At 38.0% G+C, this 141244-nt stretch overlaps 12 protein-coding genes, 2 long non-coding RNA genes and 1 pseudogene across 23 annotated transcripts; 6 read left to right on the top strand and 9 right to left on the bottom strand.

Moving 5' to 3' along the window:
- The first annotated feature begins 16110 nt into the window (after nucleotides 1-16110).
- On the top strand, nucleotides 16111-19540 carry LOC110620921 (eukaryotic translation initiation factor NCBP). Its single transcript, XM_021764867.2, has 6 exons — nucleotides 16111-16395; nucleotides 17918-18013; nucleotides 18132-18236; nucleotides 18358-18435; nucleotides 18976-19095; nucleotides 19185-19540. Exons 1-6 carry the CDS (start codon nucleotides 16240-16242, stop codon nucleotides 19314-19316), a joined length of 687 nt encoding a protein of 228 aa, XP_021620559.1. The 5' UTR covers nucleotides 16111-16239; the 3' UTR covers nucleotides 19317-19540.
- Nucleotides 19541-19999: 459 nt separating this feature from the next.
- On the bottom strand, nucleotides 20000-23450 carry LOC110620922 (superoxide dismutase [Cu-Zn] 2). 2 transcript variants are annotated; one of them, XR_006351715.1, is made up of 8 exons: nucleotides 23248-23450; nucleotides 23041-23142; nucleotides 22517-22612; nucleotides 22399-22430; nucleotides 22081-22156; nucleotides 20673-20753; nucleotides 20465-20518; nucleotides 20000-20305 (listed from the first exon to the last, which is right to left on the bottom strand). XR_006351715.1 is itself a non-coding variant. In XM_021764868.2 (7 exons), exons 1-7 carry the CDS (start codon nucleotides 23336-23338, stop codon nucleotides 20277-20279), a joined length of 480 nt encoding a protein of 159 aa, XP_021620560.1. In that variant the 5' UTR covers nucleotides 23339-23447; the 3' UTR covers nucleotides 20000-20276. The 2 variants fall into 2 exon arrangements, 1 of the variants encoding a protein (XP_021620560.1); XM_021764868.2 differs by lacking the exon at nucleotides 20673-20753 and having other exon boundaries at nucleotides 23248-23447.
- Nucleotides 23451-24851: 1401 nt separating this feature from the next.
- Nucleotides 24852-25963, bottom strand: LOC110621419 (ethylene-responsive transcription factor ERN1). The gene has a single exon (XM_021765699.2). It carries the CDS (start codon nucleotides 25856-25858, stop codon nucleotides 25025-25027), a length of 834 nt encoding a protein of 277 aa, XP_021621391.1. The 5' UTR covers nucleotides 25859-25963; the 3' UTR covers nucleotides 24852-25024.
- Nucleotides 25964-29097: 3134 nt separating this feature from the next.
- On the top strand, nucleotides 29098-31743 carry LOC110620710 (transcription repressor MYB5). Its single transcript, XM_021764529.2, has 2 exons — nucleotides 29098-29590; nucleotides 30276-31743. The coding sequence occupies exons 1-2, from the start codon at nucleotides 29286-29288 to the stop codon at nucleotides 30892-30894; spliced, it is 924 nt and encodes a 307-aa protein (XP_021620221.1). The 5' UTR covers nucleotides 29098-29285; the 3' UTR covers nucleotides 30895-31743.
- A 3877-nt stretch (nucleotides 31744-35620) lies between these two features.
- Nucleotides 35621-43412, top strand: LOC110621259 (protein EMBRYO SAC DEVELOPMENT ARREST 30). Of its 2 annotated transcripts, none has more exons than XM_021765462.2 (11): nucleotides 35621-35972; nucleotides 36070-36295; nucleotides 36395-36488; nucleotides 37676-37746; nucleotides 37828-37916; nucleotides 38030-38270; nucleotides 39263-39375; nucleotides 40060-40150; nucleotides 40406-40534; nucleotides 41243-41796; nucleotides 42330-43412. In XM_021765462.2, exons 2-11 carry the CDS (start codon nucleotides 36131-36133, stop codon nucleotides 42775-42777), a joined length of 1995 nt encoding a protein of 664 aa, XP_021621154.1. In that variant the 5' UTR covers nucleotides 35621-35972; nucleotides 36070-36130; the 3' UTR covers nucleotides 42778-43412. The 2 variants fall into 2 exon arrangements, with proteins under 2 accessions (XP_021621154.1, XP_021621153.1); XM_021765461.2 differs by having other exon boundaries at nucleotides 35622-35972; nucleotides 38027-38270.
- A 785-nt stretch (nucleotides 43413-44197) lies between these two features.
- LOC110620174 (syntaxin-132) lies at nucleotides 44198-51059 on the bottom strand. The gene is made up of 13 exons (XM_021763793.2): nucleotides 50735-51059; nucleotides 49866-49964; nucleotides 49674-49730; nucleotides 49248-49296; nucleotides 48558-48646; nucleotides 48404-48477; nucleotides 47718-47760; nucleotides 47550-47610; nucleotides 47414-47439; nucleotides 47137-47214; nucleotides 46652-46732; nucleotides 44765-44830; nucleotides 44198-44634 (listed from the first exon to the last, which is right to left on the bottom strand). The coding sequence occupies exons 1-13, from the start codon at nucleotides 50750-50752 to the stop codon at nucleotides 44461-44463; spliced, it is 915 nt and encodes a 304-aa protein (XP_021619485.1). The 5' UTR covers nucleotides 50753-51059; the 3' UTR covers nucleotides 44198-44460.
- Nucleotides 51060-65409: 14350 nt separating this feature from the next.
- Nucleotides 65410-67716, top strand: LOC110620298 (DNA ligase 1). 3 transcript variants are annotated; one of them, XM_021763985.2, is made up of 2 exons: nucleotides 65410-65566; nucleotides 66189-67716. In XM_021763985.2, the coding sequence occupies exon 2, from the start codon at nucleotides 66254-66256 to the stop codon at nucleotides 67523-67525; it is 1272 nt and encodes a 423-aa protein (XP_021619677.1). In that variant the 5' UTR covers nucleotides 65410-65566; nucleotides 66189-66253; the 3' UTR covers nucleotides 67526-67716. The 3 variants fall into 3 exon arrangements, with proteins under 3 accessions (XP_021619677.1, XP_021619675.1, XP_021619674.1); XM_021763983.2 differs by having other exon boundaries at nucleotides 65415-65571; XM_021763982.2 differs by lacking the exon at nucleotides 65410-65566 and adding an exon at nucleotides 65620-65770.
- Nucleotides 67717-68417: 701 nt separating this feature from the next.
- On the bottom strand, nucleotides 68418-71652 carry LOC110620297 (beta-glucosidase BoGH3B). The gene is made up of 9 exons (XM_021763981.2): nucleotides 71568-71652; nucleotides 71077-71298; nucleotides 70785-70989; nucleotides 70519-70609; nucleotides 70244-70389; nucleotides 69849-70092; nucleotides 69651-69755; nucleotides 69174-69561; nucleotides 68418-69081 (listed from the first exon to the last, which is right to left on the bottom strand). The coding sequence occupies exons 2-9, from the start codon at nucleotides 71288-71290 to the stop codon at nucleotides 68597-68599; spliced, it is 1878 nt and encodes a 625-aa protein (XP_021619673.1). The 5' UTR covers nucleotides 71291-71298; nucleotides 71568-71652; the 3' UTR covers nucleotides 68418-68596.
- A 3942-nt stretch (nucleotides 71653-75594) lies between these two features.
- LOC110620300 lies at nucleotides 75595-78205 on the bottom strand. Its single transcript, XR_002488797.2, has 2 exons — nucleotides 77006-78205; nucleotides 75595-75920 (listed from the first exon to the last, which is right to left on the bottom strand). It is a non-coding gene; the product is annotated as an uncharacterized LOC110620300 (long non-coding RNA).
- A 1092-nt stretch (nucleotides 78206-79297) lies between these two features.
- On the bottom strand, nucleotides 79298-83560 carry LOC110620299. 5 transcript variants are annotated; one of them, XR_006351619.1, is made up of 3 exons: nucleotides 81324-83283; nucleotides 80223-80515; nucleotides 79298-80063 (listed from the first exon to the last, which is right to left on the bottom strand). It is a non-coding gene; the product is annotated as an uncharacterized LOC110620299 (long non-coding RNA). The 5 variants fall into 5 exon arrangements; XR_006351620.1 differs by having other exon boundaries at nucleotides 79298-79953; nucleotides 81324-83282; XR_002488794.2 differs by having other exon boundaries at nucleotides 79298-80066; nucleotides 81324-83282.
- Nucleotides 83561-84070: 510 nt separating this feature from the next.
- On the bottom strand, nucleotides 84071-89249 carry LOC110620164 (binding partner of ACD11 1). The gene is made up of 8 exons (XM_021763783.2): nucleotides 89090-89249; nucleotides 88892-88995; nucleotides 88531-88606; nucleotides 87061-87132; nucleotides 86916-86981; nucleotides 86181-86521; nucleotides 85224-85347; nucleotides 84071-84528 (listed from the first exon to the last, which is right to left on the bottom strand). Exons 1-8 carry the CDS (start codon nucleotides 89093-89095, stop codon nucleotides 84508-84510), a joined length of 810 nt encoding a protein of 269 aa, XP_021619475.1. The 5' UTR covers nucleotides 89096-89249; the 3' UTR covers nucleotides 84071-84507.
- A 2948-nt stretch (nucleotides 89250-92197) lies between these two features.
- On the top strand, nucleotides 92198-92945 carry LOC110619978. The gene is made up of 2 exons (XM_021763507.2): nucleotides 92198-92449; nucleotides 92553-92945. The coding sequence occupies exons 1-2, from the start codon at nucleotides 92338-92340 to the stop codon at nucleotides 92894-92896; spliced, it is 456 nt and encodes a 151-aa protein (XP_021619199.1). The 5' UTR covers nucleotides 92198-92337; the 3' UTR covers nucleotides 92897-92945.
- A 1674-nt stretch (nucleotides 92946-94619) lies between these two features.
- Nucleotides 94620-102380, top strand: LOC110621049 (nucleolin 1). Of its 2 annotated transcripts, XM_021765074.2 has the most exons (12): nucleotides 94621-96058; nucleotides 97210-97299; nucleotides 97379-97612; nucleotides 97686-97907; nucleotides 98020-98128; nucleotides 99328-99486; nucleotides 100041-100102; nucleotides 100186-100265; nucleotides 100470-100546; nucleotides 100639-100673; nucleotides 100949-100994; nucleotides 102014-102380. In XM_021765074.2, the coding sequence occupies exons 1-12, from the start codon at nucleotides 94700-94702 to the stop codon at nucleotides 102016-102018; spliced, it is 2478 nt and encodes an 825-aa protein (XP_021620766.1). In that variant the 5' UTR covers nucleotides 94621-94699; the 3' UTR covers nucleotides 102019-102380. The 2 variants fall into 2 exon arrangements, with proteins under 2 accessions (XP_043815100.1, XP_021620766.1); XM_043959165.1 differs by lacking the exon at nucleotides 99328-99486 and having other exon boundaries at nucleotides 94620-96058.
- A 534-nt stretch (nucleotides 102381-102914) lies between these two features.
- LOC110621810 lies at nucleotides 102915-103896 on the bottom strand (annotated as a pseudogene).
- Nucleotides 103897-105326: 1430 nt separating this feature from the next.
- LOC110621811 (blue copper protein-like) lies at nucleotides 105327-107041 on the bottom strand. Its single transcript, XM_043959166.1, has 4 exons — nucleotides 106799-107041; nucleotides 106372-106722; nucleotides 105927-106280; nucleotides 105327-105838 (listed from the first exon to the last, which is right to left on the bottom strand). Exons 1-4 carry the CDS (start codon nucleotides 106965-106967, stop codon nucleotides 105621-105623), a joined length of 1092 nt encoding a protein of 363 aa, XP_043815101.1. The 5' UTR covers nucleotides 106968-107041; the 3' UTR covers nucleotides 105327-105620.
- Nucleotides 107042-141244: the final 34203 nt, after the last annotated feature.

The following is a 141244-nucleotide window of genomic DNA, read 5'->3' on the forward strand; positions in this document are numbered from 1 at the left end:
TATGTGTAGGTTCATGTGTTTTCATATGAACCGTATGATGCTAATGATTGATTGTATGCTTGTGTGTTGTTCTTCAGAGGAGCCAGAATGCGAGGTGCTCGTCGATTTGTGGAATCGACTGGAGTTCCATCTGAGAGGGAAGGTATGGACACCTTTCCCCCTGCTCTGCCAAGAGCGCAGTCGTGGGGAGTCAGCAGATGGGGAACATCAAGGGACCCTGGAAGGTCTTTTGATGTAAGCAGAGAAGCAATGGCTCCAAGAAGGATGTCAGCTAGTATGAGGGAAGTAGAGTTGGAGGTTCAGAGAAGGGATGTCAGTTTGGGAATCAGAGTGCCAGAGGAATGCATGGGAGATTCTCAGGAGGATGCTCAGACTCAGGATTCCAGGATTTCAGGTTCAGGAGGGATTGATCCCTCCACTCTGAGTACAGCCTCCACGAAGAGTAAGAAGTGGGGCAGAGGCCTCAGAAGGTCGAAGAAGAAGTTTTGGCAGAATTTGAAGGCTAGTCTGGGTTTTGGTGGTTCGAGCTCTGGCTCCGGCAGTTCGAAATGCTTGAGGTGCGGAAGGCCGCACAAGGGAGTCTGCCGTTATGGGACAACAGCTTGTTTCAGGTGCGGACAGGAGGGGCACATAGCACGTGAGTGTCCCACTGTGCCCAGGTTGGCTCCATCCCAGCAAGCAGCTTCAGGTAGAGCGGCTCAGCCAGTAGCTCCAACCGTGGTTCAGGTTAGTGGTCGAGGCAGAGGAAGAGGGTTAGCCTTTTCTTCTGAAGGTTTCCGTGGAGAAGGTTCGCTAGCTTTAGCTCGGATCTTCACCCAAGCTCAGCAGGAGGCAGACACATCGAACACAGTGGTGTCAGGTACGCTCACTTTTGAATGTTCTGATGTGTATGTTTTTGTGAACCCTGGAGTTTCTCTTTCTTTAGTTGCTCTAGGAGCCGTCGAGAGGTTGAGTTGATAGCTTCTGGGCTAGAGTGTTCTCTTTGGGTCAGTGGATTCACGTGTGATCCATCTGTGGCAGAGTCGGTCTGCCGGTCCAGTTCTGTGGCAGTTGAGGGTAGATACCTTCCACTCGACTTGGAGGTCCTAGACTTAACTGTCTGGACGTCAATCGAGGGATGGATTGGTTTCTGCTCGTGGTGCTATCTTGGTCTGTAGAGACAAGGTAGTCAGGTTCAGAGGACAGGATGGGTCAGAGGTTTTCTTCTGAGGGAACACAGTAGGGATGCCTAGAGGTTTGATGTCAGCCTATCAGGTTCGTAGGGTGCGTAGGAGGGATTGTCAGAGGGTTCTAGCTCTTGTTTGAGAGTTTAGCCGTCAGGTCAGGGAACCGGCCTTAGTGCCAGTTGTTAGAGAGAGTTCTTAGATGTCTTCCCAGGCGAGTTGTCAGGTTTACCATCTGTCAGGGAGTTAGAGTTGAGTATAAGAGTGGTGTCTGGACGCAGAACCATTTCTGTCCTTCCCTATAGGATGGCACCTGTAGTTGAGAGTTGTCAGAATAGAGGTGAGGCTTGGTAGATAAGGGTTTTATCCGACCTAGTACCTTACCCTGGATTGCTCCAGTGGTTGTGGGAAAAGAAGGATGGATCCTTGAGACTTTGTAACAACTGTAAGCAGTTGACCAAGGCCACTACCAAGGGCAGGTATTCCCACGCAGGATGGATGATCTATTGGGATAGCTAGTAGGAGCTGTTTGTTTTCTAAGATAGATCTGAAATTCGGGTACTACCTGTGAGAGTTAGAGTCAGTTTTGGGTTAGCAGTGAGAAGAAGCCAGTTAGTAAAGATGAGAAGAGAAGAGAAGAGTAAGGATCAGAGTAGCGCAGCAGAAGCCAGTGGAGTTCAGGAGAAGGTTGGGTACTGCTAAGGTGTTTCTTTTGGAGACCCGGGAGTTTTACTCCAGTAGTGCGTGTGTCTCTCTTTTAGGAGAGAGGTTGTTAGGTTTTGCTTGCATGTTTTATGATTGCCTGTATGTTTGTGGAACATTCGGGGACGAATGTTTTTGTAAGGGGGGTAGAATGTAATACCCGGCGAGATTTCGGCATCGGAATCTCTACCTTCCGGCGGAATCTCCGTTGGAATCGGGAGATATGAAGATGCCAGAGGCTTCTAGAGGGGTAAAATGTGTTTTCTAAAATGTTTTCACATGATTTCATGGTTTTAAATGAAAATGAATTGAGTTTTGAAAAGAAAAGACCAATGAGGCATTTGCCAGGTTCGGCCGCCGAAAGTGAAGTTCGGCCGCCGAACATGGAAAGGCTTCGGGAGCGCCTTTGGCCTCCGAAAGTCTTGTTTGAAAGAGCCAAGGTTCGGCCGCCGAAAGTCAAGTTCGGCCGCCGAACATGCATGAGTTTAGGAGGCACGTTAGGCCGCCGAAGGAGGTTTAGCTGGCCACCTATAAAAGGCTCTCAGGCCGAAAGTGGGCGAGTTTCTCCCCATTCTCGTGCCCAGGTGTGTTCATGTCCTCCCTTGGTCGATTTCATGTTTTCCTTCAATCTTCTATTGTAACGACCCGGAAATCCGACCCGTTACCGGCGCTAGGATCCAGATCGGCTTAAGGCCGCCGGAACCCGTAGCAAGCCTACATACCTCCTGTAAACCTGTGGAATCCCACACATAACAACATATATATGATCTGTAAAATTTTTCTTTTCTCTTATCCAAGCAAAACCTGTGCATGCACAAAATCATACATAAACCCCACACTGGAGTCCTCATCAAATACTCCAATGGGGTATCATCATCATACATATCAGCTTGGATAATCATGGTCATTAACATCATTACTCATTAAACACTCTGTACATCATGGGGATTCACACACCTCTAGGTCAAGCACTACTAAAATCCTCAATACATCATCAAATCATTCATTACATTACATGGTCATAAATACTCATTACATCATGTTCATGTCCACTACTATCTATTACAACATACATGACTTGACTTCACTCTAGTCGACTTCCTGATCTATCCTGTACCTGCAACTCTGGGGATAAAGGGAGTGGGGTGAGCTACTAGAGCCCAGTGAGCAGAATAATAAAACATCAATTTAAATCATGCTTTCATGTATGCGCCATAACACAAACATTTCACAACAAGGATGAACTTGTCACCATTTAGCCCCTATCTTTCTTACTTATACATGCCGGGGGCGTAGAGCCGTAGCAGGCACACCCGGACTTCCATAATTTGTCATAGTGCCAGGGGCGTAGAGCCGTAGCAGGCACACCTGGACTCACGTAGGCTATCATGACATACAAGGGCTAATGGATCATTCAACATTCATCCACATCAACAACAAAGTATGCAATGCAACATATTCGTGAATTCTAATGCAAACAACCTAACATATCTCATGGCATTCATGATGCGTGAATCATGCTAAAACATTTCATTAATTTGCTTTAAAACTTAAAGTTTATTCCACTCACCTCTGGCTAGCTCTGAAGAGACTCTGAAGCAGCTGGCTCACTGCTGGGGGTCTCGGTTCCTCGGGTCCGAACCTACACAGGTGGACTCAAATGAGGGACCAAACATACATGAATATGACTCTAAAATACTCCCCAAAAACCCCCTAAAACATCCTAAAAACATCACATGAAAACATGCAAGAAATGGCTGAACAGGGCACTTTCGGCGGCAGGTTCGGCGGCCGAAAGTCCCTCTGCAGCCGAAAGTCATGCAGGTTCGGCGGCACTTTCGGCGGCCGAACCTCCCAGACAGAGACGAAACTTGAGTTTCGGGGGCAGGCTTCGGCAGCCGAAACTGCCTCCACAAGGGGGTTCGGCGGCCGAAAGTCACTTCGGCGGCCGAACCTGAGTTTCTGCCGAAGGGCAGAAACTTGGCTCCCTTGTGTCCACAGCCTCCAAAACGCCTCAAAACATGCATAAACTTGTTTCTACACATGCATACACATCATACATCACACCTAGGGGTCTCAAACTATAATATACCCCAACTACAACACATCAAACAACACATTTCCAACATACATTGTTCAAATCACAACATAAACCCATAAACCTAACAACAAGCCTAAACATGCATTCTACCCCATCAACTTGCATAAAACTTTCATAAAACATAATAGAAGCATAGATCGAAGCTTACCTCTTAAAGATCGAGAGGAAGAACGACCCTAGCTCGGAAAATGGAGGGATTTAGCTCCAAGACTTCCAAGCTCCAAACTTGCTTAAATACACTCAAAAACTTTTGTGGAACCTTAAAACTCAAAGAAAATGGTGGGGATTGAAGGAAAAACACAAGATTTGGGAGAGAGAGGTCGGAAGCTCGCTGAGGTCGAAAATGGGAGAAAACTCTCCCATTTCGGCTAAGTGCCCCTTTTATAGGTGGCTGGCCAGGCCACGTTCGGGGGCCGAAGGTGCCTCCGCATGCATGCAAGGTTCGGCGGCCGAACTTGGAGTTCGGCGGCCGAACCTGCATTTCCCTCACTCAAACTTTTCGGGCGCCTAAAGTCCCTCCGAAAGCATGCATGTTCGGCGGCCGAACCTCAAAGTTCGGCGGCCGAACCTGGGTTTTCCTCCAAAGATTGTTCATGCAAAAACTCATTTAATTCTTACTTAAAAACATGAAATACATTAAAACATTTCATAAAATCATAGTTTTACCCTTCTAGAGGTTTCCGACAACCGAGATTCCACCGGACGGTAGGAATCCCGATACCGGAGTCTAGCCGGGTATTACATTCTCCCCCCCTTAAGAACATTCGTCCCCGAATGTTCCTCAACTAACACATGAAACGTGGCATCAACATGGTATAAACATAACATACAGCATAGCATACATACAGACACTCAAAACAACTAACACTCACCTCAAAACAGATGGGGGTATTGCTGGAGCATAGACTCCCGGGTCTCCCAGGTGCATTCCTCTAAGTTGTGGTGGTTCCAAAGGACCTTCACCATCGGGATTTCCTTGTTCCTCAGCTTTCTGATCTGAGTGTCTAGGATCCGCACTGGCTGTTCTACATAGGTGAGATCCTCATGGATCTCCATATCAGGCTCACTAAGAACCTTTCCAGGATCCGACACGTACTTCCGTAACAGAGAAACATGGAAAACCGGATGGATTCTCTCCATCGAAGCAGGCAAGTCTAGCTTGTACGACACATTACCGACCCTCTGAAGCACCTCGAAAGGACCGATGTACCGTGGAGCTAACTTACCCTTCTTCCCGAACCGAACCACTCCTTTCATAGGAGACACCTTGAGCAAAACCAAATCCCCCTCCTGAAACTCTAGCTGCCTTCTGCGGATATCTGCATAACTCTTCTGCCGACTAGCAGCAGTCTTGATCCTCTCTCTGATTATGGGTACCACCCTGCTGGTAAGCTCTACTAACTCCGGACCCGCAAGAGTCCTCTCTCCTACTTCCTCCCAGCAGATAGGTGATCTGCACTTCCTCCCATACAAAGCTTCATATGGAGCCATCCCTATGCTAGCATGATAGCTGTTATTGTAGGCAAACTCCACCAAAGGTAGATGCTGCCTCCAAGAACCGCCAAAATCTAGCACACACATCCTGAGCATATCCTCTATTGTCTGGATGGTCCTCTCTGACTGTCCGTCTGTCTGTGGGTGGAAGGCAGTACTGAAGTCTAATCTGGTACCCATAGCGTTCTGCAGACTCCGCCAAAACCTGGAGGTGAACTGGGGCCCTCTATCTGACACTATAGATACCGGGACCCCATGCAGTCTGACAATCTCATCTACGTACACCTGCGCCAACTTGTCCACAGAGTAACCACTCCTGACAGGGATGAAGTGAGCAGATTTGGTGAGTCTGTCCACAATCACCCATATGGAGTCCAATCTGTTGGACGTCGCCGGTAACCCCACTACGAAGTCCATAGCTATATTCTCCCATTTCCACTCTGGAATCGGTAGTGGATTCAACATTCCAGCCGGCTTCTGATGCTCTAGTTTCACCCTCTGACACACATCGCAGGCTGACACGAACAGTGCCACGTCCTTCTTCATAGCTGGCCACCAATACACTCTCTTCAGATCCTGATACATCTTGGTGGCTCCAGGGTGAACACTATACTTGGTATTATGGGCTTCCCCCATAATATCTCCCTTCAGACCAATGTCATCTGGCACACATAATCTGTTCCCGTAGCGGAGGATCCCCTTATTATCAAACTTGAACTCATTACTCTGGCCTGACTGAACCGTTCTGGCTATCCTGACCAACTCTGGGTCCTCATGCTGTTTCTGAGCTACCTGCTCCAGAAACACGGGTGTCACTCTCATCTGAGCCACTAAGGCACCTGTGCCAGACAACTCCAACTGTAATCCCTCACTCATAAGTCTGTGGAACTCCTTCACCACCGGCCTCCTCTCTGCTGAAATGTGGGATAGACTGCCGAGTGATTTCCGGCTTAGGGCGTCTGCCACAACATTCGCCTTACCCGGATGGTACTGAATCTTGCAATCATAGTCACTCAACAGCTCTACCCATCTCCTCTGCCTCATGTTCAGTTCTCTCTGACTCAGGATGTACTGCAGGCTCTTATGATCTGTGAAGATCTCACACTTTACCCCATAAAGGTAATGCCTCCACATTTTGAGTGCAAAGATCACTGCTGCCATCTCTAGGTCATGTGTGGGGTAATTCAGCTCATGCTTCTTCAGCTGCCTAGAAGCATAAGCGATCACCCTCTCATTCTGCATTAGCACACAACCCAGTCCCACACGGGACGCATCACAATATACTGAGAAGTCATCATCACTTTTTGGCAGAGCTAACACCGGTGCTGAAGTCAACCTCCTCTTAAGCTCCTCAAAGCTTTCCTCACACTGATCGGTCCATATGAACTTCTGATTCTTCTTTGTCAATTTGGTCATAGGAGCAGCAATCCTTGAGAAGTCCTGAACGAACCTCCTGTAGTAACCTGCTAAACCCAGAAAACTCTTGATCTCGGTCACTGTGGTGGGTCTAGGCCAGTTAGCTACAGCCTCTACCTTCTTGGGGTCTACTTCAATACCCTGTTCTGACACAATGTGCCCCAAGAATGAAATGCTCCTAAGCCAAAACTCACACTTGGAGAACTTGGCATACAAGCCATGCTCTCTCAAGGTCTGCAAAACTGTCCTTAGGTGATGGGCATGCTCCTCTGCATTCCTGGAATACACTAAGATATCATCTATGAAGACAATAACGAAGTGATCCAGATACTGACTGAATACTCTGTTCATGAGGTCCATGAATGCTGCAGGGGCGTTGGTCAACCCAAACGGCATCACAAGGAACTCATAGTGCCCATACCTGGTCCTAAAAGCTGTCTTCGGTACATCTTCATTCCTTACCCTCAACTGATGGTACCCTGATCTCAGATCTGTTTTGGAGAAACAACCTGCTCCTGCTAGCTGGTCGAATAGATCGTCGATCCTCGGCAAAGGGTACTTGTTCTTGGTAGTGACCTTGTTCAACTGTCTGTAGTCGATACAAAGTCTGAGGGATCCATCCTTCTTCCTCACAAACAAAACCGGAGCACCCCAAGGTGAAGTACTCGGTCGGATGAAACCCTTATCTACCAGCTCTTGCAACTGTTCCTTCAGTTCTTTCAATTCAGCTGGTGCCATCCTGTAGGGAGGGATAGAGATCGGTCTGGTACCAGGCATTAACTCAATCTCGAACTCTATCTCCCTAGCAGGTGGTAACCCTGGTAGCTCGTCTGGGAAAACATCTAAGAACTCACTCACCACAGGCACTGAGGCGGGCTCTCTGACATGACTATCTAACTCCCTCACATGAGCTAGAAACCCCTGACATCCCCTCCTAAGCAACCTACGAGCCTGAAGAGCTGAGATCAGACCTCTAGGTGTACCCCTCTTGTCTCCTCTGAAGACGACCTCTGACCCATCCTGATCTCTGAATCTGACTACCTTGTCTCTACAGTCCAAGGTAGCACCATGGGTCGATAACCAATCCATCCCTAGAATGACGTCAAAATCTGTCAAATCTAGAACCACAAGGTCGGCGGAAAGGCATCTTCCCTCTATGAAAACTGGACTACATTGGCAGACTGCCTCTGCCACTGACGGGTCACACTTGGGTCCACTGACCCATAGGGGACACTCTAACCCAGAGACCATCAATCCTACCCTCTCCACGACTCTCGGAGCAATAAAAGAATGAGATGCACCCGGGTCCATTAAGGCATACACATCAGAACAACCAATGATGAGATTACCTGCCACCACGGTGTTGGATGTGTTGGCCTCCTGCTGAGTCATAGTGAAGATCCGTGCCGGAGCTGATGGACCTTCACCTCTGTATCCTGCTGATGAAGAGGCTGACCCTCTCCCTCTGCCTCTGCCACTGGCCTGTGTTGCGGCTGGAGCTACTGGCTGTACCACACTGCCGGAGGCTGTCTGCTGGGACGGTGCTGCAAAGGCTGCTCTAGGACAATCTCGAGCCAAATGACTCGCTTGTCCGCATCTGAAACATGTGTTTGTCCCTGCCAGACATACTCCCTTGTGTGGTCTCCCACATCTCATACATGCTGTAACCTCTGCGCCAGAGCTTGAGCCACTGCCTAAACCCAGACCTGACTTGATCTTGTTCCAGAACTTATTCTTCTTAGATTTTCTGTGGCCTCTGTCCCACTTCTTACTGCCTGCAACTGCTGCACTCAGAGAAGAAGAGTCTAACCTTTCCCCACCTGGGGTCTTGGAACCAGAAGACTGTGCCACTGACTGTTTTACCTTCCCCTCAACGATAGCACTAGCCTTCATTCTCCTAGCCATATCCACTATGGCATGGAAACTCTCCCTCTCTGCTGACTGTATCAAAGAGGAATACCTGGAGTGTAGCCTCATAATATATCTACTTGACTTCTTTTGATCTGTGTCCAAATTCTGCCCAGCATATGGCAACAACTCCAGGAACCTGTCTGTGTACTCCTCCACACTCATCTGATCAGTCTGCCTCAACTGCTCGAATTCTATCATCTTCTGCTCTCTAGAGCTCTCAGGGAAAGCCCATCCTGCAAACTCATTTGCGAACTCCTCCCAGGACATACTGTCCGCTCTCGGGTTCACATAGTTCTTAAACCAACCACGTGCCTTCTTGCACTCCAGTGTGAACCCAGCCATCTGAATGGCTCTACTGTCATCAGCCCCTATCTCATCTGTAATAGTCTTGACCCTGTTCAGATACTCAAATGGGTCATCACCTGCTCTGTACTGAGGAGCACCCAACTTCATGTAATCGGTCATCTTGACCTTGCTCCCTCCAGATGAGGTAGGTTTGGGTACTTGTGTTTCCGGGACAGTAGGTACTGGTGGTGGTGGAGGTGCAACATCCCCTGGGGTAGGGTTTGCTGTACTGGTATAGGGAGGTGGAGGTGGGTACATGGGGTACTGAGAGTATGGTGGGTAGTAAGGTGGGTATGGCATATGTGGAGGATAAGGGCTAAAACTGGGGTTATCCGATGTACCTCCCATCGAATACCCTGGATGGTGTGAATAGGGTGAGTAGTGATGTGGCTGGACATAACTCGAGGCCTGAGTGCCTCCTTCTGATTCTCCCATGCCCTCTTCCGGCATGCTCACACCGAGACTGCCATCCCTCCTCTGGTCTACTTCCATATCCTCAGACATTCCTCCCTGCACTGTTCCCCTTACTGATCTGCTTCTACCCAGATCCAAAGACCTTCTAGGGTCTCTAGCTACTCTGTCTCTGTTGGACCTACTGGACATTGCCCTAGGCAATGCTGGAGGACGGGCATCAGTGCCCTCGTCCTGAGGTGGCACTCCAGTCAATCGTGCAGATCGACGAGTCCCTCTCATTCTATCTTCTGAAAAACAGCACATAGCACAAGCAATCATTAGCATCATATGGTTCATGTGGAAACACATGAACCCTCATCACATACATAGCATCACAACATAGCATTTATGCACATGCATATCATCATGGCATATCATATCATCATATAGACAGGACTCTACATCCTATCCTAGTGGACATGATTTTCCTAGTGTGCTTGACCTTCTAGAACATCTATGAGCCCGACACTCTAGGTCCGACCATATGAACCTAGGGCTCTGATACCACTCTGTAACGACCCGGAAATCCGACCCGTTACCGGCGCTAGGATCCAGATCGGCTTAAGGCCGCCGGGACCCGTAGCAAGCCTACATACCTCCTGTAAACCTGTGGAATCCCACACATAACAACATATATATGATCTGTAAAATTTTTCTTTTCTCTTATCCAAGCAAAACCTGTGCATGCACAAAATCATACATAAACCCCACACTGGAGTCCTCATCAAATACTCCAATGGGGTATCATCATCATACATATCAGCTTGGATAATCATGGTCATTAACATCATTACTCATTAAACACTCTGTACATCATGGGGATTCACACACCTCTAGGTCAAGCACTACTAAAATCCTCAATACATCATCAAATCATTCATTACATTACATGGTCATAAATACTCATTACATCATGTTCATGTCCACTACTATCTATTACAACATACATGACTTGACTTCACTCTAGTCGACTTCCTGATCTATCCTGTACCTGCAACTCTGGGGATAAAGGGAGTGGGGTGAGCTACTAGAGCCCAGTGAGCAGAATAATAAAACATCAATTTAAATCATGCTTTCATGTATGCGCCATAACACAAACATTTCACAACAAGGATGAACTTGTCACCATTTAGCCCCTATCTTTCTTACTTATACATGCCGGGGGCGTAGAGCCGTAGCAGGCACACCCGGACTTCCATAATTTGTCATAGTGCCAGGGGCGTAGAGCCGTAGCAGGCACACCTGGACTCACGTAGGCTATCATGACATACAAGGGCTAATGGATCATTCAACATTCATCCACATCAACAACAAAGTATGCAATGCAACATATTCGTGAATTCTAATGCAAACAACCTAACATATCTCATGGCATTCATGATGCGTGAATCATGCTAAAACATTTCATTAATTTGCTTTAAAACTTAAAGTTTATTCCACTCACCTCTGGCTAGCTCTGAAGAGACTCTGAAGCAGCTGGCTCACTGCTGGGGGTCTCGGTTCCTCGGGTCCGAACCTACACAGGTGGACTCAAATGAGGGACCAAACATACATGAATATGACTCTAAAATACTCCCCAAAAACCCCCTAAAACATCCTGAAAACATCACATGAAAACATGCAAGAAATGGCTGAACAGGGCACTTTCGGCGGCAGGTTCGGCGGCCGAAAGTCCCTCTGCAGCCGAAAGTCATGCAGGTTCGGCGGCACTTTCGGCGGCCGAACCTCCCAGACAGAGACGAAACTTGAGTTTCGGGGGCAGGCTTCGGCAGCCGAAACTGCCTCCACAAGGGGGTTCGGCGGCCGAAAGTCACTTCGGCGGCCGAACCTGAGTTTCTGCCGAAGGGCAGAAACTTGGCTCCCTTGTGTCCACAGCCTCCAAAACGCCTCAAAACATGCATAAACTTGTTTCTACACATGCATACACATCATACATCACACCTAGGGGTCTCAAACTATAATATACCCCAACTACAACACATCAAACAACACATTTCCAACATACATTGTTCAAATCACAACATAAACCCATAAACCTAACAACAAGCCTAAACATGCATTCTACCCCATCAACTTGCATAAAACTTTCATAAAACATAATAGAAGCATAGATCGAAGCTTACCTCTTAAAGATCGAGAGGAAGAACGACCCTAGCTCGGAAAATGGAGGGATTTAGCTCCAAGACTTCCAAGCTCCAAACTTGCTTAAATACACTCAAAAACTTTTGTGGAACCTTAAAACTCAAAGAAAATGGTGGGGATTGAAGGAAAAACACAAGATTTGGGAGAGAGAGGTCGGAAGCTCGCTGAGGTCGAAAATGGGAGAAAACTCTCCCATTTCGGCTAAGTGCCCCTTTTATAGGTGGCTGGCCAGGCCACGTTCGGGGGCCGAAGGTGCCTCCGCATGCATGCAAGGTTCGGCGGCCGAACTTGGAGTTCGGCGGCCGAACCTGCATTTCCCTCACTCAAACTTTTCGGGCGCCTAAAGTCCCTCCGAAAGCATGCATGTTCGGCGGCCGAACCTCAAAGTTCGGCGGCCGAACCTGGGTTTTCCTCCAAAGATTGTTCATGCAAAAACTCATTTAATTCTTACTTAAAAACATGAAATACATTAAAACATTTCATAAAATCATAGTTTTACCCTTCTAGAGGTTTCTGACAACCGAGATTCCACCGGACGGTAGGAATCCCGATACCGGAGTCTAGCCGGGTATTACATCTATGGTTTTTATGAGTTTTATTCTTGGTTTTAAAGAGTTTTAAGCTTGGATCAAGGATTTGGAGCTTGGAGACCCGGAGTTAGATTTCTCCCCACCTCCAAGGTTCGGATTGCACCAACCCTCGATCTCTAAGAGGTTAGTGTAGATCCTTGCTTTTCCTCATGTTTAATGAAGTTTTAAGTAAGTTTTATAGAGTTTGATGGTTGAGTTTGGGTAGAAATGCATGTTTAAGGATTATGTGGGTTTTGTGCCAATGTATGTTATATGTATGTTTTTATGATGTATTGTTGAGGTTTAAACTAGTTGATACATGTCGGAGTGAGTATGCATGATTGGGAGAGAGTATGTAAGGATTTGGGGTGTATTGAGTTTGGTTTTTGGCTTGGCAGAATCGGACCTGTCGTCCAGAGGGGACTAGGTTCGGCCGCCGAAAGGAGTTTCGGCCGCCGAACCTGCATGGGAGGCAGTCTTTCGGCTGCCGAACGTACCCCCGAAGGAGGGACTTTCGTTTCTGTCCTGGGGTTTCGGCCGCTGAAGGTGCCGCCGAACCTACCCGAGTTTCGTCTCTGGAAGGGACTTTCGGCCGCCGAAGGTGCCGCCGAAAGTGCCCTGTCCAGCCGTTTCATGGGTGTTTCCTATGCATGTTTCTATGATGTTTTAGAGGGGTTTCTGGGGGTATGTTTATGAGTTGTTTAGAGTATGTTTGGCACCTCATTCGAGTCCACCTGTGTAGGATCGGACCCGAGAGACCGAGGAGGCCAGTAGTGTTAGCTGTGCAGAGCAAGTTCAGCGTCTGCCAGAGGTGAGTAGAACTAAACTTAATCTTTTATTTTAAGAAAATCAAATGCCTAAAGCATGCTCATGCATCATGATTATATGTAATAGGATGATTGCATTAGTTTCACGAATGTGGCGCATTGCATTATTTGATGTTGATTAAGGAGGTTTGGACCAAGGCGACTTCAATAGCCCATTTCTGTCATTGAGTCTTGGGTAAGTCCTTTGAGAGCCGGACAAGTACATATAGGAAAGTCCTGGTGAGCTCTCTGTGGATTTGGTACCCTGTCATGTATGTGAAAGTCCTGTGCGAGCTCCTTTGGGGGAGCCGGGCACCGACAGAGGGATTTTTGAGGTCATGTCCGATCCTTGAGAGTAAAGGATGCTAGCAAAAAGGAACTCTCAAAAACAGTCCGTGGGGAATATTTATCTGCATGAACCCCGAGACGGACAAGATACAGTTATGTGATTTCTTTGTGTTATGACGCATTTCATGAGAGCATGTAATTAATGAACTGTTTTCTATGTTTCTACTCACTGGGCTTTTTAGCTCACCCCTCTCCCCTAACCCCAGTGTTGCAGGTTCGAAGTCGATCGGGAAGTTTCAAGAGTTAAGGTCGTGCTTTTGTAATAGTAGTAGCTTTGCACTTTTAGTGTGGACATGTATTGTGATTGATATGTTGATTTGTAAGAGAATGTAATGTAAAGTTAATTGGAGTTATGTTTATGGTTTAGTATTGTGCTTGGCCCTAAGACTTGGTTAGTCCCTGTTTAATACATGATGTATGTTATGTGTTAGATGTTGAGTTATGTTTGAGCTAATCTTGTGGCATGTGTTGTTTACCACGTTATGGTAATGGATGAGGACCCTAGTGTAGGTCCATCGTTTGTGGTTTGATGCATGCACATGTTAGGTTCTAGTTCCTTGGATGTGACTCCGGCTTGATGTATGTTATGTTGAACCAGCTAGAGTTATGATTAGGACTCTAGTAGGGGGATCCTTTTAGGTTTCCAGTTATGTTGCATACAGGTCAAGTTCGGTATTTACATCAGATGTTCCAGTTTTTATGTTAAAGTTTTGATCATGTATGGGATTTGACCAGGTGATAGGATGTATGTTTGGCTTGCTACGGGTCCCGGCGGCCTTAAGCCGATCTGGATCCTAGCGCCGGTGGCGGTTCGGGCCGTTACGGTAGGGTATCGGTTTCCGGGTCGTTACAGGTTCGGTGGCCGAACATGGCTTCGGCGGCCGAACATGGCTTCGGCGGCCGAACTTGGGTTCTCCAGAATGGCAAAACCCGATTCGCCTCTCTCATCTAGCCTCCCAAAACCCTCCAAACTCATACTCAACACTCAAAAGCATGCATAAACACATCCTCAAGCATATAGGGGCATAAAACTAGCCTATACCCCAACAAACAACATCATAGCATCACATGTAACATTAAACTAACATAAACCCTAACATTTTACAACTAGCCTAAACATGCATTAAACACCCATAAAACCCCTTAAAACTTACTTAAAACCTAAAAGAAGAGGAGGATCTACACTTACCTCTTGAAAATCGAGAGGAGATGTGATCCCAAACTTGGAGATATGGAGGGATGAGCTCCGGGGGTCTCCAAGCTTCAAAACTTTGATCTTAGCTTAAAATCTTCAAAACAAAGGTAAAAACTCATAAAAATCATGAGAGACTTGAAGGAAAAGCACAAGATCGACAAGGGGTGGCGGAGACTCACCTTTTCCGGAAATGGAGAGAGAAAACTCGGGGGCCAAAAGTGCCTCCGCATCCGCCCCATGTTCAGCGGCCGAACATGAGGTTTGGCGGCTGAACCTGGGTTTTCCTTCAAGCTCTTTTCTTTTTCAAAACTCAATTTCTTTCTTCATTAAAATAATAAAAACATAAAAACATTTTAGAAAATCTTTATTTTACCCTTCTAGAAGGCTCCGACATCCAAGAATTCTGGATTCCAACGGAGATTCGGCCGGAAGGTAGGAATTCCGAAGCCGGGGTCTAGCCGGGTATTACAGTATTGTGCTTGGCCCTATTGATAGATTGTAATCCCTTTTGCACATGATCTTTATGTTAATATTTTTAATAATGATATATATTGAACCAAGCTTGATGTATGACATGTTAACCCAACTAGAGTATTTGATGAGAGCTCTAGTATGGGGTTTTTATGTATCCAGTTTTGATGTATGCTCAGGTCAAGCTTGGTATACGAAAAGTTTAAATTTTTATGAAAATGTATGATCATGTATGGGGTTTTATCAGGTATTCAGGATGCATAGTAGGCTTGCTACGGGTTCCGGCGACCTTAAGTCGATCTGAATCCTAACGCCGGTAGCGGTCCGGTTTCCGGGTTGTTACACACATGACTCTTCCACATTAATGAAATGTCTCCTCTCAATTATTGTCTATTGACTAAGAAACAACCATCAAAATATAAAAAATTATGAAAAAATTTCATACGAGAACTAAAAACTTTTGTTTTCATAAAAAATAAAATATTCGGTTTGTAACTAGAAACCAAATTCTTCAATGCAATAACTGTCCGAGAATTGCCGCCATAAATCTGCTAAACACGTTTGCATATTCTGAAAATTGATTTGTATGTGAGAAATATCTCTATCATACAGAAATCATAAGTGACGATCGGAATATTTCTGAAACTCTTAATAAGGACAACAACATGTTCTTTTTTATCGATAGTTAATTGACGCATATCATTTTTCAAGAGAAAGCGAAATAAAAAGTTAGTTTTAAGAAAAAAAACAGACTAGAATATCGAGACCACGGAAGAAAACTTGCGCTGAAATTAAAACCTACCATCTAATAAATAATAAGATTAAAAGTTCCAAAATGGATATATATATAATATTTTAAAATTGAATATTTTCTCGTGTAAATTCCACTTCTAATAAATAAAGTTAAACTATCCGAGTGCGGGAAATTTTATCACCGTTTCCAAACAGGCCACAAAAATCTGCAATCGAGTGAAATAAATGAAGCGTGTGTAGCTTTCCACTTCCTTTTCTCTCCGGTTTCCTCTTCGGCTCTTTCATCGTCTTCGCTGGACCTCAGAGAAACCCAATATAGAGGCATAAGATAGCGGTTTTGGGATTTGGGATTCAGCGAAAAAGCTTGAAAATGGAGATCACTGAGAAGAAGGATACAGAGAACAACACAAACAACAGCAATAATAATGCTCAAACGACATTGGATTCAGCATCACTTGAGAACATAGACAAAGAAGCCGAAGAACGCCAAGCACGCGACCTCAAAGCTGGGTTGCATCCTCTCAAGGTTCTCTCTTTCGCTCTTTTATGTGTCTATCTGTTGTTTAATTCTATATGATTAGATCTTCGGTCCCTGCTAGTTTTTGCAGTTTGATTATTTTGCTATGAATTAGAGGAATTATGAAGCCAATCAATGAATCATTTCCTATGATTTTTGTATTTTTTTTTTCCTGAAGTGGGTTATACTGGATTTATGCTACTAAGAGAAATTAAGGCTAAAGGCTAAGAAGTTGTTATTTTTTTGAAACCATATCTAAATCATTTCGTTATTTTTTAAGTTCGAGATCATCACTTGTGGTCTTTAATTTTTAGGTTTTTTTTTGAAAGGACAGGCCTTTAGTAAGTCTTTTAATTAATATATAGAATATTAGGATTGAACTTAGATGTCGGGCTTCAAAATATGGGTTGCAACTCTTTTGGAAAAGCTTCACATATGCTTGTTTAGATTATTAAGAATTTAACCCATTTTTGCTTGTTTAAGTTGGTAGCTCAACACAAACTTGATTTTCAGGTAATCAAATCGAGCTTGGAAAAAGAGCCACTGTCAATTTTACTTTGTCAATAAAGACTATAAGTATAAATCCATAAGTGCCTAGAATTCAAGCTTTACAATCATGGAAGCAAATGATTCAGTTAATGAAAAGTCTATTTGCATTGATGGCTGTATTATAATGTATCATTGTTTTATAATTGGATTCAAGAGTTTCATGTCTTTTTGTCTCTTTTATAATCCATATATCGATATTAAGTGCAATGAATTTTCAGGAAATGCACAAACTATAGCTTATGAACTGTCTGTGGGCCTATACTTTAGGCACCTATAAGGACAAACATTGACAAACGATTCCTGAGTGGGGAGACTTCAAATGGGAACGTCAAATGACCTTGTTCTAGAGTCTCTAATTGGAAAAAGGTGTAATTGGAGTTTCAAGTTTGGAATTTAAAGATAATTGTAGTTGCTTTGGAAACTTGAAGAAAAAAAAAAGAAATAGAAAAAAAAAGCAGAAAGGAAATGTTGTTAAATTTATTTGCTTAAGTAAGGTATAATTACAATTTAAATTAAGCATTTTAGATTCTCTTATTCTACAAGGGATGAGAAATATTTTTTGCGACTTTTACAATAGCAATAATGCCCAATTAGTTAATCTTCCAAGCACGTTCCATACAAGCATACTCTGTCTACAGAATTTAAAGTCCATTTCACTGTTGTGTCACTCAAACAATATGCAAATGGATTGAAACATTGTTCTTTCTATTTCTCTGCACATATCCTTACTTGCCCCTTTAATACATAAATTATAACCATGACAGTGGAAGCAAGGTCAACTTCTCTCTTTGGAATTGTCAATATTTTAGGGGCTTTAGAAGCCTATATCATCAGATCAAACTGTAATGTGCACTATATTACACCACAGTTGTAGTGTTTTACCTTTGCTAATATTGTGGTTGTACTCATATCTGTTTTATATGTATAATCCGTAATGGTTTTGTTCCAATGTGCTTACTGGGCTTTCCATGTTTGTGATCAGCACAAGTTTGTATTTTGGTACACTCGCCGAACACCAGGAGTTCGAACACAAACTTCATATGAGGATAATATAAAGAAAATTGTGGAGTTCAGTACAGTAAGTTCTATTGTCATTGAACATGTGGATTACTAGTTTAAGTTATGTACTCACTTAATTACAAGATGTTTTCCATGGTTCATTTTGCTAACCGGATCTTTGGCATTGCTTTATATAGGTTGAAGGCTTTTGGGTCTGCTATTGCCACTTGGCTCGGCCTTCATCTTTGCCTAGTCCCACTGATCTACATCTCTTCAAGGAGGGAATCCGTCCTCTATGGGAGGTCAAGTCATAAGCCTAACCTTGTGATGTGTTTTGGTTACCTGTTGTTTTGGTTGATAACTGCTGACAAATATTCTTATTTTTATGCTAAGCACAAGTAGTTTTAACATTTTATCTATCAGGATTCTGCAAACTCCAATGGAGGCAAGTGGATAATACGATTCAAAAAAGTTGTCTCTGGTCGCTTTTGGGAGGACATGGTAAGAGAAAAAGCTGAAATGAATATGTTTGTTGTTTGCAATATCTTTGCCCTTTGCTATTGCCTTTGACAATTTAGTGTTGCTTGAAAGTTTGCTTCATTTGTTGTTAAGATTTTGGTTCACCTCAGTATTCCCTATTTGTCCGACTGTTGCAGTTTTTGGAATCCCCAGTGATGTGCATACCAACTTACTTTGCATCACTATTTTATTTTGACACTTGCACTTGCTGCATTATATTTCAACTGATTTAGATTATTTTATCTAGAATTTCATATAGAACTAGTCAAAACCTCTACCTGTGGGTGCTTGATTATATGGCAGAAAGATGCTGCGTGGTAGGTACTGTTTACAGTTTTGACGCTGGGTAAATTTCTGTACTAGTTAGATGCATTCCACGTCACATTTTAGTTGCATCATGTGGCCCTCTTTTAGTCCACGCTCAGGAAAATTGTAAGGTTTAACCACTATAGTGTTGGCTTTTCCACTAAATTAGAAATGCTGGAATGGATCTTTATTATTTACTTTCACATGCAAATGCAGGTGCTTGCCTTAGTGGGTGACCAACTTGATTATGGTGATAACATATGCGGTGCAGTACTAAGCATTCGTTTTAATGAAGATATACTGAGTGTTTGGAATCGTAATTCCTCTGATCATCAGGTCTGCAATTACTGTTTACTAATTATTCTGTTCCCTCCTTTGGTGCACTCTATGCAACAACCCTTATTATTGCTTTTATGTTACATTAGGCTGTGATGGCTCTAAGGGATTCGATCAAAAGGCACTTAAAGCTTCCCCACAGCTACGTTATGGAATACAAGCCCCATGATGCGTCTTTGCGTGACAACTCATCATATAGAAACACATGGTTGAGAGGATAAAAGTATCAGCGGTTATGAAGCTGGATGAGCAATTGAAATGTAGAGGGTCCTTTCCGGGTCCCTGCTTCATACTTCTAGTTCATTCCCTGATCACGCGATCCTTCGGATGTCAAGTTTACAATTTAACTTGTGTGGTTCAATTAGTATCCTGTAGGTTTTAATGATACTGGCTGAAACAAAATGTTGCTTTCAATGAAATACCAGACTTGGGTTTGGATGTTACAGTTGTGAGTTGTTCACTGTGTTGCATGTATTATTAGATTCCAGCGCAAGGTTTGAGTATGGTTAAAAATGTCTGTTAGAATGCAAGGTTTGAGTATGGTTAAAAATGTCTGTTAGAACTAAGGCTAAAATCTGATGCAAGGGTCTGACGATAGTGGAGTGGGATTAGGGATTCTGCACGTCGTTTCCTAGACTATTTCAACAATGGCCACATGATTTTGAGCAAGAAATTGTAAAAAAGATCCAATTTAGGGCTATTATCCAGTATCGTTCAGGGTTCTGGAATTAATTTTACGTGTGATTGGTTAACAAGTTCAGAGGTAGTTTGTGGAGTCCGTTATGGCCATAAAAGCCCATGTCAACAGATCTCTGGAATTCTCATATCTCCTCTCTAAACCATCTAGAATTGCAGCAATCCTGTGCCACCTGCCTTACAATTTGTACTGGTATGAGCTACGAGGTCACTTGAAAACCAGCCTGAGTGGTCATGCAATTTATTAATTATGGAATAGAGACATCAATTGCCATATGAAAGTGTATCTTTCAGGTATCAGATGTAGTACAATAAAGCTTTCAAAGTCCATTATGATATATTGACAATTTGTTTATTGAGTGACTACATTACATAATTTTGAGTGAAATGCTACAACTTCAGCAATGTGTAATTGACAGGCCCAGCAAAATTTACGAAAATTTTCTTTCTTCATTTTCCTTTTCCCAGAAAAACATCTTATCAATCTAAACAGATGATTGAAGTCCAATGATGCCTGCCAAACTCAATGTCAGACATGTCAGACTTCCAGATAAAAGTGAAAGGGTTTAATTAAATAAAGAAAATGCAATCATAGGTCACAGTTAATAGATTTCATCTCCTAGAAGTTACTAAAATTTGCAACATTCAAAAAAAGGATAAACAGAAGTATTACCACATCCAACTCTGGCACCAGCATTCCCAGTAGTCTTGCTAAGTTCATGTCCACCTGAGCATCAGTTTTTGTAATTATATATATGGTCTAAAAACTCAGAAACATGATCCAATATGTGGTAATGTAATAATCTATTTTAATATTGTTAACAAATTATGAATATGAAAATGCAATACATACACACACACACACACACACACAAACGTACATTTCCATGAAAGCAAGACTCCAATCCAAACTGATATTTCAACCTCCTCAAATGGCTATCCAAAAATGGGCAACACGGTTCCTGTTAAACTTATAACGTTACCTCCAAATAGCCAATAGCTGAACCACAGATGCGAGAAGCTAACTCGCTCGCAAACACAAAATCACCATAAACCAAGAATATCTACCCATTCGGACAATGGCACCCAAATGTATTTACTTTTCATATACTTCTTTGTGCATAAAAAAAATCAAATAATATAAAGTTTTCCTTTCATCTCAAAATGACTGAAAGGCTTGTCCTTAAGGATGCATTAGATTGATTGTGTTTGGATAGGAGAGGTTTCAAAGTGATATTTTAGTTTTGATGTCTGTGGTGTATAAATTTTCTTTGATCGGATTGATTAATTAAATGGACATAGATTCCTGCATATATATGATAATTTATTTGAGGATGAATCTGAAGAACATACTAACAAGGTGTAAATTCAAAATATCGTCTAAGATTTGGTTACATAATTTCATTTTCCCCCCCTCTTTTCTATGAGTTCAAATACTTGCATAAATAGAAATAAAAACTCCAAATCCTTAGATTTCAAAATTCTATCCAATTCAATCTTACGAAATTTTTCTACAGAAAAAACTGCAAGTGTAACACCATTACTAAATTAGCCCTCCTAGACCCTTCTCAAGTGAAACCAAACTACGCAATAGTCTTTCTGTATCACCCTTTTATTTCACTACAGGCTATATTCTTGTAAAACAACTTTCTTCATGCAAAGTCTGGGACGGTGAAAGGTCAGGCCAACATGATCATTCTAAGCTTAGACAATATATAATTGTATACATATTATATGTATTTTTATACAGAATATGAGCTCAGTTGAAGGAATGCCTCAGTGAGCAATAAGTCATAGCCTTGGAAAACAATTAGACGCCTCATAATCAAATAACTCCACCAAGGTTAAGAATGCAGACAATATTTAGAAGTGAAAGAAAACTCCACCATGAAGATCTACGCTAGCTTACACTGAGGGTGTGATGCACTACTAAATAAATTAGTTGGTAAATAGGCATATCAGAATAGAGGCTTCTACAAAATGCAGAAGAAAACTCACTGAATTATCATATGAGCAGAAGCTATCATAACATTGAAATTTCATAAATGAAGGTCTATCAATTTAACAAATGTTGAGCAACTGGCTACAGATATGCAATGATGCTGAATTGCTGATTAACAATTACGTCACACCATAACATGATAGGCATAAGCATAGCAGAAAGAGGAACTGTATTTTGTCAGGTGTTGCCAAGGATTTGGTCCTCTGCTAAACTAGTCCACCAGGTCCAAGGATGCAAGAAAAACGTAGTATGCTGATGTTTGTGCAAAAAATACATAAAACATTTACCTTTTCCAAGATCATCAGGATCAGCATGCACAACAACCGCCCTCCCCAATATGGAATGTGGCCCACTCAGTGGTATCTACAAGTTGAAAACAAGAAAGAGTATTCAGATTCAAGGTAAAAATTTCATGAAACCATGGATTGGAGAACTCAAAGGAGAACTGTAAATGCCAGCATACAGATCATGTTGTTTGCAATTAATACAGCATTTGGTCATTTAATATATAGATCATCATAACACTTCCAATTGCTATCATGAAAACAGTGAAGAGACACAATAGACAACAAAATGCCTCTTCCCTTAAGTTATTTGTGAATTACCTGCATGTCCTTAACTGAGATCTCAGCTATTCCTGTGACATGCAAATTAAGCTAAACCATTACAACTATGTCTTGTCCAACTTAGCAAACTACATTGGATACAAGAAATTGCATATACCATCTGAGCCAGCAAAAATGTTGCCCAAATCCCCTGCGTGACGTTCTTCATCCGCTGGACTTCCATGGTCCTTCTTCAATGGATTGAAATGAGGTCCTAATGTTCAAGTAAGAAGTAAGATAATTAAAAGACATAGTAACCACAGATTGCAATTCCAGTCAATAAAATAAACTGTAATTAGGAATTTAGAGCAATGAGCTTAAAATCAAATAGGAATTTGCATTTGGCATTTGGGAACATTCAAGCTTAACATACTTCAGAAGAGAGAGTGAGTGACAGGACATCTTAACTGCAGCCCACAAATTAAACCCACTTACAAGATAACAAAAATCGAAACCATATTGGTTAAATTCAAAAACCCAGCTCAAATTCAACAAAAAGGAATAGATAAAATGCGCCGGAAAAAAGAAACTTTGGAAAACGAAAGAACACCAAAGAGAAAGAAATTAAGTCTAAAGACACTTTCAAACCCAGAGAATTTATACTTCAGTATTTACAGAAGCACGGATAAGGAGACTGAATACCAGTGGAATTACAGCCATTGGTGGTGTCACCAAGAGCATGAATATGGAAGCCATGAAGGCCTGGTGATAGGCCTGTTATCTTCCCTGTGATATGGGTAGGCCCTGTATTACGGGTATTGGCATAATCAACAAAAAAACAAAAAAAATAAATCCACTATTTAAGCTTAAAGAACACACATACACACAGAGGAAGAGAAAGGAACAGACCATTGGGGCGTTGGACGAACTGAAGAGAGCCTTTGACATGGGGTTCTCCGGTGATGAGTGCCACCGCTTTCACAGCACCTGCTCCTGCCATTTCTAATGTTTTGTTCCGCAACTAATTCGTCAAAGTAAGCATCTCCGCTCTCCGTTTGGCCTATCTACAACAAATTCTGGAAGCGCCTTGCTTGTCCTATCCTCTTTCTAGTTTAGATAGATAGCGGTCGTTCGATGGTAACTAACTTAGAAGTCGTTTTGTAAAACGGACATGAAATGACATGTCGTATAAGGCTAACGATTTACGTTTTGCAGCTGGCACGATACGACAAGCCGTCACCTTGGATACTAACCCTGTAACCCATGATTGGATGGCGAGAAAATCATTGAGAGAAAAATAATTTTATTTTTCATTCAATTTTTATCTGGGTGAGAGGAAACTAGAGAGGGAAGAAAAAAATTTTATAATATACTCTCATTTTCTCTTTAAATTGGAAAAAAAAAATGGAAGAAAAGTTTATATATCCATCGTTTGATTGTAATATTAAAAAAATAATAAATGACAATAAATTTTAGAAAATTTTGGTGTATGAATAAGATTACTAAAATTTAGTAATTGAATTAATTTTTTTTTAAAAAGGAGGTATATCATGTTTCAGAAATATGAATAATATAATATAATATTTCTTTATAAATAAAATATTTTCTATTGATCAATTTGTGTAATCTCAAATTTCAAAAATATGAAAATATTTTTTTGGAAAATAAACATGAGTATTCCAACTCAAGCTCAAAAGTGTAGCATTTAAGAGTAGAAAATAAGGTATAAAAATGCAAAAAGATTTTAATTAAAAAACTAACAAATTGCCTGATCTAAGGGAAGATAGAATTTGGAAAAATATCTGTTCTTTATAAAAAAAATTCTCTGTTTTTGCAGCAAGAAATGTGTCTGTACATCAAGCAATGATATCATCTGAAAGTGACTGGGAGCGTTAGCTATGCCGGATAAAAGGAGGCCAATCCACCTAATCCACAAATCTGGGCATGACCTTCAACTCCTAGCAATGGCAACCCTTCATGGCAATCTGCTGTCTGATAGATCTTTTTTTAAATAAAAAAAATTGTAACATCTTGTGCTGGTTTCACAACTACTGAAATCTGAAAATTGCAAACACTTATCAGGAAACACACTTCAAAGAATATATATGATTCTTTCTCTGATATTTTTTCCATGTAATTACTCATAGTTTTCAAGATTGTAACTTTCTTAGGTTGAAGAATCTGAACAGAATCCACCTTTCATTGTAAAATGCCAACTTCAACTTCAACTTCTACGAATATTGCTGTCAGCAACAATGATTGAAAGTATTTTCTAAAAAAGTCAAGTGTTAGCATGTCACAGGCGTTTGAGCTTTAGGTAACTTTAGCATAAACTGCCACTTGATTGTTTGAATGGTCATTGGCTGTAGGGTCCTTGGAGAGTTCCCCATTTGAGGTTGCAACATGCTTTTCAATGTTAGACAAACAGATAACTTCTAAAATTGTAAACCCCAAAGTTTTTTTTATTAGTTTTTTAAAACAAGTTGTCAGACATGATTGCTTAGACTTTGCACTCATCGATAATTACGAAGACTTTCTTGAAACACAAGAGATAACTAATTCCCGTAAATTATGCCCTTAGCATTTTCTAAACAGCAGCTGAACAAGTTTCTAACTGATGTCTGTTCTTCTATCTTCGCAGCCCATCATATAAAAACAAAAAAGGGAAAAAAAGAGAATAGAGTAATTAATATATTGGTGGGAGATCCCAGAAAGCTTCAACAGGATCATGAACTGTTTCCATATACTCCTGCACTCCATTCATGGCATATAAAGATGCTGATATCTGTCTCTCCACTTTCATCCTATCAAATTCTGTGAACTCCAGATGACTTGTAATTGTTTCCGGCAACAGCGTATGTCTGGGGAAGTCCAGAACCTCCTGAGAAAATGGAAACCTGTCAAACCCAGGTCCAGAACTCCATGAAAGATCAGAAGGTGAAGAACCCAATTCAAATTCCTCTCTGCAATTGCTCATGTCTGGTTTGTAGACATTATCAAAGAACTGGGTATCATTGATTATCTCATTAGAAGGAGTATTGGTATCACTGGCGCTGCTGCTACTGCTAAGGGTACTGTTTGATGGTGTAGAGACTTCAAGATTTTCCCTGCTGAGGATACTGGTTGATGGGGTGGAGATTTCAAGATTTTCCTCTTCCCTTGGCTGTTCTTGTCCTGATTTCTTATTGTTGAGAAGATTTCGAATCCTGGAAGCAAGAGGAGAATCCAAGGAGACATGAGTGATGAAGTTGGTGCGAGTATTTGATCCGCGAAGAAGACAGGCAGCTTGATCATAAGCTCTTGCAGCTTCTTCAGCTGTCTCAAAGGTGCCGAGCCACATCCTTATCTTTTGTGTCGTGTCTTTGATCTCAGCGACCCATCTCCCTGAAGGCCTTTGCCTAACACCAACAAACTTGTTGTTGTTGTTGTTAGACTTATTTCTTCCCTTGAATTTGCTTGTCTTGTTCATCAGAACACCAGATTTCTTATGCTGCTTTTGTTGTTGGAACTGAATTTCCATTGAGAATTTTGTACAAGAAGAAGAGATAACAACAAGAAAATTGAGCTTTTCTACCACTCCAAAGAAATATCTAGTGCCTGTCTACATGTCCTTGGTTGATTTTCAATGGATATATATATATATAGTTTAAAGGTTCCCTTGAGTTTTCTAGGAGCAATTTGGTGGAAAGGGGATAGAGAAATACAAGGTTGTCTTTTTGTGGTTGTAAGCTTGTAGCTATCACATTTTCCAATGTAGACAACTTACCTCTCAAATGAGAATCCTTTCTCTTGCATTAGCCAAAATGACTGGCTTGTCCTCACATTTGCTTGTGATGGAAATTTAAAGGCATGGTTAATGCAGCCAGTCAAAGAATTTCATTAACATAACGGCAGTATGAAAAGAATGAAACACCCCTTTCTCTATTTGCAAGAAAATCAAGTGTAAACAAGAATTTAATAAATTTATATTACAAATTGAGTTCAGAAACCCCATTTTTAAATATTAATAACTTCATAATTTATTTCCATAGAACCCCACTTAAGAAAATAACAGGAAAGAGTATGAAAAGAACTTGGAAACTGTTTGGGGGCATAAAAGTCATTACACAAACACAAAGGGTTAATCCCAAGTGAGAAAAGGGGACAAAACATGGGACATAAACTAGGTATCTTAGCATACTAATTGCCCAAAAGTTTTTTTTGTTTTGGTTTTCTCTTCTCTCTAACTTGGTCAACTTATGACAAGAGAGAGCTGAAGGCTCAAATGGCTGCCACTTGGAGGCAACAAAATGAAGCTGAAGATAACCCAAGAAGCAAGATCCAAACCATGGTACAGGAGAAAAACACAGACCTGGTCAAGTGCTAAGCAGACAAAGAATATCATCGTGCACGCTGCGTTGGTTCTAACCTCTTCTTACATCACCATGCACAACTTCTTCTATCTTTGCATTATATTAATTGTATTAATACTTATCTAATTAAGATAATAATTATGATTATACTTATCAGATAAGACTATTAATTTGATTATCTAAGTATGATTTCAAAATACTAATACTAATAATAATAATAAATTCGAATTTAATTATGGAAAAATTACTTTTTAGTTCTTGAGGTTTAACGTAATTAACACTTCTGTCTCTCTATTTTGGCGACCCAACACTTAAGTCCCTCACTTTCTATTCTGTCCAAATTCGCAATCCTTCCGTTCATTTAAACCGTTTGGTCAAAGAGTCAAATGTGAGAGGTGATAATTTTTTCCAAAAATACCCTTCTCTCAATGTGAAATCCTAATTTTTTTTCTTTCATGTTTTCTTCAGTTGCAGAAAGGGTAGGCTCCAATTGCAGAAAAGGTAGGAAGAAGAAGAAGAAGAGGTATTTGGATTTAGGTTTTGTGATTTTGAAATAGCGGAATTTTTAGTGAGGGTTAATTTTGTCAATTTACGTGTTCCAAAATAGAGGGACATAAGTGTTAATTACGTAAAAATTCAGGGATTAAAAAATAATTTTTCCTTTAATTATAAAAAATTTTTAAATTTTAAGAGAACACGTTTTGATTAATAGACATATTCGATGTAAATACATATTAATCGAATCAATAAATTTCAAATATTAAATTATATATACTAAAATAATACACAGCAGTTTGAGGAGGCAAATGGAAAATTGTAGAAAGAGTCATGAATTGAATAGTTTGCGGACATTGTGAACAGCAGAGACATGGTCCCTTTCGGTGTCTTGCACTTTCGCAAAATGCTTAACTAGATATAGAAAGATGCTTTGTGCAAAAACAATAATCATAATGAGAATGAATAAATAAATAGAAAGATGCCACATTTGGTAAAAACCCTAGGGGACCATCTATATCTAATTATGATATTTGAATCATTTATCTATTTTTTAAAACAAAGTGGGTAAACATGATATGTCACCAATTGAGCCTGCTCTTTCACGAGAATCCTTTTGCTCCTTTCTTATTAGCTGGTCTTTGTCATTCCTTTGGTTTCAATTCAAAAAAGTGTTGGGCTCCCCTCTCCTCTCCTCTTAAAATTAATTTTTGTGTAAAGTTAGCCCGGCCCATTTCTTAAAATGTTAAAATGATATAAGAGTAAAGTTGCTTTTATGGCTCCAAGGATGACCAAGTTGATGCTAGTGTGGCAGGCAGCAACGTCTCCTGAAGTTGCCTCAATAGCTTAACCATACAATGCATCTGTACTCTGTAATGTATTGTTGTTTTCTACCCCAAAGATATACACTAAAGATTTTTTTTTATACCCACAAAAGATGCATTGTATGGTCCAGATTATAAAGCCCATAAAACTTTTACAACCCAAATTCATCGACCCAATTCAAATCAAGTCACAGTGGAAACAACTCAACCCAATCCATTGCCAAAACATTTGGGCCATTGACATATCGCCAAACAAATGGAGCACAAACAACACAACACTAACAAAATCATAAGGCTAAGCTCACCGGCATTCGCAGAAAGCTTGAGAGAAGCTAAATGCAAACAGTCCGACTGAGCAATCTCTGGAGTTGCCACTGCTATCCACACACAAGAGTTTCCATCAACTGAAATCTCAAAAACCCAATTAGAAGAGCATCCGCTACAAACAAGAGAATCCCTCTATCAGAGATTCATAAATCTAAAAATCAAAGCTACCCATAAGTTTTTTAAAAAAAAAAAACACTATAACTTTAATACGAATTATACGAAAAAAATACAGGGGATTCTGAGTCTTCTACAAGCTTAAATCCATTTTAACAGTGCTATATAAAAAACAGCTATATCATTTTATTTTTATACAATGGAAAAAGTATTAGGTCACAATAATAAATTAACAACAATTCATATTAGGTATTTGGAGTTTTTATAATTTTTTATATCATTTAATTATTACATTAAAAATATATTTTTCAATAATATTCTGATGGTCTCTAAAAATAACTTTGCCTTTAATTTTAAATATGGATTAAAGAAATGCATTTTTTAAATGAAGAAAATATGATTAATATAAAGTGTTTAGCTAAATTCCTATTTGAGATGATAAAAAAAAATTAAATGGTATTACAAATTTTTAAAAATTATTTTAATATTATTGATAATAGTATGTTATTGCATATTTTTATTGGTTATTTGCTTTGAGTATCAATTTACCAGAAATTTTTATATATATATAAATAAAAACTATGAGAATTTTTTTTTTTTTTTAAAGAAAGTGCCACTGTTGGAAACTTAGTCCAGATAAACTTGTTTCCAGATTCCTGGATCCACCTTTTCTTTCTCTCTCTTGACCTTTATGTCTCCTTTGTCTATAAATCAAAACCACCACCTCCCCAACACCTCACTTGTCGAGAATCCAAGCAACGCGAGCTCAGGGACTCCCTCTGTAATATTCAAAGCGGAAGAGAAAGCGATCAAAGAAGGGTTTTAGTTATTGACTATGAAGAACCCATCTTCGCCCATCTCCAGGAAGACTACCACTACTACTACTACACCATGCTGCACCAAAGTGGGAATAAAGAGAGGGCCTTGGACTCCAGAAGAGGACGAGCTCTTGTCCAGCTACGTCAAGAAGGAAGGAACTGGACGATGGCGTACGCTGCCTAGTAGGGCGGGGCTGCTTAGATGTGGAAAGAGTTGTCGCCTCCGGTGGATGAATTATCTCCGTCCTTCTGTTAAGAGAGGCCGTATTGCTCCAGATGAGGAAGATATCATTCTTAGGCTTCATAGGTTGCTCGGTAACAGGTATATACACATGATTAATTGGATTATGGATTAGGAACTGTCTGAGCTAATTAATTAATTTTGTTTGTTTATGTCAGGCTGCAAGATCTGCTGTTGTTTTACTGATTTGTTATAAGTTACAGTATTTTCTTCTTTTTCTTCTCCCCTCCTTCTGTTGCTTTTTAGGGTTTCTTCTGTGCACTCTCCCTCAAGACACTTTTGAGCATCAATATTACGGATATTCTTAGAATTGGATCAGTTATTACATTAGGGTTTCTGCCTTTTTCCTTTTTTTTTTTTTCCTCTTTGAGATGGGTCATCAGTTTGTCACTTTTCTTTCCATATCTCCTCGAGTTTTCCCTTTAAGATATTATAATTTTAGATTCTTAAGCCTTTTCAAATCATCTAAAGTTCCAAAATTAGCTTCTGTTGTAGAGTATCATTTCGGTTCTTCACTGTCTCTCTCTTTTTCTGAGTAAAGGTAGATATATTGGTAGGTAAGAGTTTATGGTAGTTCAAGAATCCCATGGACATGATGAGATATATTTGCAATCGATCGAGCTTTTGAATGTCAACTTCTGATTACTGGTTCCAAAATTTTGAAGTATTAATCTTCTTTTTATCTTGTTTTGTTTTTGAGGTTTTTGAGTCATTAATTGCATAATCATTTAGAATTTTTCTGGTTAATTTTTAATTTTCGCTTCAGGTGGTCCTTGATAGCTGGGAGGATTCCAGGACGCACAGACAATGAGATCAAGAACTACTGGAATACCCATCTTAGCAAGAAGCTGATTAGCCAAGGGATTGATCCAAGGACCCACAAGCCATTGAACCCTGACCATAATTCCTCTCAGTTTGCCAAAGATCCAAACCAAAATTCAGGCCCGAAATCTGTTAATTTAGAAGAAACTGGCAGGACATATCGAGTTATGGCCACCAAAGTGAGCCAAACTTTCAATATGACTAACCTGGATCATTATCAAAACCCAGAAGTTGTCGAAGATGGTAACGATAACCGGCTGAATGATAATTGTGATGCTCTAGTTATGGAGTTACAAAGTGATCAAGGACACAGCAATGAAGAATATCATTTCAATGGAAATGAAGATGAGGATACTTTTTCTTCGTTTCTGGAATCTTTGATCAATGAAAATGAAAATCTCTTCTTGATCAATCAACAACAGCAGCAGCAGCAGCATCCTAATATGATTGCACCTCCGGTTCAACACGGTGTTTTTTCTGCACAGCCATTCAATAATACTGCCACATGGGAAGTTGAAGTTGCACCTTCAATGGCTGCCTTAGGTGACGAGATGCTGCTTTAACTTGAGTCATTATCCAGCCTGCTTTATATATAAAGCATCCACTTCGATAAGTGCATTAAGAAAATCAAATAGGCTTCGACTTCTAGATATCATCTAATTTGTGTAATATTTTTGTCTTGTTCTTCTATAGTTGTGCTTCTACCTACTCCTGCATATACACATATGTACACATGATGGTTGCCGTTAAGTTGATATAGGACAAGTATGTGGTACTTGTAATTAAGGACTCTGTTTACTGCATGCATGCATGTGCTAAGTCTTTATACATCTCAAGCTCTGTGCAGACTTCCAACTCTTCTCCTCTCTCTCTCCCTCTCACACACACACACACACACACAAACACACAAGACAAATTTCTAGTTCCTTGCTCTCCCCACACCCACACAAACAAAGGACAAATTATTGCTTATACATGGTCTATTGTGGACTGGAAGGCACACATATATAACAATGTGATCCATATATTTATAGAAAAAATCTGTTTAGACGTGATTTACATAGATCTAGAACGGTATCGTATTTATGTCTTTGTCTCATCTGAACTAGATTTTTTATTTTTATATTGTATAAGGTTCATGATAGATTATAACTATATAAGTTTTCCGCCACACACTTCCAAGATGCACACATGAGTTTGTTTAATGCAATTACTTAGATATTTTCCTCATGCAGAAAGTATGCATTATCGAAATGATTTGCTTAAACATGACGAATGCAGGCAAAAATGTTTTACATGTTTTGCATAATAGATTTGTTAATCACATAGGATATATTGCAAGAGACTTCAATTTGAGTAATATTGGCGTTTATTTCAAAAGGTTTATTCACATAGATAATTAAAGATTGAAACTGTTAGTGTGCAAATGAGAGTTTGTTAGCTAGCTACAGGCTACAGGCTACAGGCTACAGGCTACAGGCTACAGGCTACAGGCTACAGGCTACAGGCTACAGCTAGCTTATTACAACTATGTACAGAAAATGTATGCTACATAAGTTATCTTTATCTTATATAATCCTCACTAGAAGTTATGAATTTCTAAGTCATGCATGCGTAAATTGTATAACATCTATTTTAGCTCTACTGTTTCAATTATGAGTATCTGATTATTTTTCATCTTATAAGTGGATAAAATATTAAGTTCGAGTCTCTACTGTTATACTCGACTATTTTATCTCATTCGTAAATTAAAAAAAAAAAAACTAAATTTTCAATGTTGAGAAATCAAAGCCATGTGCATATATGTCTATTTATCTTAAATTTAAACATCATTCTATCATAAATACATTTGAGAAGGTGTTTTTATCGATAATAAAACCTAATGCATTCAATATGTTGTACTTATGAAGATCATGCAAAATTTGTAAAATAAGCAATTATTAAAGTAATTAATGACTCGTAATTTGAATAATAGCATAAAATTATTAATAAAATTTAGATTCAACATTCATGCTAAACATGTTTATGTGTTGGATTAAGGCTTTTGATAATAATGGGTGTATCTTCATGATAATTTAATGGATGTAGAAACTTAAGTTGTTGAATTTTATGTATTTATTATATTTATATTTCATTTGTTTTATAGAAAATATATTTTTAAAAATTATTTTTTATATTTTTTTGTGTTTAAATCATAAAAAGAATTTAGTTAAAAAAATATTTTTCTCATTAAAAAAATAATTATTTTAAAGAAAATAATTTTTTTTAAAAAAAAAGTTTTTACGTCTTTAAATTCTTATTAAAATCTCAATATATAAATTTGTTTAATATTTTAAAATTAAAATTAAATAATAAAAAATAAATTATTTTATTAAAAAATATTTTCTACTAAAAATATAAATACTTTTTAAATATAAATTATTTTTTATAAATAAATAGAGTATTAATTAAAATCTTGATGCTAATGAATGTGGAAAATTATTATTGTTGTCATTGTTATTTTTAATGAGGATAGAAAATAATTATTATTGTTGTCATTGTTATTTTTAAACACGTGTACTATTTGGCTTAGGTTACACCAAAGCCATTGCCTTACCAACATTTGTTTCATATCTACTCAGTGAACTTTGATTATTGAGTGGAATTCAATAAAATTTCACATTAATAATTGAGATATAATTAATTACAATTTCAATGGTGATTTTATAACTTTAACTAAAATTCAAATACTTTAACTAAAATTCAAATTATAAAAAAAAATTATTTTTTGCCGCCTTAAATAAAGAAAATGAGATAATCCTAGTAAATTTTCAGTTTCTATTTTAAATAAAGGAAATACAAAACCTAATCTTCTTACGATTAAAATTTGGTTTTTGGCAAAAGAAAAGAAATAAAGAAGGAAGTTAAGAGGTTGTCGATGTTGTTTAATAAATGAAGGGCAGATAAATGGTATTGAAAATGACAGGTTGATGCAAGGAATTGAGTAGGTGAAGCATGCATGGCTTCCCCCGTTTGACCTGTGGGTGACTCCACCATATCTTTCTACACATTACAACATTAACCTTTCAAAAAGTTTCTTCCCATCCAACAAAACATAACTATAGCAACAACATTCGATCAAAATTAACCTAAATAATTTTTAAGTTCAATTTCAATTAGATTTAGAATAGTTCTTTCAAATCATAAATTCCTTAAATTTACCTTTTCCATCTATGTAAGATCTCAAGTCACTGGATGTCACATTACAATTCATCAATCCACCGTTAATAGAAATTCCGGTAACACTCGTGCACTCTCCCTCCCTCCGCCATCTCTCTCTCTGTGTAATAAGACTGGAAACTACATAGTTAATTAATACATGCAAGATCACAAAAGATATATGAAAAGGGAAAAAAAAAAAAAAACTAAACACTAGCAAGCAAAGAAGCACGATCAAGGAGTATTATTAAAACTGCGTACTTTCAACGATTGGCACAATTGATCGAACACATGCAAATCAAGAAAGAATAATTAAGAACGAAAGAGAAAGGACCTAATTTCCATTGCCAAAAGCTTGATAAAGGAGAAGCAACCAATAAGCTTTAAAAAGTAGTGTAAACTAACCTGGGAAATGTGAAGCTCCAGAATTCTCGGTTGGTTGGCTGATTGAAAGCCGATTACTTGTGTGGAAGGACAGCATCATATGTCATACGATCTCGACAGGTTAATGAAGAGGAAATTAAGGAAGAACTTTTTGATTTTGCTGCAACGAATGAATGAGATTTAACTTAATTTATCGATGTCAGAATGCTCATCAGACGAGTGGGCAGTGGCTGACCCAACATTCTAAGCTTAGAAGCTCGGCTCATGGACACAAGGACCTACCCTTCTTTTGCATCTTTTATTTCAATTGCCAATTATTTCTTTTAGTTTTAGATCTTCTACTTAGGGGAGGTTGTAAGTATGAGTTGGGTGGTAGGACCTCCAGGGAGTTAACGGTAAGACCTTTCTAAGTTTGCTCTCCCAAAGGCTCTAAGAAGCCGGCGAGCGTTGCCCCTTCACCTCTTGGAGCCTCTTCTTATTTATCAGAGTATGAAAGCTCATGCATCTTGTTATGGTTGTTTGCTCAACTCTCACTTTGTTATTCCTGCATGTGCTGAAACTTATATCACTAATTATTATTTTAATATAAAATTAAAGAAATAAATTACAAATCTCAAAATAAAAAAAAAATCATGAAAAGCAAGTTATTTTTTCATGTTTTTCCTAAAGAAATAAAGAACAAAAATATGTAACGGTGAAGGAATTCGTGGGTCAAAGTAAGTGACGTCGCAGTCAATATTGCTGGTGCCATTAATGAAAGGGACGGAGGAGAACGCGTTTCTTAAGGGCATATTAACGGTGATAGCGACTTCAAACTCGTAACGGTTGACGAATATGGGGAATGCTTACGGCAACGGCGTGAGAGCATCAAGTTTGGATTATTAAAAAAAATAAAAATAAAAATAAAAGAAGTAGAAGAAAAAGACAAAGATAGCTGGGATCTCAGAGGCAGGCTGCAACAAAAGCTTATAACCTTTGAACTGTTGATTCAGACAAGCTAGTGAAATCAAAGAAATAATCATAGAATATCCGAATTCATTGATAAGATGTACATCGATATTTAGAATTTATAATAATGTATATTTTATTTTGTAACATACAATTCGATAATTTCTATTTAAATAATATAAAATAAATATTAATATTAGAGATAATAAATAAATAAATATATATATATAATATAACAAATATCACGTCAATAAAATAATTTAAAAATCTATAAAGTGAATGAGTTTTAAAATTTTATGAAAGTTAATAATTAACGAAAATAAATTAATCAATCGTTACTTAAATCCAAACAAGAAATTTAATAAAAAAAAATTGAATATCTGCCTTATGAATTTTTTTATTTTAAATAAGAGATCAAAAATAAAAATCATAAAATCACAAAATTTTGATAGATTTACTCCCATTTTAATTAATTAATTATTTAATTAAAAAAATTCATATTTAAATTCTTTAATTTTTTTGTGGTTAATAGCTTATATAATTTTAAATATTTATATTTTTTAAATATCTTTAATTAAGATTAAGATCAGTTAATTAATAAATTTTATAAAAAAATTAAAGCCGTTTAATTTTTATAAAATATAAAAACACTTTAAAGAAATAATTATAAAATATAAATAAATTAATACATTTTTCAAAAATTAAGGAATCGGATTAATGCTTTTAATAGTTTTTTCACTAAAAGAACATATATAGCAAATTACAATCTCTCTCTCTGAGATTCAGATTTTCAGCTTTCCTAATCTGGTGTTCAATATTCCCTTCCCAAATTCGCATTTTGATTTTTTTCTTCCCCTTCGAGGTTCGAGCACGCAGTCTCACTGTATCTGTTTCTCTCTCTTAATCCTTCTCCTCGAGATTTCAATTCTCCGGAATCTCCTCCGAGAAACCAAATAAACAAAAAGAAAAAGAAAAAGGAATTTCAAATCTCAGTCTGCCAAATCTCTTACACCTCTGTAACCCCAAAATAAAAAATCCCATGTTTTGCCTTTGAGCTAAAGCTTGCGTTGAGATCCGTTTACTGTGAAGCTTACAATCTTAGCTCTTACAGGTAAAATGCTTGCAATTATATGTCATATTTTCTTTGTTTTCTCCGGGAATTCCGTTTTTAAATTTTTTTTTTTTCCTTTTTTGGATTGGGGATGCAGGGTTTACTGTTGAGATATTCGAGCGTTTTCAGAATGCAAAATTAGTTTGTTATGATTGAAGATGGTATTCAAATCGAAGATAAAATGGATAGCTTTGTTAGTACTGATACTGTCGACGGTATCTCTTGTAGTTCACCTCTCTATAACCAAGTTTTCGAGTTCCAATTTGGTGTCTTATGCTCCAAAGGACACGGGTCTCGATTTCCCTCCTTTATCAGAGACACCGGTCAGCTCTGCAATTTTTTTTTCCTGGCTTGCATTTGTCCATCCATCTGCAAATTCTATTATTTCGTCAATTTAATTGTGTGTTTTTGGTCATTTGCAGAGTGTTAGATATGTTAGAAATAAGAAGTTATGGGGGGTTGTGAAGTCCTTAGAGTCATTGCAGCCTTATGCCAACCCAAGAAGCAGCTACCCAGGTGATTTCTCTGACCTCAATCTGTCTATTCTTCTTTCCTTTTTAAGTTTGCTATTGGTTATTGTTCTTTTAGGGGGTATGTTGAACTGTTTTAGTTAAGATGGGAATGTCGCCATCTTGTGTGCCCCACAACTACCTACCTCGTAACTCTTGGAAATTAAATGCCTTCCAATAGGCTTAGCGTTATAGAATTTGAAGTGACCCGTGATTAATTATGTTCAATTGTTTTGTTTGATGTAGAAAGGCTTTTGTAAATTTATCATCTGAGGGTGGTTTTTAGTTGGAAACTGTTTGGCACAATTTTGGATGGGAAATTTCGGTTGTAGGATTTAATTCAATCACAGTGCCACATCATTTTTTGCATCTGTTTACATGGTAGATTGTCCATCAAATCTCATGTGAACTGATGAATTCTCATTCTCAATTTTTTTTTTGTAGATTTTATGTATATGCTAAATAGTCGTTTAGAGAATTGGGCTATTATTTCATAGCTCCCATTTCTGTTCATTATTTTTTGATAGCATTACTTAGTTCTGCTTTTAAAGAACCTAATGTGGTTATTCTGATCATATGGTCAGCAATTGAAACTGTTCGGCCATTTTGATTTTCAAATTATGGAAATAATTTACTGATGCATTGTAGATGTAAGATGTGTGATCACCAGGTTATAGAATGGTGCTGGAAGTTTTTTTCTTCTTCTTCTTCTTCTTCTTCTTCTTCTTCTTCTTCTTCTTCTTCTTCTTCTTCTTCTTCTTCTCGAATACATGATTGAATTGTTTAAGCATTTGATGATGAATGATCAACATGTTGTCTTGGAGATTTTTGTTTTTAGTTGGAAGTGCCTCGGAGATGTGCGAAGCATAAAATGCCCAAAAGCGGTTGCCACCAGGTTATGCTTGGTGTATCCTGTGATCTATCAAATGCTCCTCTAAGTTCTTTAATCTGCCAGTCAAGTGTCATGATCTTGTGGAAAGCATTTTCGTTTCTTTAGTTAATACCTTCAACTTCATAACACTTCACCATAATATGTGATTTTGGAGAGACGACAAGTCTCTTCCACAAGGCTTCAATCTTTGTTGTATGCCACTTTTGTTTGAACAAGAAGATGCTTCTTTTTTGCTGGTCCCATGTTTATTATTAGATGATAATCTTCTGTATGTTTCTAAGTTTTTTCTTCTCCTTTTGCAGTTCCACATGAAAAGAACAATGGTTATATTTATGCAAAAATTTTTGGTGGATTTGAGAAGATAAGATCTTCGGTATGATTCATTTATTGGATCAATGTTACATCATCTATATTTTCACGTTGGAGTTCATAACATTTTTGGTTAATTTTCTAGATCTGTGATCTTGTCACCATATCCAGGCTTCTAAATGCTACTCTTGTCATTCCAGAGATTCAAGAAAGTATTCGGTCAAAAGGCATTAGGTATCTTGTTGCCATCTAATTTAATTGTTTCTGTCAATTCCTGTGGTTACATTAGTAAGTCTTGTAATTTTGTTTATTTTCCTTTATTTTTTCTTTGGAATTTCATACAGTAGGAAATTCAAGAGTTTTTCCTATCTCTATGACGAGGAACAGTTTATTGCATCACTTAAAAAGGATGTAATCATTGTGAAGAGCCTACCTGAAAATTTGAAGGCAGCTAGAAAAAGAAGTGAGTTCCCAACATTTAAGCCCAAAAGTGCTGCTTCTCCAAATTTTTATATCAAAGAAATTCTGCCTAAGTTGAAGAAATCTAAGGTTATTGGATTGGTGCTTGCTGATGGGGGATGCCTGCAGGTAGCTAAATATATTTCTATATTATACATTGAATTTGTTACTTGTTAGTATGAAAAAATAAATAAGGAGAAAAAAAGGGAAAAAAGAAAAGAGCAACCCCTCTACTTGAGAAAGAACATTTCTTCAATAAACAAAAACCTTGTACATTTCTTACATGGGAACAGTCCTGTTAATTATTTCCTTATTGCAACTTCCACATTAAAGTATTCAGTTGTTTGAAGTTAGAGCAGAATTTTCTTTTCTCACCTTTTCACCATCTCACTTTCTGGTGTCTATCCTCACTTGCCTTTCTGATGGTAACCACTTTTTTTCTAAAAGGATTATGCAGCTAACAGCTTATAGTGTTTTGTACTTGTGCCTGGCTCACTAATTCTGGATATACTGAAGGTCTTAGTATCAGGCCAAGTCTATGTTGAATAATTGAGGACCAAATTAATGACTGTTGGGGTAATCACATCCAGCATAGACAACATATTTTCCCCCAGGAACTTAATATTTGCTATGTTATGAGTTTCTTATAACCCATTAAATTTTGGCTCCTCCTAGCATATTTGAAAAAGAATATTTTTCATATTGGGGGCCTTTACTACAACTCATAACTCACTGATTTAGTTATTGCATCAAGTCACAGTTGCCAACCTCCCTTCTGGTGTCTTTTGAACATCATTTACAGTGTCACCACACACTACTAGTAAGCTATGAGCATCTCAACAACAGGAAACAGTGCCTTTTATGGTTGTTTAGTGGTGTTTGATTTATTGACTACCCTTGCCACAGGCTTTATTCACCTTCTTGTTGGCCTCTGTGAGATTATTGATTCCTTTCCTCTATTAATTGGTCCTTAGTCTAGAGTGTTTCAGTTTTCCATGTTCTCATGTTAATATCTGCAGCATTTTAAATGGTAATTGGCCAGTTTGGGGATAAAGTTTGAGTATGCATGCCACATTTAGGAGTAATTATTATATTCATGGATCGCTTATATTTTTCTTCAGTCAATTCTTCCACCTAGCATGTATGAGTTTCAGAGGCTTCGGTGCCGTGTTGCTTTTCATGCTCTTCAATTTCGGCAGGAAATTCAGGTCCTTGGTCACCAGATGGTTGAGAGGTATATTTTCTCCCCTTGTCTTTCTACTAGAGTCATAATGATATGACAGAATTATGGAGATACGCAACTTATGTTGTGTTTATAGGAGAAAACTAATAAACTAATTGATAATCTTGAAATCAATGGGACTTGGCTTGCATATATTATGATTCATGAACTTCAGCTAACATGTTTCCATAGAGAGTGAATTCCATTTGTATCTATTAAATTTGGGTCAGTCCTAATTCAAGCTATAAGTTAGCTCAAAGAGAAGGAGTGCCTAAAACCTTATAAAGGTACATTACCTCTGTCTCAAACCGATGTTGGATTCAATACACTCGCACACGCTCAGGACTAAACTGGAGTGTAAAAAATATGTATAGGAGGCTCAACATCGGTGCGAGGACGGGTACATCGTCCTTGTTCCAAACCGATTCTGTGATTTACTGGACATCCCCTCACGTTCAATACTACATTGGAGTGAAATATTTACGGAAGGCCCAACATGGGTGGGATAACTCAGATACCATGTTAAATTTAGATCAGGTCTAACTCATCTCTAAATTTAGGTCAAGGGAGGAGTGGCTAAGGTTGTTATAAGGACACATTACCTTATCCCAAACTGATGTGGAATTCAAGAGTATGTATTAGTTGGGCCATTTCAAGTGTTTTCCAATATGTGCTGTTTTCATAATTTTTCTGCAGGTTAAGAGCATGGGGTCAACCTTTCGTTGCATTTCATCCTGGTTTAGTGAGAGACACATTGGCGTATCATGGTTGTGCAGAACTTTTTCAGGCTAGTAGTTTAAGCCTTTTCTTCTCTGTTTCATTATCAACAACTAACCTGGCTGATTTACACAATGTATTTGATTTTCTGTTTTCTTATGAAAATTGGTTTTGATCCTAAACTTGTCAGTGCATTCAGTACTACCGAAGAGGGGGGGGTGGGGGGAGGTTCTCATGAAAAAAAATCTGAATGAATGATTCCATGGGTTTTATCACTTCTTTCAAATTCTTCTAACTCCACCTTGTCACTTTCTAATTCTTGTAGGATGTTCACACTGAACTTGTACAGTATCAAAGGGCACAGATGATCAAGCGAGGTATTCTTAAGGAAGAACTTAGTGTGGATTCACATTTACGTAGAGAAAATGGATCTTGCCCTCTCATGCCAGAAGAGGTATAGTCAAGTTTAAACTATCGGATCCAGATTGTTCATGCACTCTTACATTTTGTCTAGAGTGGTAGTTGATCCTTTTGATAGCAATGGTTCTTCCAAGAATTCTTATTTTGTTCCTTACTAAAACCTAAGCAAATTGAAGAGTTGGTAGACGAAGATTTAGAAATTCATTGGTGAAGGTGTTATTTAGTAGGAGACTAACAGTTAAATATGGAAGCAAGTCTGCCACAAGTTTGGGGAAATGTTGGTGTCACACTGTTACCAGTTTTACATTAGTTTTTTGGATGTCCAAAAGTCATTCAAACAGAAATAAAATAATTTAATTGAAAATTTTCCATATTTGTTAGGGTTTTACATGTTAAGTGATGTTGGCCGAATTGGTGGTTGACCTAGTCAGGTTTATGGTAATGGTATATGGATGTTTGAAGTCTTTGGGCAATGGTGTATGCAGTTGTGGGTTTCTGTGTGTGCATGGAAAACTAGCTGTAAAGGCTTGGTTCATATTAATGGGTATTTTGAACAGGACCTTGCTTTATTCTGCTAACCTAGTCTATATGCTGGATTTATTAAATTCTTGCCAGTCTCCACAATCTGCTAGCATTTATTTTTCCTTTTTTCAGATATTCTGTTCTGGTGTTGTGGTTCATATATTCAATAATGGTTATTTTGGAAGTTTATTTTGTTAGTATTGTGTTGAAAATGCTGCAGGTTGGACTTCTTCTCCGAGCAATTGGCTATCCTCCCAAAACTACAATTTACATGGCAGGTTCTGAAACTTTTGGTGGTCAACGTGTTCTGATCCCTCTTCGTGCAATGTTTGCTAATGTGGTAGATCGCACTTCAGTGTGCAGCAAGCAAGAGTTGTTTGACTTGGTTGGTCCTGAGCCACCTCTTTCTGTAGATTCCTTTAAACTTCCTCCTCTCAAAAGTGAGAAACAACTTAAGGATGAGTGGCAGAGGGCAGGACCTCGGCCTCGCCCTCTTCCCCCACCTCCAGACCGGCCCATATACCGACATGAAAAAGAAGGCTGGTATGGTTGGATCACTGAGACTAAATCTGAACCAGACCCTTCCCCAATGGATTTAAGAAGGCAGGCACACAAGTTACTCTGGGATGCTCTTGATTACATTGTCTCTGTGGAAGCAGACACATTTTTTCCTGGTTTTAATAATGATGGAAGTGGTTGGCCGGATTTCTCAAGCTTGGTCATGGGACAGCGGCTATATGAAAGTGCTGCTTCTAGAACATATCGACCAGATAGGTAAAATGGGCCTGAAACTGCTATTTGATTTGGTTAAAAAAGATTCTGAATGTTAAAATTGATTCAAGTTCAGTGTTCTTAAAGCTTGAGCTGGCAGTAATATAAGATAATCACCATATTTGTTATGCTCGGGAGTCTCTTATCTTTATCGATATTAAAGTATCCCTTATTTAACATAACTATTCAATGGCAGAAGGGGATGTTATATTTCACACAAGTTCTTAATTATCAGTTAAATATGAATTTAGTCTCATATTTACTGAATTTCTGTAGTGCTGTGATGCATCATTGTATAGCATGCTATGTTATAAAGAGAAAGGGAAAGAAACAGAATGCAATAGATGTGAAAGAAGGATATTTACAAGTCCACGTGTTATTTTACCTATGACACAACTTTCGTGTATGACCATCATCACAACTTCGGTGTCATGGGTGTTTCTTTTTTTTTTTCTTATTTTACCTATTCATTCTTTGTTGACCACAGTATATGGATCTTTGTAACTTCCCTGATACTTCATTGGTTTTTCAAACAGGAAAGCCTTTGCAAAGTTATTCAACATTACCCGCAACGACATGTATCATCCCAAGCATAATTGGACACTCGCAGTGAGGGAACTTCTCAACAAAAGCTTGGGTGAAGATGGCCTAGTCAGGCAATCCCTTTTGTCAAAACCCTCATCTTTTCTATCTCATCCTCTTCCTGAATGCTCTTGTAGAATTTCATCTGCTGAGTTTCAAACTCCACTAGAAGATATTGATGGCCGATACCTATATGGAGGTGAGGATGAATGCCCAGAATGGATGCAGCATGGACAGGAAGCTCTTTCCTCCGAGTCAATTGGGTTGGAAGGAGCTAAACATGATGATAATGAATCTGAATATGAGAATGAGACGGTTCAACAAGAATCTGATGACAGTGGCGGTAAGAGTAGTCTGACTCTATCCATTGATCAGGATGATGAATGGGACCCCAATGACTAGAAACATTCTTTGCAAATGATACGACTTAATTGTGAAGTTGGTTTTTGCTTTTTGGCAATATCTTCTTCAATCAGAAATTGTGGGGAAGAGATGGCATTCGAAGATCATTTTCAAATCAAAGCTCCAACTTCGATTTTTTGAGGGAAATAAATTCAGATTTATTCTTTATTAGTAGATTGAGGACTCGTTCAGTTACAGAAAAAGCAAAAACATTTGTATACCTTCACACAACAGACTTTGTGAACACTACAGCAGCGAGAATGATCGATGTGGTCCAGACCAGTTGATTGCAGCCCATATTCAAAGGCATCTTACATCATCGAAGATGTTTCATAGTGGGGAAGTTGCAATGGATGTTGTATTGTGGCAGCTTGCAGTCAGTTCCACTTGATCTTTTTGAGTACTGATTTGTTCTGTTTCTTGCCATGAATGTAAAGTTGTTCTAAAGGAAATCAATTAATCATATAGTTTTTCATTATATTATATTAATTGTAGTACTTTTCCATCGTTGATTGTTTTATTCAGATTTTTTCATATGCAAGAGTTGTAATATTGATTTTGGCAAATTCAATTGGTTGAACAAAATGCAGTTGGAATATGATGAAAAAAAGATGAGACCCACTTCATCCGAGATCAGTAACCTGTTGTTTTTTCAGAATTATAGTAGGTTTTATTTGTCAAATTGGATGTGTACCCGAACTTTGTCATTCTAGTTTTGATTTTATGCATCATTGACGGCCTGCTTAAATCTAAGACTTTTGTAAGAATTCTCCATAATTGATTTATTATTTGTCAACTCTTTTGTTGGAATGGAATGATAAAATTCTTTGTAACTTCCAAAAAAAACATTATTTTAAAAGAAATATAACTCATGCATAATCATTTGATTTTTTTTTTCTATATAAAATAAATTGTTACAAATTTTTTTTTACCAAGAAGAGTGAGCAAATCCAGAAGTGCATAACGGCGTATGTTGCTTGGACAGCAGGGCTGCTCTGAGAACAGCTCTCCCATTTCATTAATGGCCATTCTTTGTTCTGGTATTAGAATGGCGCAGTAGTTAATTCAACAAACCAACTGTTGTATTGCCCTCAATTTATATTTCTATATGCTGTCAGCCACTCAGCAGGCAAATTCCATCTCCAAAATTCCAAGTGCAAATGGATACAAGGAAATACACAATCGCATATCAGGGCAAGCAGAACTACTCATGAAATACAGCGAAAAGAAAAATAAAATAAAATAAGAGAATCAGAAGTTTCACGACTCGCAAAAAAAGCTCATCTGGAAACATAGCATCAGAGACACCGTATATGAAAATTTTTTTCTTAGGTTTTGATAGCCCATTGTGTTCTTAATAGGCAATTTGGCTATGAACATGTGGAAAGTAGCACAAACATGGAGAAATAAAAGCAAGAAATTGCAAAAACTAGTGACAAACTGGCTTAGAACATTCATCTCCAAGAATCTCAAGCTTACTTTGTTCAACGTTTATGGATTTTGCGTATGCGGAAGAATACAATACACTTTAAGTGAAGCAAAAGCAACAAAACTTGTCATACAATTTTAAAAAAGATGCAAGCTGAATTCGTAAATGAACAGCAAAATAATAGACAAATTGCTGAGTGGAGTCCAAAAGTTTTACGTTCGACTCATTTATACAATATACATACAACATAGACGCTAAGCACCCTTGTTGCTACTCCATGGTTTGATTACAGCAACAACGATTATTGCAACAATGATAAGAAGGATTATGATGGCAATACACATCCATTTCCTGGAGCTCTTCTGCAATGACTTTGCCCTTTGGAGAGCAGTATTCCCTGACTGCACATGATCTACTGCACTAGACACCTAGATAACAGGAAATCATCATGATTTTCAGCATTCTAGCTATTATCCACAGCATTTTAGCTATGGTCCATGATAATATTCCTTTCTTCACTTGACAAAGCTGTTGGGCATTAGGAATAAGTTCAATTACCTGTGATTCTATGTTGTCTAACATTTCCCCCTGCGCATCCACCAAAACTGCCATATCCAGAAAAACCTGCACAGCAAGAGTGATTAAAAATCAGAATTATTCTCTTCCGAGTACACAGAAATACATATTTTAATAGATGCATATGGATTTGTGTGCATGCACATGATTGGCTCCCGAAAATATACACAAGGATAATTCTATTTGGAAACAAGTTCAACATGCCCTTGCCCTTTTCATTGACTACCAAATAAGCCCAGTGCAATTTTTAGCCTGAACAAACCTGTACCTTTCCATTTAAGACTGAATCAGTCCTAACAAAAAAAAATATTAATTTTTAACTAATAAATACTTTTTATGGTAATTTTTAGTTATGGAAATTTATATATTTTTTATTAAAATAAAAAAAAAAAAGAAAACAATAATTTGAGACGAAGTAACCCATAAACACCCTCCCACTTTTATTCTTTTTCTTCCTGATTTCACTAAGCCTATCTCCCACTCCATCAGTCCATCTCCATTTTTCTGACCAATGATACAGCAACAGCAAACAGTGGACAGTTGATACGCGTGAAAACAGGTATATGTTTTTGGCCTATACCCTTCTTTTTCTCATTCTTCAAAATCTGCTCCAGTCAGTGACCCACACGTGTCTGAAAGTCTCTTTCCTGAGGATTTGCTCTCCTTTCAGCTTCAGTTGGGGTGCCTTTTCTCTGAGTAACTCTTGCTATGTGGTTTTTAATGTTCGTACTCCCCAATGATTCTTGATTGTTCTTGATGTTTATGGGTTTGAGGAAGAAATATTAATTTCTGGGTTTGATTGCTTTGTGGTCTTAAGTGGTTTTTGATTTTCTATAGTTGATTCAAACAGAAGCTAATGGCATTCAATCCATACCCCGTCGATGCATTAGCCACTTTCAAGCACTGGCAAACAATCGGCTAAGGTAGTCATATCTGATCTTGATGTTTCTGAATTTGAATGCCATCTATGTGTCAGAATGCCATCACCAGAAATGGTAGTAAGCTTGATGTTTCTGGATTTTTGATAGAAGGCATAATTTTAGGGTTTGGATGAGAACATGCTTTCCAGGGTTTGATATTCATGTTCTACAGTTTTTTTAATTTTTAATTTTAATTAAAAATAATAAATAGTTTTTAATAAAAAATAATATTTTATTATAAAAAGTATAGTATTCTATTAAGTCTGGGGCTCTGGGCTCACATAGTTGTTGGAACAAAGAGACAAAACAATATATTTTATTACCAAAAATATAGTAATTTTGTTATGGGTTAATTTGAGCTTCAATCAAAAAGTTAAAAATGACTTATTTGAATCCTGTGAAATAGAACATGGGTATATTGACTTCAATTCTATTCCAAGAAGTTATAATAATGAGGATTACTGTGGAACACTTATTCACAAAATGACAATTCCCTTCCTACAATTACAGGAGCAAATGCTCCAATATCATGCTCATGCATTAAGCCTAGCTTTAAGTTTCACTGTACCTTAGAAACAGAGTAGCATAATTATGGTCCCATTTTAGCAAGGGATTTATGGATACTTGGGGACAAGGGTATCATAGTTAGGGTCCAATTATAGGGAGGTATATATGGAGGTGCCTGTTTTGATGAATATCCTCTTTAATCTTCCTTCTTTATTTTCTTAGGTTCTTAATCCTTTTTATGTTGTGTTTTAGGCTGTCATCCAATTCCCATAATCCAACTACAGTGCAAGATGTGTTCGCTTGTGCATGTGTGTATACATTAAATTGTTAAAATTGTTGATGATATAAATTGATGTTGAAATCAAACACAACACATTATTGGACATAGAAAACAACAATTCAGTACATACAATACAAATAAAAAATTATAATCATGAAATACCTGTTGTAAGTCCAGAAGCTTCCGCTCCAAATCTCTAACAGCATCATGGCGTTCTTGAATTTCTGCCAGAGTATCCATTATCTGCATACCAAAATAGGTAAATGAAATTCAGCATGAACATTTATAGTCAACTGACTTTTAGATAAACCACATGTCATACACACAATAACTAAAATATCTAAAAATGTTCTTTTCTAGAGAAAGATAAATTTAAAAAGAAAAAGAAAAAAAAACATAGAACTGAGGATGGGAAAAAGGGTAAAAATGAACCATTTAGATCTTAATGAGTGAGTTTCGTATTCCACTCACTAGTGGCATTGGGGTAGGAAGAAAGCCTCACCAAAACTGTTTATACACCATTCATACTTGCACTGAATACAAAAAGAACATTTATTTTAAGAACGAATTTTCTCCCCTAGCCTTTGCAAAGAGCTAGTATGCGAGATAAGGAAACAGATCTGTGAAGGAAGAAACAAGCAACAAACCTGGCCTCGCCCTTGCTCATGAATTGCATTTTGGAAAATTTGTTCACTATCTCCAGTTTCAATCAACCTGTCAATTGTCTGCCAAAGTTTAATAATAACAATGAGTTTACAAAAATATAAAATTACAGCCACCAAGGCATAGCTCAGGCAGGGGGATTGGATCTGAAGGTTTGGGCAGATACTAAGAGATTTAACAATGCTGCGTTAAACGGAGGGGGGAAAAGTAGGACAAAGAATATGAATTTGCTTGTGATGTTTTGAGCAGAAAAAAAAATACCTCTTCATCTGCTCTAGTGCCCGTCACTGAAAACCAAGGAGAACAAGAAATAGAAATAGTCACCATCATATGTTACACAAGGCATCATTTTGTAGACATGATAGCCACAGACGAGGACCAAGTGAAAGGTTCAAACCTGTGAAAACACGCCTCTCAACGACCTCTCTGTATTCTTGATGGATAGTTTCCCTTAGATTCTGCACAATTCACAAATAAGTGAAAAATTGAAACCACAAAAGGTAGGAAAGTGAAATGTAACAGACCCTCAATTCAAACATGCGTGTCTAACTGTCTATATTGCTACCTGAAATTCAGCCATCTTGTCTTTCAACTTCTTTTTCAAGGCCCTGCACAATAATATGAAAATGGTTTAGAGTCAGATCAGATTATTTGGCAATACAATCCCATTATGCCAAATTACTAGGAAATTCTTCTGTAAGGGTAATATAATTTATAGAACTGCAAAAAATAAAGTTTAAATGCCCTCTTTTCACTGCATTCAGACTGATAAAAGAACCAACAGTTCTTCTATAAGTTTCAGGTTTCAACTAATTATGCATTTATGGGAAAGTTATCAAGTTTCATACAAAAGAACTACCAAAATAAACCCCTTTTTAGAGTCTCAGAAAAGGAGGAATTCCTTAATTGCTGGGGTTAATAAATAATGTAGGAAAAATCAATGTGCATATGTATGGCTATATTTCAGGATTCAGTAAAATATAAATTGAAAAAAGAAACGGTTAGAACAGAAAAAAAAAAAAAAAAAAAGATAATAAATATGGACTATGAAGTAAGCATGTCCCTTATGTCCTAAAATAACTCTGACAATTTGCATGAATATCATCCTTATATATAATCTCTCATAGCATTTGAAAACTCATGGTGATTGTAAAGAAACTTTGAAGCCTGCCATCAGTGGTAATGAAAAATTAGCACAGCTCAAGGAAAAAAATGATAATTATTGGAAAGCGGAGTTCGGGTGTAACTTACATAGTTGTTGAGGTTCTTGATCGGTCTACACCTGTTCCTTTTCCACATCCTGGCTTCTGCCTATTTGCTAAATTCTGAACCGCCAAAAGATGATGTGAGCCATCTGGACTTCTGGAGGACACAAATCAATGAAGAAAAAGCAAAAGTCATTTACCTCTTTGTCAAGTTCCTCAATTTTTGACTTTAATGAACGAGCAATTTTTCCAACTTCATCAACATCTTTCTCCATTCGCTGCTTAATTGCTGCAGATGAAAACCAGACCAATCACTAAGTTTTAAGGTTCATAACAATGCAGATAAATTTCAAGTTGATGAAGGACATGAGAAGATATATTGGAAATTTGAAACTAAACCAAAAAATAGAAAGACAAAGGAGGAAAATAAATAATAAGGTAAGAGTGAAAAGATTGATCCACACATAAACTTAATGAATGCATTGGCAAACATCAGCATATGTTATTTGCAACTAACTGGAGTTCTTCTAAGTTCTAGCCCCATTTATATTTGGAGATAGTGCAAAGTCTGACCACCCTAAACTTTGAAACTGAATTTAAATTTCTTACAATAGGTTGATGCATTACATATTTGATATTTTCTGGTTTACTTTCCCGCCATTCAAGTTTTCTAGCTAGTGGAAATTAAAAATGGGAACATGGCATGAATGAAAGCAGTTGGGAACGATTTCCTAGTTCATCTAGTCCCTGTGTAATTTTGCTCTCTTCAACTCACTCTGTCCTTTTTCTCAGTGCAACTGATTTGTGTTTGCAGAACAAAAGGTAGTAGTACATCATTAGCAAGAAATCACAGTTGCAAAAATATCAATGGAAATGCGAACTGATAAAACCTTTCATGGCAGGAGCTTTAGTCACAGCCTTTGACTCTTCATTTGCATCCTGCAAACAAAATTTGAAAGTTAATGAAGATAAAATTTTCAGTCATCAAAGGCATTATTTGCAAGATTTAACTCTTCCTCACTATCTATACACAAGTACAAAATTAGAATTAGAATATACTGAATATGACTACATTGTGCACACTAGGCTTTGTTCCAACAGTAGGGAAAGAGTGTCAATATATGTAGCTATTCACTCCCTGTACTGCCATTATTATCTTATAGTTTAAGCTGTTAGCCTTTTTTTTTTTAATTTATCAAATCAGGGTGTTCGTTGCATCCATGCAGTAGACAGACACAGAAATTGCAAAAAGCTACTCAAGTTACTAGGACTGAGCAAGTCAGATTAGATGAAAGGAAAATAAAGAAAGCTTGTACCTGCAGCTTTTTAAGTAGCTTATCCAGCTTCTCATTTTGTTTCTCAATCTCTTGAACCTGCAAAAGAGTGAAACGAATGTAGATAAAAATAGAAGTCCTCATGCAGAAAGATCGTACCATCCAAAAAATTTATGGCAGGAATATATAAGGTACAACCAAATAGATGGAGAATGAAGGAAAATTACTAAGCACCTTTTTAAAGAAATTCTCCAAGCCCGTTTCTGTAGAAGTCATTCCCATCTCAATATCTCCACCTCTAGAACCCTGACCACGAGGGATCTCAAAAGATTCCTGCAAAATTAATCAAGTCATTACAAGTACATGCAGCTCAACGTACTATAACCTGACTAACATCTGCAGAATATCGCAACCACTTGATAATAGCATAACAAGTATAATAGATCACATTCAGGAAAGATTAAGCCAATAGTTAATAGTTAATAGTGAAGAAAACATCTTCCTTGTGATTAGCTTCTCAGGGGTTTTAACACATTCACTAGCATTGTGAATCCTCCAGCACCATTACCCCCCCCCCCAAAAAAAAAAAGAGAAGAAAAATAAAAAGCCACCGGGTGTCTCTTATTAGTAAACAGCAGCAAGATAATGATGTAAAATAGGAACTATGTCACTTGTATGAGTGTACACACTAATTCAATTAAAAATATTGAGAACAGTATAACTGCCTAGCACTTGCAGTATAGAATCGAGATCTTCATAAAGTAAAAAAGACCAGATTAATTAATGCGGTCAAAAGATTCATCTTCAATATCAAAATGCTTGAACGGTTCACTTCTGTGTTTCATTCCATAGTTCCAAACAATTAATTTCCACGAAAATTTTTGAATTTCCCTTCAAAATTTCTGCAGTATCAGCAAACAAAAGAGGATTCTGAACTTTCTAACTAACAGAACCTACAATCCAATCCTTAATTTACTCCGTGAGTAGTGGATCCAACTAAGAATGCTATCGCAATCTTACAGAAAACACTGTAGATCAAGACAAACACAAATAGAACAAACAACAGCAAACAAACAAAAACAACAAAAACTTATAAAATTTACCGATAGAAGATCGTTCATTGTGGAATAATCAGCTCAAAGAACCCTCCTTTTTTCTCAATTTTTGAAAATAAAAAGGATCAAAAAGTGAAGAAGAGGAGAGGTATAGAGTGTCAGATCAGGAAAGGAATATAAACCAGGTCTTAATTTGTAGAAAAACGTCAAGACAAGCTCATAACTAGGGTTCTTTTTTATTTGTTTCTATTGTGGAGAGAGAAATTGAAAGCTCTTTTGACGTTGAAAATTGAAATCATGGGGAGGGAGGAGAAGGAGAAGGAGAAAGGTGACAAACAGACCGCGAAGCAAGGCAGCTTCCTTTTACGGGTGAAATCTTCTGTGAAGCTGCACACAGTTTAAACATATCTGAGCCGTTAATCTTTTTGCATTCACATTTAAAAATTAAAAAAATATTAAATTCCTAATTTTTTAATAAATTAACTAATTCATCTCAATTTTAAAATTATTTCATTATTTTAATATTTCTATAATTAATTTATGTTAAAAACATATTTAAATTGATTTTTAATTTACATTCATATCAAATACTTTCATTTGCCGCTTTATATTTAAAAAAAAAAAAAGAAAAAGAAAAAAAGGAAGAATATTGCGTGAATGGAAGGAGTGTGATACGTGGACAGTTGTCTTGTAGGCCACAGCAAAGGCATGTTCGGTGACAGAGATGTCTGATCTGTCTTCATAATCAGGTGCTTCTTCCATGTATTCCGAAATTAATTTTAATAATTTAGTTGACTAATTTTTTTATTCATTTAATTATTTAAATAAAAACTTAAAAAATTAAAATCTTTATAAACAAAAACTTTAAAATTAATATGTATAAAAATTTTGTCCAATTAAAAATGATTTTTGAAAAAGAAAACTTGAAACTCATTATAATACATTATCCACTGCCATTGGGTTGATCTATTTTTATCAAATATATCATTAATTTTTTTAAATTATCATAGATTTTTATTTTTTTTAAATAATAAAAAAATTTCATTAATTTATAGAGAATAAAAAAATAATGTGAGAAGGAGGGACATCAATTGAAACTCCTTAACTTAATTCAGAATGAGTCGATATTCCTAGAATATGAGCGATATCGCAGATTTATGAACAAAAACACACTTTACTTTCTAGATAAAAACAGTTTACAAATAGATTTCTCATTTATTTATTTAACTTTACTTAAAATTTACATTTAAAATTTCATAATTTTAATAATAATTTTAATATTAGTAAAAAACACTTGGATTAAATGTTGAAGCATATATTTAGATAATATTACATATTTCCTCTTTTTTATAATTTTTATCTTGTATTATTTGTAAATATTATATAAACTTCATAGAGTTAAAAAGAAAAAATTATATAAATTCTAACTATATGGAATAATCATAAAATTAAAATTAAAAATACATAAAAATTAAACATTAATAAAATATAAAATAAACACATCAGACAAAAATAAATGTAAATCTAAGTTAATCAATTCAAAATTTAGAAACGAGATAATTGATTTTGTGTACTTGTATATATAAATAAAATAATTTTTAAATTCCAAAAAAAATAAATTAATTTAAGATTATATAATAGATCATTATCAGATTGAGTTTTATTTAATTTAAAAACAATTATCAATTAAAATGTAATTTGTAAATATAAAAATATAAAAATAATTTTTAATTAAATTATTATGTCCATTTATCAACGACCAATTACTTTTAATATTTCAATTTAAATTACAATAAATATAAAATAAATTACTAGGGAACAATATTATAGTTATTTGAGATTTTTTTTTGTACATTTTTGGAGAAGCTACTAGAAAATTTAAATAAATCATTAATAAAAAATGAAATTTAATATACATAATTAAAAAATTAAAAAAAATGTTGGGCCAAGGCTCCCTTGCATTCCTCCGTCCGCCGCTGCCCGTCTCGATTAATGTTATTAGAAAAATTACAATACAGTTTCTAAAATTTTCTTTGAATAGTAAAATAAATTTTAAATACATATTTTATTATAATAATATTATTGGGTTTGACTTGTTTGAATCCTAGACTTCATCCGACTCCATTTTTCTTCCTTAAGAACTAAGGAATAAGGAGTGGCCTTTACTGTAAAGGAAAACGTGGACATGCGTTTATTCAATAATTTAAATATATTTTTAATTTTACTATAAATAATTTTTTTTTATAGAGAGATTGAAAATATTAATGCGTGGATATAATATGTATATAATTATAATAAATTATATAATTATAAATTAATTATTTTATAAAGAATTATTAAAAATTGTCTGCCTTGTAATATGTATATATACTCATTTATTTTAATGAAAAAATATATTGATATTATCCAATTATTTTTTATTTTTTTAAATGATATCAAAGTCATTTCCGTAGAGATTTAATTTTCTCTCGTTAAATTTTAAATTTTTAAAAATTTAGAGCTTTTACTATTTTGTATTACTCATTTGGGATAATATTTATTTCTTACCGTTCACCTAGAGAGGACGCCAAAGTCGCCTTGCAGTTCCCTCCTCAGATCTATAGTTCGTTTGTCGTTTGGATAGTGGGTGGTGGTGTTTTTTGATATTGTTCATTAAGTTAGATTTTGTTATCTTCTTTTAATTCGTTTGAAAGTATAAGAGTATATGATTTTGGTTAAAATGGTTTCTAACAGTAAGATTTATATTATTAAAATTATCTCAACGTTTTCAGTAGCGGCTGATGTAACGACCCCGAAACGGACCGTCACCGGCGCTAGGATTCAGGTCGGCTTAAGGCCGCCAGAACCCGTAGCAAGCCTGTAATACTCTCTGTGTACCTGTAAATCTCATACATGATCATACATTTTCAGTGAAAATAAAAACTCTTTTCTCTGTACCAAGGCTTAACCTGTGCATGCACTAACTCTGTACTTAGTACTCTGTACCCCTGACTAGAGCTTGCTCTAGCTAGGTTATTTCATACCTGTTAAGCCTGGTTTTTTTCACATACTCTGTAAAACATATACATATACAGATCATGTACATAAACCGAAGATTTACAACACTAACATTACTAAGTCAAGCACAATTCTAACTGAATATACAACTGATACATCTCTTAATAAATACATGTCCACTCTAAATTATTACAAGTCTCAGTTTCTCTTTCTGAACTCTTCTAGACTTTCCCTCTGTACGCTGTACACTGATTCCTGCAAGACTGGGATAAAGGGAGTGGGATGAGCTCTATAGCCCAGTGAGTAGAATAATAAAATCAGTCATAACATATGATCTCATGGAATGCGTCATAACACAAACAAGCCACATCAAGAGTAAACCTGTCACCACATAGCCTCAGTAACTTCCGTGCCAGGGCGTAGAATCGAGCACCTGGTCTTCCTGTCATATATGTATATGTGTATAACACCTCTGTACTTACCATTGCCAGGGCGTAGTCAAAGGCTCCTGGTCTTTACTATACCTGCCAGGGCGTAGTCAAAGGCTCCTGGTCTTAACTCAGAGACTATTGGATCATTCAGCATTTACTCACACCAACAAGTAGCAATGCAATGCAACATATTCGTGAATACTAATGCAGTCAACCTATTTGTATAACCATGATGCATGAGATATGCTAAAACATTCCATTGTTTCATTAAAAGTACTACGTTTAGTTCCACTCACCTCTGGCTCTGGACTGACTCTGCAGGTTCAGTAAACTCCGGAGCAGTACTCACTGCTGCTCTCTCTGGTTCCTCTGGTCTGTATAAACACATAAAGACTTAAATGAGGGACCAAACTACCTTAAGCATACCTCTATTAAACTACCCAAGAATTACCTAAGAATCTCCTTAATCTTACTCTCAAGCTCATGCAAAACATACAAAAGAAAAGCTAGACAGAACACTTTCGGCGGCAGGTTCGGCGGCCGAATGTCCTCTCCAGAGACGAAACGCAAGCACCTTCGGCGGCACCTTCGGCGGCCGAATCCCCCAAACAGAGCCGAACATGCAAAAACACTCGGGGCAAGCTGTGGCAACCTAGCCACCATGCAGGAGGTTCGGCGGCCGAATGAATCTTCGGCTACCGAACCTGAGTTCATCCAGAACTCAGCTTCAACGGCAAACCATCTCCTCCTTCCCTTCAATTCCTCCAAACATGCATATTTCAACTAGTCAACACACATATACTCAAGTATATGATCACAGGGGTCCAAAACTAGCTAATAACCCCAAACAACAAAACAAACATAACACATAAACATGTATACATGCATAAATCATTAAAACCATCATTTTTCACCTAAACATGCATCTCCTTCCTTAACCCCATAAAACCTTCAGAAAACATATAAACAAGTTCCAAATCTTCACTTACCTCCTGTATAACAAGAAGATGAACAATCCTCACGTGAAGTTTTGGACAAAATCTCCTTCAAACACCTTAACCCTTAAACCTTAACTTTTATGCACAAAATCTTCAAACACTTAGCAAACCAACATAAATTCTGTATGAGCTGCTGAAACCACTTGCAGATGAGTCATAAAAGACGTGGCTAATCCATGGCAAGAATCTGAGGCCAACACCTGTCAAAATCCATGACTCAGCTGACCAGCCAACTCAGCTTCGGCTGCCCAATCGCATGCAAAATCATGCAAACATTCGGGGGCCGAACTTGCACTTCGGACGCCAAACCTTGGCCACTTTCGGCAGCCGAACTTACCTTCGGCGGCCGAACTTGGCTCAGCTGCCTTGGTTCATTGCAACTCATAACACTTAGTAAAACATAAATCCTACCCTTTTTATAGAATTCCGACACCCCGAATTCCACCGGACTACAGGAATTCCGGTGCTGGATTCTAGCCAGGTATTACATTCTCCCCCCCTTAAGAACATTCGTCCTCGGATGTTCCTAAACCAAACAACAATCAAAACAAAAGGAGGAAATGAACCTCAAAACAGATGTGGATACTGCTGGAGCGTAGACTCCCGCGTCTCCCACGTGCACTCTTCTAGGTTATGGTGGTTCCACAACACTTTCACCATCGGAATCTCCTTGTTCCTTAGCTGTCTGATCTGTGTGTCCAGAATCCGTACTGGCTGCTCTATATAGGTGAGATCTCCAAGAATCTCCACATCAGGTTCACTAACAACCTGACCCAGATCTGACACAAACTTTCGTAGCATAGAAACATGAAACACCGGGTGAATCCTCTCCATAGAAGTAGGTAAATCTAGTTTATATGATACATTTCCGATCCTCTGCAAAATCTCAAAGGGTCCAATGTACCGTGGAGCTAATTTACCCTTCTTCCCAAAACGAACCACTCCTTTCATTGGAGACACTTTCAGCAATACCCAATCTCCCTCCTGAAACTCTAACAGTTTCCTGCGAATATCTGCATAGCTCTTCTGTCTCCTCTGAGCTGTTCTGATCCTCTCCCTGATTACTGGCACTGTTCTACTGGTAATGTCTACCAACTCTGGCCCTGCAAGAACTTTCTCTCCTACCTCTTCCCAGCAAACAGGGGATCTGCATTTCCTCCCATATAAGGCTTCATAAGGAGCCATCCCAATGCTAGCATGATGACTGTTATTGTAGGCAAACTCCACCAAAGGTAGATGCTGTCTCCAAGAACCGCCAAAGTCTCGCACACACATTCTGAGCATATCCTCTATGGTCTGGATGGTCCTCTCTGACTGTCCATCAGTCTGTGGGTGGAAAGCAGTACTAAAATCTAATCTCGTGCCCAACGCACTCTGCAGACTTCGCCAAAATCTGGAGGTGAACTGTGGTCCTCTGTCTGAAACAATAGACACTGGGACTCCATGTAATCTCACTATCTCATCCAGATATACCTGTGCTAACTTATCCACAGAATAGTTACTCCTAACTGGAATGAAATGAGCAGATTTCGTGAGTCTGTCCACAATCACCCATATAGAGTCTATCCTGTTGGATGCTGCCGGTAAGCCCACTACGAAATCCATAGCTATGTTTTCCCATTTCCATTCTGGAATCGGCAGTGGGTTAAGCATTCCAGCCGGCTTCTGATGTTCTAACTTCACCCTCTGACAAGTCTCACAGGCTGTCACAAACTGCGCTACTTCCTTTTTCATGGCTGGCCACCAATACACTCTTTTTAGGTCGCGATACATCTTGGTGGCTCCTGGGTGAACACTATACCTTGCATTATGAGCTTCCCTCATAATGTCTTTCTTCAGACTGCTATTAGCTGGTACACAAAGTCGACTTCCAAAACGAAGGATCCCTTTGCTGTCAAATCTGAACTCTGCACTGTTGCCTGACTGAACAGTCCTGACAATTTTCTTCAACTCAGGGTCCTCGTGCTGTCTCTGTGCTATCTGCTCCAGAAACACTGGTGTCACTCTCATCTGTGCTATCAACACACCTGTACAAGACAACTCTAGCTGTAACCCCTCATCGATGAGCTTGTAAAGCTCCATCACTACTGGTCTCCGCTCTGCTACTATATGAGATAAACTACCTAGTGACTTCCGACTTAAGGCGTCTGCCACAACATTCGCCTTACCCGGATGATACTGGATCTTACAATCATAATCACTAAGCAATTCTACCCATCTTCTCTGCCTCAAATTCAGCTCCCTTTGGCTCAAGATGTACTGTAAACTTTTGTGATCAGTGAAGATCTCGCATTTAACCCCGTAGAGGTAATGCCTCCACATCTTGAGTGCAAAGATAACTGCTGCCATCTCAAGGTCATGGGTGGGGTAATTCAACTCGTGCTTCTTTAACTGTCTAGAAGCATAAGCAATCACCCTATCCTGCTGCATCAAAACACAACCCAATCCTACTCGAGACGCATCACAGAACACTGTGAAATCCTTGTCACTAACAGGCAGAGCTAGCACTGGTGCTGTAGTCAATCTCCTCTTGAGCTCCTCAAAGCTCTCTTCACACTGGTCTGACCAGATAAATTTCTGGTTCTTCTGAGTCAGTTTGGTCATAGGAGCTGCTATCTTCGAGAAATCCTGTACGAACCTCCTGTAGTAACCTGCCAGTCCCAGAAAGCTTTTAATCTCAGTCACTGTAGTAGGTCTGGGCCAGTTAGCTACAACCTCTATCTTCTTGGGGTCTACCTCAATTCCATCTGCTGATACCACATGTCCCAAGAAGGAAATGCTCCCCAACCAAAACTCACACTTCGAGAACTTGGCATACAAACCATGCTCTCTCAGTGTCTGCAGAACTATCCGCAGATGCTGGGCATGTTCCTCTGCATCTCTGGAGTACACTAAGATGTCATCAATAAAGACAATCACAAAATGATCCAGAAACTCACTGAAAACTCTATTCATGAGATCCATGAATGCTGCAGGGGCATTAGTCAACCCGAACGGCATCACTAAGAACTCATAGTGCCCATATCTGGTCCGGAATGCTGTCTTAGGCACATCTGTCTCTCTGACTCTCAACTGATGATACCCGGATCTCAGATCTATTTTAGAGAAACAACCTGCTCCAGCTAGTTGGTCAAATAGATCATCAATCCTAGGCAGAGGATATCTATTCTTGGTAGTGACCTTGTTTAACTGTCTGTAGTCAATACAAAGTCTGAGGGATCCATCCTTCTTTCTGACAAAAAGTACTGGAGCACCCCAAGGTGAGGTACTAGGGCGGATGAAACCCTTATCTACCAAGTCCTGCAACTGTTCTTTTAACTCTTTTAACTCTGCTGGCGCCATCCTATAGGGAGGAATAGAGATAGGTCTGGTATCAGGCAGCAATTCTATTTCAAACTCTATCTCCCTACCAGGTGGTAGTCCTGGAAGTTCGTCTGGGAACACATCAAGAAACTCTTGAACTACTGGTACTGCGGCTGGTTCCCTAACCTGACTGTCTAGCTCTCTCACATGAGCTAGAAACCCCTGACAACCCCTCATAAGCAAACGACAAGCCTGAAGGGCTGAAATCATACCTCTGGGTGTACCTCTCCTGTCTCCTCTGAAGACACACTCTGACCCATCCTGGTCTCTGAGACTCACTATCTTCTCTCTACAGTCCAAAGTAGCACTATATGCAGATAGCCAATCCATCCCTAGAATGACATCAAAATCTGTCAAGTCTAGAACCACAAGGTCAGCTGGAAGGCATCTACCCTCTATGACTACTGGACTGAAACGACAGACTGACACTGCCACTGATGGGTCACATTTGGGTCCACTGACCCAGAGAGGATACTCTAACTCAGAACTGATCAAACCCAATCTCTCTATGGCTCGCGAGGCAATAAAGGAATGAGAAGCACCGGGGTCCATCAAAGCATACACATCTGAACACCCAATGATGAGATTACCTGACACCACTGTGTTCGACATGTTAGCCTCCTCCTGAGTCATGGTGAAAATCCGTGCTGGGGCTACAGGATTTCCACTTCGGGAACCTGCTGCTGAAGTAGAGGCTGCCCCTCTCCCTCTACCTCTACCACTACCCTGAGGCATAGCTGAAGCTGCTGGCTGCCCTACTGGCTGTGCTACACTGCCTGAACTCATCTGCTGGGAAGGTGCCACAAAAGTCACCTGAGGACACTCTCGAGCAATATGCCCTTCCTGTCCACATCTAAAACAAGCTGTAGATCCCAACTGACAAGTTCCTCTGTGTGGTCTCCCACATCTCCTACATACTGGAACAGCTGTGCCAGAGCTTGAGCCACTACCCATTCCCAGACCTGACTTGACTTTACTCCAAAACCCTTTCCTTGTTCCTCTCGCTCTATCCCATCTCTTACTGCCTGTAGAACCTGAACTGGGGGCCTTAGAACCCGAAGCCTGTGCCTTTGACTGTTTCTGAATATTGGCACTAGCTTCCATCTTCCTGGCTGCATCTATAATAGAGTGAAAACTCTCCTTTTCTGCTGGAAGGATCAAAGAAGAATACCTGGGATGAAGTCTCATGGTATATCTCCTCGCCTTCTTCTGATCAGTATCATAGGCCTGACCCACGTACTGAAGCAGATCCAAAAACTTATATGTGAACTCATCAACAGTCATCTCATCTGTTTGTCTCAACTGTTCAAACTCAATTATCTTCATCTCCCTGGAACTATTAGGAAAAGCCCACCCTGCAAACTCATTAGCGAACTCTCCCCACGACATACTGTTCATTCTGGGCTCTATATAGTTCTTGAACCATTCTCGAGCCTTCTTACACTTCAGTGTAAATCCTGCCATCTCTATGGCTCTACTGTCATCTGTACCCAACTCATCAGTGATCATCTTCACAAATCTCAGGTACTCAAATGGATCATCTCCTGTGTTAAACTTCGGAGCATCCAATTTAAGGTACTCAGTCATCTTTACCTTACTTCCAGATGAACTAGATGGAAACATTTGGGCAACAGGGGCTACTGGTTCTGTTTGTGGTGGTGGAGGTGTTGGTTCATTTATTTCTGGGTGTGCTGCACTTGGCTGTATAGGGGAAGATGGGTACATAGGATATGGTGGATATGATGGGTAATAGTGAGGATATGGCATATATGGCATGTATGTAGGATATGGGTCAAAACGAGAGTATTCCGACATACCTTCCATCGGATACTCTGGATCCTGAAACAAGGATGGATAACCACAACCTTAGGCCTGAATGCCTCCCTCGGATTCTCCCATACCTTCATCCATAGACGGATCAGTCTCCATGGCCTCCCTCACTTCTTCTGATCCTCCTCCTCTAACTATCCCTCTTCTACTCTCGTCTACAGACCTTCTAGGGTCTATTGACATACCTTCCCTGCTAGATCTTTGCGACCTTGCCCTTGGCAATGCAGGAGGACGAGCAGCTACTCCCTTACTATCTGATGGGACTCCAGTCAATCGAGCGGATCGACGAGTTCCTCGCATCTTAACTCGCTGAAAATAACACATACGATAGCATATCAGCACATCAAAACATATATATCTTAATCATCAAAACACATGCATATGCATCTCATAGCATCAAAAAGACAGAACTCAATATCCTATCCTAGTGGACATGATTCCTATTGTGCTTGACCAACTCTAATCTCTCTGAGCCCGACACTCTCTCTATAGGTCCGATCATATGAACCTAGGGCTCTGATACCAATCTGTAACGACCCCGAAACGGACCGTCACCGGCGCTAGGATTCAGGTCGGCTTAAGGCCGCCAGAACCCGTAGCAAGCCTGTAATACTCTCTGTGTACCTGTAAATCTCATACATGATCATACATTTTCAGTGAAAATAAAAACTCTTTTCTCTGTACCAAGGCTTAATCTGTGCATGCACTAACTCTGTACTTAGTACTCTGTACCCCTGACTAGAGCTTGCTCTAGCTAGGTTATTTCATACCTGTTAAGCCTGGTTTTTTTCACATACTCTGTAAAACATATACATATACAGATCATGTACATAAACCGAAGATTTACAACACTAACATTACTAAGTCAAGCACAATTCTAACTGAATATACAACTGATACATCTCTTAATAAATACATGTCCACTCTAAATTATTACAAGTCTCAGTTTCTCTTTCTGAACTCTTCTAGACTTTCCCTCTGTACGCTGTACACTGATTCCTGCAAGACTGGGATAAAGGGAGTGGGATGAGCTCTATAGCCCAGTGAGTAGAATAATAAAATCAGTCATAACATATGATCTCATGGAATGCGTCATAACACAAACAAGCCACATCAAGAGTAAACCTGTCACCACATAGCCTCAGTAACTTCCGTGCCAGGGCGTAGAATCGAGCACCTGGTCTTCCTGTCATATATGTATATGTGTATAACACCTCTGTACTTACCATTGCCAGGGCGTAGTCAAAGGCTCCTGGTCTTTACTATACCTGCCAGGGCGTAGTCAAAGGCTCCTGGTCTTAACTCAGAGACTATTGGATCATTCAGCATTTACTCACACCAACAAGTAGCAATGCAATGCAACATATTCGTGAATACTAATGCAGTCAACCTATTTGTATAACCATGATGCATGAGATATGCTAAAACATTCCATTGTTTCATTAAAAGTACTACGTTTAGTTCCACTCACCTCTGGCTCTGGACTGACTCTGCAGGTTCAGTAAACTCCGGAGCAGTACTCACTGCTGCTCTCTCTGGTTCCTCTGGTCTGTATAAACACATAAAGACTTAAATGAGGGACCAAACTACCTTAAGCATACCTCTATTAAACTACCCAAGAATTACCCAAGAATCTCCTTAATCTTACTCTCAAGCTCATGCAAAACATACAAAAGAAAAGCTGGACAGAACACTTTCGGCGGCAGGTTCGGCGGCCGAATGTCCTCTCCAGAGACGAAACGCAAGCACCTTCGGCGGCACCTTCGGCGGCCGAATCCCCCAAACAGAGCCGAACATGCAAAAACACTCGGGGCAAGCTGTGGCAACCTAGCCACCATGCAGGAGGTTCGGCGGCCGAATGAATCTTCGGCTACCGAACCTGAGTTCATCCAGAACTCAGCTTCAACGGCAAACCATCTCCTCCTTCCCTTCAATTCCTCCAAACATGCATATTTCAACTAGTCAACACACATATACTCAAGTATATGATCACAGGGGTCCAAAACTAGCTAATAACCCCAAACAACAAAACAAACATAACACATAAACATGTATACATGCATAAATCATTAAAACCATCATTTTTCACCTAAACATGCATCTCCTTCCTTAACCCCATAAAACCTTCAGAAAACATATAAACAAGTTCCAAATCTTCACTTACCTCCTGTATAACAAGAAGATGAACAATCCTCACGTGAAGTTTTGGACAAACTCTCCTTCAAACACCTTAACCCTTAAACCTTAACTTTTATGCACAAAATCTTCAAACACTTAGCAAACCAACATAAATTCTGTATGAGCTGCTGAAACCACTTGCAGATGAGTCATAAAAGACGTGGCTAATCCATGGCAAGAATCTGAGGCCAACACCTGTCAAAATCCATGACTCAGCTGACCAGCCAACTCAGCTTCGGCTGCCCAATCGCATGCAAAATCATGCAAACATTCGGGGGCCGAACTTGCACTTCGGACGCCAAACCTTGGCCACTTTCGGCAGCCGAACTTACCTTCGGCGGCCGAACTTGGCTCAGCTGCCTTGGTTCATTGCAACTCATAACACTTAGTAAAACATAAATCCTACCCTTTTTATAGAATTCCGACACCCCGAATTCCACCGGACTACAGGAATTCCGGTGCCGGATTCTAACCGGGTATTACAGCTGATACAGGTAAAACATGTTTTATTTTCTATATGAATCATTGATTCTAGTACCACGAATCACATGACAGGTAATTTTCATATTTTTACTAGTTTTCGATCTCATAAAGCATAGCTGATGAGTCAATCTATAATTTTGAGGGTTCTGAAACTGTTAAACTTACTCCTTCTATTACCTTATTATCTGTACTAAGTTTACCTAATTTTACCTTTAATTTAATCTCTGTGAGTAAACTTACCAAAGACATAAATTGTTGTGTTTCCTTTTTTCTTGATCATTATCTCATTCAGAATTTTGTGACGAAACATATTATTGGTAAAGGACATGTATCTGGAGGTCTTTACATTTTGGATGCATGGTACCTCAGTCTGTTGCCTGCTCTGGTATTGTGTCTCCATTTGAAGCATATTATTGGTTGAGACATCCTTCTTTACCGGTTTTGAAGAAGTTATACCCTAAATTTCATGAGGTTTTTGAAGAAATTTTTATATGGTTTGAAGCAGAGTCCCCGTGCATTGTTTAGCAAGTCTAGTGAAGTTTTTTAAAAATTTGGATTGAAAAAAAGTAAGTGTGATCGTTCAGTCTTCTATAGAAATTCAGATACTAGTGTTATTCTTCTTGTTGTATATGTTGATAATATTATCATTACAGGAAATGATAGTAAAGGAATTTATTTTCTCAAAAACTATTTGTATGCGAGTTTTTATACTAAAAACTTGGGTTGCTTAAATATTTATTGGGAGTCAAAATCTTGAAAAGTAGAAAGAAATTTTTTTGTCTCAAAAAAAGCATGTCCTTGACTTACTTACAGTAACTAGGAAGATGTGAGTTAAACCATGTAGCACACCAATGATTCCTAATATATGTCTTACAAAAGATGATGGAAACCCTTATGATGATCCAGAGAGATACAGGAGGTTGGTTGGAAAGCTGGATATTGTTTTTACAGTAAGCGTTGTAAGCTAATTCATGTCTACACGTACGGTGAAACATTGGGCCGCTCTAAAACAATTTTTTTTGTTATCTAAAAGGGACTTCTAGTCTCGGTATACTCTACAAAAATCATGGACATACTGCATTTGAGTGTTTTTCTAATACCGACTGGACATGATCCAAAAGTGATAGAAGGTCGACTATAGGCTACTGTGTATTTGTTGGAGGAAACCTAGTGTTTTGAAAAAGTAAGAAACAAAATGTGGTATACAGATCAGTGCCGAGTCAAAATACAGGGTCATGACTCAATCCACTTGTGAGATTATGTAGATAAATTATCTGTCGAAAAAGTTGGTATGGACGTTGCGTCACTCGCGAAATTTTGATGTGATAATCAGGCTACTCTTCACATTACTTCTAATCCAATATACCATGAACGAACTAAGCATATTGAAGTTGATTGTCATATCATTCGTGAGAAGATTCAAGAAAATTTGACAGAGAATAACTGGGTGATCTAGTCACCAAAACTTTAAATGGGCCTCAAATAAAATATCTTTCTAACAAGTTGAACATGATAAATATCTATAATCCAACTTGAGGAGAGTGTTAGAGTGTGAATATAATCTGTATATAATAAGAGATTATATAATCATAATCATAGGTTAATTAATTATAAAGTATTATTAGGAGTTGTTTTAATAAAATTTTATAATTTATATATATACTCACTTATTTTAATAAAAAAATATATTAAAATTGCTCAATTATTTTTTATTATTTTATAAAAATTATGAATAATTTAATTTAATTTACATATCTTTTTTAATAAAATAGAGTATGAAATATAATATAGTGTTTAAATATTAAGAATATATATAATTGTTATAAATTTACGCTGTTAATAACGTAACTTGTAAAGCAATATATTCCTTAATAAAAAAAAATTATAATATCGTTAGTTTATTTATGTAATGATATAAAATAGTATTTTAAGTATGATTTATCTCATATATAAAAAAAATATAAAATTATAAATTCATCAAAAAAAATTGTAAATTATAAAATAGTATTTTAAGTATTGATCCTTTAATCTTTACGTCATTTTCATCAAATAATTTTAATTAAAAAATAAAAATTCAGTTAAATCATTATTATTTTATTTAAAAGTGAAATGACTCATAACATAATATAATATTTTTTAATAATAAAAATAAATTTTATATAATAAAATGTATTTTTATAATTTTAAAAATGATTGATTATCTCTATATATTTTAATTTTTATAATTAGAAATAATGTTACATTATATTATAATTTATTTAACTTTTAATAAAATTATAAAATTTTAATTAATAAAAAATTTAAAATAAAAAACTCGAACTCAAATTATTTTCAATATTTTTAACGTTATTTGTTTTAAGAATATATTAATTACGGGCGAGAGCGTGGTGATCAGTACCCAGCGGAAGGGGGAAGAGGAAATTACAAATGGGTGCTTCCTAGTTCCTTCTTGCTCCCACTTCCCACTCTATATAAAAGTCAGCTGCGGGCACTCGCCTCTGCCCCTAATTTTACGCGCACACAGCAAGAGGAAATTCTAAAACTCTCTGGATTACTCTATTAGAACCCACCATCTGGAGAATTCTTCTTGTTCTAGAAAAGTAAGGTACAAGTTCCTTTCCTCTGCCTTTTTTCTTAGTTCTTCTTTCTTAGTTTTCTTGATTTGATCTATTTTATGTGTATATTACTCTTGTTCTCTTGTAATCTATTAGATAGTTTCTTGTTGCTTGATTTAATTTTAAGAAATTTTAATTTCTGAAGTATGTCTAAAGAACTTATCAGTATGGAATCACTCTCCGTCTCAGGTAATTGATAGGCGGGGGACAAAAAGAAAACAACGTTTTGTTTTCGTTTTGGGATTTTTTGATTGCTTAATTTACTGGTTGATGGGTTTTCTTCAATAATTAGAGATGGTTCATATTAGGATCTCTATTGGCCTGTGATTTTCTTTCTGAAATTCGTCTTTTCTCCTTTGATGGTATAATTTGTCTTTGTAGCTCATGCAATGGTCCTGTTTTCTGTTGAATGGGTAACTTCATTATTTGTGTCCTTGTGTGAAGTTCAAATGTTTTCTTTGTAATGATCCTATCAATTGATTAGTTTCTTTTGATCAATCTGTTAGTATTGATAATCCTATGCTGCTGAATGTTCATTTCAAGTTCACACATAGGTTTTTGGAATTGATATCTCACTTCCTAATTGGTCTGATTTTTTTTTTTTCAGGGAACCTCAGATTAAACGGGAAAGGATTTACGTTTACAGTTCAATTATTTCGCAAAAAACCTGAGATGGAAGGCAAATCTGAAGGTGGTGATGTAGCTGAGAAAATTAAAAAGGAGGAGATGCATCTCAAAGTCAAGAGCAAGGATAAAGAGCCAAGTGATGAGAAGAAAGAGAAAATTGAGGTTGAACTTGATTTGAAGACCAAATCGGTAGAGAAGGAAAAGCCAAAGCAGAAAGATAAGAAGGATAAGAAGGATAAGAAGGATGATGATGAAGATGACAAGAAGAAAGAGAAAGACAAGGAAAAGAAGAAGAAAACTAAGACGGCAAAGGATGGTGAGGGTAGTTTAGGTGAAGAGCCAGAGGTAGATAATGAAGCTGGAGAGACTGAGAAAAAAGAAGAGAAAGAAGATAAGAAAGTCAAGGGAAAAGAAGAGAAGAAAAAGAAGGAGAAAGAACATGTGGAGGAGGCCAAGGAGGAAGATGAGAAAAAGAAGAAAGATAAGAAAGAGAAGAAGGATAAGGATAAAGTTTTAGAGGAAGAGGAAAAAGGGACAAGGGAAATCAAAGATAAAAGTTTGGGGATTAAGGAACAGCAGGATGAGAAGCATGTGAAGGAGGGTAAGGAGAAGGATGAAGAGAAGAAAAAAGACAAAAAAGTAAAGAAAGAGAAAGAAAAGAAGGTCAAAGATGAAGAGAAGACAGGTGAGGGATCTGTGGAAGAAACAGAAAAGAAGAAAGACAAGGAAAAAGAAGATGATGATGGGGAGGAGAAGAAGAAAAAGAAAGAGAAGAAGAAAGAGAAGAAACACAAGGATGAAACAAAGGAGGAAGAAGAAGAGGAAGGTGAAGAGAAGGAAGGGAAAAAGAAGATAAAGAACAAGGACAAAAAAAAGAAAGATAAGAAGCATGAGGATGGAGTAGAAGAGGAAGTAACAGATGAAGGTGGAGAGGAGGAGAAGAAGAAAAAGAAAGAAAAGAAGGAGAAGAAGGATAAGGAACACAAGGATGAAATCAATGAATCGAGGAGCGGGGCTGAAGTTCTCTCAAGGGAGATTCACATAGAATCAGAAGTGAAAGGACAGGAGGAGGAGAACGATAAAGCAAAGGAAGGTACAGAGAAGAAGAAAGATAAAGACAAGAAGAGAAAGAAGGGTGAGAAGGATAAAAGCAAGGACCTCAACTGTCTAAAAGCCAAGTTAGAGAAGATTGATGCAAGAATTGAAGCTATGCTAGAGAAAAAAGCTGACATCTTGAGGCAGATAAAAGAAGCCGAGAACATGAGATCTGTTGTTGCTGATACTGACAAAGACACACAAATAGCTGATGCAAAATAGCCCTTTTCTGCAAAATGTTATAAGAGTTCATTTCCTTTCCTTTACACCTTGTAATAATAGTGTTTCCATGGATATGCAGTTCTATCTTCCATGCGAGAACGGTTACTTTTTCTGTTGTAATAAAGAGTTTTGTCAAATATATGTAGTTTAATGTGAAAACAATATATGAAATGCCTGTGTCATGGATAAAACTGCTGCGTCATTGCTTCTCTGTTTCAAGTTCTATACTGCTAGCCATTTCACAGAGCATATTTGCTTACTGATCCACTGTCTGCAGTCTGCACTATTCTCTCATATCGTACATAATTGGAACTCATTGAATTTGTTTATTAATAATTGTAATCCATGATTATTTCCTTCCCATGTTTGGAGTTTCTCCTTCGTCTTAACATTGATATGGCGTTTCAGAATCCCTAGACAATTTATCTTGGCATGGCAGTGAAGTATACCAAATCGTTGGTTTTTGCATTGGCAATCATTACATGCAGTGAAAAAGTTCATTTTTCTGCATGAATTCAAGATATAACATTCATGAATGGAATCAGTTTTGGTTCATGATGAGATCTATGCAGTATTCTCCATTGGGACAACCATTTCATTGTTAGTTATTCATGATGATTCTGCTGATGTGATTTTATGTATTATTTACTTTCTAGTGCCCTTGTGTTGCCAGCATCAAAATTTTTGAGAAATTAATCACTGCTAGATCAAAGATATTGCGTTCTATCAGAAAAGAACTCCATCTGATTTAGGGCAATGACTCTTGCAGTGTCGTTTCTCGTCTGTAATCATGTCATTTTGTGTATACCAATGCTGCACCTTCAATGTTTCTCGGAAAAGGAAGGATTGTAGAATGACATGCAAGGAAAGAAAAGAACCAGAAATGTTTAAAGAAGAAGAAGGAGTTTTATTTTTATCATAACTCAAGAGTTGCAGAGAATCCATCTGCTGCTAACTCTACAACTAACAATAACAAACTTGCAACTGAACCTAATACACATCAGCATCGCTTTTATTCTTCTTGTCAAAAGTTAAAAGGCTGCCTTTTTCTTCCTATTTGAATAATAGCATCTAAGCCTTGATGGGTTGGGTGGCCAGTCCAAATCCAAATGGGAAAAGAGGATCATAGTGTCGATCTCCAACATTCATAGGTAGCTGATCAACAGTCTTGAACCATGTACGTGAAAGCTTGCCAGTGAAACCATAGTCGCCAAATAGAACATCAGCAACACCCTGGCCTTCAGTTCCAGGAAGCCAAGCAGCAACAACAGCATCCATCAGCTTCACATATGGTTGGATTACCACAGGACGCCCAGACACAATAACAACAACACAATTGATGGCTCCACACACATTCTGGATAGTTCTCGGACCAGGCTCCGCGATTGTCAGATTCATGCTGTCTCCTTGTGTTTCTGCATATGGGGTTTCTCCTACTACAACTATAGCATAGGAGAATTTGTCGGACTTGACAATTTGTGAATCTGGATTTTCCTTGTACACAACTTCTGTACTGGGATGAACTGTATTTTTTATGGCTGTCAGGATTGTTGTACCTGTTCATGATCATAATAGTCAGGTAAAGAGCTTGATCATAGGAAAAGGTTTCAGATGTAGGAGACAAATGATAATAAGTTGAGAAATTTACCACTTGTGAGATTGTTGCCACCAAGTCCTTGCCACTCAATTGTCCATCCACCACACTGGTAACCTAGATTGTCTGCATGGCTGCCAGCAACAAGTATTTTTGAAGCTTTCTTGGGAAGGGGCAACAATGGTTTATCAGCAGATTTACCATTCTTTAGCAGCACAAGTGATTTCCTCACAGCTTCCCTAGCCAGTTCTCTATGTTCCTGACTGCCAAGCTGGTTCACCAGAGTCTCATCTGCAATTGGGTTCTCAAATAGACCCATTGTGAACTTAACTCTCAGAATTCTCTTCACTGCATCATCAATTCGGCTCATTGGAATAATGTTTCTCTTCACCTGGTCTGTTAGGCCATCTATAAATTCTGTGTAGTTGAATGGAACCATGATCTGCAGGATCAACAAGTATTAGATGATAGAATTTGCAACATATTAATGAAAACCTGATAAAGAAAAAAGCCTTCAGACCAATGACTTGCCATGTCAATTCCAGCAGAGATTCCTGCTTGGATGGAAAATGAGTAGTTAGCATGTGGTGGAGAAGTGATCCTGTCAATACCCTGCCAATCTGAGATGACAAAACCCTGCAGCAACCCACAAAATTTCGCAAGCAACTCTCAGATTCTTAATGATTAAGATGAAAATCATCTCTAACATTAAAAAGTAAAATTTTCTACCCTGAAGCGAAGAGTGTTTTTGAGAAAGCCAGTAATCAAATCACGGTTAGTGTGCATTTTAACACCATTCCAGCTAGAGTAGGAGACCATGACAGTGGACACCCCTTTGATGACAGAGTTGTAGTAACCAGCCATGTGAATGCTAAGTAAACCATGTCTGCTTATTACAGTATTGTTCTCATTAATCCCATTTGTTGTTCCTCCATCACCAACATAATGCTTGGTGCAAGCTGCAACTTTTGTTCTGTGACAAGTAGGTACCACAAATTAACAGCTAAATTAGGTGGAGCTAACTGTAAAAAGTTTTTGGAATGGAACTGATATGACTTTGACAAAATAGAAAAATTTTCTTATTTGTTCTTATTAATTTGTCCAAGAGAATTATTTGTTCTTACTTCCCAGCAACGAAGGGAACGCCCCTTCGGGAGCCAGCAGGGATTTCTCCTTGTAATCCAGGTACTATCTCAGTCATTGCTCGAACGACCTGAGGATCTTCACTGTAGCTCTCGTAGCATCGACCCCATCTTGGATCTCTACAAACCTGTACAATGAGAAGCAGTGAAATAGATTGGAGATAGAAATAATGATTTTTTTTTTTCATACAATTAACTACTATTGAGATTCGAACTCGAAAGCTCATCAGCAATGAAATAATGATTTGGACCGCTACCGCAATACAAGGTGCGAAAACATAAGGAATGCCTGTAGCTCTAACTTCAAGTGCTGTTGCAGCCCCAATCCTCTTTACAAGTTCAGGATCCCTGATTGTTAACAAAACTGACATTGTCAAAAAGAAAAAAATGACCAAATTCATTCTTTTACAGAATTTATAAGCTTTAAGCCTCCAACCCTTTTAGCCAAAACAAAAGGACAAACTAGAAGCCAGCACTAAAACCCAATTGGGAAGAAATTCGGCAGAGAGCCTCAGTTCCTTGCCTGGTGGCTCCAAGTCCAACATTGTGAGGAAAAATTGTTGCCTTGTAGACATTGTTGTGGCCATGAACAGCATCTATTCCGTACATCATAGGAATCCCAAGTCGGGTTGATAAAGAACCATTCTGAAAATCATTCACCATTTTAATCCAAGTTTCTGCAGAAGCCTGTTTAACTGGAACACTGCCTCCTCCACTCAATACACTCCCTGTCCAAAGAAAAAAAAAACAGATTCTTTAATCTTAGCTTCCTTTTTTACCTTAAATTGTTGAATTTGACAATGATGATTTCTTACCAATGAAGTACTTCTTCATCACTTCAGCAGATGCAACGCTGCGTTCAATCTGAGTCATCTGACCAATTTTTTCCTCTAGTGTCATCCTCTTCATTAAGTCCTTTATTCGAGCATTTATGGGTTGCTTTGGATCTTTGTATTTGATGTATTCTGCTTCTGCTATGGCTCCCCATAAGAGAACAAGTCCCATCAAGAAGAAGGGAAATCTAGCCATCTCTGATGCTGCATCAGAATGCATATTTCAGGCATAGAATTTTTTCACTCATTGAAATGTTCATGAATACGTGCACAAAACCAGAAGCAATCAATCAACTCATAATGCACTGTTACAGTTCTATAGTTATTACTATCAAATTATGATCATATTCCCATGGAAAATGGGAATTGTGTCATCATTCTTTTCTAATTTTCACAATCAAGAAACAGACATTGAAGAACTTAACAAGAAAAACAGAATCAGAGAAAATGAGGAAGAAGAAACAAGAACTTACAGAAGAAACAATAAGATCCTAATATGCAAAAATTACTATTCACACGCAGGCTTTCCCTCAGAAAGAGAAAGAGAGGGAGGCTTGCAGGGGCACTGGATAGAACTGTAGAAGGTGGTATTTATAGAAATTTAACAGCTCAAGCTTTATAACTTAAAAAAAAAAAAAAAAAATTCTTCATTGGCCTGAGTATTAGAGATTTTGAGTTTCTATCGCAATTAAACTAAATTAAGATAGAAATTTAATATTTTTTCTAGAAACCATAGATTTCATTATATTTTACATAAAATTTTTCTTAATTTTCAATTGTGTTCAGGTTATATTAATTTTTTTTGAAATGATCCGAGGAAGAGAATAGAATTTGATATCTCTCATATTTACTGGCACTTAATCACCGGAATAAGACTGAGTGCTCAATTAAGGGAGTTTAAAATTAAATTTTAATAATTTAAAAATGAATAAAATATTATTAAATTAAAATTTTATTGGAGTTAATTAGTTTATTTTTTAAGTTCATCAAATAAAATTATTTATTTTCAAAAATTTCTTAAAATCAGAAGGAAAAAAAAAACTTATATATTCTTTTTTTTTTCCTTTAATTTTGATAGAGTTGGTGCTAATTTCATGGTTGGGGGCTGCGACTGTGAGCTGTGATACTCATCGAAATCACTATCCAATAAAATCTGGTCAACGAAATAAATAAAAAAAGTCAACATGTAATTATAATCTTTTTAAATCTTATTTCTTATTGGCCAATTATTAAAATATACGATACTAATTGTAATCACGAGCGTGTCCGAATTTTTCTTATCCTGAGGCGGCTAATTTTGCAATAATTTTTTGAAGGCAAGTTTGCTCCTTCTCTCTCTTATTATATTTTGAGAAAATTATTATTTAATATAAAAAAATTATTAGTTAGTTTATTAATTTTAAAAAATATATTAAAATATTTTTAATATTTTAAAATTTTATTAATTAATTTTTTATTAATTTTAACAGTTGCATTTTACAGTAGGCTTGAAAAGAATTCTCCTGTTTTATACAATGCTTAATAATATTTTCCAAATTATGTTTTATGGAAATTTATGCACATTAATTTTTATGGCATTTCTCCCATATCTGTATTTAGATTAAAAATATTGATTGGATTAAATTAATTTAAATTTTTAATTTAATTTTTTATTCATTTTATTTCAGTTATTTTTTAATTATAAAAATTTTAATTATTTCGGTTCGATTTAATTTGATCAGAAAAAATTAAAAAAGTTAAACCGAATAGTGATAATAATATATTATTTTCAATAATAAAATAATATAGAAAGATTAGATTTTAAAATATTTTAATTAAATTTTAAATAAAATATAAAAAATAAAAAATTTATTAAAAATTTAAATCAAATAGAATTGAATCAGGTCGATTCGATTTGATTTTTAATCAAAATCAATTCGATTTAATTTCTAATAAAAATCGATTCGATTTAATTTTTATAAATATTAAAATTTTAATTTTTGATTTATTCGGTTGGATTCAATTTTAAATTGAATTAATCGAATGCTTGCATGTATCCATATGTATAATTAAATTTTATTCCTACTAATTGTTATCAATTGATTGATTATTCTGTAATTTAATTTTTTTTTCTTATAAATTTTATTGTATCTCGCAATTTTGAAATATAATTTTTTTTGGTTATATTTTTAATTTAATGGTTTCAGCATTATATTTAAATTTCAAGAGTTCCATTTTTTAAAATTATCTGTATAAATATAATATACGGAAGTAATAAAGAAATAGAGAGATTTTAAATGCTGAAATTGTGGCTGGCTTAGTGGGTCAAGGTTTTGCAAGATTCAAGTAATGGACCCAAATAGGAGTTATTGCTCGATTAGTCAAATTCCCTCAACACAATTTATTTCTGGAATATAACAATGTGCCCCATGTGCCCACTTGTCTTTTTTTCCTTTTTTTTTTTTTTCAGAGTTAAGAATATATATCAAATTTAAATTATAAATATGATAATTTTAATAAAACTCTTCCTTGAAAAATATTTATTTATTAAAATTGATTAGGATAAATTTTTTAAATCTACCGTGGCACATAAAAAAAAAATTTACAATTTAGTTCACTATTTATTATTCACATATTATTTAAAACTATAATAAATATAACCTAAAATATGTTTAGCATAACTTTTGATGTGGCACTCACAATATTAACAGCGTACGAGTAAATATAAAAGATTTCATATTCTATTTCTTCAATTTCTGATTTCCATTTTAAAAAAATTTTTAATTCTCGTTTTAAAAAAAATTATAATGCGCTAATTTTTTTATTAAATTGATTGCATAATTTAAATTATGCTACTGAATTTATAAATTATAACCCATCTCAAGATTACCATATTTGTAAATTGCTAGAGCACTCCGATAATATTATGTCCGAGTAGTCACAAAAGAAAGTCAGAGATCTAAGATTTCATTTAAAAGAGCTTGAAAGAGATTAAAATGATTCGAATCCAATTTTTAAATTTTGGATGATCGCACAAAATTTTAAATATGTATATTTCAAAACATATAAGAGAAAATATAATTTAAATCGATTAAATATTAAATAAAATATTTACTGTGGTATTCATCAATCTGTTTAATGTGTAAAAAGTTTTCATATTGACAAATTATCAATTGAATTAGTAATATATAAATTTTAATTTTAATATTATTAAATAATTTAAATTAATTATTTTAAATTAAAATGAAAAGTAAATTAAAAAATTATTTGGATTAATTTAGATTGGATCGGACCGATATACTAATCGATGATTAATTAAACTGAAAAATCCATCTTAAAAAGATAATAGTTTACTCTTGAGAGATATATATACTAAACTCAATTATGAATAAATATATAAATATTTATGCCTTCACCAAGACCTAATTTTCATTTTACATTCTTCATAACTCTTTACTTTAACCTTAAAATCTCTGAATATCTGAATAGTTCAGGATTGTTATTATTTTCATTTATTAAATTTGTTGACTCATGAAGTTTTGAATTATCAAAAATAATATTTATTTTAATATTATATTGTCTGCCATTTAGTTGGGTTGACAAGACATAGTGGAGTCCCTTGATACAAGTAAATGCCATACCTTAGTTAATTCATTGTTATATTCTAATAAAATATATCTCTTTGTTTATTTCTTTTTATGTCTGCAGAGGTATTTATTAAAAAATTATTGATTATAGTGACTAATTATATATAAAAAAAATAATTTTCTATTTCAAACAAGTGTTTTTCTTTTATTTTTTAATAAGATTAATAGCTAAATTTAAAATAAAAAAGAGAGAGAATGAGACGTATTTCTTTTATTAAAAAGAAAATGTCAAAAGACTAATCAGTATTATGCTCTTATTGAAGTTTTATTTATTTTTTTTTAAGTTTAACAAGTTATTAAATAAATAAATAATGTATTTTAAATGTATTGTTTTAATACTAGAAAGTTGAACTAAAGAGTAGATATATATAATAAAAATACAATGACTAAGTAATATATTATTCAAGCTAAAGATTATATAGTTAATTTTATTAAAATAAAAAAAATTAAATAATAATTTTTTTTATTTTTTTTCATGAAATGAGTGAAATAATAATAAAAAATAAGATGGAAAGAGAATATTAATTCCAATATAAATTAACAAGATTTTAATTAACGAGCGTTGAAATAAGTGATTCGGCATTCTTTTTTCGTAAGTGAGACTGATGGTTTGGTTCTATATGAATAGAGCGAATACTCGCTGACAGCACTTTATCTATATAGAGCAAATATTCGTTGGTAATATTTTATTCTTTTATAGACCGATTCGATATAAATAAAATTTATTTTATTATTTTATTTTTTTATTGACTGATCGGTATAAAAGTTTCGGTATAATGAATTTAAAAATAGGTGTGGTTATGAAAAAAAAAATTAGCAAGACTTTAATTTATCAGAAATTTAGTTAGCCTTCAATGAGAATTTGTCAACTTTCTTCTTCCTAACTTCTCTTTAGATTTATATTATAGAAAACCTCCTTTGCATTAAATAGGTATGCACTTCTCACACTTCCTTTAAACCCTAATTTTCTTTAATTTGCCTCTCATATTCACTCTCCTTTAAAAAAAATTTGCTTCAACTGAATTTATGCTCATACCTCGCAGTCTTAGAAATAACTACAATGCTGTCCTTGATTATCAAAATAACCAAAGACATTATCTAATCAAAGCCTATAGCTTTCAGGAAAATAACTTAACCATCGCCATTGGAGTCCCTACACAACAGTGAAGAAGAAATTCTGTCATCATCATCCTTTACCTTCTGCATATGCCAAGGATAAACAAGCATATGATAACCCATTTCAGAATGCTTCTGCACAAGAATATTGGCTAAACAAGTCCATAAGAACTAGAACACGATATATAAATCTTATTTTACATGACATGCATACCAATAGGTTTTAGCGCATTGATACTTTCATTTCCAGAGTTGAGAAATCTGGAGTTTGAATCTTAAACGAAACTAATTGTACAAGAAAATACATAGAGAGAATCTATGATGCTGATCTCAATGCTAGCTTGAGATTAATATTTTGTGGAATTCTGAAAAGGAAGAGAACCCATTTCTTTAGCTAATTAATCACATCTATTCATTAAGCACAGGATTAAAGTTTGGGCTTGGCATATCTTCAAACACATTGCAAACTAATTAAGCACACCCTCCAACATATTTACCTGATCATATCTAATCATGTCGCTTAATTAAGATAATTTGTAGATGGCACTGTAATAATCACGTGGATCATATCTTTCACACATAAATGATGTGATTAGCATCTGATCAAAAGCAAGTAAAACGATAAAAACAATGGTGCAATATCCACGCAGAAGAGCAAAACCCTAAAGGAAGTATAAATCCAAACTCCCAATTAGCATCTGAAAATAGGCATTATATTTTTTTATATAAATTAGTAACTCTGGATGATACAAAGGATGGATTTATTAAAAACCCACTTGTGTTTATTGTTGGTGTTGCACAGAGAGAAAGGTCTGCTGCTAGGGTTTATGTTTGTGAGATCTATGATCAGTGATTGAGGAATATTTAAAGGCAAGAAACATCAAATCAATTTTGAACCCAAGAAGCTGAAAAACTAGGAAATAAAATATGAACTTATGTATTAAGGAAAGACATGACATTTCTGATGAAACATCATTGGTATATGTCTTATATTGTTTGTCTGCGAATCTCAGCAAACCAGCACAGTGTTAGAATATATTTCTCCAATTTCCATCTCCTCAGGAGAATGAAAATCTTGTAACAAACTAATTCAGTAGCATCTTATCAAAGAATAAGAAACTATATGTTATATAGAAGCCTGATTCAGAAAGAGAGAAGAGCATAGATACCTTTTGAGGTCTTGTTGTGTTTCAGCATGGAAAAGCTTGGTGTGAGGAATGAAGCCTGGTCCGAGATCAGTCTATGGTATTATCAAGTAATTATTTTCAAGATCAAGAGTGAAAAAAAATGGAAAAAGGACATGAACATGACTGCAAAATTTTCAAGCTCTTTCTTTTTAAGAGGAACATAGAAATTAAGATAGAGAAGAGGAGAAAGAAAGAAAGAGAAGGATCTTGAATCAACTTTCTATCAGAAACCCTCCCTTCTCTCTCTCTCTCTCTCAGAGAGAAAAGAGAAGAGGATCTTGAAGTTTTACAAGTAAAATCTCTCTTCTTCAATCTCTTTATTCATGCAACAACTCATTAAACCAACAGAAAGACTCAAAATTAAACTCAATCCCCATTTAGAAACAAAAGGGGAAAAAAAACCCAAACACTAAAAGAGAAACAAGGATCTTGGATCAAACTTCATTCCAAACACCTCTTTTCCTTCTTCCAAGGATTCATAACTAGCTAATTAAAGCTAGCTATACCTCTATATTTCTCATGATTCAACAATAAAAAAAAAGCAACCAAGGCTGCAAAGTACTCAAGTTCTCAATCTTTCACTTACCCACATAATGATATATATCAAAGTATAGGTGAGACAAAGAGAAGCAAATGGAGAAGAAGAAAAAAGATAAATGAAGAAAAGCACATGAAAGACAGGTCACTATAAGAGTAAAATAATGAAAAAGGCTGGTAGGTTTTGGAGGGATGATGTTGTCTTCTTCTATGGCTTTTTTTTAGGGAGTGGCTTTGGAGGCTTTTACAGGCTATCTCTCTGTGTAAATAAATAAATAAAATAAAGGAGCTTTAGCACTGAAAATAACGAGGAAGACCAAACATACAGAAGCATGGGCCTCCACAATTCTTAATTTTCATTTTCTTTTATACATATATGACTGTCGACTGAGTACTATGCAATATATTATGCTTTATTAATTTGTTGGTGATCTCTCAAGATTCAAGAAAAGTCCTTCACAACTATGAACTATCTCTCTCCATTATGGAAGAAGAAAATAAAAGAAAAGGGTCACCCACCGCCCATATCAAAGCATGATATCACACTCTCACAAATTTAACCTAAATCATTATTATTGAGCTATGAATACAATTAAAATATAAGAAATAATAATTTTTTGTGGGTATCTGAAACTTATTTGCATAGTAATGATATAAAGCACAGATTTTTTTTTTTTCTATGAAAACATGGAGATGTAGGGAGAGAAAATAGTAGGAAGCAAGAAGCAACCAAAGAAGCAAAAAAGGTTGCTATTAGAGGAATCCCAATATAAGATACAATCAATATATTAATTAGGGAATAATTCCCATCACTCTTTTTAGTCTAGGTATTGGCTTTGGGGGTGGGTCAGGGGTCAGTGTCATGATGTGTTTGTATTGCCACGTCATTTGTGTCCAAAAGATGAACTATTCATTCCAAGTGAATTTTACCAAATTACACTTCTTTAATTCTCAAGAACGTTTATGTCAACTTTAGTTTTAAAATATATATATTGTGCCATGGAAGATCGCCACCTATTAATTCCAGCAAAATCATTAAAGGTTCACATAACATGGAAAATTGTCTCGTACGTGAAACTCATTTTTATTTCAAACCACGTTAAGGGAGATCTGCGGAACAACGGTGTTTTTATTTTTTATTTTTATCTCATTGAATCTAATTCTTTTGATATTGGTTTTGAGGGAAAATCCTGATTCACAATTTTATTAATTAAAGATATTACTAGTCCTTAATAATTTAATATAAAAAAATATAATTATTTTTTAAGGATGAATTTGAATAATTTTGGAGCTTGACATATAAAACCTTAAGAAGCATATTTTTAATTTAGTGCTATAATTTTTCTTTCTTTTTTTTTTTTTATTTTATGGGCAATTTAGTTCAGTATTTGATTTTTATTTAGTTATATTTCATTACATTTAATAACTAATATTCCAAAATATAAAACATCCATTATTTATTTTTATTTTATTATTATTGTTTTATTTTTATTTTTTATTTAAAAGAGACTCAAAAACTAAATACAATAAATAAGTTACACACCAGAAGTAATATTATTCATTATCACTATAGAAATGAATATTTTAAAATAAATAAAGAGAGAAACTCCACCTTGCTTGTCAGTTTTATCAATTATAGCCATCCTTTTTGTCTAATAACTTCTTGTCAAAGTAACATAAAGATCTCATTTGTATGAGAAAGTTCTGCATACTAAACAACAGAAATCAACAGCAATAATCACAACATAACATGAGCTGCTTATCATAAATCCCATGAAAAGATCACATGAATTTTCCAAACTATTGAGGAAATTATCCTCCAAAAGAGAGAGCTAAAAGAAGCAATCTTCATGGAGTGATCAAATCAAAGCACTATTGTTCATGTTTTACTTTCTCCCTAGTACTCGACCTACTCTTCCATGAGGGCTCCACTTCATTTCCAATCTATCTTTTCGTTTCTTTATTGCATACACACATGTATCCTTTTGATATGAGAAATCAAAAAGAGTAATGAGATCTCAATCTTCACATGATTTTTGACTGACCATGTCTCTCTTTTTTGGCCCAAAGGAAGTGAACTTCATTGGCTATTTGTGTTTGGCAACTAGTCTTTTGCTCTGGGTCATCCCCCACTTACTCTTCTATTGGAGACAACCATGATTACTCTCTTTGTGGGTCCATCATCACTTTGCTTCTTCAACATGTGTACACCCACAAAACCCTTTTCATCATTTTCTTTTCTTTGTTTTTCTCAATTTTTTTCCTAGTGGGTTCCAACGACTCACAGCAAAATCAATCTTGATTTTCTTTTCTTTTCTTCATTAACCTACTTGATGAACAAGGCATATGAATATAGAGTTTGACATCAACTTGATGTACCCACTTCAGCAAACCTGACAATCATGAGAATGCAAATAGATTTAAAATCAAGATGTTTAGTAGTCTGATCTTAGGACTGAATCTTGAAAATGGCAGCGTATTCCTCTTCAAAACACAAGCCTACCTGCTACATATATATATATATATATATATATACACACACACTTTGATCAGGAATTTTTATCTTTATTAAGTTATAAAATTAAACTAACTGAATTTAAATCTTCAGATAAAACTGGAAGACACTAATTTAGAAGGATTTCATCTGTACACTGAAACTCACAGTAATGTACTGGAAAAAGGAGCGTTAACAATGAGGAGCCTACGTGCTACATGCCAAAGCAAGTCGCAAAGGTCATTCCTTTAAAGCTGGGTTCTTTACAACATTGACACTGCTGTAGAAACTCTTCCGAGTCCTCCATAGCCTTCTTCTCAATCTGAATTGAACGAATTGATGAGGGAGTGCTGATCTCAGGTTTGCAGCAGGAGAATCTGATAGTGATTCCTGGCTAGATACAATTGAGAATCTAGCTGTTCTTGTCTTTGGACTATGGGAACTATTCTGCTGCAGTTCCCCTGCTATGTGACAAGCCAACAATAATCAGGGTAAATATAAGTTTTGCAAATTAGGTGGATCACAGGAATCTTTATAAAACTTCGTACTGATATTTACTTCGAATTGGGTGAAATTTCCCCCACTTTCCCTCTCTGTTCTATATTTACCATTTACCTTCAACAACCTTCAACAACCATTAGTTACCTGGGAGCTAAATTTGCATCATACTTGGGGGACATTTGGTACAAGGAGTAATTATTACGCTTGTAATTTTTAAGCCATTCTTAATGTTGTTTGGATGATAATATGAGGATAGATTATTTTTTAACCTCTTTAATATATAACTCTTTCCTTGTTTAGGGGTTAAAATGTCAAAGTAAACTAAAATCACTCGCCCTTATGCAAGAGCCCAAGAATAAACAACATGATAATAAGCAGAATACATAAAACAAAGATCAACAGTAGATATAAATACATTCCTTTGTGATACATGGTTAGTTATATTATGCAATGCTTAAAAGACTAATCATTGTTGTGTAAAAAACAAAAAATGGACAGCATCAGGCAAGTTGAAGGAAGATAATTAGATTCAATTTTTCATTTAGTAACTTTCAATTAATGTGATTTTATAGCACTGAAATAATAAAGAAGCCACAAGTGAATCTCAGTCATTCAGGAAAGGGGACAATAAAAACCATTGATTATCTATATCAGAATTTGAGTAGAATGATGAGAGAAAGTGATATATCCATCACATTCATGTATGTGTGTGTGTGTGTGTAACTTAGAAAATAAACAAAAAATTAAAGGGCGAGCAAAATAACACACCTTTGCATCAGGATCAGCACCAGCAATGAGATGCAAGTTGCAAATGAAGAGTCAGGCCAGACGTGTTCCTTGAATTAATGTTACCTCCTTTGTTCTTAAGTAGTGGTGCCAATGCTGAATCTACATCTGCCAAGGACCTTTCTTGCACAAAAAGCCAATGGTCTTTTTGGAACACCAGATGCAAATTTCCAAGCCTGGGCTTGAATATTGTGCTTTGGTCCTTAAGGTGAAACTAGCATCTGCATATTCTATGTACTTGATAACTGATATAAACTACTCTTATTAAGTTCCACAAACCACTTTATTATACATCTGCCCACTAATTTTATACATGCCTCAACACAAAATTTCGAAAGCCAAAGACAAAGTCTTCATGAGAAGTTACTGAAACCCATTCAACTATATCCACTGGACAAGTAGATTTTTTCGAGTACATGTTATAATTAGTTCCCAATCTAGCAAAGAACAGAATCAAGAAGAGAGTTATATCAATTAACAAACTGCTAGACCAACATCCTCACCCCATCTGCATCATAATCACAAACCAACTTCAATAGCCATTCACGTACGCTCATCAAAATTCATCAAAATAGAGAAATCTGTGATAACCGAGCTTAGCAAGATCCTGCATTAGAAATTCTTCTGTGAGTAAAACAAGCCAACTGGAGGAAAATTTAATTGAAGTGAAATGAACAAAGTAGGACGACCAGTATATCAACCAAGAAAATAAATATCTACGAAAATATGAGATATAGTAATTTTCCTTATACCAAAAAGAGGGAGGGCAGGTTCTTTGGTTACAAGCATCAGTTAAAAAGAAAGGAAGATAAATTCTAAACAACAAACCACATTATAAGATTTCAATGACACCAGACACCATTACAAAATCCACCACGGGAAATAAGCACGCATTCAGGAAAATAAAGGTCAGTTGCTTCATAAAGAGACCAGAATGCTAGTGAGTAAAATGGGCAGAAAACACTTCCATGTTCCAATACAATTAGAATAGAATAGAATATTCAATACAAATCAATCAAATGTACTTTGTAGCCAAGTTAATGCAAATCAAAAGCACAATTATATATAGATTGTAATTTATTTAGTTTGTCTAATTATTGGCAAAGGAGAGATGAAACTAGTGACATTGCTGGCTTCAAATTTGTCATAAAACGAAATTCTTGATAACATGCCCATTGCCATTAATAAATAACACGATTCTTAATCCTTTTGAGAATGTCTGGGTAATGCTCTGGAAAAGAAAATGAATCCGAAAATGACAAAACCACAAAATCAAAACAACCATTGGACTAAAACTAATCCCAACTTAAGCATAATGATCTAAAAAAGAAGCATTTTCTCAAGGCCTTATTCCACAATTATCCAAGTAACTTTCGAAGCAGCAGGAAAAACAAAAATGCCAAATTCTTGCTCTAATTACAGTCGATAAAAAAAAAAAGAGCAAGCTTGACATCAAATCAAGTACCAGCACCGTCATATGCATTACATCAAGCATTAAGACTCAACACCTAGATCCAATAACAAATGCATTTAATGAAAATATACCCACCAATCAAAGTTACAAAATTATAATATAAAACAACAAAAAACAAGGAGCAAGGAGCAAAAACAATGACCTTAGACCTCCCAAACCTAACACTAAAACAATGAAAAGTAGCAATGGTTACCCTTTTAATTCCCTCAACAAACACAAAACCCGTAAATGAGGAACCCAAAAAATAATGATAATGAGTTGAACCACACTAGACTTTGCGCATAGAAATAAGATTCCCTTTTTTTTTTAAGAAAATAGCAGAGAAATTGAAGAAATCATACATCGCCTCCAAAGAAGTTCTAGCTAAGAGAGAGATTCACAAACCATACAAGTGTGAGAGAAAGAGAAAAACTCTAAATAAGAGTCACTGATCTCTTTTACAGAGAAAGAGCTGGGCAGAAGGCGCATTATGGGAATTCAGTATAACTTTGTAGACGAAAATGCCCTTAAATTTTGAGAGATTGACGCTCACGAGAGTTGGTTTCTTGTGTCTGAAGTCCGATTTAGCCACGTCAGATAAATGCGTGTATGAGGAACTCTCTGTTTGAAACGTGGCATAACTATAGGAGGACATGATGGAGCTCCAATGGACGACGTTCGTGAAATAAACTTACAATTTTGCCCGTCAGTTTTATATTTTTAACATTAAGAATATTTTTAGATAAAATAATTCTCTTTATTTTAATACTACCAAATTTTTTATATATAAATCTATTTTTTATTTTTAATATGACAATTAAATAATAAAAAAATAATTATTTTCTTAAAAAAAATCTTTATATATAAAAAAATTACAAAAATTTATTGATCGATTATGGCCAAAAATCAAGCAGAATATGACAACGAAAAATGCCAGTGGGTGTTGATTTCTTAACAAATTGAAGCAAAAAAACATTGGACGAAAGGTGATGGACTGATGGCTATGGTCCGAACACCAGTTTCCCATTCTCAATAAGATAAGATCCAATCAAATGTTATGCCCAACTGTCTGAATGTCAAGGTTAATATTGAACCATCGATTCAATATAGATATGAGATTCCATTTTAGTAAAGATTGAGACTACGAACATGAACACACACTTTTCTTAGTCTCCCTTTTAGAAAATAAATGGACAAATTGATATTTGTCACTCCCAAGTCTCCAACGGCTAAATCCACAAACATAAGAGCTTCGGTGTTCCAATTTGTGTCACAGTTGATAAAAGTTTCCTAAATTCATTTGTCAGAAATATCAAATGCATCGCTTTTATACAAACAAGAAAAGAAAAGAGAAATCCAAAGTTCTGATGCTCAGAAATGGTGGCATTCTATGGCAACGTTTTTTCTTTTTTCTCTTTAATCTTTGTTACAAAAACAAAATAACGATGAAGCCAAAGGCATATTACCTTGGAAATCAAAGAATATGAAAAATAGAATTATATTGTCCATGACAATCGACACGCCAAGCCAAAGGTGAAGATGCACATAAAGGGAAAATTGCACAGATTTTCTTCTCATCCTCCTTCAGCAAGCCTGAATCTCCAATCTCTACATTTTGCTCCCCCGAAGTAAACGATTGGAGAAACGTAGATGTTCAATGCATTTGTCACAAAAGATCTCGAGAAGCAGCTTATAGTGACATCAATTTGTTGCTTACACAGCAATTGGAGATTCCTGCATTCAGGAAAACAAAATCACACCTATGCCATTCGGAGATTAACGCAACTAAATAGTTGAGGATAACGGGTATGGATTTGCATTATATTCATGACAATAAAAGAAAAAAGGGGGAAAAACACTTGTTAAGGATTAGAATTTTTTTAAAAAATAATTATAACAAAAAAAGAGGAGGAAAACAAAGCACAACAATTCCACATGAAAATCAAGGATCAAACTACTAACGAAATGACTGATATTAGCGTCACAATGTGTTCAGACCCCAATAACGAAAATAGCAATAGTAGCAAAAACTAATATTTGAAGGAGAGGAAATGGTTTAAATTCTTAGAGGCTAAATATTTTACATCACAACATATACACTGATTGACAACAAAAACAGTGACAAAATACTAGCAAACTAAACAAAGAAAATATAATTAACCAAGTTTTTCTGGCAACTATCAGTCGACACTTGTTGTATACAAAACAAGATCACAACAAATAATCAAGGTTCTTTTTTTGATAACTTTAACCTTCGAAATATAAGATATAAATATGTTCGCATCTGAGGGTAGAATGTGCATATGATAAGCTTCAATCCATGGCTGTAATTAAACCATAAAAACATGACATATCTTCATATCTTCACAAACAAAGATAATGGTAAAAGTCAATCTTTGTGCTACTACAATTGCAAAACTAGAACCTACCTTCGCAGTTAAGTTTGAAACAGCCAAATTGAATTTCTCCCTGGTTTTTGTACCAGCAACCTGACCTACCCTTGCCACCTTACTAAAGGCACCGTTTAGCCAAGCTGCTCCAGCTATCACATATCTGCAAAATTCAAATAGATTGTTAATTTAAAATCTTTTTAACATTTCAAATATCATTAGAAACTGAGGTTAACATCACATCCAAAAACAAGGATACAAGGACTGTAAAAGGAAAACTTTATTCAATATCTATTTCCTTTTTTCCAAAAAGCAATCTCCTCACTCCAGTGGGAAGAATGACAAAAAAGAGAAATAAATCAACAGCAGTTGCTAGTTGATGAATCACTACAAAACTTTCTTTTCTGCAAATTACTTGAGTGAACTTCCTTTTGAGCAAATTAGCTAAGTAATCAACATGAAAAATCAGACTTACACACAGGTGTAAAGAGTATGGCAACAGCAGTTGCCAGTTGACATCCCTATGAATTCTGAATCACTGGAGAAGTTATTTCAACCAAGTTAACAAAGTGATCCACATAATTTAGATTATTCATCAAAGCAAATTCTTTTTAAGGCACAAAGACCATTTTAAATATGGGAAAGTGCCACATTTTGTTAATTGTCATTAACTCCAAAAATTTGCAAAATTGAAATTCATAATCACTCATGGAATTTTGGGTTACTCGATAACAGTAACACAAGTTAGAAAGCATTCCATATGCAATCTGATATATCTAATGAGAATTTTTAGGTTCACAAAAAAAAGCTCCAAAGTGCTACTCATAAACTCTGCATCAGATCACCATTGAAGGAGCAGCATTCAGAAACAACAAATTAGGGCAGTCAAAGCATATCTGCTTTGAATATTTATTAGTTGAAGTAACTGGAAACAAAGAAAAATATATTGTTTGCAGACCAAAGATCCGTGAGATATTCATTAGAGAAGCGATTCACCTGCTTGATTTGACAGCTGATCCTGTGTCATTTATCTTCCTCTCCGCTGCAAATATTGCTGCCATGGTTTTATCTGAAACATGAAGCCTTTGGTCCACAGACTTCACTTTCTCATTGACTGCTGAAATGCCAACTGTCAATTTCTCCGTGAGCCCAACTCTCTGATCAAAAGAAACTACCTTGGCAGATGCACTAGCAGTCAAGCGATGTTTTTCATCAAATGCCTTGGCCTTATTCACTGCATCTTGGCGAAAAGCTGAACCTTTTGCCAGCACAGTTGAAACCACTTCTTGCGCTCTACTGATGTAAATATTTCCATTGCTAGGGGGGCTAGTTTTAGCCTGATAATAAAGACAATGTGACTCTAAGTCCATACAGTTGGTGGGGAAAACTTCTTCAGTACTGACTAGTTAACTGAGATCATCCATTGATGCCACCATATTTTATCATATGGATCACTTATCATACAGATTCAGAGTGGTTACTATGATATGCACGATTAAGCCTTCTGAGGTGATGCAAAACGTTCCCGCAAAAGCAGGGAACAGAAAGGAAGAAGTGAGTGGAAGATTGCAATCAATCTTGATCAACCAATTTCTAAAATATGACAAAAAGCATGAACAACATTTCTTCGCACCTTTTCACTTTCAGATAGTCTCCAATATCTACCATTTAGTAGTTTTACATTTCCACAGATAGAGTTCTCTTATAAGATTACATTTGAATTTTACCTACCTCAACATTTGATGGAGAACTTTCAGCAGGAACAGCAGATACAGAAGTGTCTGCCCTTCTTACTTCCTGCATAAATTGCAGTTGTAAATATGGATATCTGAAACTCATTGAAATATAGATTACATTGATTTACTCTTTATTTTACCAGTGTCTCCTGATTTGGCACATAATTTTCTGCAGGAGTTATACTCACTATCTGGTCAACAATAGTTGCTCCCTACATAAAAAAAAAAAATGAATAGTTTGCATTCTAGAACTTTTCCACAGAAAATGATAGCTTATGTCAAATAGAAAAGGGCTGCCAATTGCAAATACAGGACCCAAAAGAATGTCTCACACTATATTGTGCTAGGCACACAAAGGTTAAGATCTTAATCATTCAAAAAGCATAGTTTGCATTCATCAAAAAACTAATTGGCACTCAAAATAAAATTATAGTTCCTGCCATAAAAATATTGACCCAAACCATTTAGAGAGGCTGAAAACAATATTTTTCAGAAATTTTATCTCAAGCACTAATAATTGACTGAAAATTTGGCAATTGACTGCATACTACTTTTTAGTATATTTAATATAAATTTAAAAGCAGTGAATTAGGAAAGGACTCAATTGTTTAAAGTGAAACTACTTTATCCATTGAGGAGTGAGATCATATAATAAGTTAAACATATGTAAAACTAAATAAATAAATAAAGGAAAAATTCTACTTAGCCTCTATGTTAGGAAAACTCACTAGTTAGACTTTCAATTTTGAAGAATACATTAAAAACGTCCTTAACATTTTAAAAAGTATACTAATTAATCTCTCCGACAATTTTAACTGTTGAGTGCTCTAGAAAAGTCTAAAATACTCTCAATGCGGAGGGATTAACTAGTAGACATTTTTTCAAAACTAAGAAATCAATAATAAATTTTCACATACCATAGGGACTAGATAGTAAAATATTTAAAGGTTAAAACTAATGAAATTGAATAAGTAGTATATTTTTTAATACTTCAAGGACATTTTCATGTATTTTTTAAAATCGATAGACTAACTAATGAGTTTTCCCATAATATAGGGACCAAGTAGTAAATTTCCTATAAATAAATCTTGAGCTAGTTTAGTTGTTCCATAACAGCAAGTGAGAAAGCATAATGATTTACACCAAGTTATTACCATAAAATGAACAAAATTCAGATATATCATGCTTTCAAGCATGTGAATCTAATACTTTCATCAGAGCATTTCTAGAAAGTATTATTGTTATTACTCTTATTAATCACAACAAGTTGCCGGTAATCATAACAATGAAATTGATCAGCAATTCCTACTTTCAGAAAAAAAAAATTGACAAAAAAAAAAATCTTCATTTCAAATAAATCTATTTCCTATAACTGATTGAATATCAACTATCATATATCAACTTGCAGTTGGGACAAATCATAAGTGCAATTTATTGAGTAAGCTTAAAGAACACAGCTCATTTGCATAAAATTTAACCATTTAATTCTTTAAAACTCGTTTACAATTCACTCACTCGTAGAGGTATCATACACATAGTATATCAGAATTCATAATGTCGAGTAACAACACAAATTATATTAACGAGATGGAAAAAAAAAAAGGACATACCGATAACAGCAAAGCAATTTCAAGCGCTTTAGGATCTTTGAATGTAACAAATGCTGTTTTTGATTGCCCATTTTCACTGCATCAAAAAATAAACAACACCAAGAACCTCGATTAAGCTATTTAACGTAGAACACAAATAATAACCACGAAACATAACTTAAAAAAAGTACATTAAACCTAATTAACTTAAGAGAAAGAGAGTAAAATAGCATGAAAAGCTACAGCGATTTTTCTTGGGGTTCCTAGAAAATGCTATATGAGATAATCTCACAACACGGTTTCCTTTCCATACATTTTCACTGCGACCAAAATAGTACATAAAAAGTTGGCAAGTAGACATGAAAAAGTAAACAAAACGCACCGTATGATCTCAATGTGCTCGATTTCACCAGAGAAAGAGAAAAACTCGTGAATCTCTCTCTCACTTGCTAGATCTGATACATGCTTCACTTGAACCGTTCTCGTCTTCAATAAAATAAACAAATCAATCAATCATAGCTGAAAAATCAAGGATTAATTGAGCTTTTCCATTTATGGATACCAGAAACTAAGAACTGACCTGCATTGTGAGCTCCTCTTGCAAAGGAGATGATTATTATCTTTTGCGAAGCTTAGAGAGAGAAAGAGAGAGAGGAGGATAAACTTTAATGTATTAAAAGACAACCTGACAGAAGAACAGAGCAGAGAATGTAGTTGGAGTAAATGCCCCTGGGAAATTCCATTATTACGAATTATTTCCTGCTTTGCCCATTTTACCCTTTTTGGTTAAACAATATTCCAGTCTCTTTTAATAGGCGGTTGACGACTTGTGGCGCTGGAATAGTTGGGTATAATTGCAATATTCTTTATTTCTTTTGGCTAATTTGGACATAATACCCTGCACATGGACGATGTAGGACCGTAACGGTTAGCAGGAGGAAATTTATAATACGTAGCCGTAAAATAATACTTTTTTATAAATATAACCCTTTCTTAAATATTTTTCAAGTGTTTTTTAACTTTCTTGGAGAGAGTCCTCTCATTCTCTATTTTTCTTCTAGGCTTCTGGATTTTCAATTTACCAATTTGCCACTTGTCAGTTTGATCTATGAGATTTACTCGGATGTGCGTCTCACCAGACTAAGTGTGAGTGTTGATCTAGCATAGGTTTACCCATTAATAGATTGAATGTAAATAATTATCTTTTATTTTATGATAATTGAAAATTTCGAGCCATGATATTTCTACAATAATTATTTCTATAATATAAACTGTGTTATTTTGTTTGTTTATTTAGTCTATACTTACTTGTAATAATATTTTCCTTGTCAAACATTGAAAAAATTAAATATAAATATCAAATTTATTTTTTCAAGAGATCACCTTTTTGTGAATAAAATATAAAATCAATTTAAGATCATTAGAAAATAATTGAATTCTATTAATAAAATTTAATTTATTTTTATAAAAAATTTATTTATTTAAAATTAATTTAAATGTAATAAAATTTAATTTAACTCTTTTATATTAGATAAATTAATAATAAAATTTCAAATTGATTTAATTTATTCATTATTTTTATTATTTTTAAATTAAATATAAATATTTATCCTTATAAATAACAAATATTTTTATCACATTCATTGAAAAAAACACTATTAGAACATTTCAAATCTGAATTTTATATAATTTTTTATCATTAAAAATATAAAATTATTTTTTAAATTAATAAAATAATATATATTAATTATAAGTGTATTAAATATTAATAGAATAATAGTGACTATTAAATTAAAAATATAAAGAGCAATTATTAATTTAAAATAAAAAATAAATTTAAAATTAAAATAAAAAACAAAGGATAAAAAAATTTAAGGATTAATTAAGTAATTTTGATATAAATAATGTTAGTGAAATTGTTTCTTGTAAAATTTTAATAATTTTAGTAAGATTTATTTTTAATTCAAAATTAATTCTCACACAAATTTGAGAGAATTAAATTTTTATATTATTATTTTTGCTAAATACGTAAATTTAAAAGAAAAAATTTATTTTTTTAAAATTTGATATTTCAAAATAATGAATAAGTAGTTAAAAGAGAAGACGTTTCAGATAAAATAATAAAAAGAAAATAAATCAACAATGCAAGGGTAAAATAGTAAAGAGAAAAAGAGGGAGCCGAATGACCGGGTGAAGTCGTTGTGATTCTCTTTTTTCTAGTCAACAAGCAATGAGCACACAGGAGACGCATCATTGCTCCTTTCTTCGAATTTTTTTATTATTGTTATTTTTATTTTTTTTATAGTATGTAAGGATAATTGCAGTAAAAGGCCTAAAGGATTAAAGATATAAGTGAATAAATTCAACATTAAAGTCTAAATAGATTGTATAGAAAATCAAACTCATAATTATAAATCTACAACTTAGTTCAACTTGAATTAAACTCATAATTATAATTAAAATTTAGTTCAATTTGAAAAATAATATCGCCGAAAAAGCTATCTCTGAACTGCCATAGTTGTTTAGCCACATCAAATGAAAAAAAAAATTGATGCAGAAACCAATTGCTGAATCAAGCACAAAGACATACGAAAAAACTATTATAAATAGCACAAAGCAAAATAAATGGAAAAACACAGTGTAATGCCACTGAATCAACACTACCACCAATCCATTGCCACTATCGTCTGTCTCTTGGTGTTATCTAGTGAAAAATATGTCAAAAACAAAAATATGTAATTTCTAACGATAACAAGAGAAGTTCAATCCAACTGCAAGTGAATAAAAGATCAAAATAAGATTTTCTTACACTAATCAACAACTAAAATTACTAAAGATGATTTGAGTCATCGAACGTACAATGATATACAAAAAGAAAATGTGACAGACATTGATTGCCGAATACATTAGCGCAATTTCATTATGTCGATATTAAAATTGATAAACTCTTTCCTGAATATAAATCAAAATATTTCAGAGAAAAGTATTAAAATCCATAAACTATCAAAAATGAAAAGAATCAATAAACCACAAAAATAAACTTCAGAAGGAGATGAAATTATACATGCCCAGACGGAGAGAAGGTGTGCAAGCAAACTCCCTCCCTTCAGCCAAAAAACTCTCACAAAAACGACCTTTAGACTTCTCTTCTTCTCTTTCTTTCTTTTCTCTTTCCTTACCCTTATGATCTAATAACTTTTCCTTCTTTCGAATCACACAACTCTAATTTAAGTGACACGTGTAATACTAGAGTTGAATTAATTCTTCAAATAATTATCCACTAAAAAAATTATCAAAAAATAATCGTTAAATTAAATTAATAATTATTTAAAATATTATTTATTAATAAAAAATCGTAATTATATTTTTATTTTCTAGGACTAATTAATGTTTATAATTCTAAAAAAAATGTTCATTACTTCCCATTCAAGATAATAAGCGGACACTGCCGCTGCAAAATCAAGAAAATGAAAGAGGGAAACAAAAGACCTTCCCAGATAGTGCAACAGCTGAAACTGCCAAAACCAACAAGTTATATTTAAAATGATAAATTATTCCCTGTCAATTTGCCAATGGAAGAAACCAAAATCACAAGAAAGTCTCCATGAGATACATGGAAAAGGGGATACACTTGACCACAAATTAAAGCAAGCTCATCACTTTCCTTAGAAAATTAGAAAAGAATGATTCTCTCCCAAGAACAAACATAAGAGTAACCTCTTAAAGATGTAATACTTTCCTCTTATTAGAACAATAGTTCAACCTTGTTAAGAATGTATTGACTCTTTCAAAATTAACAAGAGAGAAAACTTAAAAAAGAAACCTCCAATGGAAACCAAAGATCAGCCAGCCATCGACTTCGATTACGAGGAGTTTGAGCCCTTCTGCAAGTGGCGAAGAGATGAAAAATGTGACTTTTTTGAGATCTATGGTCTTCAAGGTATTTTTTTTTAACTTTTTCTCTGTATTGATAATGAGATGAGTAGGATTCATTTCATCTCTAATTTAATATATCATTTTTTTTTCTTTTAATTGATATACAGATTTCAAAAAAGAGCAACTCAAGATAAAGAGAAAGCTCAACACTTTAATCATAACTGGAGAATGTCCACTGAAGAACAATATCCGAAATCTTTTCCGAAAAGAAATCAGACTTTCCAAACATTGGAAAATAGATGAAATTCGAGCAAAGTTTAAGAAAAGAGGAATTCTGTATGTAACATTACCTAAGAAGACGTCCTCATCATTCTCCAAGAAAGGAGGCAATAGTACTGGATTTGTTTTTGCATGGTTGGCCTTGCCTTCAAATTACTTGGCCGTGGCTGTCGTTCCACTTGCCATTGTTATTGGAGGATTATTTGTGTGCAAAAACTACATGTCGTTTTGATTTCAATATATATTATATCCAAAAATCAATGTGGAAAATATATTATTTATGTGGGGTTTTGCTTTGGCTTTTAAATGTGAATTACATTCTGCATTTATATCTTTAAATCCATAAATTTTATTAATTTCTTTTATAGAATGGTCATTGTCGTTGTTAATTTTTTCAATTAACAATTAATTAATTATAAAATTATCAGAATAACTATTTTATTAATCAAATAAAAATTTATAAATTAAATTATTTAATATTAAATAAATAAATATTAAATTATGAATTTTACTCAATTTCAGTGTTTATACAGCAAATTATTCCTTAAAAAAAAAAAAAGAAGGCGATGTCTGCTTGTGCCCTAAATTAAAAAGGCTCCTTTAATCCCCTGCTTACCCAGAAACATCTAACGCTCTTTTATTAATATTTCATTTTTAAAAGTTGTTCCAATCACAATGACAAACACAATTTATAATTTAATGTTTGATCTCATCACTCCTGTATGAGGCAAGTTCCGCGGGTACAGTATCGGTTTGAGGTTCATGAAGCCTTTTTGATGGGCCGGTCTAGCTTTTTCAACCCGACTCAATCTCGTCAAGTGGACCGAGTCACTCTTAAGCTTCAGTCTACCCACAATGAATTCGGCTATGAAACGTGACAGAATACAGCAGACTCAATCATCTCGCATTCCTATTTATATATATGCCGGAGAAATTAAATAGTCGTTTGGCGTGGAGAGAGCGCCTGACGCTTTCGTACGTACGGACAAATCTGTATGCTTTTATATACAGACCTTTCGTATGTACAGACCTTCCATTTAAAATTTAATTTTTTTAATTAATTATTATTATATGAGTTGAAATATTTTTATTAATTTTTTAAATTTAAAATGATAAGTATAATTACAATTTTTATTCACTATATTAATTCTTCGATTATTATTTTTAATGCGATATATCGATCACTTAAAAGTTAGAGTTGTTATTATAAGATAAAATTATATATGTAGTAAGAATTTGATAAATCAAACTAATATATATTTTTTTATCAAAAAAAAATCTAAATATTATTATATTTAATTTTTTGTTAATATTATTTTTTTAGCGAGACGGTATTTTTGAGATTGTTAATTGATATAATTTAATAAATCTCATTATAAATTCTTTATTTATTAATAGATTTCAGTCATATTTTTAGAAAATTTAATAATTAATTTCATTTTTTTTTAGTATAAAATTTGATGTCCACATAAATTAATTATTTATTTTTATACAATATTATTAAGTTTAAAGCATTTTATTATATTCTTTATGTATTTGACGGTAAAGTGACTACTGCAGGGACCAATTATTATTTTTATATAAATTAACTAACAGCAGCATTACAGTTTTATTTTAATTATATCAATTTTATAATATATTTTAATTTAATAAATAAATACAAATAAATATTAAATATTTTAATTCTTGGCTTCTCATTACATAATATACTTCCACTTTTGATAATATATATCATAAAATTAAATGCAAATCAAATTATAAATTCAATTAATTTTAAATATTTTTATTTTTTAATATTATTTATTAAAATATTTTAATATTTAACTTAAATAGATGAAATAAAAAATATTTTAAAAAAAATTATACTTTAAAAATTTAATTTTAAATATATAAATAATTGATTTATTAGTTAGAATAAAATTCAAGAATTAATGTATAGTTTACCCTACATTCATTTATCTTTCTCCACCGCCACTGAACTCAGTTATGCTCGTTTTTAAGAAAAATAAATTAAGATGAAGGAACACTAACAGAAATGGCTCCGAAGAAGCAACCAGGTCCCCGGCCGAAACGTGCCGTTACAGCCACCGCCAAGCGCGCTGTCCCCGACACTACTCCTATTCGTGTTCATTCGTCTGATTCCTTAACCGCTGCTAAATCTCCACACAATGTCGAAGCCAAAACAACCGCACAATCAGCTTGTGAAGGTGCCCTATTGCCGTCTTCTTCCCCTGCGATCGAAGATGGAAACACCTCGGTGGCACCTTCTGTTCCAGGTATCGCAGAAACTGTGAATGAAATACCTGCAGACGAGAAGCGGGGAAATTGTTCAATGGGAGCGGAAAATAATAAAATTAGCACGGGAAATGAAACCCTACCTCTGGAGAATAGGAAACCGGACGTCTCCCTTGGAATTGGCTCGAGAATCGAGGAGAAAGACTTTATTGGTGGGAGTGAAAATGGAGATTCTGGCAACGATGATGTGGTGGCGATGAAGCCGAATAAGAAGACGAAGAAGGTGGTGAAGGTTGTGAAGAAGGTGGTGAAAAAAAGAGTGCCCAAATCTATGCATAAGGCCATAACTGCGTGTTCGAATAAAGAATTGACGACAGAGGAGGATTTGGATGATGATAGTGAAAAACTTTGCAGCAGCGATTGTGTTTCTTCTTCAATGCAAGAAATTGGAATGGTCAATTTGAGTGGAGGACCAAAGGATAAAGGCCTGGAGAACCAGCCGGAAATTCTGGATGGTGTAGTTAATGGTTCCACGCCAAAGCAGGATGTTGGAATGGTGGATTGTTCACTTTCTGTCCCAGTTATTGTTGAAAATTCTGATGCCTATGTGACATTGTCAGTGGAAGAAGCTAAAAATCCTGATCAGCCTCTTGGTGTTCCTATGGAAGTTGAAACTTTTGATACTATGGGTGAGGGAGGAAAAGAAGTTTCTGTGAATGAAATTCCAGTGAAGGGCGAAAAGAGTGAGGGTGCAGTTGAGAAATCAGATACTGCTACTAAAATACCCATGGAAATGATGAATGTGGATTTAGTTGGGAATAGAAATAATGAGTGTGTGGTTCAATTTGTGGGCTCGAGCAGCGGAAATGAGGAGGGAGCAAAGGAGGACAGTGAGAAGGGTAATGGAAGGATAGTTTTGAGTGGGGAGCTGGAGGCACTGGAGAGGAGGAGGAGGAGGAAGACAGAGATTTTCATTGGTGGGTTAAATACTGATGCAAAGGAGGAGGATATCAGGGAGGTTTTTGAGGAAGTTGGTGATATTGTGGAAGTGAGATTGGTGACTAATAGCAAGACAGGGAAGAATAAGGGGTATGCATTTGTGAGGTATGCTTCAGCTGCTGATGCAAAGAAGGCCTTGGAGAAATACCAAAAAGCTGAGGTGAACGGTTTTTTTACTTTCGTTTTATTTTTCTTATTTGCAATTTTTATGAAATACCAAATGTGAATTTTAACAAATCGTATGAGGGAATATCTATACAGTGTATGAGTGGTTGTTTAATGGATTTAGTTACAGATAAAACATAAACTCATTACTCTATTTTTCTTTTCTTTATTTTTTGTTCCATTTCTTCATGAATTGTCATATGACATACTTGGACAGAAGCATGACAGTTGTTGCGCTGAAATTTATTATTACAGAGAATCTATCACATATCGTTGTTTTGACTGTTCAAAGATTTATGGATTTCTGATTTCCATTTACGTTGTCTTTATACATTGGACACTTTTAGAGTAACAGCTGATTGTTTAGTTTCAAAATAGTTTAATCTTACCTCGATGTAGTTTCTCTCTCTGCTATGGTTGTCCCTTTTTTTCTTTTTAAGTAATAATGTTAATCAGGACTCGGCATAAAATAGGATGTGATCATAAAATAAGGTGGTTCATGTAGTCTTTTTGTCAGAAAAATATCAAGTTATCTACAAAGTAGTTGCTTTATTTTGCTCATCTCCTCCCTTTTGTTCTTCATATACGTCATTGATTTGTCAGAGTGTCTTGTTCTGACCGGCGCTATTCCAATGGTAAGAGTAATGCTATTCCTTAGCACTACAACTATAACTACAATGTATCATGAAGTTTGCTTATATTTTTAATTTACAGATGTTGCAAATTTCAGGTTCCCTGCTTTTGTTGATTTCAGTGATCGGAACAGTAGTGTTCTTTACCATTAATGCTTCGTGGTTAAGTATCATTTTGAAAAGGACAGAAATAAATAAAAAAATTTATGCAAGTTATCTCCTTATTGACTGCAATTCCCCTACAACACAAGGAGGATATTTAGTTGCTGGTAGGAAAATCATATGATGCATTTCTAGCAGGGATATTTTTTTATATTTTATTGTTTGGTCGTTCTGTTATTCCTAATCTTGACAACATGGATTCTTTAATTTGCCTTATGTGGTGAAATTACTTGGATATTGCCCTTCATCATTTCATGTTCTGCATGATTTTATACTTCTTGTATGGCGACCATGATTTTAGTTTAATCATCCATCTATTTATGAATAATCTCTCTCTTACTTTGAATAATAGATTTGTGGAAAGCAGTGTAGTACAGCAGCTGTTGAGGGCAACGACACAATTTTTCTTGGTAACATTGACAAGCAGTGGACAAATGAAGATGTAAGGTTTTAAGCACATATTGAATTCTTCCCTGAATCTTTAAATTATGCACCTCATATGACTTATTATGCCTGGGCAGGTCATTAAACTTTTGCAAGATATAGGAATTGAGAAAATAGATAAAGTGACCGTAATGACTGATCCTTCAAATATGGGACGTAATCGTGGGTTTGCATTTTTAGAACTTGAAACTTACAAAGATGCTCAAATTGCTTTCAAGAAACTTCAGAAGAAGGGTCTGGGAAAACTTCGAAATATAAAAGTCGCTTGGGCAGAACCCTTAAGTGAGCCAGATGAAGAAGAATTGCTGAAGGTCTGTCTACTTAGACTTCCTAACTTGATGGCTGGTAGGGTACTTAATGCAATTGTTTTGCAAATTTCTGCAGGTTAAGTCAGTGTATGCAGAGTATTTACCTCCCTCCTGGGATGCAGAAAAAGTGAGAAGTTACTTTACAAAGTTTGGAGAAATTGAAAATGTTGTTCTTTCCCGAAATCTACATTCTTCAAGGAGAAACGACTTTGCCTTTGTTAATTTTAAAACCCGCGAATCTGCTCTTGCATGCATAGAATTATTCAACCATGAGAGATTGAGCAATGAGGGATCTCAGGTTTCGTATTTTTTACAAACACAGTTAAACTCTTAATGAATTCCTCTGATGACCTATTAATGGGTGTATGTATTCTTTAGGCAACTAAATGATTTACATGATGTGATTTTAGGTAAATGTGAAGGTATCCCTTGCAAAACCTGTACAAAAGGGCAAACTCCAAAAGAAAATCTCCAAGCCTACAAGCAAAGAAATTATTAAACAAAAGCAGTCAAGTCAAGGTGAGTTTCTCTCTCTCTCTCTCTCTCTCTCTCTCTCTCTTTCCCCCTTGGGGAAATATATTTTCTTATATGCCAAATAGCTGAAATGTACTTTCAAGTTATCAAGGGATCTGGTAAAATAAGGGCATCAAGGTAGTTTTGATTACTTTATATTAGCGTGTTGAGTGCTACACTTCTACATTTCCTACTACTAAGCTATCAATACCGTCAGCATTGTTCTATCATGCACCGAAAAATGGTTTTCTCATTTATGCAAGTTAATCTTCATGAATACCTTGGATGGGCATTGTTGTTCTGTAGATTCCTCTACTTGAGTCATTGATTTTCTCAATTAAGCAAGCAACATCTTGCCAAGAAGGAAAAATTCAGAAAGAATAAAAAGTCTGCGTCATTATTTATGCTGTTGAGAGTTGGCAAATGGGATTTCTAAAAATCTTGTTGTTTTGAAAAATTGCCCCAATAAGCCCATATTCCTTGTAGAATCTGTTTCTGGCCAAGAGACTAACATGGAACCTTCACATGATACCATGTGGAGAATTTTTATTTGGAAAGAATTTTGTATGTCTGAATTTCTCAGTTTGCTGATGTTTCTGACTATTAAGAACATATTCCAGTCTTTGTAAATTGACCCTTTTCCATTTGTTATTTTGAATTTTTTGGGTTTTGATACCCTTGGTGAATGAATCAGAATCCAGCTGACCTGGACTTTTGGCAATAGGAGTGAATTGGTTCAGAGTTCAGAAAGTAGCATGTCTTAGTTTGATGTGCACCTTATGATTGGAATAAAGATGGTTGAACAGAATTTTGTGTGGATTATGACATCTGTCCTGTGTTTTTTATTCACACACGTCCATTTCCTTATAAATATGATACCAGCCTTATGAAAAATTGCTGCAGCCCTAGTTACTTGCATATCATCAATATTACATCTGGGTGTGCATTGCTTGCTGCTGTTAATGGCCTCACTATTTAAAAAAGAAAAGAGTTTTTAGACAAATTGGAGATGGAACAAAGCTTGCATTTGGCAATCAAATAATAATTTGTGGCCTTCCGGTTTCTTTTGGGATTGCATGAATCTTATAATGAAGCATTTTGCGATTTTCCAGCTATCATAATGAGAGACCTTTTTTTTCTGTTGTGTGTTTGTTGGTGTGTGTGCTTGTGATGGGATAATGAAGCAAAACATCCGTTTCTTTTAGGTCCTGTAAAGCCTGTTGAACCGAGATACAGCAAAATGCCTGCCATACATGTTAGCAATCAAGTATTGGGTGATATAAGCGCCTCTGGAGCTGCTGAGCTTGAGCAACGCTTAGCTGAGCGAGCTCTACAAAAGCAAATGCAAGCAAGATTGACCTCGGGTATTCTGCATTTATCAATCTTGTTTAATTCTATATCTGTTTCCCTGTTGTGTTTCCTTTTGTGCTTTATACTCTGTATCTCTTGCTTGACTTCTCTGCCTACTTTCACCATATACACTACTACAGAACTGCAATTTCTTTTTATCATTAATATAGTATAATCATGGAGAAGACCATCACATGCTGGGCATTTTGGTAAACTGCAATTACCAAGTCCTATTGCCATTAGCTGATGATAATTTATTAAGAATTTTAAGAAATCTTTTTTCAGGAAGACTTGGTCTAGCAGTTTTCAAGACTTAATACATGTCCAACTTTCTTTATGTACTTTCCCTAAATGTGACAAATTCAATTTAATTACAATCTCTTATCAGGGTAGAGGGGCACTAAATGGAAAATTATTGCATTTTTTTTTGTTGTTCCTGCTTTACAATCTCTGACCTCTGGGAATCCTTTTAGTTTTAGTTACTCTATTAAAGGCATAAAAGCAGAATTCTTATTGAAGTACTTGATTTTGGGTCTTCCTTTTCTCTCCCTCCCTCTCTGATGAATAGGCATGACAAATCGTGATTATTCTCATGTGTTCCCTGGACAGAAACGCTCTTTTTATATGTTGGTAAGTCCTTCAGACTGATGGCTGGATGATCTTTCCTGATCTGTACCCTTTGTCAAATGCTACCAACTTCTGTATAAATGCAGGGAGATGATCTGAATTATTCAGATCCTAGAGGGTATGCGCGTATTCGAATGGATAGTTCTTCTCCAGTTGGAAGCCTAAGGTACTATTAGTTTAAATCCCTTATAAATTCTTACATTTACTTGGTGAAGCCACTGCCATGCACTTTATTTGAGTCTTTGCCACCCTTTAGCTTTCTCTTTTTTTTTCTTGTGCATGTGAGATGCATGCAAGTTCTTTGGTTGACAATTTGCTAATGGATTTATTGTTTTGTAAATGAATAATTTTTTTCATTTTTGATCTTTAGCCATGGTGAAGTTCCCCCAGTTTTTGGAATGGCTTCTCTTTCCTATTATCAGCAACAAGGTGCTGGTTATGCATTAGGTAAACCTTTATGTGTATTGACTTTGGCTTTTTGATAATATATATTTATGTATATTGCTTTTACCTCATTTCAGTGCTTTTCTTTTTGTCAGGTCACAGATATCCAGATTATGCAAATAGTTTTCAGGTATGAATTAATGTAATTGGCGTTGAATTCTGTTGCATAGCCTTTTGAAGTTCTTTTTGCTATACATATGTAATTCTCCTTTACAATTATATGAATAAAGAGGAGCGTTGTTTTCTCATTGCAAAATGCTGACTACTCTATAGCAGAATGACTTCTTATTTTAAAATTTAAATCCGGTATTTTTGTATGGATATAATTTTCTTGGTATTATGTATTTCCCTGGTGCGTTCAAATGTGATATCTCCATTAATAGTAGTCTATGGATTTCATGGCAGAGAGAAGAACCTCCTTATCATGGCTGTGGTAGAGATTACTACAAATGTAAGAATGCATTTTTCCCTGTCATTTGAACGCCTCTTTTCATCTTCAGTATCATAAATTTCCTGAAATATCCTGGAAAAAAGTATCATTGTTTATATTTTTGTTTTTCGAGAAATTCATTGTGCAGTATCATTGCCTAGCTATGATTACAGTTGGAGGTTGATGATTAGCGACTGGTAGTAGGAGGCCCAATCTACAAATTGCAGACCTTAGTTTTTTGGTTAAATTTTTGAAACACTAACTGCTGGATTTTTGACAAGCTACTCAAACATATTGGGACTGGGAGTCCTCGTGCCAACCCTTCGTTCGAACTATTAATCCAAATGCACTGAAGAATAACTATTCAAACTTCTGCTGAACTCTTTTCTTTTCATGAGTTGTTTCAAGAATGTGTCTAACATAGTGTTTAAATAGGAGGAAGGAAAATAATGATAGTAAAGAAGTATTCTTTTTTAATGATAAAATTGCAATTTTATTCTTAAATTTATATGTTTACAAAATAGAGAGATGTATTTATAATTTTCAAAATTCCTCTCCCACTTGCCCTCAATTTAGAGGAAAACGGGAGCGAAATGTAAATGTTATTTTCCTTGCAAATTTTCTTACCTCCTCATTCTCCTCTTAACGAAAAATAAAGATTGGAAATTAAGTTCATGTTCCTCTCAAATTTCCCTACCAATCACGGGCTAAAAGTTTTTGTTCAAATCAAAATGGAATCATGGATTCTTGCAGCTTTCCCTTACCTCTGTATTTTTATATCCATCTATTGCAGTGTTCTTTCTTAGATTTCCGGGGGTTAAAGAATAAAGATTTTCTGGCATGTTCCTTATTTGTGCAATATACAGGGTGGTGCCTGTATTTTTATATCCATCTATTGCAGTGTTCTTTCTTTGCAAATTTTGTCATGATAAACAACTCATGTATTTAGAAATTAGGATACAATCCTTAAAACCGTTATTGGGAGTAATTTTCTTCTTCCCTTTCTGCCCTTCTCCCTGATAGTTCTCCGTTTTGTACAGATTGATGGCTTCACTGAGATCCTTTTTTGAGAGGCAGAACTTGCTGCTGGGAAGATCAAGCAAAAATTTTGTACGTGCGTGTAGTTTGTTGTTGCACGGATCATACGCAAAATCTTGTATAGGGTTCCTTCTTTTTATCTATGGATGTTTTAACTCTTCCAAGTATTTAGTAGATAAAACTCTCATTCTTGTCTAAATGTTGCGGAATCATTATTCACTTGTGTTAATCTTTTGGATGATATACTCATATTGAGAAGTTGAATATACAGAAAGGGCTTCCCCTTGGGTTATGGTTAAAGAAGAGAAACCCATTTCATACTGTTGGGGACAAATTGTAAGTCCTCGTCAAATATATATGTCAATTTTTATATTTTCAGTATACAAAGGGTGGTAATTTTTCAATTTAGTATACTTGGTAGGGTAATTTGTAATTTACCCATATTGAACACGTAACTGCATGTGTGTAAGCAATGCTATGAGAATATTTCTTCTTTTTTTTGAATGAGAAAATTAGCTTTTAATAGCATAATACTTAAATATGCACTTATTTGGATTGTCAATAAATTTAGTGAATAAATTTTAGCTTCTAAAACATTGTTCGTTAGGAAATTATTTTAAGATCTTTTTAAAAGGGGCAAAGTTGCAGAATTGTCAATAGCAAATGAAATAATGGGATTATGGACTAATCCGAAGCCTGAATATCATTTGGATTTATATGAACTTAAATAAAATAATTTTCCGTTTAGTCTTAAAATTATATTTCCATCCTAATTCCATTTATCCCTAATTTGCAAGTACTGGCTGAATCAAACACTTAATTATTAAATGTTTAAAGATTTTCATCGAGTCAATAATAATATTTAGATTTCTTGGCAGGTTTTGAATTCAAATTCAAATTGAAATAAATTCATTAAACATCAGTTATTATAAAATTATCTCACAAATAATAAAATTTTTTAAAAAAATCTCAATGCTGAGAATTACAGCTTATTAAAGCCATGTGCTGCATGACAATGAATAACAAAAACTTGTAAACAATAAACACCTAAAAAGACAGACTCAACCAATGCCAAAACCTTATTTCTGGGCAGCCGACCCAATATTTTCTAATGATTCTCAGATTAAAGAGCTGCCATTGCCAGTCCAACAAAAGCTGCTATGAATATCTGATACCAAGACAACATAAATCTGTAGGAATCATTGGAAGCTGGAGCTGGAACTGGCACTGGCACTGGTGCAGGCGCTGGTACTGGCACCGATGCTGCTGGTGGTGCTGTTCCTGGTGTAGGTGCTAGTTCTTCCACATTAATCACCAGCTTCTGACCTTCCTCACAGTGACCCTAAACACCGCAAATGTACCATTTTTTTCCAGGTTTGCTAAGTGTAAAAGAATCGTTTCCGCTGCTGAAAGCTTCTCCAGATGGTTTGCATTCCCTGAAGCCATTGCCGTCCACTTTAAACACATTGTGCGGTGGCTTGTATTGGAACACTGCAATCATTAGCGTTGCATGGCGTCAATACTTCAAAAATTCTAACAATAAAGCAAAGGAGACCCTGAATAATGAATAAGTAAAGTTGGGAAGCATACCTAACATGTCACCCACATAAAATACTTTATCCTTAGCCCAATCTGTGTAGTTGAGATTAACATTCCATCCTTTATCATCACCAACTATGTATTCACTTGCCATGGCCACTGAGGGAAGAACAATTGCAGCAATAACAAACCCAACAAACCGATTAGAAGCCATCGCAGATTGATTATGTAATTAATCTCCAACTGTGGTGTGGCTTTTGTTTAAGGGAAACTTATATATATATAGGCTCTGTCTTTAATACACAGACCGGCGATGGTCGGCATGAGAAATAACTTTGGTTTTCCCGAGCCAGCTGCTGCAAGCTCTGAAGAAGATCAAGTATTGTATTTGTGTATTTTTTATTTATTTCCCAATATTTTTGTTCATATCAAATTAATATTGTGGGTTATAAATTATAATTAATTATTTTAAATAATTGACAATTAAAAATAAATTAAGAACCATAAGACAAAAATTTATTGAATAAAAAAACAGAGAAGACAAATAGATCCACGGACCAAGTCATGGCATTTGAAAAGGTTAATGTGTTTTCTTTATGGCCGGCTTGGTACAGCTTAGGTTAATTGCTACACAAGAACCGAGTACAATTAACTGGCCACACATTAAAAAGTATTTTTTTTTTCTTTTCATGAAAGTAAATATTTTAAAATAAGTAGATAAAAAACCTCAAACCTAAAATTTCATCCACTTTTTACCCCATATAAATAAGAAAGATTATCTCTAATTAATATTTTATTTTTAATAGAGTTTTTTTTTTTTTAAATTTAATTATTAAATTTACTTAATCAAACTGAATAGCAGTTAGCCTCATAAAAAGTGCAGATTCCAATCCTTTAAAGAAGAAAAAATTCATTTCCAACACTACATGAGGAGTATAGCAATAATTGATTTAACTCTTTTACCTATTGATTACTGCTTGTGTTTACTTATTGATTTTAGACTTAGAAAGAAATTACCCACTTTCTTTTTTTATATTATAATAATATATAAATTAATTTACTATTATAATCTTATTTAATTTAATTTAATTTTTAAAAAATCTTTTAAAATATTTTTAATATTTAATAAAATTTAATATTTTTAAGATGAATATAATTGAAAAGTTATTAATAAAAAATTATTTTTTTAATGTACATAAAAAAAAAATAAAATAGAAAAAAATTATAGAACAGAGATTAATTTTTAAAGACAAATACTAAAGCTGAGCAACTGGGTCTAGTCTAGTTTTGTGTTTAGAATTAGAATGAAATTTATTCCAGTAAATTTAGAAATTCTTTGGTATCAAGAATTTTACATGTAATGTGAAAAGAATTTTATATTTCATACGAATCTAAATTAGATTCCTCCTCATTTCTTGAATTAGATTATATAATATATATTAAATCAGATTGATTTCAAATAGCTTTTGATTTATTTATGTTATTCGGGAATCTAATAAACTTATCAAAATAATCGCTATTTCAGGAGGTTAGTTTCAATTTTTAGAGGAATCATCAACTAAAAATACTCTATTTAATTGACAAAAACTGTTTATTTTGATCTTTCTAAGAATTCTATATAACTTTTCCTGTTTCACCTGAAAAAATTGATTGATTTCAGTCTGGCGAAATTAAATATATTTCCAATCATTTAATTAAATAAAATTGGTTCAAATTAAAGATTAATTCAATATATTATATTTATTTCCAAAATCTGGCCTTGCATTTCAGGGAAATTCTTATATTCAAGCATTCCACTAAATTAACGAGCAGCAGAATTGAAAAGACAACTGTTGTTTGATTGAAAGGCATTCGATCACTCCAAATTCTTTAGGACATATATATCCGATAAAAGCTAGTTGCAATAATTCTGAAGCTTCACTCATCCACACTCCTTCAACAAAACATACAAATAAAACAACAATGGAGACATTAACCTCAGACACATACTATAATCTGACAGTTAATGAATAATTGACAAGTAGCTAGTTCCCCGAGACACACAAGCTCTTTGGTGTATAGGGTTCTTAATTAAGCAGTTGCAGGTGGCAGCACAGTCAGGAAAAGTTTCATCCCTTTCTCGCAGTGTTGCCCAACTCCACAGATGTACCATTTTCTTCCCGGAGTTGCCAAAACTATTGTGTCATTTCCGGTTGTTAGAGCCTCAGTTGCCGGTGGCCTAATGCAGTTCTGGAAGCCAGTTCCGTTCACCTTAAACACATTGTGAGCTCCGGGGTAATATTGAAACACTGCAAAAAATAGTCAATTATTAATATATAATAATGCAATTAAGAAACTCTTAATATATTATCCAAATGCTTATATGTATTTACTTACCAAGCTTGTCACCAACTCGGAAATGCTTGTCCCTAGCCCAAGCTTGGTAATCAAAGCCTAGTCTCCACCCAGCTTCATCTCCGACTATGAATTCTCTGCCGTAAGTGAGAGGAGCAGGTGGCGGGCTAGGCTTGGGAGCTTGTGCATTAAGTGGGAACACATTTATAAAAAGTTTCATGCCGTTTTCGCAATGTTTGCCTACTCCACAAACGTACCATTTTCTTCCTGGAGTTGTCAAAACGATTGTGTCGTTTCCAGTGCTTAGTGCCTCACCTACTTTTGGCTTAATGCAGTTTTGAAATCCAGTTCCATTCACCTTGAACACGTTGTGATCTCCCACATAATATCTAAATACTGCACAATTATCATAAAAAATCGACAAATATCAGATGAGTATTTTGTAATTTATCAATGTAAGGATTCTAGACATGATATGATTAATTACCAAGCTTGTCTCCAACGTGAAACTTTTTGCCTTGAGCCCAAGCTTGATAATCAAATCCTAGTGTCCATCCTGCATCATCTCCGACTATGAATTCTTTACCATAAGTGAGTGGAGCAGGTGGGCTGGGCTTGGGAGCTTGTTCTGGAAGTGGGAACACATCTATAACAAGTTTCATGCCATTTTCGCAATGCTTGCCTACTCCACAAACATACCATTTTCTTCCTGGAGTTGCCAAAACGATTGTGTCGTTTCCAGTGCTTAATGCCTCACCTACCTTTGGCTTAATGCAGTTTTGAAACCCAGTTCCATTCACCTTGAAGACGTTGTGAGCTCCAACATGATATTTAAATACTGCACAATTATCATCACAATTGAATCGACAAATATTTTATTGTAAATATTAATTCGATATGAGATGATTAATTACCAAGCTTGTCTCCAACGTGAAACTTCTTGCCCTGAGCCCAAGCTTGATAATCAAATCCTAGTGTCCATCCTGCTTCATCTCCAACAATGAACTCCTTCCACCTAGCTCTGCTTGTTGGAACAATGGCAGCAATCAGCATGAAAATGAAGAAAACAAGACGGGAAGCCATTAGAAGAAGCTCTAAGTAGTATATATATATTCTTGTTATATATTGTATAAGAAGAAAAACCAACTTCGGATATGATCACCTGGAGGGAAAAGTAGAGGTATTTATAGAGTTGATTGAAAGATTGAGACGTGTCAAATGCAAGCATTTGAGGAAGAAAAGAACATGTAAATAAGCTAACTAAGGCGGCATAGCCGAATAGAGAATGGGAGACTGAGTAGCACTGGACACAAATGAAAAATATATAATTACATGACCATTTCAACTGAGCTTATGAATAATAATACAGAGACAATAGACATTTTTGTGTAGGAGATAACAAAAGCTGGGGGTCCCTAGGGCAACCCCACTTTGCATATGAATATGATTAGCTGGTCAAAGGTTGTCTGTCCCTTCTAAAAGGATTCCTCAATCATTCGGTGCTAAAGCTCAGATTAAGACCCAGTCAACAATCTCTTTCTATAATATTAATGTTTGTATATGCTCATTCGACCAAGGATTCTAATCTACACTATACATAGCTCCAAGGTGTTTATTGTTGGATATCATTGTTAGTAGTTAAGAAATGATAGCATGTTTTTAAATGAATCAAATTGTTGATCAGCACTCAAGAAATTTAATTCACTTGACTCGATTTTTAAATAAGTTGTTTTTGAGCTTAATTTTTAAATTCGATTAATAAATAAGTCAAATTTAAATTTTATAATATTCGATTTATTAAAAATTATAAACTTGATTTGTGTTCGAGTTTATAAACAGATTCGTAAACAGTCTCGTTAAGCGGTATTTAGTGTAATTACACTCGTAAACAATCTCATTAAGTAGGTTGAAATTAATATTATAAGTGAAATAAACTGAAATTTTATCTATACTTTTATGAGTTAAACCTAAATTTTTTAAAATTTAGTTCTACATAACTTAATTTCACTCTTAAAATTTACAAATAATAGATCATGAATATTTAAGAACTCATTCTTTATAAATTTACGAACTAACGTGTATATATATTTATTAATTAAAATTATTTATTTTTAAATTTATTGATTTTAAATTAAAAATTTATTATATATAAATAAATTCAACTCATCGTAAGTTATTCGAAATTAAACTCAATAAAAACTCAACTATAAATTTATTTGCTAAATGAGTTAAGTTTAAATTTATTAATAATCGAATGAGTAAAACTCAAATTCGACTCAAAATTGAAAATTAAACTTAAACCTTTTAAATTCAGGATTGGACTCAGTTTTTTTACACTGTGAGATAGAGGATTAATTATTCATTTATTTTGATTAATTAATGTTAATTTGTTTCATCAATTAAGTTTTTCTCATTTAAAAAATTATTTTCATAAACACTCTAAAATCCATTTATTTTTAGGCCAAAACTCAATAAAAAGGTTGAAAATAAAATTATTTATTCAAAATTAAGTTCGATTTGACTATTACAGACAACCCTATTAATTCTTTTTTTTTTTAAAAAAAAAAAATTAGACTTAATCAATAAACGAAACATAATACATTTCTAGGTATAACATTTGTTTGTATAAAATCTGAAATTATAAATTCCACCACTATTACTTTTTCAATTTTGGGTAATGCATCCTAGCAATTTTTCGGTATTTTCATGCATGTATCCATTTGTTATCCAATTGTGAAATAACATTAATTACTGAAGAAAAAAAATATTAATTAAATTAGATAATTTTTCTTTTTAATTAGATAAGACAGAAAGCTAAAGATTGACCTCCTAATTATCTATTTAATTTTAATTCTGTTAAATTTCATTGCTAATACTATTAAAAACTGTAACGTATTTCACTTTTTTAATAATTTAATCTTTATAAATTTTTAGTATTTATGATAATTTAATTTCTCGTATTTTGTATTTCTCATTTACTTAATATCCTGAGTCTACCGTTGTAAGAGTTCATGGGTGAGTCTGAGTAATTGCTCCAGATTCAGACCCAACAAGCAGCAGAACGGAGCTAATGGAGGCTAGGGCACAAGCTAAAGGTTAAAGCGCTGGCGCTAAACGATGGCGTTTTGTATGTTAATAAAAACAGCGAGCAGAGGGGCAAGTGTACAGTCCACATGTACAATTTTTTAATAAAAAATATATTAAAATTTTTTTAATATTTTAAAAATATTTATTAATTATTTTTTTTAATTTTAATAATAAAATATTTAAAATTTATTAATTAATATTTTAATTTTATGAAAAATTTATTAATTAATTTTTTTATCTTGAGAGTATTTCAGATTTTTTTTATAATTTATTATTTTTTAAAATAATTTTTAAATATTTAAAGATTATTTAGATCAATTTTAATCCAACTCTTATACGGTTAAAGCAAAACCCATAGACCATAAAGGAAAAAAGAAGGATCATGTTAAAAAAAAAAATTACAGAGATAAAATTGGTACATAGAAACTGGTCATGGCTTCTTGTAGAATTCAAAAATGGAGTAGCTATAAGCACAGGATATAAATTTGATATCTGCAAATCCAGCTCCTCTAGCTAAAGTCTCCAACTCCTTCTCTGTCCTCTCCTTTCCTCCAGGGTTGGATATTGATGACCGCTGGATTTTCCTACCCCCAATCCTGAGCCTAAATTACAGCCACGGCCCACGCCCTCTCAAGTAAAACAGGCCCGGACCACCAGATCCCTGAGGCCGGACTCCACCAGATTCTTCCTCATCGAGATCGGCCCAGCCCGTATAACCTCCCCACGGATTCCTTCTCCTCCTGAGTTCAGCGTCCAGCCCAGCTCTCGGCCCAGCCCAGAATCCAGAACGAGACTCATCATACAGCCTGGCAGATCCGCTCGAGTGTACGCACGGGGGAGAATCAGAGGCCGTTACGCATGGAGCAGGCGCCGATATCCTCGTACGCCCATATCTGTATGGCAGAGACACGTGGTCCAATCATGGAAGAGCCGTTAAACGTCACCAGCAAGCAGGAAGAAAAGGATAAAAGGGATACCCCTTTAGGGAGATAGGCCAAGCTTTATTCTTCAATAGACAAACCCTTGTAAAACCCTATTCTATTGGATCTCAGATTATCAATTGGCGCCGTCTGTGGGAAACGACGGAGATCTTTTCATCACCGGAGTTTTCACTCTTAACAAAACCCACTGAGATCCACGATGGCTAATCACCAGGAGAGTAACCTTAACGTCCCAAATGACCTAAGCTCCGCCCAAGATGGGCAACAATTCTCCTTCTCTAGTCCTACGACATTCAACAACCAAACGCATGTTCCTCTTAATCCCTCGCCAAGTTTGGCAGGGAATACTCCCACTATTACCCTGTCTAACCAGGATCTTCAAAACATGGCTTTCCAGTTACAAAATACCGCCCACTGGTTGGGGCAGATAATGCAACAGAGAGGCCTTAGCACCCCAGTAAATACACTCCCGGTTGTAGAGGAACCTCAGACCAATGACCCCCGACCTGCACCTGACCATCTTCAAACCAGCAGCCGCGATACGGGAGAAAGAGGGAGAAGAGCCGGGGAAGAGGAAGGACCGGAGGCCCGAATCCATGCGAGGAGGGCGAGAGAGATGATAGAAAATGAGGAGGTGGATAACTATTCCGCCGAAACAACCGGGTGGACGGGAACTGAAGCAGAGGAGGAGGAGTACCACCTGGAGAAAAAACCCAGCCCGGAAGACGAGAAGGTGGACCAAAAGTTGAAGAGATTGAGAGAACAGCTCTTAGCCGAGCTAGGTAAGAAAGACCAAAGCCAAACCTCTTTGCCTACTTCTTCCCCTTTCTCAAAATGGGTGCAGCAAGAGACTGTCCCTAAGAAGTTTATGATGCCATCAATGGCGGCCTATGACGGAGCTGGTAACCCGAGGGAGCACGTCATGAACTATAAGACCTTCATGGAGTTGCAAACTTTGTCAGATGCCTTAATGTGTAAAGTGTTCCCAACGACGCTCTCGGGACCAGCGCGGGCGTGGTTCAACAGCCTTGAGGCCGGAAGTATCAGAAGTTTCGGAGACCTAGCCACTCGCTTCATCAGTCGATTCATAGCCGGGGTGCCAGCAGAGAGGAAGACGAGCTACTTGGAGACAGTAAGACAGAGAGGGGACGAATCACTCAGAGAATATGTCGCTCGTTTCAATACAAAGGCCCTGCAAATTCCCGAACTCGATGAAGGAAGGGCGGTAGAGGCCATGCAAAAGGGAACGACCTCTGCCGAGTTCTTCGGCTCCTTAAGCAGGAAGCCTCCGACCTCCCTGGCCGAGCTGATGAAGAGAGCGGAGAAGTATATAAGGCAGGATGATGCCTTAGTAACAAGCCGATTTGCCAAAGGGATGACAGGAAAAGAAAAAGCCTCAGAAGAAAGGAGGCCGGAGAGACATGAAAAGAAACACGGTAAGAGGCCCGAGCCGTACAAGGTGGCCTGGGAGCGAAGGGATCAAAGGCCTCCCCCTCCACGGGTCCATGAGCCAAGATTGCTTCCCCCTTGGGTCCCTGAGAAGCCGACTCCACTAAATGCGTCCAGAGCCGAGGTGCTCATGGCTGTCCAAGATAAGGAGTTCCTCCAGTGGCCCCAACTTATGAAGTCAAAAGCAGCCCAACGGAATCCTGACAAATATTGTCAATATCATCGGACGCATGGCCACGATACCAACAACTGCTTCCAGTTGATAGCAGAGATCGAGAGGATGATAAAGAGGGGGCATCTCAAGAATGCCGAGGAGAGCAGGAACTGGACCAGTAAACGACGGATCCAGTGGGACCATCAACATAATTGTTGGAGGAACGGGAGGTCGGATGGGCCGCCGAGGGAAGAAGAGAAATCGGGAAGGAGAGAGCAGCAGTACTGAGGTCATGCAAATCGTTGACCACTCTCCCATCACCATCACCTTCTCTTCAGAAGATGCTCAGGGTATTCAGATGCCCCATGATGACGCGCTCGTCATTGAAGCCGTCATTCATAATTATCGGATAAAGAAGGTCTTAGTGGATGACGGGAGTAAAGTCAACTTGCTACCATACCGGGTTTTTCAGCAGATGGGAATTCCGGAAGAACAGTTGGTCCGGGACCAGACACCAATCAAGGGGATCGGAGGAGTACCGGTGCTAGTAGAAGGGAAGGTGAAGCTGGCTCTCACCTTAGGTGAAGCTGGTTCTCACCTTAGGTGAAGCACCTAGGACTCGCACTCACCACGAGGTATTTTTAGTGGTCAAACTTCCGTTGAGCTATAATGTGATCCTAGGGAGGCCTGCGCTGTTCAACTTCGAAGCTGTCACCAGTATCAGGTATTTGGCGCTTAAATTTCCAACAGAAGAAGGAGTGGGAATAGTCCGAGGCAGCCAGGAAGAGGCAAGAGCAGTATACTTAGCCACGGTAGCAGAACCGAGCTCCACTGAAAAAGCTCTTGACTCGGAAGTTCTAGAAGTTCGGGATGAGAAAACAGAGGCCAGGACAGAACCGGTGGGGAAGCTGGAGATCTTCCCTTTATCAGAAGCAGAGGCAAAAAAGGTCTTCAGTCTCAACGCCGGCCTCACTGAAGAACAAAAAGCTGAAGTCATGGCCTTGATCCGAGGTCATGCGTCTAGTTTCGCCTGGAAGCCCTCCGACATGCCTGGAATTGACCCTAAGGTAATGACACACAAACTGAATGTACTCCCCGAAGCCAAGCCAGTAAAGCAGAAGAAGAGAGTAGTAGGAAGAGAGAAGCAGCAGGCCACCAGGGAGGAGGTGCAAAACTCGAAGAGGTAGGCTTTATTAGGGAAGTTATGTACCCGCAGTGGCTAGCAAATCCTGTATTAGTCAAAAAAGCCAATGGCAAATATAGGATGTGCATAGATTTTACTGATCTAAATAAGGCCTGCCCTAAAGATTGTTATCCCTTTCCTGATATTAATAAAATGGTCGACTCTACGGCCGGTTTCGATTATATGTCTTCTTTGGATGCTATGTCAGGTTATCATCAAATCCCAATGGAAAGGTCGGATGAGGAAAAGACCTCGTTTATAACTGAAGATGGAACTTATTGCTACAGAGCTATGCCATTCGGATTGAGGAATGCCGGGGCAACTTACCAAAGATTGATGAATAAAATCTTCAAAAACCAGATTGGCAGAAATGTAGAAGTTTATGTAGATGATATGGTGGTCAAAAGCCCAAATTTCCAGCAGCATATAGCAGACTTGAGGGAGGTATTCGGGATATTAAACCAGTACAGAATGAAGTTGAACCCAGCAAAATGTGCTTTCTTTATTAGAGGAGGAAAATTCTTGGGATTCATGGTGAGCGGAAAAGGCATCAAGCCTAACCCGGAGAAGGTAGAAGCCATATTGAAAATGCCAGAGCCGACCTGTGTAAGGGACGTCCAACGACTAACCAGAAGAGTAGTAGCACTCAACCGATTCATGTCAAGGTCAGCAGAAAAATGCTTACCATTCTTCAAAAAATTGAGGAAGGTGCCAAACTTTGAATGGACAGAAGACTGCCAAAAGGCCTTCGCAGAGCTTAAGAGATATCTCAGCTCGCCCCACGTGCTCAGTAGTCCTATGAAAGGAGAAGAACTCCTGATATACTTGGCAGCCTCAGAACAAGCAGTCAGCGCAGTGTTAGTAAGGGTGGAAGAAGGGGAGCAGAAACCCGTTTTTTACGTCAGCAAGGTACTCAGAGATACCGAGGTCAGATATTCGAACATTGAAAAACTGGCTTACGCCCTATTGCTAGCAGTCCGGAAATTTAAAGTTTATTTGGAAGGCCACCAAGGAGTTGTGATGACAGACCAACCCTTAAAGAAGATTCTACGCAGACCGGAAACTTCAGGTCGGATGTTGGCTTGGTCCGTAGAGATCAGCCCTTATTGTCTAGAGTATCGACCTAGGACAGCTATAAAATCTCAAGCCTTGGCTGACTTCATAGCAGAATGCACATTCAACGGGGAGCAGAGAGGATCATCCTCAGGGATAACAGGAAAGGAACGTGAGGGGGAGCCTCATCCAGAATTCAACTGAAAGTTGTATGTAGATGGAGCATCAGGCACTGAGGGCAGTGGTGCTGGAATAATGCTTAAGGGGCCAGAGGATTTTAAGGTACGTTACGCCTTACGTCTAGAGTTCAAGGCCTCGAATAATGTGGCAGAATATGAAGCCCTGATAAATGGGATGTTGGTGGCACTGGAAGTGGGAGTAACCGATCTCGAGATAAACAGCGACTCTCAGCTGGTGATCAACCAAGTAACAGGGATGTATCAGGCTAGAGACCCCATTATGCAGAATTACCTGGCCAAAGTAAAAACTTTAGAAGCCGAGCTCACAAGTCGAGGAGTAACCATCAAATTTCAAAGAATACCCCGAGAGGAAAATGAGGAAGCAGATCTGCTTAGCCGATTATCCAAAGAAGAATTGGAACAGCTTCCCGATGAAGTGTACATACAACATGTCCATATGCCTGCTTTTAATAAAACTAACACGATATTGCAGGTGGAACAGAACCCGACTTGGATGATCCCTTACTTAGAATACCTGGAGAAAGGTAAACTCCCCGAGGATAAAGATGAAGCCAGAAAGATAGCAGCTCGTGCCGCTAACTACCAAGCGATAAGGGGGACCTTATACAGAAAAGGAAAGTCCAGTCCGTGGCTCCGATGCGTGAGCCCGGAAGAGGCTACGAAGGTGATGGAAGAAATACATAGAGGCATGTGTGGAGCCCATGAAGGAGGAGGGACATTAGCTAATAAAATATTCAGGCAAGGGTATTATTGGCCCACTGTTAAAAAAGAAGCAGAAGAGTTCGTCCGAAGGTGCGACGTATGTCAGAGATTTGCTAATGCCATCAAAACTCCAGCCACTCCTCAAGCAAGCATATCCAGTCTATGGCCTTTCTCGCAATGGGGAATTGACATCCTGGGACCTTTCCCCAAAACCACGAGGCAAAGGAAATTTGTAGTGGTGGCTATAGAGTACTTCTCAAAGTGGCCAGAGGCGGAAGCAATAGCCACAATCACAGCTCGAAAGATGATAGATTTTGTGTGGGGACATATCATCTGCAGATTTGGTGTACCCAGAGTGCTTATTTCAGATAATGGCAGACAGTTTGATTGCAGCACCTTCAGGGCTTTCACAAGGAACATGGGTATCTGGCATAAATTCTCCTCTGTGGCTCATCCTCAAACTAACGGCCAGACAGAGGTCACCAACAGAGCCATCCTACACGGATTAAAAAAGCGACTAGATGGGGCAAAGACAAATTGGGCAGAAGAGCTCAACAGCATCCTGTGGGCACTCCGAACCACCCCTAGAGCACCCACTAAAGAAACGCCCTTTGCACTTGCCTATGGTACAGAGGCCGTAGTCCCAGTTGAGTTGCAGATTCCTACTCATCGAGTCCAATTTGCTAGTGAAAGCACTAACGACGACAAGTTAAGAAGCAACCTGGATGCCCTTGAAGAAATCAGGGAAGAAGCTCAAATCCGAACTGCCGCCTATCAACAACGGGCAGCACGATACTACAACCAAAAGGTCAGAGAAAGAAGCTTGAAAGTGGGAGACCTGGCCTTAAGAAACCTGGAAGCCACAGGAAAAAGAGCGGCAGCTGGTAAGCTAGCACCGACCTGGGAGGGCCCGTTCAAGGTAACAAAAGTAGTCCGGCCAGGAGTATACCAGATTGAAGATATGCAAGGGAACCCTGAGCCCCATGCATGGAATATTCAACACCTAAAGAGGTATTTCCCCTGATATAGTTGTAAAGAAAAACATTGTATTCTGATAAATATGAAGGAAACAAGTTATTTACACAATGAGATTATCTTTATTATCATGAACAATATTCCTCCATGAAAAAGAAAGGTAGGTGTACAGGATCCCCTAGATTTCCTGACACCACAAACCAAATTAAGAGCACAAACAGCCGGCTAGGCCCCGAGGTCATCCCGAAAACACAAAAATGACCAGGATCCCGTAAGATCTCCTGGAGCAAAAACAGCCGGCGAGGCCCCGAGGTCATCCCGGAAACACAAAAATGACCAGGATCCCGTAAGATCTCCTGGAGCAAAAACAGCCGGCGAGGCCCCGAGGTCATCCCGGAAATACAAAAATGACCAGGATCCCGTAAGATCTCCTGGAGCAAAAACAGCCGGCGAGGCCCCGAGGTCATCCCGGAAACACAAAAATGACCAGGATCCCGTAAGATCTCCTGGAGCAAAAACAGCCGGCGAGGCCCCAAGGTCATCCCGGAAATACAAAAATGACCAGGATCCCGTAAGATCTCCTGGAGCAAAAACAACCGGCGAGGCCCCGAGGTCATCCCGGAAATACAAAAATGACCAGGATCCCGTAAGATCTCCTGGAGCAAAAACAACCGGCGAGGCCCCGAGGTCATCCCGGAAATACAAAAATGACCAGGATCCCGTAAGATCTCCTGGAGCAAAAACAGCCGGCGAGGCCCCGAGGTCATCCCGGAAATACAACAATGACCAGGATCCCGTAAGATCTCCTGGAGCAAAAACAGCCGGCGAGGCCCCGAGGTCGTCCCGGAAATACAAAGAAGACCGGGATCCCCTAAGAACTCCCGGGAAAACAAAGTAAGAAACAGTTGGAGAAGGCCTTAAGACCATCTTTAAGCAAAAATTCCCCATATCATGTGCAGAGACAATTCATAAAAATACAGTTCCGACCTCACAAGAAAGATAAGTCCAAAGACTACCAAAGAAAGGCCAAATTCTGACCTCCCGAAGGAGTTCGGAACACTATAACCAAGAGGCACTAAAATTGAGAAATGATCGCTGACGCTAAGCTGGCTCATCTAGCCTAGAAGGAGGTCGAGACAGCAAATAGCCCGGAAAACATCCAGGGGTATGAGAAACATCACAGGCCATAGGTATAAAAGCCCAAGTAAAGAGTAAAGAGCCGAGCTCCCAACTCGGATAGACTCGCCACATAAAAACGCTCGAAAACATAGAGGAAGGCAAATGAAGACGAAGGACCGTGCTCATAACCAAGAAGAAAGGAAAAGTCATTTAAAAAGCCTACACAAGCATATACAGAGTTTAAGGATTTACTCCCTCACCACCCATATAATGAAAGGTTGAGGAGGTAAAGGGGGCAATTGGGGAAGAAAGGACCTCAGCTTCATTTCCTGACAAGTCAGAACTAAAAGCAAAAAGGCAGCCCTGCTAATCACCATTAGAAGGTATGTGATCTGACTTCTCATGAGTTCAGACAGTTAGCTAAGAATCGAGCTCATGACTAAAGGCTAATCTAGTTCAGAAAAAGCTTATGAATAAAAATATACAGTGTAAGCATTACAGTTACGAGAAGGAGAGATAAATTATAAAGAGAAATATAGTCCAAGTAAAAAGAAATTAAAATTTCATTAAGAATACAGGGCTGTTACAATCTACTTGTCGGACGAGGTTGAAGGAAAGATAGTCCTTAAAGGACTTACATTTGTAAGAACATCCTCGCCTACATTAGGTTTATTTACAACTGTATCTGGAGGAAGCCCGGCATCCTTTGGGTCAGATGTCTCAGTATCAACAACAGGAGCAATCTCCAACCCTGGATTGAGGTCCTCCCCCTCAGATTCGGGGTCGCCTCCTTCAGACTCAAGGGCTCCCATGTCCTCCCCATCCGGCTCGGATTCTTCTTCAGAAGATACAGCTGACGGGCCTCCAACGCGACAGTCCCCTCTAGGCATAGGAAAATCATCTTCTCCATACAACACCGGCTCACCATCATAGTCCACTTCGGCCATACGAAGCTTTGCCAGAGGAGTATCAAGAGCATGTCTAGCCTCTTGATCAAGCATAAATTAGCCACATTTTTATTATCTTTTTTATTGCTTATTTACACATTTTTTAGCTTAATTTATGGTTTCTATCTTGTTTTTACAGAAAAGGAAGAAATTGGAGAATTGGAGAAAAAATGCAGAAAGTTGACAGAAACGTGATCAGGTCAGTGATTTGCCTAGTGATGTGTCCACTGCTTGCCCAAATCAGGCTGAAGCAGAAATCTGAAGGCAACAGGCAGAAGTGATATGGGTAGTGATTTGCCCAGGACACTCGAGGACACTGGCCAAATCACTCGCAGAAGACAGAGAGAACTGACTGGCAGAAATGTGATCAGGTCTGTGATTTGCCCAACCCCTTGAAGAAACTGGTCAAATCACCGGGCAAATCACTTCGACAGCAGAAAATACAGCAGAGCGGGAAATTGTTCAGGAAACCGAATTTCAAGTTTTCAGAAGTCCAAATCCAACTCAATCACTACCAAAACAATTCCAAGAGCCACGAAAGAGTTTCTCACCTAAGGAATTCCAGTTGCAATTAAATTCAACATCAAAAGAGGAATCACAAGCCAAATTAAAGAGGGATTTCAAAACCCTAGAAGGATGGAACTCTTCAACTATAAAAGGGCAGCCTCCAAACCAGCAAAGGCATCTTCTGCTGAGGAATTGAACTCGCCAGAAACTCTCCAGCATCCTCCTCTTTCTTTTCTTTTCATCTTTTTGTGTATTTAGTCCACCATGAGTGGCTAAACTCCTTCCTTTCTAGTTGAAGTTGGTGAATTTCAGATTTTGTGATGAATTGGGAGATTTAAATCTCAATTGTTAAACTCTTATTTACTTTCAATATTTATGCAATTTGAGCTTTCCATAATTATTACTTTGCTTTTAGATTCAATAAGGGCCCATTGTTTTTAAATAGCTTGAGTGATATTGTTTGAATGATTTAGGTCCGTAATTGCTTAGGTTATTCAAAAACACATTTAATCAAATTGCATAATCTAAACTTGACCACGCGGTTGGCAAGGATAGAATTGGGTTTCTCTAAGTCTTAATGCAATCAACAGTTGTTCGATGCTATAATGCCCCAAGGACGTTCCTTGGCAACTTGTTGATTAGTGTTTGATTAGCGAACGTTTCCTAATCAAACTAGAACTAAGGAAGAATTTGGATTGTGAGAAGCGTCTTCCACATCTTAAACTAATTTATTGAGATAAATAGGAGTATTAAAGAATCAATGATCAATTCTAAACAATCTGAAAAAGATCCATACTTCAACTAGAAGCTTTTCTCTTATTGATTTACTCATCTTTAAATTATTGCTTTCTTTTGCTATTTAGTTTTAATTCATCAACTCAAACCCCCCTCTTTTAATTATTTGTTATTTACCTATCTTGGTTATTATTAGGAAGATCTTTAGTGTCAATTCCCTGTGGTTTGACCCTATTGCCACTATCTACAAATTTATTTTGTTGGTTGATAATAGGTTTATTTTTGACGGCTTCGACAACCGCCTATCACCTCTCTTATACCGCGATTGTAACCGGTCACGTACATGCGGAAGGCTTTCTGAAGAACAACAGCTTTCATGTCTGCAGAGGTGTAACAGCCCGGAAATCCGGACCGCTACCGGCGCTAGGATCCAGATCGGCATAAGGCCGCCGGGAACCGTAGCAAGCCTGACATAACCTGTAATCCTGTTTAATCCCATACAAGATCAACAATACTCATAAACCTGTAAACATTCTCATATAACAACCAAGCTCAACCTGTACATAAACATAAACATAACATAAACCTCCAGTGGAGCCCTCATCAAATGCTCCAATGGGGTATCTCATCATACATAAGCTTGGTTGAAACATAACCTCATATCTCATATCATAAAGACCATGTACATACAAGTGGGATTAACAATCTGTATTGGTCAAGCACAACTCTATCCTCAATATTCAAATTACATAACATAACTTAAAACACTTTTACATTACATCATAATACAATTGTCATGTCCACAATCTAACTATTACATAAACATAGCTTCCATACTCTGGCTAACCTCCTGATCTACCCTGTACCTGCACATCTGGGGTTAGGGGAGAGGGGTGAGCTACAAAGCCCAGTGAGCAGAATAGAGAAAACATATATTAAAATATTTCATGCTTCCATGAAATGCAACACATCACAAACATATCACATAAGGATGGTATTGTCACCTATAGTCCTCAACATAGTCCAATCGTGCCAGGGGCGTAGAATGGGCCTCACTGGTCTTTCTCTTACATACATAACATAACATAACATTCCAATATGCCAGGGGCGTAGAATGGGCCTCACTGGTCTTTCTCTTAACATAGTCCAGGGGCGTAGAATGGGCCTCACTGGCAATCCATACCGTATCCTCATCATATCATATCATAGGAGGACTAGAGGATCATCCAATAGCCAATCCGCATCCACATCATATTATGCAATGCAACATATTCGTGATTACTAATGCAAACACCCTATAATATCACATGGCATATATGATGCATGAACATGCTCAAAAAGTTATATTTCATTTATTTAAAAACTTAAGGTTTATTCCACTCACCTCTGGCTGAAGCTCTACAGACTCTGAAGCAGCTATCTCACTGCTGGGGCCCTCGGTTCCTCGGGTCCGAACCTACACAGGCGGACTCAAATGAGGGACCTAACATTATGAACATAACTCTAATATACTCCCCAAAAACCCCCTAAAACATCATGAAATAATCATAGAAACACATGCCTGAAATGGCTGGACAGGGCACTTTCGGCGGCAGGTTCGGCGGCCGAAAGTCCCTCCAGAGCCGAAAGTCAGGCACTTTCGGCGGCACCTTCGGCGGCCGAAAGTCCCAGACAGAGACGAAAGTCTCTTTTCGGGGGCAACTTCGGCAGCCGAATGCTGCCTTCACAAAGGGGGTTCGGCGGCCGAAAGTCACTTCGGCGGCCGAACCTGAGCTTCTCCCGAAGGGCAGAAACTCAGCTCCTCTATGCACATTTCGCCTCCCAAGCTCAAATCATACAAAAACTAGTTCTAAAACATGCATACATATCATACATTACACTTAGGGGTCTCAAACTAACATATATCCCAACTACAACACTTCCAACACACAAAAACCAACATACATTGTTCGAAATCATAACATAAACCCAAATATTCAAATAACCCTAACATGCATTTCTACCCCATAAATCTACTTAAAACTTGTTAAAAACATACATTGAGCTCAAGATCGGCTCTTACCTCTTGAAGATCGAGAGAGAGACGACCTAAACTCGGAGATCCAAGCAAATGAGCTCCTGAGTTCCCAAAGCTCCAAAAGTTGTTTTAAAAGCTCAAAACCTTCAATGCAAGCTCAAAACTTGAGAAAAATGGTGGGGATTTGGAGGAAGAACAAAAGATTTGGGAGAGGGAGGTTGGAAGCTAGCTGTGGCCGAAAATGGGAGAAAACTCACCCGTTTCGGCTAAGTCCCCTTTTTATAGGTGGCTGGCCAGGCCACGTTCGGGGGCCGAATGTGCCTCCGAATCCATGCAATGTTCGGCGGCCGAACTTGACTTTCGGCGGCCGAACCTGGACTTCCCTCACTCATGCTTTCGGGGGCCTAACGTGCCTCCAAAACGCATGCATGTTCGGCGGCCGAACTTGACTTTCGGCGGCCGAACCTGGGTTTTCCTCCAAAGACTTTTCATGCAAAAGCTCATTTAATTTCATGCTTAAAACATTAAAATACATGAAAACATTTTATAAAAACCTGGTTTTACCCTTCTAGAGGTTTCCGACATCCGAGATTCCACCGGACGGTTGAAATTCCGATATCGGAGTCTAGTCGGGTATTACAAGAGGCTTTATATTCATCAAGATGAGATTCACAGGCCTCAGCTATAAATGCCTTCAACTCAGAGGAATCCTTGTAGTCTTGAAGGTAAGCTTCACAGGCCTGCTCAATCTTTCTTTTCAGCTCCTCTGACTCCTGATATTCCGCTAGACACCTCTCGCGTTCTAGCAGGACCTTGCCTTCAGCATGCTTCACCACCTTGAGCAGGGCTGAACATTTACGTTCCAAAGTCCTGATTTCATGATTAAGCTGTTGATGGCGAAGTTGGGACTCCTCCGCCGATGAAGCCAGGACTCTGATACGTTCAGAGCTCGTGCTCAACTCCTGCTCAAGGACTTCCACCCGAGCTAGGGCCCTCTCCTTCTGAGCATTCACCTCATTCAGGCAAACTTGAAGTCCTTCAGAATCAGCCTTTAAGGCTTCATATTGGCACTGGACTTCATTCCTCTGACTTACTGCCTCATCTCTTTCCTGAAGAGTCGCTGTCATAGAGGACAGCTGCTTTAAAACTTCCACACAACGAACTTCCACCTCAGCTGTCCTCTCATTAGACTCCTTGAGAACCCTGTGAGTATGAGACAACTCTGCTTCCAGGGATTTGGTGTGCTCTGCTGCCTCAGCCGCTCTGTCTTCAGCTCTTTTAAGGGCCTCCAACGCAGAGTGCAACTCCACCTGGAGGGGCTGGGAATGTTCCCGGGCAGCTAGAAGATTGCCTCTGGCATCATTGGTGGCAGATATATTCTCCTCCAGGTGCGCCTCTTCAATCTGGCGATCCACGGACTCCCGGAGGGAGTGGTCGCGAGCGTCCACCTCCATAAAAAGACCCGTCACCTAGTAGGGGAGAACAACCGTCAAAAGAAAGAAATAAAGAAGACCAAAAGAGAGAAAAATAATTTAATTTACCATCAAAAGCATCTCCTTGATTGTATTCCCGAGCTCTTCACGAGATCGGGATCGGAAGGATGCTTGCTCCTTGGTAGAACTGGCTAAAAAACCAGTAAGGGCAAGCAGACGTGGATCCGAGGCCTCTGTAGCTCCGCCAAACATCCGTTCTTTAAGAAATTCGGCGACGGTATTGGCCGGAGATTGAGAGGTGATGTCATTGTCAGTAGAAGACAATAGAGGTACAACAGGAACATCCTTTCCCTTCCCAAGAGGAGGAAGGGCAGGAGAAGATCCTTTGGAAGCCCTGGGCTTCTTCTGGGCAGGAGGAGGGGCAGATGTTCCATGAGGCACTGGACGCTTGTCCCCGGTTTTCCCTCCGGGGTCTCCAGACTCAGACCTGACCCCCACAGGGGTAGGGGCATCCTTGGCAGGCGCCTCCAATACGTCATCCTCCACAAGGACGAGCTCTTTTCCCTTCCCAGGCGCCTCCTCATCCTCGGTAATGGGGGACTTAAATTTTCCCCCTGACACCTCTTCAGAAGAATGAGCAAGACCCAACTGTGCTTGTTCAACGACCTCGGTCTGCTCCACAATGGCTAGAGAAACTTCCCTCACACCCTCTGAAGAAGCTTGAGCAGACTTAGGCTCTTCAGTAGGCTTAATAGTCAGGGCCGACTTGCCACGACTAGATAGCCGAGATGACTTAGAGCCTCGAGAGCTCAGCTTAGGATCTCGAGAGGAAGACTTGATAGGAGGTCGGCTAACTTTCTTGGAAGAAGCAACTTGAGCCACCTCTACAACGACCTCAGGCACCGAACGCCCAGCCCGAAGGGCATCGAAAATGGCATGCATATTATCCCAAGACAGGACTAAGTTCTTCGGATGCTTGATCTCTTCCATTCTAACGTCAGAAGCTGCAAAAACACGAAACTATAAAGGATTAGCGCATTTTATAATATCATTTACAAAGAAGAAACGAAATCGCTGGATGAGGCACTATACCCGTGTCCCGGATATCCCTAAGATTAGACACGAACATACACTTCTCGACGTCATACTTCCTCTCAACAGAAGTCAGTCGAAGCAACCCCACCTGCTCAATAAGGCTTAATCGGGGCAGGTCATTGCAGCCCGGAGGAACATCCTCCCAACTTAGATCCACTCCCCATGATAAGGCGGATTCTAATTTCAGCTCCGCCACAAGGAAATTCTCAACCCATCCCTTTATGGAATCTTTGTAACCCGTGAAAAGAGACAACCCACTACGGGGAGAAAAATAATAGAAATTCTGAACCGCCCTAACGAGACGGAAGAAAGTGACGAACAGACAGGCCGTGGGTGTGAAACCCCAGCTTCGGCAGATGGATTCGAAACAACTCATGAACAGAATAGAATTTGGGGATAACATCCGAGGGGTTACTTCGAAATATCGGAAAACCTCGATAAAAAAAGGAGTAAAAGGGAAAGGTAAACCGAAATCCCTCTGTTTGAGGAAAAAGACTATACAACGCCCCCTCTGGGGATCCATCAAACCAGGGGGGAGGGTTTGGAAGAACTATCCTCTCATTTTGGAAAGAAGCTCGAATAAGATAAAGCGGAGTATCTAAATACCTCCGAGAAATATGTTTATTTATGGTAGAAGAAGTGATATGCGACCTAAGGTTAACAACGTCGGGGAGTTTTGGACCCTCCATGGAAGAACAAAGAAGCGTACCTGAAAACACAATAGGGTGGAAAAAGCAGAAGAAGTTGCAGGAAAGCAGAGAGCAGAAGAGAGTGAGTTTCTTCGGAAGACAGGGAGAATTCGAAGTGAAAGGCAATAATGAGATGAAACGTTGTTCTAAGCAGTTTTGTCTTGGAGCGGCGCGATCATTAATTACTCTCGAAGTTTACTGTAACGACCCGGAAATCCGACCCGTTACCGGCGCTAGGATCCAGATCGGCTTAAGGCCGCCGGGACCCGTAGCAAGCCTACATACCTCCTGTAAACCTGTGGAATCCCATACATAACAACATATACATGATCTGTAAAAAAATTTTTCTTTTCTCTTATCCAAGCAAAACCTGTGCATGCACAAAATCATACATAAACCCCACACTGGAGTCCTCATCAAATACTCCAATGGGGTATCATCATCATACATATCAGCTTGGATAATCATAGTCATTAACATCATTATTCATTAAACACTCTGTACGTAATGGGGATTCACACACCTCTAGGTCAAGCACTACTATAATCCTCAATACATCATCAAATCATTCATTACATGGTCATAAATACTCATTACATCATGTTCATGTCCACTACTATCTATTACAACATACATGACTTGACTTCACTCTAGCCGACTTCTTGATCTCTCCTGTACCTGCAACTCTGGGGATAAAGGGAGTGGGGTGAGCTACTAGAGCCCAGTGAGCAGAAACTAAGAAAAACATTTGTTTTAATTCCTCCCTTTTTAGGTATATTATTATTCATTTTATTATTATTATTATCATATAACTTTTTCTTATTCATGCTTTCATGTATGCGCCATAACACAAACATTTCACAACAAGGATGAACTTGTCACCATTTAGCCCCAATCTTTCTTACTTATACATGCCGGGGGCGTAGAGCCGTAGCAGGCACACCCGGACTTCCATAATCAATCATAGTGCCAGGGGCGTAGAGCCGTGGCAGGCACACCTGGACTCACATAGGCTATCATGACATACAAGGGCTAATGGATCATTCAACATTCATCCACATCAACAACAAAGTATGCAATGCAACATATTCGTGAATTCTAATGCAAACAACCTACTATTGCATGGCATAATGATGCATGGGCAATGCTTTATGATCCATTCATTTATTCATTTACTTTAAAGCTTAAGGGGTTGTTCCACTCACATGGTAACTGAAGCTTTAACAACGAACTCTGAACGACTATCTCACAACCGGGGGTCTCGGTTCCTCGGGTCCGAACCTACACAGGTGGACTCAAATGAGGCACCAAACATACATGAACATGACTCTGAAATACTCCCCAAAAACCCCCTAAAACATCCTGAAAACATCACATGAAACATGCAAGAAATGGCTGAACAGGGCACTTTCAGCGGCACCTTCGGCGGCCGAAAGTCCTGGACAGAGACGAAACTCAGGTAGGTTCGGCGGCACCTTCGGCGGCCGAAAGTGCCAGACAGAGACGAAAGTCTCTTTTCGGGGGCAACTTCGGCAGCCGAAAGGCCTGCCTCCCCAGCCATGTTCGGCGGCCGAAAGTACCTTCGGCTGCCGAACCTGGTTTCTGCCAAAGGGCAGAAACTTGGCTCCCTTAGCACATTTCGCCTCCAAACCTTCCAAACATGCATATTGTTCAACCAAAGCATGCATACAAGTTCCTAGGGGCCTCAAACATGCATATACCCCATCTACAACACTTCAATCACACACCATCAAACTACATTGTTCAAAAAGTCATAAAAAACCCATAGGTTTAACATATACCCTAACATGCATTCTACCCCTTAAAACTTCATAAAACTTGTTTAAATCATACATTGAGCTTAAGATCGGCTCTTACCTCTTGAAGATCGAGGGTTGAGGAGATCTAAACTTGGAGATGGGGGAAGTTCCAACTTTTGGTCTCCAAGCTCCAAAACTCGTTCTAAGTTCAAAGATCTTCAAAACCAAAGTTATAAGCTTGTAAAGATCATGGAAAAAGGAAGGAAAAACTCAAGATTGGGGAAGGATGGCGGAATGCTCACCTTGGCCGAAATGGGGAGAAAAAGCTCGCCCATTTTCGGCTAAGGGACCCTTTTATAGTGGCTGGCCAGACCACGTTCGGGGGCCGAATGTGCCTCCACATCCATGCAAATGTTCGGCGGCCGAACATGAGGTTCGGCGGCCGAACCTTGACTTCCCTCACTCATGCTTTCGGGGGCCTAACGTGCCTCCAAAACGCATGCATGTTCGGCGGCCGAACTTGACTTTTCGGCGGCCGAACCTGGGTTTTTCTCCAAAGATTTTTCATGTAAAAACTCATTTAATTTCTTACTTAAAAACATGAAATACATGAAAATATTTCATAAAATCATAGTTTTACCCTTCTAGAGGTTTCCGACATCCGAGGTCCCACCGGACGGTAGGGATTCCGATACCGGAGTCTAGCCGGGTATTACATTCTCCCCCCCTTAAGAACATTCGTCCCCGAATGTTCCTCAACTAACATACAAAGCATGGCATCAATCATAGCATACAACATGGCATACAATATCTCATACATGCAACACATAGAACAACTAACACTCACCTCAAAACAGATGGGGGTATTGCTGGAGCATGGACTCCCGTGTCTCCCAGGTGCATTCCTCTAAGTTGTGGTGGTTCCAAAGGACCTTTACCATCGGGATTTCCTTGTTCCTCAGCTTTCTGATCTGAGTGTCTAGGATCCGCACTGGCTGTTCTACATAGGTGAGATCCTCATGGATCTCCATATCAGGCTCACTAAGAACCTTTCCAGGATCCGACACGTACTTCCGTAACAGAGAAACATGGAAAACCGGATGGATTCTCTCCATCGAAGCAGGCAAGTCTAGCTTGTACGACACATTACCGACCCTCTGAAGCACCTCGAAAGGACCGATGTACCGTGGAGCTAACTTACCCTTCTTCCCGAACCGAACCACTCCTTTCATAGGAGACACCTTGAGCAAAACCAAATCCCCCTCCTGAAACTCTAGCTGTCTTCTGCGAATATCTGCATAACTCTTCTGCCGACTAGCAGCAGTCTTGATCCTCTCTCTGATTATGGGTACCACCCTGCTGGTAAGCTCTACTAACTCCGGACCCGCAAGAGTCCTCTCTCCTACTTCCTCCCAGCAGATAGGTGATCTGCACTTCCTCCCATACAAAGCTTCGTATGGAGCCATCCCTATGCTAGCATGATAGCTGTTATTGTAGGCAAACTCCACCAAAGGAAGATGCTGCCTCCAAGAACCGCCAAAATCTAGCACACACATTCTGAGCATATCTTCTATTGTCTGGATGGTCCTCTCTGACTGTCCGTCTGTCTGTGGGTGGAAGGCAGTACTGAAGTCTAATCTGGTACCCATAGCGTTCTGCAGACTCCGCCAAAACCTGGAGGTGAACTGGGGCCCTCTATCTTACACTATAGATACCGGGACCCCATGCAGTCTGACAATCTCATCTACGTACACCTGCGCCAACTTGTCCACAGAGTAACCACTCCTGACAGGGATGAAGTGAGCAGATTTGGTGAGTCTGTCCACAATCACCCATATGGAGTCCAATCTGTTGGACGTCGCCGGTAACCCCACTACGAAGTCCATAGCTATATTCTCCCATTTCCATTCTGGAATAGGTAGCGGGTTAAGCATTCCAGCCGGCTTCTGATGCTCTAGTTTCACCCTCTGACACACATCGCAGGCTGACACGAACAGTGCCACGTCCTTCTTCATAGCTGGCCACCAATACACTCTCTTCAGATCCTGATACATCTTGGTGGCTCCAGGGTGAACACTATACCTGGTATTATGGGCTTCCCCCATAATATCTCCCTTCAGACCAATGTCATCTGGCACACATAATCTGTTCCCGTAGCGGAGGATCCCCTTATCATCAAACTTGAACTCATTACTCTGGCCTGACTGAACCGTTCTGGCTATCCTGACCAACTTTGGGTCCTCATGCTGTTTCTGAGCTACCTGCTCCAGAAACACGGGTGTCACTCTCATCTGAGCCACTAAGGCACCTGTGCCAGACAACTCCAACTGTAATCCCTCACTCATAAGTCTGTGGAACTCCTTCACCACCGGCCTCCTCTCTGCTGAAATGTGGGATAGACTGCCGAGTGATTTCCGGCTTAGGGCGTCTGCCACAACATTCGCCTTACCCGGATGGTACTGAATCTTACAATCATAGTCACTCAACAGCTCTACCCATCTCCTCTGCCTCAAATTCAAATCTCTCTGACTCAAGATGTGTTGCAGGCTCTTATGATCTGTAAAGATCTCACACTTTACCCCATAGAGGTAATGCCTCCACATCTTGAGTGCAAAGATGACTGCTGCCATCTCAAGATCGTGTGTGGGGTAATTCAGCTCATGCTTCTTCAGCTGCCTAGAAGCATAAGCGATCACCCTCTCATTTTGCATTAGCACACAACCCAGTCCCACACGGGACGCATCACAATATACTGAGAAGTCATCATCACTTTTTGGCAGAGCTAACACCGGTGCTGAAGTCAACCTCCTCTTAAGCTCCTCAAAGCTTTCCTCACACTGATCGGTCCATATGAACTTCTGATTCTTCTTTGTCAATTTGGTCATAGGAGCAGCAATCTTTGAGAAGTCCTGAACGAACCTCCTGTAGTAACCTGCTAAACCCAGAAAACTCTTGATCTCGGTCACTGTGGTGGGTCTAGGCCAGTTAGCTACAGCCTCTACCTTCTTGGGGTCTACTTCAATACCCTATTCTGACACGATGTGCCCCAAGAATGAAATGCTCCTAAGCCAAAACTCACACTTGGAGAACTTGGCATACAAGCCATGCTCTCTCAAGGTCTGCAAAACTGTCCTCAGGTGATGGGCATGCTCCTCTGCATTCCTGGAATACACTAGGATATCATCTATGAAGACAATAACGAAGTGATCCAGATACTGACTGAATACTCTGTTCATGAGGTCCATGAATGCTGCAGGGGCGTTGGTCAACCCAAACGGCATCACAAGGAACTCATAGTGCCCATACCTGGTCCTGAAAGCTGTCTTCGGTACATCTTCATTCCTTATCCTCAACTGATGGTACCCTGATCTCAGATCTATTTTGGAGAAACAACCTGCTCCTGCTAGCTGGTCGAATAGATCGTCGATCCTCGGCAAAGGGTACTTGTTCTTGGTAGTGACCTTGTTCAACTGTCTGTAGTCGATACAAAGTCTAAGGGATCCATCCTTCTTCCTCACAAACAAAACTGGAGCACCCCAAGGTGAAGTACTCGGTCGGATGAAACCCTTATTTACCAGCTCTTGCAACTGTTCCTTCAGTTCTTTCAATTCAGCTGGTGCCATCCTGTAGGGAGGGATAGAGATCGGTCTGGTACCAGGCATTAACTCAATCTCGAACTCTATCTCCCTAGCAGGTGGTAACCCTGACAGTTCGTCTGGGAAAACATCTAAGAACTCACTCACCACAGGCACTGAGGCGGGCTCTCTGACATGACTATCTAACTCCCTCACATGAGCTAGAAACCCCTGACATCCCCTCCTAAGCAACCTACGAGCCTGAAGAGCTGAGATCAGACCTCTAGGTGTACCCCTCTTGTCTCCTCTGAAGACGACCTCTGACCCATCCTGATCTCTGAATCTGACTACCTTGTCTCTACAGTCCAAGGTAGCACCATGGGTCGATAACCAATCCATCCCTAGAATGACGTCAAAATCTGTCAAATCTAGAACCACAAGGTCGGCGGAAAGGCATCTCCCCTCTATGAAAACTGGACTACATTGGCAAACTGCCTCTGCCACTGACGGGTCACACTTGGGTCCACTGACCCATAGGGGACACTCTAACCCAGAGACCATCAATCCTACCCTCTCCACGACTCTCGGAGCAACAAAAGAATGAGATGCGCCCGGGTCCATTAAGGCATACACATCTGAACAACCAATGATGAGATTACCTGCCACCACGGTGTTGGATGTGCTGGCCTCCTGCTGAGTCATAGTGAAGATCCGTGCCGGAGCTGATGGACCTTCACCTCTGTATCCTACTGATGAAGAGGCTGACCCTCTCCCTCTGCCTCTGCCACTGGCCTGTGTTGCGGCTGGAGCTACTAGCTGCACCACACTGCCGGAGGTTGTCTGCTGAGACGGTGCTGCAAAGGCTGCTCTAGGACAATCTCGAGCCAAATGACCCGCTTGTCCGCACCTGAAACATGTGTTTGTCCCTGCCAGACATACTCCCTTGTGTGGTCTCCCACATCTCATACATGCTGTAATCTCTGCGCCAGAGCTTGAGCCACTGCCTAAACCCAGACCTGACTTGATCTTGTTCCAGAACTTATTCTTCTTAGATTTTCTGTGGCCTCTGTCCCACTTCTTACTGCCTGCAACTGCTACACTTAGAGAAGAAGAGTCTACCCTCTCCCCACCTGGGGTCTTGGAACCAGAAGACTGTGCCACTGACTGTTTTACCTTCCCCTCAACGATAGCACTAGCCTCCATTCTCCTAGCCATATCCACTATGGCATGGAAACTCTCTCTCTCTGCTGACTGTACCAAAGAGGAATACCTGGAGTGCAACCTCATAATATATCTCCTTGACTTCTTTTGATCTGTGTCCAAATTCAGCCCAGCATATGGCAACAACTCCAGGAACCTGTCTGTGTACTCGTCTATACTCATGTCATCAGTTTGCCTCAACTGCTCGAATTCTATCATCTTCAATTCCCTTGAGCTATCAGGGAAAGCCCATCCTGCAAACTCGTTTGAAAACTCTTCCCAATTCATGCTGTCCACTCTCGGGTTCACATAATTCTTGAACCACTCCCGTGCCTTCTTGCACTTAAGCGTGAACCCGGCCATCTGAATGGCTCTACTGTCATCAGCCCCTATCTCATCTGTAATTGCCTTGACCCGCTCCAAATACACAAACGGATCATCACCGGTTTCAAACTGGGGAGCACCCAGCTTCATATAATCGGTCATCTTGACCTTGCTCCCTCCAGATGAGGTAGGTTTGGGTACTTGTGTTTCCGGGACAGTAGATACTGGTGGTGGTGGAGGTACAACATCCCCTGGGGTAGGGTTTGCTGTACTGGTATAGGGAGGTGGAGGTGGGTACATGGGGTACTGAGAGTATGGTGGGTAGTAAGGTGGGTATGGCATATGTGGAGGATGAGGGCTAAAACTGGGGTAATCCGATGTACCTCCCATCGAATACCCTGGATGGTGTGAATAGGGTGGGTAGTGATGTGGCTGGACATAACTCGAGGCCTGAATGCCTCCTTCTGATTCTCCCATGCCCTCTTCCGGCATGCTCACACCGAGACTGCCATCCCTCCTCTGATCTACTTCCATATCCTCGGACATTCCTCCCTGCACTGTTCCCCTTACTGATCTGCTTCTACCCAGATCCAAAGACCTTCTAGGGTCTCTAGCTACTCTGTCTCTGTTGGACCTACTGGACATTGCCCTAGGTAATGCTGGAGGACGGGCTTCAGCGCCCTCGTCCTGAGGTGGCACTCCAGTCAATCGTGCAGATCGACGAGTTCCTCTCATTCTATTTTCTGAAAAACAGCACATAGCATAAACAATCATTAGCATCATATGGTTCATGTGGAAACACATGAACCCTCATCATATACATAGCATCACATCATAGCATTTATGCACATGCATATCATCATGGCATATCATATCATCATATAGACAGGACTCTACATCCTATCTTAGTGGACATGATTTTCCTAGTGTGCTTGACCTTCTAGAACATCTATGAGCCCGACACTCTAGGTCCGACCATATGAACCAGGCTCTGATACCACTCTGTAACGACCCGGAAATCCGACCCGTTACCGGCGCTAGGATCCAGATCGGCTTAAGGCCGCCGGGACCCGTAGCAAGCCTACATACCTCCTGTAAACCTGTGGAATCCCATACATAACAACATATACATGATCTGTAAAAAAATTTTTCTTTTCTCTTATCCAAGCAAAACCTGTGCATGCACAAAATCATACATAAACCCCACACTGGAGTCCTCATCAAATACTCCAATGGGGTATCATCATCATACATATCAGCTTAGATAATCATAGTCATTAACATCATTATTCATTAAACACTCTGTACGTAATGGGGATTCACACACCTCTAGGTCAAGCACTACTATAATCCTCAATACATCATCAAATCATTCATTACATGGTCATAAATACTCATTACATCATGTTCATGTCCACTACTATCTATTACAACATACATGACTTGACTTCACTCTAGCCGACTTCTTGATCTCTCCTGTACCTGCAACTCTGGGGATAAAGGGAGTGGGGTGAGCTACTAGAGCCCAGTGAGCAGAAACTAAGAAAAACATTTGTTTTAATTCCTCCCTTTTTAGGTATATTATTATTCATTTTATTATTATTATTATCATATAACTTTTTCTTATTCATGCTTTCATGTATGCGCCATAACACAAACATTTCACAACAAGGATGAACTTGTCACCATTTAGCCCCAATCTTTCTTACTTATACATGCCGGGGGCGTAGAGCCGTAGCAGGCACACCCGGACTTCCATAATCAATCATAGTGCCAGGGGCGTAGAGCCGTGGCAGGCACACCTGGACTCACATAGGCTATCATGACATACAAGGGCTAATGGATCATTCAACATTCATCCACATCAACAACAAAGTATGCAATGCAACATATTCGTGAATTCTAATGCAAACAACCTACTATTGCATGGCATAATGATGCATGGGCAATGCTTTATGATCCATTCATTTATTCATTTACTTTAAAGCTTAAGGGGTTGTTCCACTCACATGGTAACTGAAGCTTTAACAACGAACTCTGAACGACTATCTCACAACCGGGTGTAATACCCGGCTAGAATCCGGCATCGGGATTCCTGCCTTCCGGCGGAATCTAGGGTGTTGGATCTCTCTAGAAGGGTAAAATGTGTTTTCTAAAATATTTTCAAATGATTTTAAGGGTTTTAATTGAAAGAGAATTGAGTTTTGAAAAGAAAAGACCAAGGAGGCGTTTGCCAGGTTCGGCCGCCGAAAGTGAAGTTCGGCCGCCGAACATGGAAAGGCTTCGGGAGCGCCTTTGGCCTCCGAAAGTCTTGTTTGAATGAGCCAAGGTTCGGCCGCCGAAAGTCAAGTTCGGCCGCCGAACATGCATGAGTTTAGGGGGCACGTTAGGCTGCCGAAGGTCTTCGACCAGGCCACCTATAAAGGGCCCTCAGATCGGAAATGGGTGAGTTTTCTCCCCATTCTCGAGCTCAGGTGAGTTGATGCCTCCCTTTGGTCGTTTTCGTGGTTTCTCTACCCATCTCTCAAGTTTTTCATGATTCCTACTCTTGTGTTTGAAGATTTAAAGCTTAAAAGGAGTTTTGGGAGCTTGGAGCTTTTGGAGCTTGGATTCTCCACACCTCCGAGTTAGGAGTCACACCACCCTCGATCTTCAAGAGGTAAGTGTAGATCCTTGCTTCCCTAGTGTTTTCATGAAGTTTTATGAAGGTTGTGATGGTTGAGTATGGGTAGATATGCATGTTAAGGTTTATATGGGTTTTATACCCAATGTATGTTATGTGATGTTTGTGTTGAGGAGATTATGTTAGTTTATGCTCCTTTATGCATGTGGGAGTGAGTATGCATGATTGGGAGAGAGTATGTAAGGATTTGGGGTGTTTTGAGTTTGGTTTTTGGCTTGGCAGAATCGGACCTGTCGTCCAGAGGGGACCAGGTTCGGCCGCCGAAAGGAGTTTCGGCCGCCGAACCTGCATGGGAGGTAGTCTTTAGGCTGCCGAATGTGCCCCCGAAGGAGGGACTTTCGTTTCTGTCCTAGGGTTTCGGCCGCCGAACCTGCCGCCGAACCTACCCGAGTTTCGTCTCTGGAAGGGACTTTCGGCCGCCGAAGGTGCCGCCGAAAGTGCCCTGTCCAGCCGTTTCTTGGGTGTTTTCTATGCATGTTTTAGTAATGTTTAGAGGGGTTTTTGGGGGAATGTTTATGAGTTGTTAGAATGTGTTTGGCACCTCATTCGAGTCCACCTGTGTAGGATCGGACCCGAGAGACCGAGGAGGCCATTAGTGCTAGCAGGTGCAGAGTCAGTCGGCGTCTGCCAGGAGGTGAGTAGAACTAAACCAAATCTTTTATTTTAAGAAATCAAATGGCTAATGCATCTTTTATTTTAAAGAAAATCTAATGCCTAAAGCATGAGCATGCATCATGATTATGTATAGTAGGTTGATTGCACTAGTTCACGAATATGTTGCATTGCATTATTTCATGTTGATGTTGAGGTAGGGTGGACCGAGGCGACTTCAATAGCCCATATCTGTCACGAGTCTTGTCTTAGTCCTTTGAGAGCCGGACAAGTACATGTAGGAAAGTCCATGTGAGCTCTCTGTGGACCAGACACCATGTCATGTATGTTATAGGCCTTTGTGAGCTCCTATGGGGGAGCCGGGCACCGACAGAGGGATTTTTGACGTCATGTCCATCCTCTGAGAGGAAAGATGCATGCGAAAAGACAGACTCTCAGAAACCAGGGTCCGTGGGGAACAAATCTTGCATAGGCCCCGAGACGGACAAGATTATGTGATTTCTCTGTGTTGTGACGCATTTCATGAAAGCATGAATAAGAAGAAGTTCAATGAATAATAATATACCTAAAAATGGAGGAATTAAAGCAAATGTTTTTAGTAAAATGAAATCATAATTAATGAACTGTTTTCTCTGTTTCTACTCACTGGGCTTTTTAGCTCACCCCTCTCCCCTAACCCCCCAGTGTTGCAGGTTTAAGTCAGAGCTCAGAAGTCAGCAGGATAAAGATTAAGAGACGTGTGTTTTATGTAATAGTTTATGTTTATGTATCAGTTTAGTAGTTTTAGAAGTGGACATGCACTATAAGTTGATGTAATGTAATTTGAGGTAATGTATGTAACTGATAGTAGAGTTTATGCTTATGGATTAGAGTGTGCTTGTCCCTATAGACTGGTTAATCCCCGTTGATGCATGGTTATGTAATGTTTTTATGTTGAGTTGAGAACCAGGCTTGGGGTATGTAATGTTGACCCAGCTAGAGCATTTGATGAGGGCTCTAACATGGGAAAGTTTATGTTCACAGTTATGTTGTAGCATACGGATCAAGCTTGGTGTATGTTCAGTTTTACAGGTTTTATGTTAAGGTTTTTAATCATGTGTGGGATTTGACCAGGTGATAGTATGTATGTTTGGCTTGCTACGGGTCCCGGCGGCCTTAAGCCGATCTGGATCCTAGCGCCGGTGATGGTTCGGGCCGTTACAGCGGGGTATCGGTTTCCGGGCTGTTACAGAATGGTATCAGAGCTTAGGGCCTCAAGAGTACGATGTGTTGAGCGGTGTGCTCAGGGATTTGAGATATCTCACATCGGAAAGAGGTTGTCATAGAGGTTGTGTTAGTAGGGCAAGCACATTAAGAAAGATTAAGAGTAAGAGCATGTCCACTAGGATAGGATGTCGAGTCCTATCTTGCTATGATGATGTGATATGCCATGATTTCATGCATGTGCATAAATGCTATGATGTATGACATGTTATGTATGCTATGTATGTATGATGTAGGTTCATGTGTTTCCACATGGACCGTATGATGCTAATGATTGATTGTATGATTGTGTGTTGTTCTTCAGAGGAGCCAGAATGCGAGGTGCTCGTCGATCTGTGGAATCGACTGGAGTTCCATCTGAGAGGGGAGGTTTGGACACCTTTCCCCCTGCTCTGCCAAGAGCGCAGTCGTGGGGAGTCAGCAGATGGGGAACATCAAGGGACCCTGGAAGGTCTTTTGATGCAAGCAGAGAAGGAATGGCTCCAAGAAGAATGTCAGCTAGTATGAGGGAAGTAGAGATGGATGTTCAGAGAAGAGATGTTAGTTTAGGAATCAGAGTGCCTGAAGAAGGTATGGGAGATTCTCAGGAGGATGCTCAGACTCAGGATTCTAGGATCTCAGGTTCAGGAGGGATTGATCCCTCCACTCTGAGTACAGCTGCCACGAGAGGTAAGAAATGGAAGAGAGGTCTCAGGAAGTCGCAAAAGAAGTTTTGGCAGAATTTGAAGGCTAGTTTGGGTTTTGGTGGTTCGAGCTCTGGCTCAGGCAGTCCAAAGTGCTTGAGGTGCGGAAGGCCGCACAAGGGAGTCTGCCGTTATGGGACGACAGCTTGTTTTCGGTGTGGACAGGAAGGACACATAGCACGTGAGTGTCCTACTGTGCCCCGTTTAGTACAGTCCCAGCCAGCAGCTCCAGGTAGAACAGCTCAGCCAGTAGCTCCAGCCGTGTTTCAGGTTAGTGGTCGAGGCAGAGGAAGAGGGTCATTCCCTCGTTCTTCAGGTTCCCGTGGAGAAGGTCCGTCAGCTTCAGCTCGGATCTTCACCCAAGCTCAGCAGGAGGCAGGCACATCAAACATGGTGGTGTCAGGTACGCTCACTTTTGAATGTTCTGATGTGTATGATTTTGTGAACCCTAGTGTTTCTCTCTTTCTTTAGTTGCTCTAGGAGCCGTCGAGAGGTTGAGTTGATAGCTTCTAGGCTAGAGTGTTCTCTCAGGGTCAGTGGACCCAAGTGTGATCTATCTGTGGCAGAGTCAGTCTGCCGGTTCAGTTCTGTGACAGTTGAGGGTAGATGCCTTCCACCCGACCTTGAGGTCCTAGACTTGATTGTCTGGACGTCAGTTTAGGGTTGGACTGGGTTTTTCTACTCGTGGTGCTATCTGGGTCTGCAGAGACAAGGTAGCCAGGTTCAGAGGACAGGATGGGTCAGAGGTAATCTTTTGAGGGGACAGTGTAGGTTGCCTAGAAGTTTGATGTCAGCCTGTCAGGCTCATAGGGTGCGTAGGAGGGGTTGTCAGAGGGTTCTAGCTCTTGTTTAAGAGTTCAGCAGTCAAGTCGGGGAACCAGCCTCAGTGCCAGTTGTTAGAGAGAGTTCTTAGATGTCTTCCCAGGCGAGTTGTCAGGTTCACCATCTGTTAGGGAAATGGAGTTTGGTATAGGAGTGGTGTCTGGACGCAGAACCATATCTGTCCTTCCCTATAGGATGGCACCTGTAGTTGAGAATTGTCAGAATAGAGGTGAGGCTTGGTAGACAAGGGTTTTATCCGACCTAGTACCTCACTCTGGAGTGTTACAGTGTGGTTGTGGGAAAAGAAGGATGAATCCCTGAGACTTTGTAACGACTGTAAGCAGTTAAACAAGGTCACTACCAAGAGCAGGTATTCCCATGCAAGATGGATGATCTATTGGGACAGCTAGTTGGAGCTGTTTGTTTTCCCAAATAGATCGAAAATTCGGGTACTACCTGTGAGAGTTAGAGTTAGTTTTGGGTTAGTAGTGAGAAGAAGCCAGTTAGTAAAGATGAGAAGAGAAGAGTAAGAGCAGAGAAGGAGGAAGTTAGAGAAGGATCAGAGTAGCGCAGCAGAAGCTCGTGGAGTTTAGGAACCTGGGAGTTCGTACTCCAGCGTTTGGTGTCTCTCTTTGGAGAGAAGTTTTAGGATTCGCTTGCTTGCTTGCACGCTTGTGTTTGTTGTTTTAACATTCGGGGACGAATGTTTTTGTAAGGGGGGTAGAATGTAATACCCGGCTAGAATCCGGCATCGGGATTCCTGCCTTCCGGCGGAATCTAGGGTGTTGGATCTCTCTAGAAGGGTAAAATGTGTTTTCTAAAATATTTTCAAATGATTTTAAGGGTTTTAATTGAAAGAGAATTGAGTTTTGAAAAGAAAAGACCAAGGAGGCGTTTGCCAGGTTCGGCCGCCGAAAGTGAAGTTCGGCCGCCGAACATGGAAAGGCTTCGGGAGCGCCTTTGGCCTCCGAAAGTCTTGTTTGAATGAGCCAAGGTTCGGCCGCCGAAAGTCAAGTTCGGCCGCCGAACATGCATGAGTTTAGGGGGCACGTTAGGCTGCCGAAGGTCTTCGACCAGGCCACCTATAAAGGGCCCTCAGATCGGAAATGGGTGAGTTTTCTCCCCATTCTTGAGCTCAGGTGAGTTGATGCCTCCCTTTGGTCGTTTTCGTGGTTTCTCTACCCATCTCTCAAGTTTTTCATGATTCCTACTCTTGTGTTTGAAGATTTAAAGCTTAAAAGGAGTTTTGGGAGCTTGGAGCTTTTGGAGCTTGGATTCTCCACACCTCCGAGTTAGGAGTCACACCACCCTCGATCTTCAAGAGGTAAGTGTAGATCCTTGCTTCCCTAGTGTTTTCATGAAGTTTTATGAAGGTTGTGATGGTTGAGTATGGGTAGATATGCATGTTAAGGTTTATATGGGTTTTATACCCAATGTATGTTATGTGATGTTTGTGTTGAGGAGATTATGTTAGTTTATGCTCCTTTATGCATGTGGGAGTGAGTATGCATGATTGGGAGAGAGTATGTAAGGATTTGGGGTGTTTTGAGTTTGGTTTTTGGCTTGGCAGAATCGGACCTGTCGTCCAGAGGGGACCAGGTTCGGCCGCCGAAAGGAGTTTCGGCCGCCGAACCTGCATGGGAGGTAGTCTTTAGGCTGCCGAATGTGCCCCCGAAGGAGGGACTTTCGTTTCTGTCCTAGGGTTTCGGCCGCCGAACCTGCCGCCGAACCTACCCGAGTTTCGTCTCTGGAAGGGACTTTCGGCCGCCGAAGGTGCCGCCGAAAGTGCCCTGTCCAGCCGTTTCTTGGGTGTTTTCTATGCATGTTTTAGTAATGTTTAGAGGGGTTTTTGGGGGAATGTTTATGAGTTGTTAGAATGTGTTTGGCACCTCATTCGAGTCCACCTGTGTAGGATCGGACCCGAGAGACCGAGGAGGCCATTAGTGCTAGCAGGTGCAGAGTCAGTCGGCGTCTGCCAGGAGGTGAGTAGAACTAAACCAAATCTTTTATTTTAAGAAATCAAATGGCTAATGCATCTTTTATTTTAAAGAAAATCTAATGCCTAAAGCATGAGCATGCATCATGATTATGTATAGTAGGTTGATTGCACTAGTTCACGAATATGTTGCATTGCATTATTTCATGTTGATGTTGAGGTAGGGTGGACCGAGGCGACTTCAATAGCCCATATCTGTCACGAGTCTTGTCTTAGTCCTTTGAGAGCCGGACAAGTACATGTAGGAAAGTCCATGTGAGCTCTCTGTGGACCAGACACCATGTCATGTATGTTATAGGCCTTTGTGAGCTCCTATGGGGGAGCCGGGCACCGACAGAGGGATTTTTGACGTCATGTCCATCCTCTGAGAGGAAAGATGCATGCGAAAAGACAGACTCTCAGAAACCAGGGTCCGTGGGGAACAAATCTTGCATAGGCCCCGAGACGGACAAGATTATGTGATTTCTCTGTGTTGTGACGCATTTCATGAAAGCATGAATAAGAAGAAGTTCAATGAATAATAATATACCTAAAAATGGAGGAATTAAAGCAAATGTTTTTAGTAAAATGAAATCATAATTAATGAACTGTTTTCTCTGTTTCTACTCACTGGGCTTTTTAGCTCACCCCTCTCCCCTAACCCCCCAGTGTTGCAGGTTTAAGTCAGAGCTCAGAAGTCAGCAGGATAAAGATTAAGAGACGTGTGTTTTATGTAATAGTTTATGTTTATGTATCAGTTTAGTAGTTTTAGAAGTGGACATGCACTATAAGTTGATGTAATGTAATTTGAGGTAATGTATGTAACTGATAGTAGAGTTTATGCTTATGGATTAGAGTGTGCTTGTCCCTATAGACTGGTTAATCCCCGTTGATGCATGGTTATGTAATGTTTTTATGTTGAGTTGAGAACCAGGCTTGGGGTATGTAATGTTGACCCAGCTAGAGCATTTGATGAGGGCTCTAACATGGGAAAGTTTATGTTCACAGTTATGTTGTAGCATACGGATCAAGCTTGGTGTATGTTCAGTTTTACAGGTTTTATGTTAAGGTTTTTAATCATGTGTGGGATTTGACCAGGTGATAGTATGTATGTTTGGCTTGCTACGGGTCCCGGCGGCCTTAAGCCGATCTGGATCCTAGCGCCGGTGATGGTTCGGGCCGTTACAGCGGGGTATCGGTTTCCGGGCTGTTACAGGGGGTCTCGGTTCCTCGGGTCCGAACCTACACAGGTGGACTCAAATGAGGCACCAAACATACATGAACATGACTCTGAAATACTCCCCAAAAACCCCCTAAAACATCCTGAAAACATCACATGAAACATGCAAGAAATGGCTGAACAGGGCACTTTCGGCGGCACCTTCGGCGGCCGAAAGTCCTGGACAGAGACGAAACTCAGGTAGGTTCGGCGGCACCTTCGACGGCCGAAAGTGCCAGACAGAGACGAAAGTCTCTTTTCGGGGGCAACTTCGGCAGCCGAAAGGCCTGCCTCCCCAGCCATGTTCGGCGGCCGAAAGTACCTTCGGCTGCCGAACCTGGTTTCTGCCAAAGGGCAGAAACTTGGCTCCCTTAGCACATTTCGCCTCCAAACCTTCCAAACATGCATATTGTTCAACCAAAGCATGCATACAAGTTCCTAGGGGCCTCAAACATGCATATACCCCATCTACAACACTTCAATCACACACCATCAAACTACATTGTTCAAAAAGTCATCAAAAATCCATAGGTTTAACATATACCCTAACATGCATTCTACCCCTTAAAACTTCATAAAACTTGTTTAAATCATACATTGAGCTTAAGATCGGCTCTTACCTCTTGAAGATCGAGGGTTGAGGAGATCTAAACTTGGAGATGGGGGAAGTTCCAACTTTTGGTCTCCAAGCTCCAAAACTCGTTCTAAGTTCAAAGATCTTCAAAACCAAAGTTATAAGCTTGTAAAGATCATGGAAAAAGGAAGGAAAAACTCAAGATTGGGGAAGGATGGCGGAATGCTCACCTTGGCCGAAATGGGGAGAAAAAGCTCGCCCATTTTCGGCTAAGGGACCCTTTTATAGTGGCTGGCCAGACCACGTTCGGGGGCCGAATGTGCCTCCGCATCCATGCAAATGTTCGGCGGCCGAACATGAGGTTCGGCGGCCGAACCTTGACTT

Source organism: Manihot esculenta, chromosome 8 (assembly GCF_001659605.2).
Source record: "Manihot esculenta cultivar AM560-2 chromosome 8, M.esculenta_v8, whole genome shotgun sequence".
In the NCBI taxonomy this organism is placed as follows: Eukaryota; Viridiplantae; Streptophyta; class Magnoliopsida; order Malpighiales; family Euphorbiaceae; genus Manihot; species Manihot esculenta.

Excerpts from the sequence above, each read along its gene's own strand:
- LOC110620298 (XM_021763982.2), top strand. The coding sequence starts at position 65,728 with ATGTCTAAAGAACTTATCAGTATGGAATCACTCTCCGTCTCAG. Across the intron at positions 65,771-66,188 it reads GGAATCACTCTCCGTCTCAG|GGAACCTCAGATTAAACGGG; the intron begins GTAATTGATAGG and ends TTTTTTTTTCAG.
- LOC110619978 (XM_021763507.2), top strand. The coding sequence starts at position 92,338 with ATGGAAACCAAAGATCAGCCAGCCATCGACTTCGATTACGAGGAGTTT. Across the intron at positions 92,450-92,552 it reads TGAGATCTATGGTCTTCAAG|ATTTCAAAAAAGAGCAACTC; the intron begins GTATTTTTTTTT and ends ATTGATATACAG.
- LOC110620922 (XM_021764868.2), bottom strand. The coding sequence starts at position 23,338 with ATGGCAGGAGCAGGTGCTGTGAAAGCGGTGGCACTCATCACCGGAGAA. Across the intron at positions 23,143-23,247 it reads GTTCGTCCAACGCCCCAATG|GGCCTACCCATATCACAGGG; the intron begins GTCTGTTCCTTT and ends CCCGTAATACAG. Across the intron at positions 22,157-22,398 it reads TCTCAGTTAAGGACATGCAG|ATACCACTGAGTGGGCCACA; the intron begins GTAATTCACAAA and ends TTCAACTTGTAG.
- LOC110620921 (XM_021764867.2), top strand. The coding sequence starts at position 16,240 with ATGGAGATCACTGAGAAGAAGGATACAGAGAACAACACAAACAACAGC. Across the intron at positions 16,396-17,917 it reads CTGGGTTGCATCCTCTCAAG|CACAAGTTTGTATTTTGGTA; the intron begins GTTCTCTCTTTC and ends GTTTGTGATCAG. Across the intron at positions 18,237-18,357 it reads GAATCCGTCCTCTATGGGAG|GATTCTGCAAACTCCAATGG; the intron begins GTCAAGTCATAA and ends TTTATCTATCAG.
- LOC110621811 (XM_043959166.1), bottom strand. The coding sequence starts at position 106,967 with ATGGCTTCCCGTCTTGTTTTCTTCATTTTCATGCTGATTGCTGCCATT. Across the intron at positions 106,281-106,371 it reads TCACGTTGGAGACAAGCTTG|TATTTAGATATTATGTGGGA; the intron begins GTAATTAATCAT and ends ATAATTGTGCAG. Across the intron at positions 105,839-105,926 it reads CCGAGTTGGTGACAAGCTTG|TGTTTCAATATTACCCCGGA; the intron begins GTAAGTAAATAC and ends TATTTTTTGCAG.
- LOC110620710 (XM_021764529.2), top strand. The coding sequence starts at position 29,286 with ATGAAGAACCCATCTTCGCCCATCTCCAGGAAGACTACCACTACTACT. Across the intron at positions 29,591-30,275 it reads CATAGGTTGCTCGGTAACAG|GTGGTCCTTGATAGCTGGGA; the intron begins GTATATACACAT and ends TTTTCGCTTCAG.
- LOC110620297 (XM_021763981.2), bottom strand. The coding sequence starts at position 71,290 with ATGGCTAGATTTCCCTTCTTCTTGATGGGACTTGTTCTCTTATGGGGA. Across the intron at positions 70,610-70,784 it reads GTTGGACTTGGAGCCACCAG|GGATCCTGAACTTGTAAAGA; the intron begins GCAAGGAACTGA and ends GTTAACAATCAG. Across the intron at positions 69,756-69,848 it reads AAAACACTCTTCGCTTCAGG|GGTTTTGTCATCTCAGATTG; the intron begins GTAGAAAATTTT and ends GGGTTGCTGCAG.
- LOC110621419 (XM_021765699.2), bottom strand. The coding sequence starts at position 25,858 with ATGGAAATTCAGTTCCAACAACAAAAGCAGCATAAGAAATCTGGTGTT.
- LOC110620174 (XM_021763793.2), bottom strand. Across the intron at positions 47,215-47,413 it reads GCACTAGAGCAGATGAAGAG|ACAATTGACAGGTTGATTGA; the intron begins GTATTTTTTTTT and ends AAACTTTGGCAG. Across the intron at positions 46,733-47,136 it reads ATGAGCAAGGGCGAGGCCAG|ATAATGGATACTCTGGCAGA; the intron begins GTTTGTTGCTTG and ends TTTGGTATGCAG.
- LOC110621259 (XM_021765461.2), top strand. The coding sequence starts at position 36,131 with ATGGTATTCAAATCGAAGATAAAATGGATAGCTTTGTTAGTACTGATA. Across the intron at positions 40,151-40,405 it reads GTTGTGCAGAACTTTTTCAG|GATGTTCACACTGAACTTGT; the intron begins GCTAGTAGTTTA and ends TAATTCTTGTAG. Across the intron at positions 41,797-42,329 it reads AGAACATATCGACCAGATAG|GAAAGCCTTTGCAAAGTTAT; the intron begins GTAAAATGGGCC and ends TTTTTCAAACAG.
- LOC110620164 (XM_021763783.2), bottom strand. Across the intron at positions 86,982-87,060 it reads TGCCAAATCAGGAGACACTG|GAAGTAAGAAGGGCAGACAC; the intron begins GTAAAATAAAGA and ends CAATTTATGCAG. Across the intron at positions 86,522-86,915 it reads GTTCTCCATCAAATGTTGAG|GCTAAAACTAGCCCCCCTAG; the intron begins GTAGGTAAAATT and ends CTTTATTATCAG.
- LOC110621049 (XM_021765074.2), top strand. The coding sequence starts at position 94,700 with ATGGCTCCGAAGAAGCAACCAGGTCCCCGGCCGAAACGTGCCGTTACA. Across the intron at positions 97,613-97,685 it reads ATGAAGAAGAATTGCTGAAG|GTTAAGTCAGTGTATGCAGA; the intron begins GTCTGTCTACTT and ends AAATTTCTGCAG. Across the intron at positions 100,103-100,185 it reads AACGCTCTTTTTATATGTTG|GGAGATGATCTGAATTATTC; the intron begins GTAAGTCCTTCA and ends GTATAAATGCAG.